Source organism: Brachycentrus maculatus, unplaced genomic scaffold (genome assembly GCF_059751285.1).
Source record: "Brachycentrus maculatus isolate JH-2025_06_01 unplaced genomic scaffold, ASM5975128v1 h1tg000210l, whole genome shotgun sequence".
NCBI classification, from domain to species: Eukaryota; Metazoa; Arthropoda; class Insecta; order Trichoptera; family Brachycentridae; genus Brachycentrus; species Brachycentrus maculatus.
In genome coordinates this window covers 20,334-164,512 of record NW_028280961.1, presented here as the reverse complement: position 1 = coordinate 164,512, position 144,179 = coordinate 20,334, and the positions used below count along the sequence as shown (strand labels likewise).

The 144,179-nt window shown below is 33.2% G+C and overlaps 9 protein-coding genes across 12 annotated transcripts; 4 read left to right on the top strand and 5 right to left on the bottom strand.

The window, feature by feature from the left end:
- Positions 1-2,540: 2,540 nt before the first annotated feature.
- Rph (Rabphilin) lies at positions 2,541-28,586 on the top strand. The gene is made up of 9 exons (XM_088263955.1): positions 2,541-2,552; positions 3,423-3,518; positions 4,887-5,134; positions 6,157-6,379; positions 7,414-7,636; positions 19,536-19,757; positions 20,916-21,060; positions 23,761-24,009; positions 25,258-28,586. The coding sequence occupies exons 1-9, from the start codon at positions 2,541-2,543 to the stop codon at positions 25,550-25,552; spliced, it is 1,713 nt and encodes a 570-aa protein (XP_088120081.1). The 3' UTR covers positions 25,553-28,586.
- On the bottom strand, positions 9,832-14,626 carry LOC148307092 (uncharacterized). 2 transcript variants are annotated; one of them, XM_088263945.1, is made up of 3 exons: positions 14,531-14,626; positions 12,432-12,672; positions 9,832-9,996 (listed from the first exon to the last, which is right to left on the bottom strand). In XM_088263945.1, exons 1-3 carry the CDS (start codon positions 14,582-14,584, stop codon positions 9,986-9,988), a joined length of 306 nt encoding a protein of 101 aa, XP_088120071.1. In that variant the 5' UTR covers positions 14,585-14,626; the 3' UTR covers positions 9,832-9,985. The 2 variants fall into 2 exon arrangements, with proteins under 2 accessions (XP_088120071.1, XP_088120072.1); XM_088263946.1 differs by lacking the exon at positions 14,531-14,626 and having other exon boundaries at positions 12,432-12,677.
- Positions 28,587-31,890: 3,304 nt separating the features above from the next.
- Positions 31,891-48,355, top strand: Dlish (Dachs ligand with SH3s). 3 transcript variants are annotated; one of them, XR_015837904.1, is made up of 8 exons: positions 31,891-32,091; positions 32,200-32,393; positions 33,381-33,571; positions 37,478-37,626; positions 38,904-39,008; positions 40,223-40,332; positions 42,153-42,526; positions 47,237-48,355. XR_015837904.1 is itself a non-coding variant. In XM_088263938.1 (7 exons), the coding sequence occupies exons 1-7, from the start codon at positions 32,043-32,045 to the stop codon at positions 42,315-42,317; spliced, it is 963 nt and encodes a 320-aa protein (XP_088120064.1). In that variant the 5' UTR covers positions 31,896-32,042; the 3' UTR covers positions 42,318-42,779. The 3 variants fall into 3 exon arrangements, 1 of the variants encoding a protein (XP_088120064.1); XR_015837905.1 differs by having other exon boundaries at positions 31,909-32,091; positions 32,203-32,393; XM_088263938.1 differs by lacking the exon at positions 47,237-48,355 and having other exon boundaries at positions 31,896-32,091; positions 42,153-42,779.
- Positions 48,356-49,009: 654 nt separating this feature from the next.
- Positions 49,010-55,360, bottom strand: bonsai (28S ribosomal protein S15, mitochondrial). Its single transcript, XM_088263939.1, has 5 exons — positions 55,103-55,360; positions 53,240-53,373; positions 51,050-51,123; positions 50,135-50,256; positions 49,010-49,346 (listed from the first exon to the last, which is right to left on the bottom strand). The coding sequence occupies exons 1-5, from the start codon at positions 55,297-55,299 to the stop codon at positions 49,094-49,096; spliced, it is 780 nt and encodes a 259-aa protein (XP_088120065.1). The 5' UTR covers positions 55,300-55,360; the 3' UTR covers positions 49,010-49,093.
- Positions 55,361-56,583: 1,223 nt separating this feature from the next.
- On the top strand, positions 56,584-63,898 carry LOC148307088 (uncharacterized). The gene is made up of 6 exons (XM_088263944.1): positions 56,584-56,867; positions 58,130-58,316; positions 60,223-60,474; positions 61,524-61,706; positions 62,282-62,792; positions 63,529-63,898. Exons 1-5 carry the CDS (start codon positions 56,851-56,853, stop codon positions 62,360-62,362), a joined length of 720 nt encoding a protein of 239 aa, XP_088120070.1. The 5' UTR covers positions 56,584-56,850; the 3' UTR covers positions 62,363-62,792; positions 63,529-63,898.
- A 2,430-nt stretch (positions 63,899-66,328) lies between these two features.
- Ddx1 (ATP-dependent RNA helicase Ddx1) lies at positions 66,329-80,122 on the bottom strand. Its single transcript, XM_088263942.1, has 13 exons — positions 79,578-80,122; positions 78,679-78,796; positions 76,948-77,114; positions 76,015-76,146; positions 74,671-74,860; positions 73,657-73,844; positions 72,849-72,973; positions 71,310-71,447; positions 70,300-70,514; positions 69,260-69,375; positions 68,379-68,480; positions 67,032-67,166; positions 66,329-66,493 (listed from the first exon to the last, which is right to left on the bottom strand). Exons 1-13 carry the CDS (start codon positions 80,025-80,027, stop codon positions 66,392-66,394), a joined length of 2,178 nt encoding a protein of 725 aa, XP_088120068.1. The 5' UTR covers positions 80,028-80,122; the 3' UTR covers positions 66,329-66,391.
- Positions 80,123-80,477: 355 nt separating this feature from the next.
- LOC148307086 (uncharacterized) lies at positions 80,478-88,950 on the top strand. The gene is made up of 6 exons (XM_088263952.1): positions 80,478-80,794; positions 81,148-81,296; positions 83,375-83,521; positions 84,525-85,087; positions 85,829-86,146; positions 87,692-88,950. Exons 1-6 carry the CDS (start codon positions 80,575-80,577, stop codon positions 87,825-87,827), a joined length of 1,533 nt encoding a protein of 510 aa, XP_088120078.1. The 5' UTR covers positions 80,478-80,574; the 3' UTR covers positions 87,828-88,950.
- A 1,322-nt stretch (positions 88,951-90,272) lies between these two features.
- Positions 90,273-93,603, bottom strand: LOC148307085 (uncharacterized). The gene is made up of 2 exons (XM_088263937.1): positions 93,510-93,603; positions 90,273-90,769 (listed from the first exon to the last, which is right to left on the bottom strand). Exons 1-2 carry the CDS (start codon positions 93,565-93,567, stop codon positions 90,432-90,434), a joined length of 396 nt encoding a protein of 131 aa, XP_088120063.1. The 5' UTR covers positions 93,568-93,603; the 3' UTR covers positions 90,273-90,431.
- A 5,678-nt stretch (positions 93,604-99,281) lies between these two features.
- On the bottom strand, positions 99,282-127,177 carry Gld (Glucose dehydrogenase). Its single transcript, XM_088263940.1, has 11 exons — positions 127,034-127,177; positions 115,025-115,145; positions 113,126-113,271; positions 107,744-108,002; positions 105,864-106,125; positions 104,346-104,581; positions 103,671-103,786; positions 102,589-102,716; positions 101,647-101,911; positions 100,138-100,278; positions 99,282-99,389 (listed from the first exon to the last, which is right to left on the bottom strand). The coding sequence occupies exons 1-11, from the start codon at positions 127,175-127,177 to the stop codon at positions 99,282-99,284; spliced, it is 1,926 nt and encodes a 641-aa protein (XP_088120066.1).
- Between the last annotated feature and the right edge of the window lie 17,002 nt (positions 127,178-144,179).

Here is a 144,179-nt window from a genome sequence, read left to right as displayed (position 1 = left end):
AAAACATATATATTTATTCTTAATCATATAAAAATAACTACCTACCATCACCCTGCTTCTTGGCAGGGATAGACAGAGATAATAGAACGCCACACTAATCTGTCTTTGAAATAAATATTCGCCTCTTCCACATTCATGATTCTCTTCATACATACCCACTGATTATTCCGACTTCTGAGCTGACCACGCCCAATCATTTGAAAGAGGTACTTGATTATGCCGAGTTTTACTCGGCCTTTCTCTGCTCCTATTTCTAAGTTTATTCGCCTCATAAATTTGTATTATTTTTCTTTATTCACTCATGTGTTACATATCCAAACTATCTCAACACACCTCTCAATTTATTTATTTTTATAACGTTGAGGACATCGAACATATGCACGAAAAAATTCAGAGATTTATAAAATAAAACAAATTTGTTTTTATTTATTGATTTGGCGTTTAATTACTAGAATTCCATTTTAATTTATGTATCAATTTTTAAATCAAACACAGATTTTTTGAGTCTACTAAGTTGTATTTTATTGAAAACCACATAAAAATGTATATTGTGACAATTGTTTCGCCTAATTATGGGATTTTCAAACGAATGTTTGAAAATGCCATAACTTTATTATAACATAACCAACATTTTGAGTGTGTCCAAATACTTGTTCACAAAATCTGGATTATCTCCAATTACAGGAGTTATTTTCATATAATTTTTTAATGTTACACGTGTGTAAAGGGATCACTTAAACCAGCCTATGACTGTCGTCAGCCCCGTAAATGCCCAGACTTCCATATTCTTCTTCATCTTTGATGAGATGTCAAAAAAATATATGACATAACCACACAAATTTATAAAATGTGCCACAAAGTATCTGAGAAAAACATTGAAGAAAAAATGAAGAGGGTCTATTAATTGATTTGTGAGGCTTCTCATATCGCTCACTCCTTTCAAGAACGTCATAAATCAAAAATCGACAATTTTCAGTTGTGCATGTTTTCAGAATGCCCAGAAAATGTACTATATCCCAGCAAAAGGGGCATATTTTTAACTTAATATTTACCCGCTACAGGGCAGAAAGTGTTGTTTTTGCATTTTGAAGAAAAGGTATTGTTTAATTATTTTTTTTAAATATACTAAATTTTTTTCAAATGAAGAAAAAACCTTCAGGTTTTACCTAAAAAGATCTGCTGCGCAGTAAAAAGTTCAATAAGTGGCTTGATACTTATTTTTAATACATTGTAATTTAATACTTTTGTAATTACTAATTATTATATTCTTAAACTTTAAAAACGTTCTCCTGAAAAATCAAGTATTTTGATTTATGACGTTCTTAAAAGGAGTGAGCGATATGCTAAGAGCGTCTCTGCATAGGCTACGTAATGCAGTGTATGGCTGTCATCACACACTGCAGTACAGGAGTTATTTCCGAATGTCGATTGGGTGGAAATTTGATTGATATGCAATTAACCTTACACTCTATTTTCATCCATTCAGTATGGAAGTCCGAGATCATACATATCGCTCACTCCTTTCAACAACGTCATATTTCAAAAATCGTCAAATTTCAGTTGTGCATGTTTTCAGAATGCCCTGAAAATGTACTATATCCCAGCAAAAGCGGCATATTTTCAACATAATATTTACCCGCTATAGGGCAGAAAGTATTGTTTTCGCATTTTGAATAAAAGGTTTTGTTGAATTATTTTTTGAATATACTAAAAAATCTTCAAATGGAGAAAAAAACATTCAGGTTTTACCTCAAAAGATCTTTTGCATTGTAAAAAGTTCGATAAATGGCTAGATATTTATTTTTAATACATTTTATTATATTTTTAAACTTTAAAAACAATCTTCTGAAAAATCAAGTTTTTTTGATATATGACGTTGTTGAAAGGAGTGAGCGATGTGTATAATAATTACATATACAAAACGTTATTGACATTTTTTAAATAAATTAAATATTTTTCAAATGGAGAAAAAAACATTCAGGTATTACCTCAAAAGATCTGTTGTATAGTAAAAAGTTCAATAAGTGGCTTGATATTTATTTTTAATACATTTCATTATATTTTTAAACTTTAAAAACGATCTCCTGAAAAATGATTTTTTTTATATACCATATGACGTTGTTAAAAAGAGTGAGCGATTTGTGCACATTTTATCGTGATAAGTTCTAAATGATCGAATATAAAAACCGAATTAAGAAGCAGTAATTTAATTCGGTTTTTAGATTCGATTACCAATGCCCACTTATACTAAAAGAATATCATTGTGTATTAAGGTTGTCGTGTTTGCTGTATACTTTCAAACTTTTAGCAAATTGTCTTCAGACTTTTCGACATCTTATTCAGCCATAACGAAATGAAACATTAAGTTAATTATTTAAGGGACTTGAATCAATATGGCGTTTGTGTTTCTAGGTAGGTACTTTACAAACATTTAAATTAGTTAGTGAAACTTCTTTTCAAGTCCAAGCATTACACATTGTACGAGAATTTTATAAAAATTTAATTAAATAATTGTTTGATACTTTAAGCATTTGTACGAGATGTCTCAATGGGTATTGTCGCATTTTACAGTGTTAGGTACATTATTATATATATTACTGACATATTATTGGTTGTCCGCCTCCGTAGTGTAATGGTCAGCACGCTCGGCTACCGTTCTGGAGGTCCCGGGTTCGATTCCCAAGGGGGGTAAAATAAATATAAGTGATTTTTTTCGCTGTAATATTTATTCAATATTACCATGGACTGGTACCTGAAGCGGAGGGCTGATCACCTTTCCTTCATGTGTAAACGATCAAGATAACACTGCGTTTATATGACACAGTGCCCTATGCACCATTGGGGTGCGGATAAGGGTTCAAAATAAAAAATATTATTGGTTTAATCATAATAATAAGTTGAGGTTTATGAACAAAACTATGGAAGGAATAATATTATCTGAGTATGGAGTAAGCAGTAAACTTACCCAAGGAATTTTACCGTCCGGCACTTCAGTTAGCGTAGCTTTTAATTTTTAAAACCGGACTGCCGGACGGTAAAATTCCGTGTAGTGCACAAACGCTCTTAGGGTTCACCATGGTTTGGCATCTTTAAGGGTGTTAAACAAGAATGTGTAATGTCACCGTGGATGTGTAATCTGTACCTGAGTAATTGCATGAAAGAAATGAATATTTTAATAATGACGGAAATTATCAATTTGACTGTCTGTTACCTTTTGTATGCTGACGATACTGTGCTTCTTGCCGATAGTAGAGAAGATCTGCAGAAGCTGGTGTCAAATGTGTGCAAGGATGCTGATAAATGTTGACAAATACAAAATCATGGATTTTGAAAAAGATGTATATGGATCTAGATGTTTATGCATATTGATATATTTTAATTTCTTTTATGGTGTGGTAAATACACGTTATTTTTTCTTGCAGGTTGAGAACTGGATGGTGTGTTCCGCGAGGAGTGTCACCGCTTACCCCGGCGGAGCAAGCTGCCATATTAGAGGTAAGGGACCATTTTCTAACAGAGTAGGTTTTGATGTATAACATCAAAATGAAAAGAAAAATAATATTAAATATTTCCCGTCATTTTATGGATCCATGGGTCGGCAAAGTGTGGCTCCGGAGCCCCATGCTGCTCTTTGACCTTTAAGTGCGGCTCCGGTACAAATATCCGCGGGAAGGCTCTTGGACTCTACGTATTCATGCGAACAATCTTTTTCAAGCATGTATCTTAATTAAAGCTGTTGTGGGAGTTGTTCAGGGTGTGGAAGATGAACATTAAAAGATTGCTAGTTTTTTGACTTTGGTTTATTCTATAAGGTGTTTTTAGAGGTCCTGTTTTTAACCTTTCCCTTCCGGTGCTAAAATAAAAGTTAGGTAAAAAAAAATTAGCGATTTTAAATCGGAAAAAATCGGAAATTCATAGCTAATCCCCTTAATTAATTATAAATGAAGTAAAATATAATAAAAAATAAGATTTATTTCCTGAAAACATAAAAAAACTATCTGGCGACGCTCAGGGAACAATCATAGGTCCACTCTTGTCGGAAGCCCAAAATCTACTGCCGCTAGCCAGAGAACATTGAGCTTTGAGCTCCTCACGCTTGCACAGTGCAATTATGCAAGAGTGAGATGCGAATATAGTGTCGCGCTTCCCGCACACTCTTCACGCGCTGTTTATACGCGAATTTGTTTCCGATATTCACAAAATACCTCCGATGTACCCGATAAATTCTGATTATTATTAATATTATTTTTTTAAATCAATGCGTAAATATGTTATGGGGAGTGCTTAAAATCTTAAACATAAGAGTTTCTGCTTAGTAAAAAGCTTCTTTACATCTCACCAATAGATGTCTCTAGTGAAGTTCTAGTAATCCAGGAACAGGGATTCTAAATTGGTTCATATATACAGAACTTCCAAGATTTTGAGTAGTGTGGTTGTCAATAATGGGTAGAATTGGTGAATGTTGCACGTGTGTAAGGTGATCGCTTAAACCACCCTATGACGGTCGTCAGCCCCGTGAATGCCCAGACATCCATATTCTTCTTCATCTTTGACGAGATGTCAAAAAATAATATTAGGGTGGCTCCTGTAATTGGAGATAATCCAGATTTTGTGAACAAGTATTTGGACACACTCAAAATGTTGTTACTAGAAGCAATGTGTACAAGGTACACAACACCGGGAAGGGAGGGTCAAACTGGCAGCATTGTCAACAGACTGTCAATTGACAGTTGATTTGTAGTCTGTACGTTTTGCCATGAATAGACTGAATGACCATTATGCGCGTCGTAAGCTCGAATATTTCACAAAAATGCTTGGGTAGGGCACTACCCTTATTGCATGAGCGTCTTAAGCGAAGGTTAATGTGATTTTGTGATTACTACCAGGTTATCAGGAGGTCCGAGGCGCTCGGGCTGGCCGAGGCGCGGCGCGTGGGGCGGCTGGTGGAGCGCGTGGAGACGCTGCGGCGCGCAGCCGCCCCGGCACCGGCCGCGGGCGCCGCCCCGGCGCGCTGCACGCCGGCGCGCTGTCGGGCCTGCGCGCGCCGCGCGCCGCTGCTCAGCCCGCTGCGCGCGTGCGTGGGCTGCCGACAGGGCTTCTGCAGCAGGTGCTGCGAGGAGAGCTCGCTCAACAGGTCAACACTCTATTTTTAATTGCTTAACTTCTCATCTCACCAATAGATGTCTCTAGTGAAAATTCTAGTGATACATGTACAGTGAATCTACAGTTATTTTACCGCTAGTTGTTTTGTTGGCTAGCTAAATATAAATCAGAGGTAACACAAATCGCTCACTCCTTTCAAGAAGGTCATAAATCAAAAATCGTAAATTTTCAATTGTGCGTGTTTTTGGAATGCCCAGAAAATGTACTATATCCCAGCAAAAGTGGCATATTTTTAACTAAATATTAACCTGCTACAAGGCAGAAAGTGTTGTTTTTGCATTTTGAAGAAAATGTATTGTTTAATTATTTTTTAAAATAAATTAAATATTTTTCAAATGGAGAAAATACCTTCAGGTTTTACCTAAAAAGGTCTGTTGCACAGTAAAAAGTTTGTAAGTGGCTTGATATTTATTTTTAATACATTGTATTATATTTTTAAACTTTAAAAACATTCTCAATTGTAAAATATATTTTTTTGATTTATGACGTTCTCGAAAGGAGTGAGCGAAATATGAACATAAATAAAATAAATTTGTATATAAATAAATCAGAGTTAAAATAAACATGAACGGACAGTACCTACATCAATATTTTTAAAAAATAATTAAAGGGTAATATTTGCGTTTTTATAAAATTCTCGTGATTCATGTACCTTCATAAAAAAAATTTAAATTAAAGTGTAATATTTGTGTTTTTATTATTTACACAAATATTTTTAATTTAATACTATTTCGGTGAGCCTAAGCGGCTCATTATTAGAAATAGGTATCAAATTGTGGAAGAGTGGGTTCGTACCGAGAAACTCTGACTTCACTTGAGACATAGTGATTCAAGAACAAGGTTTCTAAATTGGTTCATATATATATATAGAACTTGTTGTCAATAATGGGTAGAATTGGTGAATGTTACACGTGTGTTCAGTAATCTTTGATGAGATGTCAAAAAATAATAAAATAAAACTGTATTTTGAAATAGGAAATGTTCATCTTCCAGCGAGAAGTGGCTCTGCAACCTTTGCTCGGAGACGCGGGAGATGTGGAAGAAGTCCGGCGCGTGGTTCTACCACGGCCTGCCGCAGTACATCCTGCCCGACAGGAGGGACCCCGGCGCCGGGCCCTCGGCCCCCGGGCAGGCGCCCCCCAGGGACTGCGCCCTGGACGCCCCGCCCAGGAGAGGCAGCTGCGTCGCGTCCTATAGGTCCATGTCTGCCCTGCAGGTGAGATGGCTGGTTTTTTCCAACAAGGCAGGGACAGAAAACCAAGTTTTTTTTCTTTTTTTTCTAACAAAATGAATTTAAGTTGAATGAGTTAATTCATTCGAACCCTTATCCGCACCCTAATGGTGCATAGGGCACTGCATCATGTAAACGCAATGTTATCTTGATCGTTAACACATGAAGGAAATGTGATCAGCCATTCGCTTCCGGTACCAGTCCAAGGCAATATTGAATAAATATAAGAGTGAAAAAATCACTTGTATTTATTTGATCCCCCATGGGAATCGAACCCGGGACCTCCAGTGAGGTAGCCGAGCGTGCTGACTATTATACTACGGAGGCGGACAAAATGAGTTAAGGTATTGTATAAAAAAATAATAACATTAAAAATAATACTTATGGTAAAGGTTTTTAATGATGATGATGTCGGTTACAACGAAACCTTATGTATAGATTATAGAGGTCCTGCAGTATTTAGTTGTTATTTAATTACATATATCGTAGTCATACGGGAGAAAGTGACCAAGTGCATTTTTTACAAAAACGGGATCATTGACTAATTGATATCTTACTAGTTTAATATTGCGCTGAAAAAAATCCCTAAGGATTATAAACTTGGAAGTATAATATATTGACTTGTTAAAAATGACTAACTGCATTGATGTTTATTTTCTTGCCAATCAAAAGTGACTTAAATGTCCCTCCTGAACATTTTACGTTTTGCAAGATAGTCACTTTCTCCTGCACGACTACGATATAAATTGTGGAGGTCCTCACCAAAACGTTACATTTCCATTATAAATGATTTTAAGTAATCAGGAATCTAGCTTGTAAAATTGTTACGTTTTGGTGCGAATAAGGATTTCATGTTGGTTTGACACATGATTGGTCACGTTTTGTAGCAACTTTAATTAAGATTTTGATAGAATGCAGTAAACAAAACAGATTTGCATTTGAATGATTTTTCGTGCAATATTGCACCTCCGTAAATCAGTAAAAAAAAATTAAACCAAGTTTATTTGATATATCCACAGGAAAGCGCTGATAACGATACAGAATCCTTGCAGCACGGATTCAGTGGCCTCAGCCTCAACAGGATGGAGAGCTTCTCCCAGCGGCCAGGGTCAGGTCTCCGCAGGACTCCCAGCAAGGGCAGCTCCAGGAGTCTGGCTTCGAGTCCTTCTCACGGCGGTCTGCAGAACTCTTCCTTGGGGACTATCGAGCAGAACACAGTGTACACAGGATCTTCAGTTCCTTGTAAGTTGGATTTTTTGTCATTATTTTTGGATGAATCTGTTTAGTGTTCGAAAAATGAGATGGAATTATTAAATTTTATCGACCTTGTGCTGAAATATGTAATATTAAATGTTTTTTTTTTGGATTTTTTTATTATTATTTATTTTTACTAGTAATAATATTAGTTAATCTGCGTTTTCATAAAACAGGCCAAGTATTATTACAAAATTCATTGTTTTTTTAAAAGATAATTTATCAGTTAGGTTCATTATGTTAGTTAATTAATATCACGAGTCTTATATTTGCAAGTTCAAAGGAAAACAATAACAAAAATTATCACTTCATATTATTTTGACTTTATAAATTTAAAAATTATGCTTTGTATGAGGGATAAATGTATGAGGGAAAACGTATGCCGAAAAAATTAATACGTCTGGATATTTAGTTAAAATGAATCGTTTTACGTTTCCGAAATTAAGAGTTCAATTACGATTCAAAGCTTTGTAATATATTTTTCAGATTTTTTATCGCCTTCATTTACATACAAAGCATTTGATGATTATTCTTATTTTTATCATATTCTCATTAATATTCTTACTGGCTACATCCCAACTTATCGTTTTTGAAGACTGCTGGGGTCAGCTCTCCTCGTCCTCAGGTTGTATCCTATCATGGACAACGTCACCTAGGCCATGCCTTCGAATCATGTTATCTTTCTGCAGCCTCCAAGAGTTATTTAGTCTTCCTCTAGATCATATTAGAAGCAGATCCAAACTTCTCATTAATATTATGATAAAATAATCTAGATCAGCCATAGAACTATCATTAATTTATTAAATTATTGTCAAGTCTTCATTGAAAATTCAGACTTTATCCATCAGAATTTTGAGAAAACGTCTGCGTAAATACTAAACCAGACAGTCAATGTTCTGAATACTAAATCTCCATAATTGGTGGTTTTATTGTATCAAAAATTTCTTCATCACTGCTGAGTAAAAATTGAAATTTTCACAAAGATTTTTGTGGAATTTTACCAATCACGAGACATTTTTATTACAAAATTAAATCGCTTTTGTTTGCCTTTTTTACCATAATTTTTCGTCGAAAGAAAGGATGATTGGAACTCAAATAAAGCGCAGAATATTTAAGATATTTTCAATTTAAGACCTTTCTCCCTTATTGGAAATTCTTTTGATAAATACATCGATATTTTTACTTAAATTTTCGATATTTTAAATTTTCTGAAATTAATTTCGTAGCATATTTATTTACTTTAATTTATTATTTCACTTTTGTTTATATTTCAATTATAAGTATATGGTTTGTCCGCCTCCGTAGTGTAATGGTCAGCGAGCTCGCCTACCGTACTGGAGGTCCCGGGTTCGATTTCCAGGGGGGGGGTTAAATACATATAAGTGATTTTTTCACTGTAATATTTTCTCAATATTACCCTGGACTACGCTTGGATGGCTTGTCTCTGGCCAATATCTGTACCCGACGGATTCTCCAGTTCTTTGGACACGTTGCGCGTGGCAACGAGGATAGCCTGGAACGACTAGTTGTGATCGGTAGCCTGGAGGGAAAGAGAGGGAGAGGAAGATCCCCACACGATGGACCGATCAAATTAAGGCAGCAGCAGGCACCTCAGTGGTTGGAGTGCTACGTGCAGCGCAGTCAAGGGATAACTGGAGAAGAGTCGTTGCTTCTGCAAGGGTCACAACCCTCAGCAATGAGGATTAAGACGGAGAAGACCCTGGACTGGTACCTGAAGCGGAGGGCTGATCACCTTTCCTTCATGTGTAAACGATCAAGATAACACTGCATTTATATGATGCAGTGCAATATGCACCATTGAGGTGCGAATAAGGGTTTGAAGTGAAGTATATGGTATATGCATTTATTTATGAACATGTATTTAAAACATAAATAATACCTACTTACGTACGAGATTTAGCCTATGTACGTGGATAAACAAAGAAATCCTTACAAATGCATTTTTTTTTCATTGTAATAAACGATATATGTAGTTACTTTATAGTAACTAGTCAGATTTTTTTATTTATTTTTTTGTTCGGAAATTGTATAGCTTTACATTAAAAAAAAAAGTATGAAATAAAAAAATAGTTTCATTAATAAAAATAATGCCAATTTAACAATTCCACAATTTTTAATATTTCAATAACCTGTACAAAAATATATCATAAACGTAATTTTTAAAAAATAAAATTTTAAAAATTGTAAAATTTTTATAAAATTATATGTATACGTCATTTTAAAAAATTAGTAAAGAATTATAAATAAACGAGGTTTTCTGTATGTGCGACGTTTTGTAGAATCTTGTGGAAAATGAGCACATGTAGTTCAATAGTTTCAACCAATAACTGTAACAAAAAAACGCGATTAGTAAATTATCAAATACGTATATATTTTTGTCCGCCTCCGTAGTGTAATGGCCAGCACGCTTGGCTACCGTTCTGGAGGTATCGGTTCAATTCCAACTGGGGAATAAATAAATAGAAGTGCTTTTTTCGCTCTAATATTTATTCAATTTTACCCTGGATTGGTACCTGAAGCGGAGGGCTGATCACCTTTTCTTTATGTGATAACGATCAAGATAATATTGTGGTTATATGATGCAGTGCCCTATGCACCATAAAGGGTGCGAATAAGAATGTGAAGAAGAATATATATATATATATATATATATATATATATATATATATATATATATATATATATATATATATATATATATATATATATATATATATATATATATATATATATATATATATATATATATATATATATATATATATATATATATATATATATATATATATATATATATATATATATATATATATATATATATAAATATATATATATATCTATAAATATATATATATATATATATATATATATATATATATATATATATATATATATAAATATATATATATATATATACATATATATATTTATATATATATATATATATATAAATATATATATATATATATATATACATATATATATTTATATATATATATATATATATATATATATATATATATATATATATATATATATACATACATATATACTCGTATACCCATATACTTATATATACATAAATACATCTTGAAATCTTGAAGGCTCATTTTAAACTCGATATCCAGAATTATTATTTTTATCATTTCTTTGAATAAACAATATAAATTAATAATAGATAATGAACCAATTTGTAAATATTTCTATATAATTTTTATAAACCTAATCATGTTTTCATACACATTAGCGCTTTAATTTTCCGAACAAATTCATGCAGTGGTTGAGAATGTAATCATACTTAATTGGTTGTCTGTACGAAGTCTGCAATGTTCAAAACACAGTTATTATTACGTTACGCTAATATGTATTTCAGAACGAACCGCGAGCTAACAATGTACGCTCCAAAATGTTCCCAAGTAATTTCCGTTTAAATTTTCTAAGTACAACTTATTAATTTTCGTTAAGAGAGTGAAATATAGGAATAGATCGAATCGCGAACTAAAGTCAGTTGCAAATAAAAACCTAATAAATTGTAATTTATATCTGAATCGATTGATTTTACTAATTTATTAGTGAAATCATCAAACAAATAAATTAATGAGAGCTGAATTTATAGTACATACACAACTGAGTCAGTGTTATAACTTTTGTGTATGTGTGAGAAAGGTTTGTTGAGATGGTTTGGACGTGTGGAGCGAATGAGTAATGAAAGAACGGTAAAACACATTTATGAGGCGAGTTTACTTGAAAAGGGAGTTTTTTAAGGAGATTTTCTCGATCAAGAAAAACTTGACATGATCAAGTATATGAAATACAATCGGTGGGTTTGTATGTATGATGAGATGCACGAATGCGGAAGAGGCGAAGATTGTTTGGAAATACAGTGGTGTGACTTTCTATTCTCTGTACCTACCCCAGGGAAGCAGCGTGATGGTTGGTTATTTACTTATATATAAGACCAATCAAATAATTAATTAATTTTCTCAAGGGGTAGGAAGAGAGAGTAGAACGCCACACAAATCTCTTTTTTACAAATAAAAAGTCTTTACAAATAATCTTCGCCTCTTATATGTGGATATATATATATATATATATATATATATATATATATATATATATATATATATATATATATATATATATATATATATATTTATATATATTTATATATAGTAAAAAGAAATCCATTATTTTTGCATGAAATTGAAGTTTTTATGTACCATGGTTAGAATAATCCAATTTAGGTCGAATATGCAGTTTGTTCGATAACTTGTTGCCATTTTGAAGGTAATTTCATTGTGCCTCTCGAGACATCGAGAGAAGCTTGTGAAAATCAACTGTCTCAGTTTTTTGCCACGGGAGAGGCATTTAAAATTACCTTCAAAATGGCAACAAGTAATCAAACAAAACGGTTCACATTTGACTTAATATATATATATATATATATATATATATATATATATATATATATATATATATATATATATATATATATATATATATATATATATATATATATATATATATATATATATATATATATATATATATATATATATATATATATATATTTATATGAATATATATATATTAAGTCAAATATAAACCGTTTTGTTCGATTACTTGTTGCCATTTTGAAGCGGTGTAATAACAATTTTTATTTGTTCCCAAATAATATCCGTTTAAAATTTCAATGCCGAACCAATTAATATGCGCTTAGATAAATTATTAAATCTAATTAGATAAATTATGAAATCCTTACCCGGTCGGATGGTGGGATTAGCGACAATCGTGTAATTGGGGTAGACGGTGAACCCCGTGTAGTTGCCCGGCGGCAGGTAGGACCCGTAGGGGAAGTACCCGCCCGCGGCCGCCTTGCGCTCGTCCGACTCGCTGAAGCCGTCGTCGCCGCCCCCCCAGCCGCCCCCGTGCCGGCCGCCGCGGTGGGGGGCCCTGCCCCCGCTGCCGTGGACCCCCGACGCCATCTTGCTGGGTAGCCCAAACTGCGTAAAATATTTTTAAACACTGTATTTTATTTTGTTTTGTTTTGTTATATCATATTTTATTTTGTTTTTTAATTTTGTTTTATTTTGTTGTATTTTATTTTATTTTATTTTATTTTATTTTATTTTATTTTATTTTGATTTATTTTGTTTTATTTCATTTTATATTAATTTATTTGTGACAGAACAGTTACATTAAGTTATACACGTATAATACAGGTATTGCAAAACAGGTACTTGTACTGTTCCAATTATAAAATTCCACATTTGTGAAGGTACTCACCAAAAAGTTACACTTCAAATGTTGCACAAAAAATCCTTTAAATACAAATCTGTTCCGTTTACTGTATTCTATAGAAATCTTAATTAAAGTTGCGACAAAACGCGACCAATCCTGCGTTAAACCAATATGAAATCATATAATTTAACAAGCTAGAATTCCTGATCAATTAAAATTATTTATAATGAAAATGTAACGTTTTGGTGAGGACCTCCACATTTGTAAAAAAAAATGGAAGAGGGACGGGAGTGAGGAAAAGAGGAATGGGGAAATAAAGATCAAAGCTCATGAGGATAATAATAATAAATAATAAAACCCTTATCCGCACCCCCATGGTGCATAGGGCACTGCGTCATATAAACGCAGTGTTATCTTGATGGTTTACACACGAAGGAAAGGTGATCAGCCCTTCGCTTCAGGTACCAGTCCAGGGTAATATTGAATAAATATGACAGTGAAAAAATCACTTATATTTATTTTACCCCCCTTGGGAATCGAACCCGGGACCTCCAGAACGGTAGCCGAGCGTGCTGACCATTACACTACGGAGGCGGACATGAGGATATGTATGCATTATTCGAGTCAATAGGTATTCATTATTTATATTGTGAGAAAACTGCGAAAACTAACCGAGTTGAAAAAACAAAAGTTTCATAAATCCATTGAAAATTATTCATTAAAATTTTGTCTGTAAACATCAAATTGTAAATGTTAACTCGACGAATTTCTGATATAATTCAACATTCAAGATTTAATTAAGAACAATGGACGTATTAATCCAAATTTCAAGTAAATTATGAGCAAAGAACATTGATGTTGTGGCAACCCACACATCTACTATGGCAACTCAAATCGAGTGAAATAACGAACACACCACGGAGCCCGCAACGAGCGGAAACTAGCTCGTCACACTTCGCCGCCGCCCGTCCTCAGATCGACACGTACTTCAACTGTTCTCATATTAGAATCCGCTATAGAAAAGTAATCCGCTTTCATCTTGCTTCCCTTTTGATAAATTAAAGTGGTATTCAACTAGAAACCATAATGTACATACAATGTATACAGATAGTAAAATGATATTCCTCTTTAAAGATAAGGGTTTTGTAACAAAATTCAGCTAAATTTCGTTAGACTGAGTATAATTATTTTTTTATCCACAAAAATCGATAAACATATATCGCTCACTCCTTTCAACAATGTCATATATCAAAAATCGTAAATTTTCAGTTTTGCATGTTTTCGGAATGACCAGAAAATGTACTATATCCAAGCAAAAGCGGCATATTTTCAACTAAATATTTACCCGCTACAGGGCAGAAAGTGTTTTTGCATTTTGAAGAAAATGTATTGTTTAATTAATTTTTCAAATTTACTAAATATTTATCAAATGGAGAAAAAACCTTCAGGTTTTACCTAAAAAGATCTGTTGCACAGTAAATAATTCAATAAGTGGCTTGATATTTATTTTTAATAAATTGTACTATGTATTTAAACTTTAAAAACGTTCTCCTGAAAAATCAAGTTTTTTGATATATGACGTTGTTGAAAGGAGTGAGCGATGTATCTGTTTCAACTTACCGTCGACAAAATAATTGTTGAGATAAAAATAAACAAATATACAAGTAAATTCATTTTAAATTACGTTTTATTAATGATCCCAACCTCTTAGATAAATATTATTACACACAGAAACCCAACTAGTCTGTTGAACTTTAGTCGAGATTTACCTTTATATAGTTTTTTCGTGATATTTTTTGTTATTTTTCTCAAGTACACGGTGGATAAAAAAATGGTAAATGAAAAAATAAAATAATTATAAGTGTTTTTATTAAAGCCGTAAAAGCACGCTTTGAATATTCGATATGATTTTATATGCAGTAGGAACTCAATAAAGCTGTAGAACCTGCTTCCACTGTCCATAAAGTCATTAAATAACTAAACTAGTCATAAAAGGGGCTATAATAAATGGACAACCTATTGATAATACTAATATAATATAGTTTAAACCTAACCTTACCTAATCTTACGTAACCTGCCTCCATTTTCCGTAAAGTCATTAAATAATGAAAATTGGCATTAAATAACTATTAATATTGGATAATGGAGGTGGGTGGATTTGAAATATACAATTTTACATCGTATCACCGGACATGTCATCCATGATTGCATGACTCAACAAGGGCATTTGTGCACTTTACGGAATTTTACCGTCCGGCACTTCAGTTAGCGTTTTAAAAAGACGATTGGCTTGGATTGGCTTGTGCTTTTGTCCATCTTTCTTCGGATCGGTGCTCTTGATCGGTGCGTGAACACGTTGCGCGTAAATTCGATCACGCTAAACTGTCGTAGTCGCTTTTTTCAAAACCAGACTGCCGGACGGTAAAATTCCGTGTAGCGCATAAGCTCACTAAGATTCAACGGATAAAAAATCCGCTCAATAAATATTATAAGCATTTTCGTCATTTTGAAGAGTTGATTTTAAAAATTATTAAAAAAAACAGCAAACTTCAAAAGTGCAAATAAAACTTCATTCCTTTTCAAAGCAGGATTACCCAAAGCAAACGCGTCAATATCAAACAGCAACGTCACTTCACGACGACAATAAATAGAGTTTTGTTTGTGTTCTATTATGTTTATTTATATTTAAATACAGTGTTCATACTGTCAATTTTTTTATTATAAATTTTTAACCTAGACTTTCGGGTTTACGGACACCCCTTCCCCCGTAATTAGTCCGTTATACTGAGGTTTTACTGTATATCGTATCTTTACAAATTCTATAGAGTAGGTACATAAATAGCGGGTATCTACACTAAATATTTATGACATAAAAGGTTCTCTTAGTATAAAATAATGATCACAAACGCTTATTGGTAAATAAAAGTACATATAAAAAAATCATACCAACTTAACAAAAAGTAAAACAAATGCCTTTATGGAGATATATTTTGCTTGCGAGAAAATTCTAGAACGTTTCCCAGAATTATCTCTTATAACGCCATAACCAAAATAAATTGCTACAATTTTTCCGACAGTTTTTCTCGTGTAATTCACGATATATTATTTAATACAACTTGGATATCACGTAATACAAAAATTGTATCATGAAATTTTGTTATCCCATAATATCATAACTGTATTTTTTATGTTTCTAAAATTTTGGTATTTTTTGGATCGATAAAATTAAGAAGGGTGTGTTGAGATGGTTTGGGCGTGCGGAATGAATGAGTGAAAAAAAAAAGTTAAACAAATTTATGAGGTGACTGAGATTGGAATTTTGAGCAGAGGAAGACCGTGGAAAACATGACGCGATCAAGTATCTCAAATACTTGAAAGCGGTCGGATCATTAGTAAAACGGAGTTTTTGCATGAAGGAATGCGTGAATATGGAAAAGGCGATTGTTTGCAAAACAGCTCGGTATGGCGTTCTATTTTTTCTGCCTACCCATGCGGGGAAACAACGTGATGGTTGGTTTTTTGTACACCCTTCACTAGGTGATAATTTGAGGTAAATATTAAATTGTGATGATAGGTACTTTAAAACGATCGCATTTGACATTATAATATTGTAGTAACATAATTTACCGTAACGTTTTGTATATGTAATTATTATACATATCGCTCACTCCTTTCAACAACGTCATGTATCAAAAAACTTGATATTTCAGGAGATCGTTTTTAAAGTTTAAAAATATAATAAAATGTATTAAAAATAAATATCTAGCCACTTATTGAACTTTTTACAGTGCAACAGATCTTTTTAGGTAAAACCTGAATGTTTATTCTCCATTTGAATTTTTTTTTTGTATATTTAAAAAAAATCATTGAACAATAATATATTTTCTTAAAAATGCAAAAACAACACTTTCTACCCTGTAGCGGGTAAATATTAAGTTAAAATATGCCACTTTTGCTGGGATATAGTACATTTTCTGGGCATTCCAAAAACATGCACAACTGAAAATTGACGATTTTTTATATATGACGTTGTTGAAAGGAGTGAGCGATATATAAAGTTTATATTCAATTAATCGTTTGACAGATTTACCTTTGGGAGTAGTTTCCGGAATCAATTATTAAACATACGTCAAATATTTATTGTTGATTTTACGTGTATGAGTTAGTATGTTAGTAAGTAGGTAGGTACTTTAATTTTTTGCCAATTCGGAAAGAGATTACAACATATTTTTCACATTTTGCGCGTTACTTTTGGTGGATAATAAATGTCATTATTACAATAGCTGTTATTACAACTGATGGCAGATAAAATACTAATAATACACAATATAGACACAATATATTTTGAAGCTAATGATGCCTATTCAGTACCTAAATTTTCCAGATAAGTAGGTAGGTACTATTTTAAAAATATTTATCAACCTACCCCAATTCATTATATCGAACGTCAAATTGAACGTTCCCTGGTTTTATTTAAAAAATAATTTCGAATGTGACCAGTGATCGAATAAAAAAAACGAATTATCGTTTAATGGTCAAGGATGATACTGCGGAAATATGATTTTGACAGGCTAGCGACGCAGTCAAATCGAAACGTACACTTAATTTTGTAATTTGTAGTCACGATTTCATTAAACTTAAGGGAACTAATACATATATTTACTGTACAACTTAGTATGAGTACGGGTATGCAACTCCGAGTGCCCTGGCCATTGCTAATATTCTCATTTTTTCCATAGTACCTACACTTCCTTTTCCATTTTGTTTAATAAATAGCAGTATGCTCTGAGCTTCTTCACATGCGTCATCTTCATTCCACCAAACATATGTATAGTCGGAATAATCGACGGGTAATGAATGAGAATGAGTGACAGAATAATGTACGAGGAGATGCATGACTGTGGAAGAGGCGAAGACTGTATGCAAAGATAGATTGGTGTGGCGTTTTATACTCTCTGCCTACCCCTGCAGTAAGCAGCGTGATGGTTAGACAGTAGGTTAGTATTATACTTACAACATTTTGAGTGTGTCCAAATACTTGTTCACAAAATCTGGATTATCTCCAATTACAGGAGTTATTTTCATATTATTTTTTGACATCTCATCAAAGATGTAGAAGAATATGGAAGTCTGGGCATTTACGGGGCTGACGACCGTCATCGGCTGGTTTCTGAGAGTTTCCGCTTAGTAAAGTTTCTGCTTAGTAAAAAGCTTCTTTACATCTCACCAATAGATGTCTCTAGTGAAGTTCTAGTGATTCAAGAACAAGGTTTCTAAATTGGTTCATATATAAAGAACTTCCAACAATTTGTGTAGTGTGGTTGTCAATAATGGGTAGAATTGGTGAATGTTACACGTGTGTAAAGTGATCACTTAAACCAGCCGATGACGGTCGTCAGCCCCGTAAATGCCCAGACTTTCATATTCTTCTACATCTTTGATGAGATGTCAAAAAATAATAGTATTATTCTCACAACATTGCAGGTGTGTCCAAACCCTTGTTCACTTAGGAGCCATTCCTACATTTTAACATCTCGACGTAAATGAAGAAACATATAAGTCTTGGTATTTACAGGGCTTACGACCTTAGTTAATTAGTTTTATATGCAAATTTGTATTTTTTTTGTATGAAAATTATTTGTTTTTTATTTTTTACAAAAATACTTCAATTCATACTATTTCTGTGAGCCTAAGCGGCTCCTTATTAAAATAGGTATCAAATTGTGGTAGAGTGCGGTCAAATACTTGAAAGCGGTCAGATTAGGAGTCAAAATAGTCGGCAGGTATGTATGAGGAGATACATGAACTTGGAAGAGGCGAAGAATGTTTGCAAAGACAGAGTGGTGTGGCATTCTATTCTTTCTGCCTACCCCTGCAGAGAAGCGACATGATGTTTAGTAAGTTAGAGGGTTCGAATCCAGAAACTCTGACTCAAGAGTCTGCGACACTAACCACGGGACCACAAACCGACACTCGTTATTGTATTATTACTATTCTTGTATTTCTTTTGAGATTCTCTCATTCTCTCCCTCTCTGTCTTTGACATTGAATCTCTCTTATTTTTTACTTTTTAACCCTTTGAGGACATAATAAAAAATATTTTACTTAACACATTTTTATTTCTAGAAATTATTTACAAATAAGTGTAAGTGTGAACAAATTTTTACTGAAAAAATACACTTTATGTGCCTGGTGGTTAGCAACAAAGACCATGTTTTATAAAGTATAAATAAAAGCGTTTATTCTTTAAAATATGAGGTAATATGTTTATTACTACTTATTTTTAGTATTATTATGACTATAACTCACCTGTCATTTTGTTTATTTCGTTCAATAACCTCACAAAAATAATAAACTAAGATACAGATAACCTATAAATATCCCGACATGTGCACATCGCCACAATAAATATTCTAAAATAAGCTCCAAGATAATGATACCAACATGAAATCTATACAAGCACTATTTCTGTTACATAGGCGACACATTTTGCACAATGGTTTTAACTAGAAACCTGTAGGCACTTAAACAATTAATTTTAAATTTGTGGTTAGCAGCAGTAACCAGTTGTCCTGAACGGGTTAAGAAGCTTATTCTATAACTACCCTCATCTTCTCTTCATCAGATGGCCAAAGCAACCTGACTGCAAACGGACAATCTTCCGTGACCACCACGTCTTTCCCTCTCTGCGCTGCCCTGGGCATGTGTGGCTCCGCTGAAGTCAGGCTTCAGCACGACGCCACGGACGGAACTCTTCACTGCACGGTCATCAGGGCGAGGGGTCTACCTTCCACTGACTTGGCGGGACTTGCAGACCCTTACTGCTGCATGGAGGTCCTACCCAAAGGTCAATATTTATAGATATTGTGTATTAAAATCCCAAAGTAGACGACTTCCGAGCAGACCACCAAAGAGATGGATTGACAGCTGGGAATCGATATTGCAGGAGGCTAACCTTTCTTAAAAACAGTCCACAAGGCATACACCAAGAAGAAGAAGAATACATTAAAAGTATTGTTAACTTTGTGGTATGGTAATAATAATACTCTCCTTATCATTCGTCATTCATCTTGTGTAATACCACTTAAAAATTATACTTTAACACACAAGATTTAAAAAAAAAACATTATTGATGTCTATTATTAACAGCTTAGCAGAAATCTTCATTGATTGATACAAGATTATTTTTTCCTTGCTAAAAAATACTTAAAATATTAGTAATATTTTTATACATTTGTTGTATTGAATTATTTTCAACTTTGTATTGCGTAAAAAGATAAATTTGACAAATTTATTGGAATAATGCAAAATTAAAAACAGCGTAATTACATAATGCATATTTATTTTTAAAATATTTAGATGAAGAAAAAAAATATATGAGCACTTTAAATGGAATTCTTAGTATTTTTTGAGAAAAGCATTATCGATAAAATTAAGAAAGGTGTGTTGAGATGGTTTGGACATGTAGAACGAATGAGTGAGGAAAGAATGATAAAACAGATTTATGAGGCGAATGTTGGTGGGAAAAGAAGCAAAGGAAGACCGAAAAAAACATGGCACGATCGGGTATACCAAATACTTGAAAGTGGTCAGGTTAGGAGTCGTAACAATCGGCGGGTATGTATGAGGAGATGCATGAACGTTTAAGAGGTGAAGAATGTTTGCAAGGACAGAGTGGTGTGGCGCTCTATTCTCTCTGCCTACAACTGCGGGGAAGCGGCGTGATGGTTAGTTAGTTTTTTTTTTAGTATTTTTTAGTATTGTAGTATGCCATTAGTGTGTGACAAAGATTTTTTAACAATATCTTGCAATCGTTTGTTAAACATCCTAAAAAAAACTATGCTGACTGTACAACTATTTAATACTGCTTTTCATTGATTAGTGTTGTAAAGAAAATATTTAATAAGTTTTACACCAAAAAACATTTATAAAAAATGACATGCATTTTCTGTCATATTATTGTCAGTTGTGTAATCATGTCACAAGTGTATTGAAATTATTTCAGAAGGAACAACTTGCAACAAAATTCGCACTAAAACAGTTCACAAAACAAGAAATCCGGAGTTCAATGAAACTGTTACATTTTATGGGATAACTGAAAGTGATCTGGACTCCAAAACATTCCGGATTACTCTGTTTGATGAAGACAAGTAAGTACTATTTTTTAGTATCGTTACTATAAATGATCATTCACAAACCTCTACAAAAACACAGGGCAAAAACTATATAAATATGATTATTTTATTAAAATTAAACACTTGAATATACCACTTTAATTAGTTTTATTTATATTATTTTTTGACATCTCATAAAAGATGAAGAAGAATATGGAAGTCTAAGCATTTACGGGGCTGACGACGAAATGCCCAGACTTCCATATTCTTCTTCATCTTTGATGAGATGTCAAAAAATAATATGAAAATAACTCCTGTAATTGGAGATAATCCAGATTTTGTGAACAAGTATTTGAACACACTCAAAATGTTGTAAAGTTTTATTTATATTTACGACTAGTTTCTAAAACGACAGATGTTTTCATCTTCTGGTACAAATTAAAACTAACAAAAAAAAATATACTTAGGTGGATATATATATATATATATATATATATATATATATATATATATATATATATATATATATATATATATATATATATATATATATATATATATATATATATATATATATATATATATATATATATATATATATATATATATATATATATATATATATATATATATATATATATATATATATATATATATATATATATATATATATATATATATATATATATATATATATATATATATATATATATATATATATATATATATATATATATATATATATATATATATATATATATATATATATATATATATATATATATATATATATATATATATATATATATATATATATATATATATATATATATATATATATATATATATATATATATATATATATATATATAAAGGTTAATAAATATAGGGAGGGGGGGTTAAGGAACAAGATTTTTTGTAAAAGGAAACATTGATAATAATGGTGACGTATTTTGAAACAGTTTATTATTAATTAATGTTTTATCGGAATTAATTTTTTTTTGTATTTGTAAATTTTCTAAGTTATTCATGACTTGACCTTTATTTGTAACAGATATATTCAAGTGTTTAATTTGAATAAAATAATCATGTCATTCCACAAAGTTAATGCCGAATCAATAAATAATACATAAATATGTACTCCTATCTGACATCTTTGTCTTTGTTCTTGACTCATACCTGCCCCTTAACCCTTTCTGGTCCCCCAAAATTAAAAAAATAATTCTAGGTAGACAGTTACATTCCAGTTGAAGAAAAAAATCTTTTGTCCTCTGCTCCACATACTGTTGTAATAAATACAAGTGACAAAAATGTAAGCTTGGAATTTAAATAAATAATACTAATGATGAAAAAAAATTCGAATAACATCCAACATGGAACCTAAGAGGAAAAAATCGATGTCGAATGAGATTCGAAATTAGACCAGTAAGGGTTAAGAGTGTTTAGGCTCTAGATCGACATGGTTAATTCATTGATAATTTCTTCAAAAATACAGGGCACATAGTATTGTAAATACTTCTGACATTTCTAACAAAAGGAAAATGGAGAAGGAATAGCAGATAGAATAAGGAGAATAGCAGCAATGGCTAAGGCACTTGGGGCTACATACTCGTACTTGTATCACTTATAATTACACATTAGCTAGTATCACTTGGACATTGTATTGTATACAAGTTCATTAAAGATTATTTCTATGTTTATTCTCGTTTTATCAGGTGCAAAATATTAGCACCCCCTTGTTTGACAACCCATATCACCTCCCCTTCAGGCTGGGCAACTTTCTTACTTGCTGGGATACATTCAATTAGTGTCTTCATATGCATGGAGTAAGGTGAGGATCTATAAAACCTGCGTAAGACCGATCCTGACATACGGCACGGAAACAAGAGCCGACACCGCGAGAACAAAAAGCCTTCTTAGGACATCCGAAATGAAGACTCTACGACCCATTGCAGGCCTAACACTTCGCGACAGAGTAAGAAAAATCTGCGGTGTTGAAGATGTTGTGCTATGGGGAAGAGAAAGAAGTCGTTTCTGGAGAGATCATGTGAGAAGAGCGAGTTCGGATCGAGTGGTGAGGGTGGCAGCGGACAGCAGCATAGGCGGGATCAGACCCCCAGGAAGACCACCTAAACGATGGAAGAATAGCTGGTCTTCCACCTCCCAGGACCGACCCGAGAATGACAGGACCTAGTCCTAAAAGAAGAAGAAGAAGATATACATGTTTTGAAAAAAAACTGATATGCGGATGGGTTAAGGATATCTCGGTAGTGTCAATACACTACATCCTTAACCCATCCGCATATCAGTTTTTTTTCAATGCAAAGGGGTATATCTGTAAAAAATTTCATTTTCTAAGTTTGTTCCACAAAATGTCTAAAATAGTGTATTCCATTATCTGGCAAAAGGATAAAGCTGTATTTGCAATACTTTTTTTAAAATACACAAAACAAATGAGTTATTTAATTTCACAAGTTTGTTTTTGCTCTCCTGTAAAATTTGGTCTGAGACAGATATATCTCTTTGCCTTTTTACTACCGATCTAAATAATGAGAAAATTACTGTTTTATAAAATTTTCTAAACTAAATCTTTATCAATACCAAACTTCTAATTTCTTGAAATAAATGCATTCAGCCATCAATATGATCATGTAAAAAAATAAATGTATGTAGCACACATTTTTGTTTCTTGTTTTTGCCCACATATTTCTTCTAGACATTTATATTTTAACCCAGATATGGCTGTGACATCCTGGGATCCGCCACTCTTCCTCTCGCTGGCGCCTCAGTAGCCGGCGGTCGACCACAGGAGCTGACGCTGCCGCTCTCTGTAGAGGAAGGCCTCGGAGAGAGACTCATGAAGCCACAACTCCTAGTGTCACTGTGCTATAACACCAAGAGAAGGGCACTTGCTGTACTCGTGTGCCGATGCCGGAACCTCCCAGCGATGGACAGCAATGGATTCTCAGACCCATTCATAAAACTGTGAGGACTTATATTTTTTATTGTTTAGCATTTTTTCAACTTAATGGCATTTTTGTTTTTAAAGGAATAACCCGCAAGCCTCTATTAGAGTCTTGTCTGCAGGTAGGATAGTAAGTATAGGGAGGGTAAATGTTAAAAACATATCACAAACATCCAGACCAATTGATAATACACCTTTCTTGAATTTGTTTTGCTCTTGGCGGGAATCAAATCCGCGACGCCAGTTTTGCAGTCGAGCGTCTACCCAACCACGCCACGGCGTCTGTCCTATATTGCCAATAGTGATAATATGCGAATTGCATAGGCAATTCACGCATTGACATTATAAAGGGACGAAGATTCTGAAATCAGTCATCAAGAAAAATTGACAATAGTAAGTGTCTTGTTTTCATCCTGGTTTGGCATCTCTTAAGGTGTTAAACAGGGATGTGTAATGACACCATGGCTGTTTAATCTGTACATGTATATTTACATGACAGAACTGAAATGTTTAAATATTGGAGTTAAAATGATCGATTTGACTGTCTGTTGCCTTTTGTATATGCTGACGATGATGCGCTTCTTACCGATAGTAGAGGAGACCTGTAGGGGCTGGTGTCGAAGGTGTATAATGTGTGCAAGGAAAGCAATTTGTTGATAAATGTTGACAAATCTAACGCCATGGTTTTTGAAAGAAATGAATGTACATAGATCTGGGTGTAAAATGGTAGTAAATTTTGTAAAAGATAGATGATTTTGTAAATTTGGGAAGTATGTTTTCTAGGGATTAAAAGATTGAAAAAGATAGAGAAATAAGAGTGAACACTGGGAATAGAGTGAATGGTGCACTGCAATCAGGCACAGCAAGTAAAACTCTTCTAACAAAAGCTAAACTGGCGGTACACAACGGAGTCCTGGTTCCAACCCTAATGTGAAAATGAAGTATCGAGTTGGCAAAAGAAGGATGAAAGCAGACTGAATGCAGTCGAAATGGGATCCCTCAGACAAATGTGCGGCAAAATGATTTATGATAAATGTTTAAGTGGTGATATAAGGATATAAGGCTGAAATAAGCATTAAAATAAAAATAAATATAGTTGGGGATCAGTAAAGAAAGAACAATGAAACAAATTTATGAGTATAATGTAGTTTAATTAATTTTATTTTTAAATAATTTCAAATATCATTTATACAAAATATATTTATTTCTCATTTACAACAATGATACGTGATGTTAAATATACATATTAAAATTAATTTTTTTCTCAGACATTTGGAACCAGACCCCTATCACCGTAAGCACAAGACCTCCATAAAATGGCGAAACCTGAATCCAGTCTACAACGAAGAATTCTTCTTCGAGACTCGACCAACAGAACTCTCGAAGCAAAGTCTCGCCCTCACGGTATGGGACAAGGATTACGGGAAGGCTAATGATTTCCTCGGAAAACTTGTGATCGGTTCTGCGAGTAAAGGAAAAAGATTGAAACATTGGCTCGACTGTATCAAGTTCCCTGACCACAGACATGAACAGTGGCATTGCTTGACCGACACAGAACCATAGAAAAAGCATTCCAAGGGAAAGTTTTCTTATCTTTTTTAAACCCATAGATAAAAATGATGAATAACACCGGAAAACCGTTTAGATTAGGGGGTTAGAGCACCTGACTGGACTTTAAAAGACCCTGGTTGAAGCCGAACAGTTTCTTTTTTATATGATATGATGTATTCGTATTGTCTTATATGTTTTCTTTTACATTCATTGGAATCTAGTAAAAATATTCCTTCTAATTATAGTTGTGTTCCAATGTGTAAAAACAGAACTTTACATTGATTACAAAATGACCATTATCTTCTTCTTTGGTTTCAATCCTGGGATTGGTTTGCAGCAATTTCCTCTATTATTCTCTTCAATTCTTCCCTGTCTTGTGCGGCTCTTTTGAAATGTGCATATGATGAGCAGCGCACGTCCTAGTCTCAGCACAGGTCCTCCAGGTACTCTCGGCGTGGGCGTCCTCAAGAGTTTGTCCCCTCGGTCATACCCTCCATTTTGGCATGCAAGAGACCTTCTTGACGTATTATATGGCCGATCCATATTGTACGCCTTTCGGACAAGGTCCTGAGCAGGTGCCTTCCTCCTTCGATTCCTTGAAGAACTTCCTCATTTGTGATGTGGTCTCTCCAGGAAATTCTTAAGAGTCTTCTATAGGACCACATCTCAAAAGCCTCTAGTCTCCGCTTTTTCCTTTCGGATAGGCACCATGTCTCGCAGCCGTACATCAAGACACTCCATACATCGGTCTTTATGAGGAGTATTCTCAGTTTTAGGTCTATATTATTTGACTCTATAATTTTTGACCTTTTATTAAATGCAAGCCTATATAAAACTGAAAAAGTTATCTCACTTTGCAAAGTTGAAATAAGTAAAAAATTGAGGGTATGGTCAACAGTTGAAATTGATTTGGTATAGATCAGGTTTAATATTTTGTCTTGGTTCTCAATATGTAGAGATTTCAAAGGAAATTTAATCAACAGACAAAAGTCTGAATGTGTAAATAAAATATTCCCATGCAATGTATTTTCTGGTAAATGAATAGAAAATATAATTTTTAATAATTGATGTTGTATTTGTATTATACCAACTCATTATTATTAGATAAGTCAATATTTAAAACGCCTCCATAGAAAACATAAAATGAACAGAGCTTCATTGTCCTATAAACTTTGTGTGGTGTCCATTTTCATTCATGTCAGCATGTCTGTATGTTTTTTTGTGTTTTATAAAGTATTTTAAGCATGTTAAGAAATTATTTTTTAAATTATTAACCAATGTCTTCACTTTTAATAATAATTTGGTGTTTTCAATATGTATCTCTGCAAAATAAAAATATATAAACTAATTATAATTCTAAGATATTTTGTATACATAAACACTGTTGCCGCATGATATCTGTCTGATTATATATGGTATAATAAGTAAAATATGTTTATTATTAAACATAAAAATAAAACATTTTATATTTAAATGTGTGGCTTATAGGAATAAAAAATATTTTCCATGCTGATTGTCACAATTATGGTTAGAAGACAATAATAAAAATTGATCCTTTTAAAAATATATACATTATCGCTAATGTTTAAATGTGAATAACCTGTAAATATACTCTAACATCTTTCATACTGCTTTAGTAAATTAGTATGTACTTTACCTACCTATTTTTTATAATATGTCTATCAGTAGTGAGCAAACCATGGATCCTAATCTCACAGGGGTCAAGAGAAAAATTCAAGCTTCATTGGAATATGAAACTCATTGACAATGAAATATATATTTTTATTATTGTAGTTATAATATTTACGAATGTATATTAAATACTTATTATATCTAAATCACAGTAACCACTTACATTTTTTGGATATAATTATATAAACAACAACATAATTCCATAATACCCATATGTTATTATCTCTTGGACTGGTCCTTACTTTTCAAGCATGTTTCATTCCCCTGCCAAATTGTAAACCAAATAAGTTAGTTGATGTGAATATTCCTCAATTATATCTCTTCCCAGACTTGATCAATATAATTTAATGTCTACTCATCACTTTGGCAGTAAAGTTTCTAATACCATCAAGTGTCGATTATCTGCAGACGATGGTAGGATACAGAGATTCATTTATGTCCTCTCACATGGTGTCATATATTAGAGATATGATATTCTTCTTCTTCTTATAAACCTTATACGCACCCAATGGTGCATAGGGCACTGCATCGTATTGACGCAGTGTAATCTTGATCGTTACTTATATGAAGGCAAGGTGATCATTCCTGAGCTTCAGGGACAAGTCCCAGAGTAATATTAAATAAATATTAGAGTGTAAAATCACTAATATTTATTTTTCACCCCTCCTGGGGATCGAACCTGGGACCTCCAGCACGGTAGCTAAACACGCTGACCATTACACCACAGAGGCAGATATTAGGTAGGTACAAATTAATCATCCCGAATGTACATTATTAATTTCTGAATTACCACATCAATCAGCCATGCAAAAGATCCCATGTTTTTGATTGATCAATATAATAATGTGTGATTGAAACAAGAATGGATGACTAGTCACCTTGCCTTCATCATTTACATAATTTTACAATTAGTCATTACTTTACTATCCAAATACATAAAATGATTCCATCAATATACCCTCCACGACTTCTGAAAAGGTCATTTAAAACTTTTAAATTATCTGGATGAAATGCCCATATATAAAAATATTCAGAACCGAAATCTTTCTTTGAAAAAAGAACCAGGATATTTTTTCTCTAAATAGATAAATTGTTCATGTAAACTTTGTCTAAAAGAAAATTTAATTACATGTAAATAATAAAAACAACAACGCTTAAAATAAAGTTTTTATATAAATATTATATCTGCGGATACTGGGTAAATAATAGTAGTTAAAATATGAATGTACGTAGTATAAATTGCTTATTAAAAACTGTACAATGAGTGCTTATTATATTTCCCCTATGTACAAATATTATTCTATGTATTCTTCAAAATATAACGCTTTTCAATCATATTGTGCAACAAAATGAAAATAAATTAAATCTGTATCAAACAACTATTTTTATTTCCACACGCTTATTCATTTAAAGTTGAAATGAAATAATTTGATCCAAAAATAACGCCAAATCAAACTCATTGCTTGTATACGGATTGCTAAATACTAACGACGCTATGCTCCTTAGACAGATAAAGGTAGATATAAAGGGTCCGCCAAATAACTTTTTTTTTTTGAAAATGGGGCGCAAAACATCGAGTGTAGCTTCGGCTGTGTGGCACGTAGCGCCGTCCTGTTGAAACCAAATGTTGCCAATATCCTCCTCTTCAATTTTTGTGAACAAAAATCCGTTCAACATGGCCCGATAACGATCGCCATTGACTAACGGCCACTCCTTGCTCATTTTCAAAGAAAAATGGCCCAATTATGCCTCTGGACCAAAATCCGCACCAAACAGTGACTCGTTTTGGGTGTACCGGCTTTTCAATGTATGCGTGCGGGTTTTCTGTGCCCCAAATACGACAATTTTGCTTGTTTACATACCCGCCAAGATCAAAATGAGCTTCATCCGAAAAGATGATTTTTTTGGCAAAATCGGCATCTTCTGTAAGTCGAATGTCGCAATATTTCCCAGCGTTGTTCAAGCGTATACACAACCATATTCGCTCAGCGGAAGGATAAAACTAATTATTTGTCAAATCAGACATGAGCTAAGTGTTACCATTCACGAAATAAGCACTAGTTGAAAAAAAAAACTTTAGATGGCGGACCCTAAACAATTTAAAAATGTGAGTATTTATTTGTTGTGGTTATTTTATTTGGAGCCATATCACTCGAAATAAAAAAATTTATTACGTCACATCACAGTTTCAGATCGATCAATGATCGCTCCTGCAAAATGAACGATCTCTAACGATCTGTTTGGTCGTCAACAATAACGTCTGTGACAATAACTTCAGTAACTGTCAAAAAAGTCAAAACATCGAAAAGATCCGCTGAAATATTTTTACAAATTATTTGTTCGAGTTAATGCTTACAAACGAATATTAAAATATTCTGGCTTTAAGGAGTTATATAACTCGACCGAAAGTTTTTATGTTTGAAGTTTTAAGAAATGGAATTAAATAAGGAAACGGAAGAAAATATATCAAATTCATTGATGAAAGTAAACGAAATTTTTCCCGTTATCAGTGAAATAGAAAATAAAGGCAGTATCCACGAATTTACATCGGTTTGTATTTTAAAACAACATGTTATTGGAACTACTCATGCAGAAAAAAAACACGGAACAAAAGAAGCCAAATGTTCAACAAAAACATATAAGTATAAATGCAGTTATTGCAAAAGGCAATTTAATCATTTGAACAATTTAAAATATCATGAACGAAAACTTCATCTCAATTCCTTGCCCTCCAGAAAAACTTCTCACAAGTGTCCATTGTGTAGTATAGATTTACCTAAACGATGTTTTTATGAACACTTTCTAGAAAAACATAATATTCATATCGAGATTGAAAATTTGAAGTTCAGATCTATAGAGGACTTCAATAAGTGGAAAGAGAGCACAGAAATCAAAACCAATTCGAAGTTTGTAAAGGAGAGAGGCTCTATAAAAAATCAAAGCTTTAATCAGCATTTTTTTATGTGCCATAGATCAGGGTATTATGTCGCAGAGGGAAAAGGCGTACGTCGTTTAAAAACCTCAGGAAGCAATAAAATAGATGGTATATGTCCAGCCGGGTTGAGAGTATTTGAATCTAAATCTGGCAAATGCTCAGTTTTGTTTAGAAAAACGCACGTCGGTCATAAGAATGAAATAATTCACCTGAGTCTTTCATCGTCAGAAAGAAAATATGTAGCTGAAAAAATTATAACTAACCATCCTTTCAATGTCATATTGAATGAAGTTAGAAATAACATTCCTGAAAATGGACTGCGAAGGTTAAACTTACTAACAAAAAAGGATCTTTATAATATAGAACGGAGCGCACAATCCAAGAAAAATACCTTTACAACTAAAGATGATAATTTAAATATATTTGCTAAGCAAGAATCAAATAAAACAAATGTTTCTTTTCAAATTGAAGACAGAAAACAAAAATTAAAGCAAGAATTCTCTGATATTATGAACTCAATAAATGTAATAGAAGATTTAAACACAATACAGACTTTTCTCAATGCAATGAGGCACAATTTAAATTCTAAAAATGATGAACCAAATTACTCTATCACTCTTGAGAAGAATTTGACCAGAACTCCAAAATATGTTGTAAGTGAAATCACACTAGGACAAGGAGAGTATTTAAAATTTAATGCAAATATGAACCATACCAATGAAGGTTTAATCGAAAAAAATTCACCAAATAATATAGCATTGGAAATGACGATTCCTTCACATTCGCAGAATTTCACCTTATCAAATCACATGTTTTCAACAGAGAATGATCTTATTACAACATATGAGATTGCAAAGGATATAACTGAACTCGTTGATACTTAAAACAAAATAATTGTTAACCTAAAAAACTGTATATTTAATTGTTTAGATATACGCATTTTTGTTTAATAAAATGGTGTGATACAGAAAAGTGTTTAATTTTTACTTCTCCCTTTTTTTGTTGTTTTTTATATTTTTTATTTCATGTATATAATTATTTAATGAGGCTGCAAAGTTGATAATTAAAAAATGAGTTTAAAAAAATTTATTTAAGCAAAATTTTAAAATAACATCGTAAATCATATAACATTTATGATACAAAATTTAAACAAAGATGTAAATCAGTGGGGCAGCAATGTTATATGCATAAAATCTATCCATCAAATATATATTTTAGAAAATTTTAATCAATATTTATTTTATTATTTACAATGAAATAATGCTTAAAATTGCTCGATCTTATAATGTCTACCGATTTCAAGGCACCCTTAGAATTTTCGTAAAAATATATAATGTCGAAATCGTTCATAAAATTAAAAAGAGATTTACTGATCAGCTGATCATCAAAGGAGATCAATTTCTTAATTATTAATTTATATTGTCATGATATTATTATTTTTTCTAAAAACCAAGTTCCCAATATACATAAAATATTTATTTTTAAAAATCAGCTGATAAAACAGATCCCTTTTTATACCGTAAGTTTGCCATAACGAAAATATATAAGTTACAGAAAAGTAAAATTAATACAAATTCTGTGGTAAATTTACGAAACTCAAATATTTTTAGTAACGAAAAATAAACTTATTTTTCTAAAATTATCAAATAATTTAAAAAACAAATTAACTTTAATTTTTAGAAATATGAAAGGTATTGTAACCATTTTTATAATGCCGAATGGCAACACAGTACAAATATACCTGTTGGATCTACCTAGATGTACCTGCACGACAGCTAATTTTTGGATACGTCTACCTGTTTATCTCATTTCACCCGTCAATTAATTCACGCCCAGAAATCCTAGCTCCAAAACAATAATGAAAAACACGTGAAAATGGCATTTCTTTGCCCTGTCAGGATCCGCCGCGGGAAAAAGAAAAAATGTGAGTTTATTGGAGAGTTTCCGACCGTGGGAATATCGCTCGAATGGTATGTGTTATCAAGTCATTGACCCCCTTCCTAATTTGACAAGTGTGTTTTCGTTTCCGCAGCAGTGAGCGGAGATGTCGACAAGGAATTATCACGACCCAGTTCGGGTTTAAGTCCTGGCATGGGGAGGATTACCGGCTCCGCGAGTATAGAAACCCTCGTTCGCGTGGGAATAGAGAAAGAACATGGACTCAGTCCAGACTCGAAGATGGTTGTTCTCCACGATTTTGCACCCTGTGTTGACGATGAACTCGAGGTAAGAAATGCTGCATATTTCGATGTGCCTCCCAACACAATTTAAAATGTCATCCATTTTTTATCACCATTATATTTTGAGAAAAAAACTTTCTTTTGCACAAATATTTTTTCGCTATTTTCGGCATATAAAATTGAACCCTCCCTTGGACGATAATTAGTTACCCTCTAACCAGTCATTAGTAACCCTTCCTTAATAAAACAAAAGAAAGGTAGTTTAAAAAAAAACATCTTTTTATTTCATAAAAATGCATTGCTAATTTTTATTGAATATTTTAATTGAAAGACTTAAAGACTTAATAACTCTAGGTTTGAGCAACAAATGAACAAAATATTAGCGTGTTTTTTTTCATAGATATCTCAACAATGGCAAAAAGCCAGGCACTTACAGGGCTTACATTTTTTTTTAATTGCTTAAAAACTACTAGTTCAAACCCTCATCCGTACCCGATGGTGAATATGGCACTGCATTTTATTAATGCAGTGTTATCTTGATCGTTAACACATGAAGGAAAGGTGATCAGCCCTCCGCTTCAGGTACCAGTCCAGGGTAAATATTGAATAAATATTAGAGGGGAACAACCTCTTATATTTATTTGACTCCTCCCCCTTGCGAATCGAACCTAGGACCTCCAGAGTATGATAGCCGAGCGTGCTGACCATTACACTACGGAGGCGGACAATAAATAAATAAAAATTACAGTACATCTTTATAAACTCAGACCTCGCTTTGCGACATTTTAATTTGCGTTTTTTTGAAGTTGCGTCGTCACTGGATTAAGACTCATTTTCGCTGTGCGTTTTTTTGTTGTTACTATTCAGAGAATCATTTTTAAATTTTCTGAAAGGTAATTTCCTGTTTTGTAAATTTCAATTTGCGTCGCGATATTTTGTGAGGTCTCAGTGTAGTCCATTAAATACGGTAATTTTTTTGTTTGGGCCTGATCATGATACAAGAAAATAATTTTCAATTTTGAAATGCTTTCAGGTAAAACGTGGCCAAGTGGTAAACATCTTGTACAGGGAAAACGACTGGGTTTATGTCATAGTCGCTGAATCAAGACAAGAAGGATTCATCCCGCATTCCTACTGTGCTCCATATTCACCGCATCTCTTGCCAGACCTGAAGAAGAAGTTGCCGAGGGCCTCTTCGGACTTGACTTCACAAGACACTACTCCGTAAGTGAAAGTCTACTCTTTTGATTAAAAGGTTCAGTGGTCAATCGGTATAAACTTGTTTTTTTTTACAACAAAAAAAACCATTAGAATTAATTTATTTTCATATTATTTTTTGACATCTCATCAAAGATGAAGAAGAATATGGAATCTTTGATGAGATGTCAAAAAATAATATGAAAATAACTCCTGTAATTGGAGATAATCCAGATTTTTTGAACAAGTATTTGGACACACTCAAAATGTTGTAAATTTATTTATTATTTAAACTTCATGTACAGAAAAGAAATAAGTACATTGGCGGGCTTATTGCTAAAAAGCAATATCTTCTAACTAACCAAAAACAGACTAGTGATATTGATCAAAACGTTCGTTACCATAATATACAGCTGTTTGCAATCAGAGGATAGATAGTTCTCGAACATTAAAAAAAAACATGAATTACAAATTGACATTTAACCTTTTAAACGCGTTAACTTTGTTCCTAAGAGACGCTCGTGCGCGGCTGTATTTTGCCGTTTTTTAAATGATTACTTTTATCATGTATTTAGTTATGAAACGATTTATTTTCCTAAACAAAAACGTTCAATGGGATTCATTGTGCCTTTTTGGTACTCTATAATACACGTGTGTCACATTATTCTTGAAATATATCGTAATATAAACAAATTAGATCGTAACATAAATAAATCAAAGCGCGCATCGTGTGTCACTCTTACCCACTGGCGATGCATAGCGTCGAGAGTGAGACAGATATAGGGCATGATTATGGCGCGGACTAATTACCGACCGCAAGAAAAATCAGGGATCTGTTGTTTTATTTATCCTTGTTATGTTACAAATTATTAGTCAGATATTTCAACAGATGTCATAAGGCCGAGGATTGACGTATTATTTTATCCAAAGTTCCAAACCATGAAAAAATCCCTCCAAGTTGAACTGAGGTTCGAAACTTGGAGCAAAGTGAAAACACAAACGCTTATGTCAGCCACGTATGGGGCATGTCTTGTTAAAACACATACGCTTATGCGAGCCGCGTGGATCCGGTTAAAAAAACATAAATTACAAATTGACATTTGAAAAAAATTTACAAAAGATGATAATAAGGAGAGCAAATGAAAATGTGAGTTTAGGGAAGGAGGTAGAGGGGAAAACTAAGGGAGGAGGTTTGAGTTAGGATTCTAATAAATAGTAATGTCTCAGACGTTTCTTAACCTTTTAACCGCGTCGACTTTGTTCGTCGAAGGTATGTGGCTTATCGTGCCAACCCGAACACTGCTCGCGTGTTTCCACTTATTTGCGATACACAACCCAACTAAGCTTGCCAGTTGCTATTTGATGTTTTTATTGGAAAATTCTTTGATAAATCGCTCACTCTTTTCAAGAACGTCATAAATCAAAAATCGTCAATTTTCAGTTGTGCATATTTTCGGAATGCCTAGAAAATGTACTATATCCCAGCGAAAGAGGCATATTTTTAACTTAATATTTACCCGCTACAGGGCAAAAAGTGGTGTTTTTGCATTTTGAAGAAAAGGTATTGTTTAATTATTCTTTTAAATATACTTAATATTTTTCAAATGGTGAAAAAAACCTTCAGGTTTTACCTAAAAAAATCTGTTGCACAGTAAAAAGTTCGATAAGTGGCTTGATATTTATTTTTAATAGATTGTATTACATTTTTAAACATTAAAAACGTCCTGAAAAATCAATTTTTTTGATTTATGACGTTCTTGAAAGGAGTGAGCGAAATGATAAATTTTATTAGTCAATTTTTATTTTTAGTTATTTCATTATTATAGTTAGACTGGTTTCAATTTATTTTATATGTGTCGCTCAGTTTCAAAATCCGCCAAATCCAGTTTTATAAGATTTTAAAGTAAATACCACATCGGAATGCCAATTGTGGGTTTTATTGTTTAAAATATTTATATATTTGGAAACCCTGCTAGATTCCACATAAAAAATACTTAAAAACAGCGTTGTATATCAAATTCCGCTATATCCATGGAACTTCCCTTCTGACCCATATCGGCCAATCAGAGAGCAGGGATAGTTCAAAAATCAAGATGGCGTCATTGTCGGTTTGTGTCTCGTGGTAGTGTTTTGTGCTTGTGTTATTTGTGGATTTTCAGTATAAATAATGGCTGATGTGGCAAAAAACGTGGTGCAAGTTCCTCCTAAGGAAGCTAGAAAACGTGTTATTTATAAAAACAATTGAAAAAGGGTATTGAAACGTCAGAATCGGTGAGTCAAAAACTGCCTGTTATTTACATACAGTATGTTCTTCCATGTGAATAATTATCAACTTGGCGTTTTCTTAATAAAAACTTTTATGAGGATATTTTTATACTATACTAAATAAGCTCGTTAACTGAAGCAAAACATTTTTTTTCAGATAATCATCTAAACATTTACCCAGCTTGCCAAAGTGTAAACACGGAAATAAAATATATAAATGTTCAATGCTTTCTATTCAAGAGGTATCAAGAATGCATCGCAATTTTATATCTCTGTCAAAAATTTTTATATATTACAGCATTGCCGTATGAAACAGTGTACAAGAGAAAGGCCAACATCTGGAACCAGAGGCCCTAAAGATATGACTGTCAATTATTACATTTTTATCATAAATCCACGAAAGCAAGTAAGAGATTTTTACTGAAACGTGGAAAACAAAATGTGAGCGTGCAAGGAGAAGAAAATTAAAAACATGAATTTTGTCGACAAAAGTATGTAAATAAAAAAAAATAGTTGTCAATTAGATTCTTCAATATTAAGAAGAGGAAATAAAATTGCACCTCTCAAAATCAAAGATGTAATTTCATTGCTGACAAAGCACTATGGCGAAGATTGGCGCAATCAACCATATTTGCAATTCTATAAAAACGTCGAACAAACAAACGAAAACTTCGCCCAACAAGAAAATATAGAATGCGTCCCGTTAGTGGAAACTGAAAATTTTATAAAAGCTTGTATACTAATGTAAAACTTGTTTTTGTATGTGTTAATACAAAATATTTTTATATGTATGTATGTAAATATTGTATACCTTACCTTTATTTTGTTAATTTAATTTTTCTTGTTATTTTGTTAACACAAATAATTTTGAAGCAACCTGTATAGCTGAATTTACGATGATGGCCAAATTTTAAGTTACTTGCAAAATCCGCCACATCCTTCAATGTTAATATCAAAACCCGCCAGATCCTAAAGTGAATATCAAAATCCGTTAAATCCATATTTTTTTTACCATAAAACATCGTTTTCTTAAAAAATACTGACGAATTTTCTAAAAAAACTAGATAATTCTCAATTTCATAATATTTCATTTAAAGGTGGACAAATTTTTTAAACATAAATGTTACTCAGAGAATTTTGCATTTTTTGTAAAATCGACTTACATGGATTTGGCGGATTTTGAAACTAAGCGACACATATCAGGTTTAAGTTTTTTACATATTTTTTTTACTTCAATTTTTTTTTGGAACTGGACAACTTTTAAATTATGTAAACTTTTATTTTTGTGAGAAAAAAAACATGGTTTATATAACACAAAAAATATCTTTTATATTTTAAATTAATTTATATTTACATCGATATCTCAACATAGATGGAGAAGAATATGGAAGTCTGGGTATTTACAGGGGTTATGATCCGCCATTGGCTGGTTTGAGTGGTCACTCGATAACATGTAAAATTCACCATTCTGCTATGACAGATATGACAGGTCGTAATCCCTGTAAATACTTCCATATTCTTCTTCATCTATGTAAAGATATCATCGACGGTATTATCTTCCACCATAGTGATATTTTCTTAAATTATTCCTTAAAAGTAGATATCATTTAAATTTACCAGAATTTTTATAAATATATTTTCATTTTCAATTATTGCTATTTTTCACAGCGGTGGGAATGAATCCAGATCAGAGGCGGGCAGTGAAAGTGATGGCTGTCCCTTCAGCAAAGCTCCCTCGGGGAGATGTATAGTGCTTTACACGTTCCAAGCGAGGGATGAAAACGATGTACCTGTCGAGAGAGGAGAGTTTGTTACAGGTAAGCTACAGGCTGCTAAAATTTCCCATTTAATTTTTCCTAAAAGTTCCTACCCGTGGTATAAATTTTTTAATTTGTCTCCTTATTCTCCATCGAGTTCCATTATCCAATGAAAAGATCCCTTTTCAATGAAAAGTTTCTAACACGCTTCCATTTACACTACATTCAAGGCCCAGCATTTGTAAAATTGCAAAAATTCAGTTTAAAATCACTTAGCATTTGACATAATTGAATATTTTTTGTTAAAACACCGTTTTTGTATTGAAAAATAAGTTTTTCTTCGAAATAAATATATGGTTTTGAAAAGGAAACAGTTATTGACAAAAATATTTTTGATTGATAATTTTTTTTTTTAATACATATTCTTTTAAAAAATTGGGTGTATCCTGACGTCTGGCTCTCTGCATTGCCAGAAGCTGACTGAATTCTATTATTGCGAGTATGGCCTTAACCTTTTAACCGCGTTCACTTTGTTCCTGAGAGACGCCCGTGCGCAGTGGTATTTTGCCGTTTTTTAAATGATTACTTTTATCATGTATTTAGTTAAGAAACAATTTATTTTCCTAAACAAAAACGTTCAATGGGATTCATTGTGCCTTTTTGGTACTCTATAATACACTCGTGTCACATTATTCTTGAAATATATCGTAATATAAACAAATAAGATTGTAACATAAATAAATCAAAGCACGCATCGTGTGTCACTCTTACCCACTGGCGATGCGTAGCGTCGAGAGTGAGACAGATATAGGGCATGATTATGGCGCGGACTAATTACCGACCGCAAGAAAAATCAGGGATCTGTTCTTTTATTAATCCTTGTGATGTTACAAATTATTAGTCAGATATTTCAACAGATGTCATAAGGCCAAGGATTGATGTATTATTTTATCCAAAGTTCCACACCATGAAAAAATCCCTCCAAGTTGAACTGAGGTTCGAAACTTGGAGTAAAGTAAAAACACATACGGTTATGTCAGCCGCATACAGGGAATGTTTTGTGAAAACACATACGGTTATGCAAGCCGCGTGGATCCGGTTAATATATCTCTGATTAGCACTCCAGTAGCTACCTACTAAAGTTCAACATTTTTCTACTTTGGGGTTTACCATATAGTCATTATTTGCCAAATGGTTGGTAGTATCGTAATAAAAAAAAACTTGTATTTTTACTGTGTATCGGGGAGGAGTCTGTCAACGACAATTTAATTTATTTTGATAATTTGTAGACACCTAAAAATTAAGCAAATGTGCTCACATATTTGTGTTATTTTCAGTTTTAAATAGAGAAGATCCAGACTGGTTCTGGGTTGTGCGGAGTAATGGTCAAGAAGGATTCATCCCTTCCGGGTTTGTTTATCCAGCTGACAATGTTATACAAGGTGAGAAAATAACTTGTGTGTGAAACTGTCCATCAAACCTCCTCCCTTAGTTTTTCCCTATACCTCCTTCCCTAAACTTTTTTAAATCAAGTACTATTTACCCTGTGATTGTAAACAGCTATATTCATTCATTCATTCAAACCCTTTTCCGCACCCCAATAGTGCATAGGGCACTGCATTATAAACACAGTATTATCTTGATTGTTAACACACGAAGGAAAGGTGACCAGCCTTCCGCTTCAGGTACCAGTCCAGGGTAATATCAAATAAATATTAGAGTGAAAAAATCACTTATATTTATTTGACCCCCCCTGGGAATCGAACCCGGGACCTCCAGAACGGTAGCCGAGCGTGCTGACTATTACACTACGGAGGCGGACAAAACAGCTATATATGGTATCAATATTACTAGTCTGTTTTTGGTTGGTTGGAAGATATTACTTTTCAGCAATAAGCCCGCCAATGTACTTATTCCTTTTCTGTACATAAAAATAAAATAAATAGTAAATTATATATAAATGAAGAATGGATCATAAAATTGGACTTATATAGTTATCATGGTGGGTAAAAGATGAATGTGACACGCGTATAGAGTGATCACTTAAACCAGCCTAGTCGTAAGCCCTGTAAATACCCGGACTTTCATATTCTTCTTCATCTATATGGAGATGTCAAAATTTTAGGTAACGTACATTGATTTTCAAATTTAATAGGAGAGTTATTTTAACTTCATTTTAGGATTAACAATCCATTTTTTCTCTTGCAATGTTTTTAAAATAGGTATAACTTACTGATAATTCACAGCATTTTGAGTGTGTCCAAATACTTGTTCACAAATCTGGGTTTTTCCACTTAGGGGTTGTGGTCCGAATTTTGCGTGCAAATTAATATTTGTCGGTCTCTGCTAAATAAAAGCATTCTTAATCTAATCATAGATGACTGTTGTGCACTCAATCACGGAACGTCGTGAGATTGATCATTATATATGACTTCTAAAATTTAGTATATATTTGAGTAGTGTGGTCGTCAATCACGCTTAGAATGGTGAATGTTACATGAGTGTAAAGTGATCACTTAACCAGTCTAGGATATATTGTAAGGCCTGCGAATACTCAGACTTCCATATTCTTCTACATCTTTGTTGAGATGTCAAAAATTACTGATGAGAATATGTCATGAAAAATTACTATGGGAATATGTTATGTGATTTGCAGGCGGAGGAGACGGTGGAACGGTGTCCACCCCCGCCCCCGCCCCCGCCTCCCTCCCGGAGCCAGACCCGCGCTACCACGGGACGGAACTGGTCATGCTCTACGACTACAAGGTAATCAATTAGTGTTTGTGAATGCCCCTCCAATACTGGTTTGAGTTTATAGGAAGAATGTTCCGACCTTTGAATGGTGGCGTGTGTGCGTGACATCAGCCACAAAAATGTGTGTAGCCAGGCAAAGCAATGGATCATTGTCAGACGAGAGGAATATCTAATTTAACATACTCAACCTATAAAGGATTGTATTAGACTCGTGCAGTGTTTATAACAGCCGATATATTCAATATTTTCATTCATCTTTTTCTTTTGGAAAATTTGTCTTCGTAATACGTTGTTTTCGTAAGTTGGTAATGAATGACGTCACATAAACGATGGACTTATTTTAATATTGGTAATATTGCTAAATTGTTGGCTCTATTTGTTGATGTCTATGGTCCACCATCCCATCCCCCCCCCTCCCCTCATATTTGTATAACACATGGTAGTGTAGTGGTAAACATGCAATCCACATTACTACTATTACAGCTCTATAAACCATAGACAGTAAACCATATGACTTCATGAAACATTCGATGACGGAAATTTGATGACATATCGCTCACTCCTTTCAAGAACGTCATAAATCAAAAATAGTCAATTTTCAGTTGTGCATGTTTTCGGAATGCCCAGAAAATGTACTATATCCCAGCAAAAGAGGCATATTTTTAACTTAATATTTACCTGCTACAGGGCAAAAAGTTTTGTTTTTGCATTTTGAAGAAAAGGTATTGTTTAAATTTTTTTTTTATTTACTAAATATTTTTCAAATGGAGATAAAACCTTCAGGTTTAACCTAAAATATCTGTTGCACAGTTAAAAGTTCAATAAGTAGCTTGATATTTGTTTTTAATAAATTGTATTATACATATTTTTAAACTTTAAAAACGTTTTCCTGAAAAATCAAGTTTTTTGATTTATGACGTTCTTGAAAGGAGTGAGCGATATGCGAATGCACGTTTTTCGTTTTATTCAAATATCTAAAGTTTAAACCTTCATATCTCCCTTTGTTCTCTACAGATTTCAATAAGAATGTTATCGATAGTCTTGTGATTTTTCATATTAATTTATTAGCCAATAAACCAACATCGTGACAAAAATCTATTATGTATCCTGGATTTGACACACAAACACTGAAGTTTGTATTAACACACTGAAATATGGCAGTATCCCGTGATCCTGTCAAAAGTTTAACCTTACATTGAAAATTCTATGAATAAAAGAGATTAGCTAGATCCTTGCCCTGTGTATTTCTGGCTCACTTTTTCCTTATCTCTACGTTATGTCTTTCTTCTCTCTCGTGTAATGAAATGTGGCAAATAAATTTGACACGTCCTTGAAAATTCACTCTCAGTTCTCTCTTAATTAGTGATTATCGATTAGCCGCTTAAGAAAGTTTAGTTTCAATTTCAGTGAAAAGGAAAACATCACAAATAAAGTTTATTTTATTATTTTTTATTACTACCACTGGAATAATAACAGAAGACTTGGCATAATAGAGAAATGGCAGAAAATTACATTCAAAGCTTGTGGCTTAAAATATTTGTAGAATACCTTAATAATGATAATGTTGTTGCATCTCCTTTGAAAGTTTGATCAAGTCAGGTTTGTACGTCCTTATTTTTGGCACGTTTCAGGGTTGTCGTCAATAAGACGATTTCGCAGTTTGCTTTTAACAAGGTTCATGCTTCAAAAAGATTGTTCGCATAAAAACGTAGAATCGAAGAGCCGTCCCGTAGATATTTGTGCCGGAACCACACTTTGGTACATGTACTATACCATTACAGTCTACATTCATCTTTAGTGTGAGTTTTATATTGTGCGTATATTTGTTCCAGGCCCAAGCTCCCGACGATCTGTCGGTACGCAGGGGAGAGTGGGTGTACGCGGACCTGTTGCATCAGACCGTGGAGGGTTGGCTGTGGGCGCACGCTCCCAAGACGCGGCGGTACGGGTTCATACCCAAGGCCTATGCCAGGCCTCCCGCCACCACCAGCCTGTGACGAGTCACCCTGCTCTGCGGATTGGTGGTCTCGTCAGCTCCGGATGATCTGCAGGACACGGGCACTCTTGTCTCTTCAACTCTGCCCGGACTTGTCTATCTGTCTTCTCTCGAATCTCTTAATTTCGTTTATTCATCTTCTTGGTGGGAATTTGAAGTTTATTGAAGGAGATTCACGAAATATGATCTGTCCATTTTCATTTTACCCAAGCGATCCTTTAAACTATGTCACATATCGCTCACTCCTTTCAAGAACGTCATAAATCAAAATACTTGATTTTTCAGGAGAACGATTTTAAAGTTTAAAAATATAACACAATGTATTAAAAATAAATATCAAGCCACTTATTGAACTTTTTACTGTGCAACAGATCTTTTTAGGTAAAACCTGAAGGTTTTTTCTACATTTGAAAAATATTTAATTTATTTATAAAAATAATTAAACAACACATTTTCTTCAAAATGCAAAAACAACACTTTCTGCCCTGTAGCGGGTAAATATTAAGTTAAAAACATGCCTCTTTTGCTGGGATATAGTACATTTTCTGGGCATTCCGAAAACATGCACAACTGAAAATTGACGATTTTTGATTTATGACGTTCTTGAAAGGAGTGAGCGATATCGTAGTCGTACAGGAGAAAGTGACCAATTACCAAAACGTAAAATGTTTAGGAGGGCCAATTAAGTAACTTTTGCTTGCCAAGAAAATAAACATCAATGCATTTTTAAAGAGTCCATATATTATACTTCAAAGTTCAAAATCCTTTGGGATTTTTTTCAGGGCAATATTAAGCTAGTAAGATATCAAATAGTCAATGATCACGTTTTTGTAAAAAATAAGCTTGGTCACTTTCTCCTGGTTGACTATGATATAACAATAGCTTGTTAATTCTTTATTCAAAATACCTTTTTTTTTAAATACTCATTTTCCATGTGCATATAAACTGATGAGCAATATTTAAAAAGTACAAATTTTCAATCTTTCATGACAAAAAAAGCAGTGCATGAAATTAATCATTTACGTTAATTGAAAAAAATTGTTTTATTATTTGCAAAAAAAAACTGAAGCAATTTTTTTGCTCCTTTTTTGTGATTTTACCTCATGTTTCGAACAAAATATTTTCATATTATTTTTTGACATCTCATCAAAGATGAAGAAGAATATGGAAGTCTGGGCATTTACGGGGCTTACGACCGTCATAGGCTGGTTTAAGTGATCACCTTACACACGTGTAACATTCACCAATTCTACCCATTATTGACAACCACACTACTCAAATTCTTGGAAGTTCTATATATATGAACCAATTTAGAAACCTTGTTCATGAATCACTAAAACTTCACTAGAGACATCTATTGGTGAGATGTAAGGTGATCACTTAAACCAGCCTATGACGGTCGTAAGCCCCGTAAATGCCCAGACTTCCATATTCTTCTTCATCTTTGATGAGATGTCAAAAAATAATATGAAAATAACTCCTGTAATTGGAGATAATCCAGATTTTGTGAACAAGTATTTGGACACACTCAAAATGTTGTAACAAAATATTTAATAAAACCACAAAACAATTCATTGAAAAGACTAATCTATTTAAATAAAAATGTAAATGATAAAAATTACAAATGTAAAGATTTTCATCTATTCCGTTGGAAGTAGTTCTAGACTGGAATAGAAATTTAGAATGGACTTGCACAGCTTGGTTGTATACTCAACTACAGTCAACTAGTATAAAAACCGCTTGGATGCTTTTTGAAGAAAAAATATCACAGATTAAATAAAATAAACGAGATATAGGAATACCAGTATGACACAACATTACATTGGAATATGCGCATGTTTTTACATATTTATATAATACAAATGCGAATTATGCTTTATTAGAGGTGCTTGTTGTAAGAGGTTCCACTGTATCTTGTAACCAGTAGATGGATGACATCGCTGACGGACTGTTCACACTCACACAGATATAGTATAGTATAGCTAATGACATATACTATTGTATGTAATTCTTATTATAAAATTATGAATAGTGTCTGAATCATAAAAATTAATTTTATATGATTGCGAATGCGTTAAATCTGTTTCCATATAAATATTATAATGTAATCAAGTCCTTTGTAAATATTATGAGAATTTTAATATGTAAATTAATACATACATAATTAACAGTTGCGTTTTCAGTATTACATCTCTAAAAAATCCAAAATTAGAGTAATATTTCATATTTCAAAGTAAATTTTTACTGCAATTTTGTGTTGAAATCTGGGCATTTTCAATTTTTTTTTTATTTCTCATATTATGTAACATATTCTAATTTTTCTGTTGTATGAAAACATAGATATGTCATTTTAATTTGGCAATATGTATTTGCAAAATTCAGTTTCTTGTTTTAACTGAAAAGCTTTGCGTTATGTTCTCAGAATGAGATGTCCATTTTTATGCACATGTATTTTAACCGCCCTACCCATACGATTTTACGTCATATGTCTGCTATATTATCGTCTGAACGCTACAAACTGTATCCTGTACGTTCAGGTACAAAAAAAATATAACTGCAACCACAGAAATGTTTGTGATGCGTCAAATTTTTCCTACTCGCCCTACACATATGAATATGTTGTACGGCGTATTTAGTACTTGGAGGTCAATATCGCTGGCCACCTCATTTGCAAAATATTTTTAAATACAAAAAATAATATTATTATAAAAAAATTCGGTGACATCTTATGCTGAGAAAAGAAACATAAAAACGTTCATAAACGGGTCTTTTTTCAAAAATTCGTCTGGTATATTGTAAATAGGTATTGTTATTGAGAAATTTTATAAAATCATAATTTTTTTGTACTTTTTGATTATTATTTTTTGATTAAATTTTATAAAATTTTATAAAATGATAATTTTTTATGTACTTTTTGAATAATATCCCAAAGGTAGGGCGGTTAACATACTGATACATTTTCTTGGTGCCTCAATAAAGTTTTTATAGAGATCGCTCAGTTTATATTACAAACTAAGAGAAATTTACAGTAATTAGTAGTTTATTTAAATAAATATATACACTGATCAATTTTTTTAGCCTGAATTAACATAAATGAAATTCTGTTTGTTGATTGACAATTATCTCCAACATTTTGAATGTGTCCAAATACTTGTTCACAAAATCTGGATTATCTCCAATTACAGGAATTCCTGTAATTGGAGATAATCCAGATTTTGTGAACAAGTATTTGGACCCACTCAAAATGTTGTAAATAAATTATCTGGTCAAATTATAAGCTTAATAATAAAAATGAAAATGGTATTTTCTGGCGTTTCTCATGTGTGTGATTATAATCCAGGATTCGGATCTCACATACTAATATAAGAGTTTCTGCTTAATAAAAAAGCTTCTTTACATCTCACCAATAGATGTCTCTAGTGTAGTTCTAGTGATTCAAGAACAAGGTTTCTAAATTGGTTCATATATATTCATATAACTTCCGTTCAAAAAAAAAAATTGTTTTCATATATGTTCATATAACTTCCAAGAATTTGAGTAGTGTGGTTGTCAATAATGGGTAGAATTGGTGAATGTTACACGTGTGTAAAGTGATCACTTAAACCAGCCTATGACGGTCGTCAGCCCCGTAAATGCCCAGACTTCCATATTCTTCTTCACCTTTGATGATATGTCAAAAAATAATATGACAATTATCTCAGTAAAAAAGTGCCTAGAAATGCATACATAGATTTTAAAAAAACTAACACGCTATAATCTAATGGATAATGTCTACATTTATATACACACTCACTAGTTATTAATGCTCACTTATTTAACCCTTTAAATAATGATACTATTTTAAATATGTCTATCCGTCCAACATTTTATATCAATATTATGTATACAAAGTGTTACAATGTTTCTATTTACATAAATTTACGTTACGCATTTAATTCTCCTACTGTTTGATGATCTGTCTTTTTGTTATTGTATTTTAAATAATTTAGTTTTCTAATTAGTATTTAAAAAAATAATATTGTTCGATAAGAGATTTAGCCGAAATGTAAACATTTATAATTTATTATTAGATTAAAACCAATATTTTTAGCTTTTCCACTTTTTTATTTGACCAGCGACCGGGTTTCGTCGTTACCGACATCATCAGACTGTTGATGTCGGTAACGACGAAACCCGGTCGCTGGTCAAATAAAAAAGTGGAAAAGCTAAAAATATTGGTTTTAATCTAATAATAAATTAAAAATGCAATTCCATCACGAAGTGTCAGTGGATAATATAAATCTATGTAAACATTTATTTTGGCTATAGGATCCAAAGTTTAAAAACAGTAAACAAATCCTTATTCAGATTACATATGATGAATATCCCTGTTTAATCTAAATTACTAACAAATCAAATGGTGACTTTTCCATCTATTAGCACAAAGCACTAGACATTGTTTCCCAAAATATTAATTTTTTTATTAAATTAATCAATTTAATGCATTCCGGAAGCTAGAGAACCATGATTATATCTTTTATCAAGTTTTGTACTGACATTTCTTGTTGGAACTTGATTTTATATGATAAAACAGCCATATCGCTCATTCCTTTCAAGAAGTTTTCGGAATGCCTAGAAAATGTACTATATCCCAGCAAAAGAGGCATATTTTTAACTTAACATTTACCCGCTACAGGGCAGAAAGTGTTGTTTTTGCATTTTGAAGAAAAGGTATTGTTTAATTATTTTTTTAAATATACTAAATATTTTTAACGGAGAAAAAACCTTCAGGTTTTACCTAAAAAGATCTGTTGCACAGTAAAAAGTTCAATAAATGGCTTAATATTTATTTTTAATACATTGTATTATATTTTTAAACTTTAAAAACGTTCTCCTGAAAAATCAAGTTTTTTGATTTATGACGTTCTTGAAAGGAGTGAGCGATATGTGTACCAGTTTGATATCGGTAATGATGAAACCTAGAAACTGGCCAAATATAATTCTTTCTGACTCCATCTCAACTTGTTGTCTTAGTAGACTGTTGGGATCAGCTCTCCTTGTTTTCAGGTTGTAGGTCCTTCTATCATGGATAACGTCACCTAGGTCATGCCAATTTGGGACGGTTTTTTGTTGGTATTTTATAGTAGACTGAGAAAAGTCAATACTTAATTGGTTAGCTGACAATTTTTGTTAAATCTGCTATGATATATACTTAAATATAATTTCATGTTTGTAAAATACAACATTTTTGGATCACACAATATGTATTCCCAAATACAGCCAGTGCAAATTTTCAACTAAATATACCATGAGCATACTCCAAATGTTGTTCAGGTGAATATGTCTTCATTTGAATTAATTTTTTCATCCAAACCCTTGTCCGCACCCCAATGGTGCATAAGGCACTGCATCATATAAACGCAGTGTTATCTTGATCGTTAACACATGAAGGAAAGGTGATCAGCCCTCCGCTTCCGGTACCAGTCCAAGGTAATATTGAATAAATGAGTGAAAAAATCACTTATATTTATTTGACCCCCCCTGGGAATTGAATCCGGGACCTCCAGTACGGTAGCCGAGCGTGCTGACCATTACACTGCAGAGGCGGTCATTTAAATACCTACTTAAAACTATGGAAGCTTTGTTAATTCCAATTATAATATCCTTTTTTCATTTAAATATTTTTATAAACAAAATTGTCAGGCATAATTTTGATGTGTAACATTTTAAAAATTCTATCAAGTGATTTGATTGGTTTTTAGTATGCATACAGTATGTTTCGTTTTATGAAAATGCCAGATGGTTCCAAGCAAGATTCAATGTCTCCGTTTGTTCTTTTTTTCCATCATTCCATTATTTTCAGATATCCAAATATGGGAAAATTATTGTAGATAATATTTATTTTATAGCCATCGGAACTGCTTGTTGGAAATTGTTATTTTATTTAGTTATTTTAAGATAATCTCCATATTGTTATGTATTTTAATGTAACTAAAATTTAGCTTATTTTTATACATATTTTTATAGCCTTTTTACACAAATAAAAACCTTTTTACAAAATATTTATTTATTTTTATTATTATACTATACAGTGAGGTTTTCTTACAATGCCTTATATATACTCTTTATAACGAATTTTTCCAATGCATTTTGTCAGACAACTGTGCCGCAAAATATTGTATGCCGGATGTTCGAATGGTGATATAAGGAAAGAATGCATGGCTGAGATAAGCATTATTGATATAAAATTAAGAAAGGTGTGTTGAGATGGTTTGGATATGTGAAACGAATGAGCGAAGAAAGAATAATTTATAATGAAATAACAATTTATGAGAGTTGGTAATAGAAGCAGAGGAAGACTTGTAGTGATCAAGTATATCAAACACTCGGTGGTTACATCAGGAGTCGGAATAATTATTGGGTACATATGAGATGCATGAATGTGGAAGAGGTGAAGTTTGTTTGAACGGACAGATTGATGTAGCATTCTATTCTCTCTGCCTACCCCTGTTGCACAGCATGGTGTTTAATATGTTAGTCTTTTCTAATGAATATTTGCAAACCACAAAAAATTAAATAAAAATACAGAAATACAAGCAAGCAAAGAGTTCAAAGTAAAAATAATAATAATGAAAACACTGATAATAATAATAAAAATGAAATGTTGCGATGCCCCATTGAAGGATTTTGAGAAAAGGGTAGTTAAAAATGAAATTTTTTATACATTTTTATTAACAACTTTACTATAATACATGGAGATTATTCAAAACTACACTAAAACATTTTCAATACGCCAAATTAAGTCTTTTGATCATTCTGTACTTCCTCGATGTGTTCTTCAGGGAAAGTGTACTTCTCTATCGGTGACAGCTCTTGCAATTTTGAAAAGTTTTTTATGTCTTCCTCATCAAAATCAAATTCCTTCAATAATTTCTCTCTTTGAGCGATCAGGTATTCCTTGTACTCTGCCATTTTCTTTGCCTTGATTTCTTCGCAATGCAGATTTGTTAATTTGACAAGAGACTCTTTTCGCGTAATCCAATGGAAGAAACTAAAAAAAAATAAGCCCGTTAAAAAACATGATTTTGCCTGTAACGCTGGGAACAAAAACTAACACACTCAGAAAGTTTCAAATCGGAGAAATGTTTCATTTAATGGGTGCATGTTTATACATTAAAATATATATATCTTCGTGTGCGATCCATCATGACATGGATCGAAAGCAGAGCTGACACCGCAGTAACAAAAAACACACTTAGGGCGTTTGTGCACTACACGGTATTTTACCGTCCGGCACGTCAGTTAGCGTTTTAAAAAGATGATTGGCTTATGTTTTTGTTCCTTTTTCTTCGGATCGGTGCTCTTAATCGGTGCGTGAACTCAATGCGGTTAAATTTGAACACGCCAAACTGTCGTAGTCGCCTTCATTTTTCAAAACCGGACTGCCGGACGGTAAAATTCCGGGTAGTGCACAAACGCCCTAAGAGTGTCATAAATGAAGACTCTAAGGAGCATATCTGGCAAGTGTCTACGAGATAGAATAAGGAACACCAGGATAATAGAAATATGCGAGATGGAAGATGCCGTTAGGTGGGGAAGTCAACGAAGGAGACAATGGTATGCGAATGCGAGGAGAATGGAACCATCCAGACTCCGCCATATTGCACTGTATGGTAGACGACTCCCGGGCAGACCACCAAAAACATGGATAGACAACTGGGAATCTACATCGCAGAAGGCTTATCCCTCTTCAAAACAGGCTGCAAGGCTACACCAAGAATAAGAAAATATTAACATATGATTACAAATTAATATCTAATAATGGAACTAAATATATACCTTGCCGGCGCTTTATATTCTATGGACAATTTTTCCAAAATCCATTCAAAGCGTTTATAGTCCCAACGTCTCAAATATTTCAAATGTTTTTTCCTCTTGTCTATTAGTTCTTTACAAGCAATCTAAAAACACATAAAATAATTCAACACGTGGAGAAAGACGTACAAAGCAAAACAAAAAGTATCATTATAGAACTCAGTGATTCCCGTAATTTCAATTTACTTTCAGATGATTCTAAGTGATGCGTTTGAAAATAGGAATTAAATTATGCTAGAGTGGAGTGGACCCCAAAGTTTTGATTCGAAGACCATGCGACCACAACTTGACTTGAAATTTTAATGCGTTCAAAAACGGATGAAAAAATAATTATATAAAAAAAATATTAAAACTTATAATAATATGTGGTTACTTTATGAATTAATTTTAAAATCAAACACATATTTTTTGAGTCTATTTACTAAGTTGTATTTTATTAAAAACACATATAAATTAATATTGTGACGAAACAATTGTCACAATATAAATTTTTATGTGTTTTTAATAAAATACAACTTAGTAGACTCAAATAAATCTGTGTTAGATTTAAAAATTAACTCTTAAATTAAAATGGAGTTCTACAAATTAAACGCCAAATCAATAAATAAATATGTAATTAAAATGTAACTTTGTTTTAAAATCACTATAAATATTTTATCATAACTTAATTATAATGTCTACCGGTTTCGAAGCTAACCGCTTCTTTATCAAGACTGATTAATACTAATTATACTAGTATTAATTCAGTCTTGATAAAGAAGCGGTTAGCTTCGAAACCGGTAGACATTATAATTAAGTTATAATAAAATATTTAAAGTGATTTTAAAACGTTACATTTTAATTATAAAATGGAAAATCACAATATAAATATGTGGTTACCCTTGATCTCCCATCGCGAGGAAATTGGTTTATGTGCTTCTGAAGACCTCTTATGGTACCAGTCATGTATGCAACTGAAATAAGGAGACAAAGTATGTACATATTAGGTGGACTAGGAATAAATTGATCACGAAAAACTTTGCATGGTTGGTTTTATTTGATCTAACTATTAAGTCTAAATAAAGTTTTTAAATGGATGATCGAACCTGGGAATGTGATGAGAGCTTTCAGTGCCACATTAAAAGTTGATAAAAAAAAACTTGAATCAACTGTTGTGAACTCACACATAAAGCAAGATATAAATTATATGATTTTTGCTTTTATAATTTGAGAAGTGTGATTGTCAATGACGTGTAGAATGGTGAATGTTACACATGTTTAAACCAGCCTATGGGCGTTTGTCCACTACACGGAATTACACAAAATTTTACCGTCCGGCACGTCAGTTAGCGTTTTGAAACGATGATTGGCTTGGATTGGCTTGTGCTTTTCTCCATCTTTCTTCGGATCGGAGCTCTTGATCGGTGCGTGAACACGTAGCGCGTAAATTCGATCACGCTAAACTGTCGTAGTCGCTTTCATTTTTCAAAGCAGGACTGCCGGACAGTAAAATTCCGGGTAGTGGACAAGTGGTTTTTTTTTTTATTGGCAAAGCACCCAAAATTGAGTGATACATGCCATACTAATGATTTTATTTTTGTAAATGATTTTACTTGAGGTTACTTAAACGTTTTTACCATACTTTTTTAAATGTTTTATGACCGCACTATTGACATTTTGGGAGTTCATTGATAAGAGGTGTTGGACATTCAGCGAAAGGACAAACCCTCCGAGCGAATGTCCTGAATGAACTCAAGGTTAGGGAGTAAGGGGCAGTTAAATAATATGTGATCAGCAGTCTCATCCTCCTCTCCACACGCGCATAATGAACAAGTTAATATGTTTACGTATTAATTTTAAATCAAACACAGATTTTTTGAGTCTACTAAGTTGTATTTTATTGACAAAAAACACATAAAAAATTTAACAAAAAACACATAAAAAATCTACATCCCCCATTAGCTACTGTTAACCCGATGGTTGCCAGAGACGAGATATCTCGGCAAATGGCGGAGTGCCCGTATGGCCAGAGACGAGATATCTCGTCAGTACTTTTGATGACGTATTACTCCGCAGTTTTAACTCATATTGACAATCTGTCAAAAACGGAACATACATTGCCATCAGTTGAAGTTGTCACAAAATATTTTATAAAGTTTTTAAATACTTTTAAGTGATTTATCGGTATCACTTTCAGCTGACAGTTGACAGATGTCATTAGGGCTACCACTCAAACCACTTGAAATATTGATTATTTTAATAGATTGTTTTGAACGCCAGGGGTTTTTATTTTGCTCAATTTTTTTGTGTTTTTCTTATTATTTTAAAATATTCCATTGATAAATAATAGTTGTGTGTTAATATTAAATTTAATAAAAACTTGCGTGTGCGACTTAGTGTGACAACCCTGAAAATTTGAAACTGGTTTAACTTCAAGAATAAAACTCTAACAATCGATGCGGGATATAATATTTGGTAAGTAAATTATAATTCAATAAAAACAACAAAAAAAAAATCTTTAGACAACTTTTTTTTTTCAAAAAAATACTTGGCCTGTTGAGCACTGCCGCGTAATTTATTTGCGGCTATGAAAAGGTTAACTGTTACTGTTACTACTAAAAATCTACATCTCCCATAAATTATTGCTGCACACGTGTTAAAACTGTCACTTAGAATTGTATAGCTACATAAAAATATTGGTTTTAATCTAATAATATATTAGCTACATAAGGACTGTAGTCCATTTGATCTTCACATTCGTTTGATAATGCCCTAACAAGGCGATACTATTGTCACAATATAAATTTTTTATGTGTTTTTTTGTTAATAAAATACAACTTAGTAGACTCAAAAAATCTGTGTTTGATTTAAAATTAATACATAAATTAAAATGGAGTTCTACAAATAAACGCCAAATCAATAAATAAGTTAGTATGTTAATTCTAAGCCCCGTAAATGCCCAGGCTTCCATATTTTTCTTCATCCATGTCGAGATGTCAAAATGTAAGCATTCTTATTCATTTGACCAGACTGTGCCACAGCGCACAGTGGCCGGGTACGGCAAGTGAAGAATGGCGGATAACAACTTACGCTTGGCTTCGACGGACGCCGTGTCATACTTGTGTCTCTTGACTCGGTTCAGTAATTCGTGCCGCATCAAATCGTTGGCAGATTTGTTCCCACTGAATCCGACTGAGCACAGCTTCTTAACCGTCTCATCAGCACTGAAAAAAAGGCAGGTTAAGTGATAATAATGCCAATTACAAAGTCAGTCATGATAAATAGAGATAAAATGAATATCCAGTGAAACCTCTGTCTATCGCTCCCTGAATAATCGTTTTCCCGGATGTGTCGCGTTTATTTCTTCTATCCCGACTTAATTTCATACTAAACTAAACCGCATTGATCGTTTCTCTATAACCATTTACCGCATTTATCGTTCGAATTAGGCTGCATATTTGATACATTTTGTCTGTTTTGTTTTACATTATTTCCAATTTTCTTACATTCAACGGCAACGTATGGGATAGAAACTATCAAAAACTTGTGTAACCGATAGTAGGAGAGGTCGATATTGATGAAAAGGAGCCGGTGTCTCTACCTGAATTTCCAGAAGCGTGCACACTCTTTGAAAGAAAACTTTCTACAATGCACATTCAATAACCGATGCTGAAAAAAATACTATTTGCAAAGCCGAAAATATACTATTGACTTACGAAAACAAAACAATTAAAAAACAAAAGTATTTTTTTAAATTCTATTCAGGTTTCTATTTTTTTTTTTAAATAAATACATTTGCATCTGAAACATATATTCTACTTAGAATTTTAGCCTACGAATGGTTATGCAGATTGGGAGGACGGTATCTTTACTCGGTCGTGTCTATTTGCGTATTGACCTCTTAATCCCGCATTCATTGTTTTCCCGCATTCATAGTTTATTTTAATAGGTCCCTTTAAAAACGATAGATAGAGGTTTCACTGTATAAGAGTCCGCGACACAAACCACGGGACCACAACCCGACACATTTATTGCAAACACATAGGTACAAGCGTACAAAACAGTTTATTAATATTCCAAGCTAACTAAAGGTAGGTAAAAAGAAATATTATTTTGAGTTTAACTTTTCCCTTCCGGTGCTAAAATAAAACGCGCGTCCCGGTGTTGGATAGTCACTACACAATAAAAAATTGGCGATTTTAAAACGGAAAAATACGGACGTTCATAACTAATCCCCTTAATTAATTATAAATGAAGTAAAAAATTATAATAATTTAGATTTATTTGCTGAAAACATCAAAAAACCATCTAGGAACGCTCACGGAACAAGCATAGGTTCACTCTTGTCGAAAGCTAGAGAGCTACTGCCGCTAGCCCGCTAACTAGCCAGAGAACATTGAGCTTTGAGCTTCTCACGCTTGCACAGTGGAAGTATGCAAGAGTGAGATGCGAATATAGTGTCGCCCATCCCGCACAATCTTCACGCGCTGTTTATACGTGAATTCGTTTCCGATATTCACAAAATACCTCCGATGTACCTGATAACTTCTGATTATTATAAATATTATTTTTTAAATCAATGCGTAAATATGTTATGGAGGAACACCTAAAATATGATCCTTTTATTTATTATATTTATAGAGATATTATGGTTATTAGAAGCAATGTGTACAACACCGGGAAGGCAGGGTTAACGATATTTAATATGTCAAGCTATTGGAGAAGATTTCCGAAGAATGGATTTATAATATAAACTTTCTTATCCTATTCTTATGAAAGAAACTTGGTATTATTAAGATCAAAAACATTTTAATAAATACATTATGCAAATATTGTGGTGATAAAGGCTGTAAATACATAACCTCAAAGCACAAATTTCTTTTACATATTACCAAACAGTTAAATTTCAATTTTATTAGATTGGAAAATGCATTTGCAATTATTTCGACAAACCTTTTGATTCCTTCAGTTTGAGAATAAATCCTGTAGATTGTATCCTTTGGGATTTCAGCGGCTGACTCCAAATCGCCACTTTTCACAGGAACGATGCAAGGAATTTTCTCCGGGCGAATCCATTTTATTTTTAAATGACTTTTAAAAGCGTAATTTCGCGTTTGGTTTAAAGAAAGATTTACAAATTTCTTCAACATTTCATCGAATTTGATGAACGAACCAAGCACAAACGTCAAGCGCCGGAAACCAACATTCCATAGAAAAATCTTTGATTTTGGTTGGAGTATGGTCTAACCAAGGTAGTATATTTATACGTGTTTATTATTTTTTTATGTAGTAAGTAGGTACAAAAATAAATAGGTTTATTATTTTGTTGGCAGTATCAACCCCCCAAAATTAGCCTCAAACAGCTTCCAATTCTTCCACAAATGTTTGCAAAGTATGAAAGTTATAAACGGTCACAACCTAATTAATTTGACTACGGTCAATTTTTGACATTAATCCAAAATTATGTATTTTTGTCCTACCGGATTTTACCTGAATAAGCCCAGAAAATCTCTGTGTTCACAACAGATGTGAGTTTCCGAGTTCTAACGTTTTGTTTCCAAATTCGGAATTGAGTCTTGGAAGGAATATTGGATTTAACATATTCAACGATTTTTTCAAAATAATTTCATAAAAAGATTAAAAGATTTCTTTCATTTAGTAATATGAGTATAACAACACGGTCATTATTAGGATTTTTATATTTATACATCCATATGTATTGCTAGTACATACGAGAGTGCCTTATGGACACGTACAAGGAAAGATGGCGGAAATGTTGGCAAGGTAGTGTGGCGTTCTATCCTTTCTCTATCTTCCCCTGCGGGGAGGTGGCGTGAGGGTAGTTACAAAAAAAAATGATTTATGGTCGAAGCCATTGTTTCCTTGGGTCGGCCCGGTTTGAATGACCTTGAACGCGGACGCCGAAATGCATGCTTGTTAATGGCCGAAAATTCCCTAGTTGTTGGTCTTAACCATCGTAAACATTGATGGCCTGTTATCATTGTTCCGAAGGAATTCTTTTACAATTCGAAAAGTCCGAACATCTTTCCCAAGAATTGTTAGGTTTTGAAAAGACCGCTGTTATTTTTCTGTGATAACAAACAAACGGTCTCTGCGCCTAGAGGTGAAAAATTTTAAAAGGAAGAAAACGATTTTTAATGAAATATTTTAAACACCCAGGTGATGGGATATATCAAGTACACAAAATATAATTTCTTATCCAAATGAGTCAAATCGAATGGAAAGTATTCGAATTCGGCATTCCGAGGAGTTAAAATCCCGTACAGTAAGTATGACTGCGGAGACAAAACACTCTCTTGCTAGTTTGGAACCCTAAAATTAATTTAAAAATCGGAGAACTCGCAAATGTGATAAGGTTTATTATATCCTGGCAACACTCACATCTCATCTATGGTGTGCAATGTCATTAATTCGTATTTGATTGTTATCAGTAAACAGTATCAGAATTGATTATCAATATATTCACATACACTCATGTGTATTTATTTTTTACGTAATATAATTGTTTGGTCGTGATTATAACTTAGGTCCCCCGTGGATGTTTAGGTTCCTTACTGTCAATTGTCATTTATTATTTTCATTTTAAAATTTGTTTATATTTACTATTTACATTCTACTTCAGCTGAAAGCTTTCCTCGGGTTTGCTCAAATTTTCATAATTGAAGACAACATCTACAACGATGCAAAGTATACAAAAGTATGTAATTTGTCATTAAAGAAACAAAATATTCCATCAATAATTCAAAATTGTGAATATTATCTTTATAAACACAAAATTATCATCAGTATTTAAATATTAATAATAAAACCCTTATCCGCACCCCAATGGTGCATAGGGCACTGCTTCATATGAACACAGTGTTATCTTGATCGTTTACACACGAAGGAAAGGTGATCAGCCCTCCGCTTCAGGTACCAGTCCAGGGTAATATTGAATAAATATTACAGTGAAAAAATCACTTATATTTATTTGACCCCCCTGGAAATCGAACCCGGGACCTCCAGAACGGTAGCCGAGCGTACTGACCATTACACTACAGAGGCGGACGATTTAAATATTAAGAATTATTTTACCTAAAATAGACCAAGGAGTGTTTTTGCTTTTTCACCCATGAATTGTATGAAATTATAGTAACTTTAAATGTAAAGGCTAAATAAATACTAATAAAGTAGAGGCCTTAGTAGGGCCATGATAAGCGGTGTTGCATAAGCTGTAGCTAGAATTCAGAGTCACTTGGACATTAGGTAAAAAATGCCCAAAAAAACAGAGCAGTACTGATGAATTGTACTAACTGTTGATTCTTGTCTCAAGAACTATCTTATACTTGTATTCTGGTGCTAATATTTTTTTAATTTAGTGTGGAATATAGAATAAGGAGAACTATTATTTTTTCATCGAAATGCAATCTCTCAGACGAATGTGTGGCAAAACAAAGTATGAAAGATGTTTGAATGGTGATATGAGGAAAGAATACAGGACATAAACATTATCGATAAAATTAAGAAACATGTGAATCGAATGAGTAAAGAAAGAATTCTGATACCCACCGATTATTCCGACTCCTGACCTGCCTGCTTTCAAATATTTGACATACTTGATCATGTCGAGTTTCCCTTGGTCTTCTTTTGCTCCTATTTTCAATTTTATTTGCCTCATAATTTTTTTTACCGTTCTTTCCTCACTCATTCGTCCAAACCATCTCAACACACCTTTCTTAATTTTGTCAGTAACGCTTATCTCAGCCTTGCATTCGTTTCTTTTTCCACCATTCCAACATCTTTCATACATCGTTTCGCCACTCATTCGTCTGAGAGATCGCATTTCGACTGCATTCAGTCCACTTTCAACCTTGTTTTGCCAACTCCATGCTTCACTTCCATACATTATGGTTGGTACCAGGACATTGTCAAAAATGTGATGGCTTTTTTATTTTGATTTTTTTTTAAATTTAATTTTAGAAAGCGATGTCGTCCAAAGCAGATACAAATATCAGCCTTGATAAATTTTATGGCCGCTCATGCCGATTTTGCAGCTGGACGCTTCAAAGGACCCAATGGAGCTCTGTCCAATGAGAGGCTCTGGAACCGACTTACTGTAGAATTAGCGAAATTGGGCCCAGCCAAATCTCCCAAGCAATGGAAACTTGTAAGAAATTAGACATATAAAAAAAAATACAAATTTTAATATCAATTGTCGTATCTACTCAACTTTAACCGGATCCACGCGGCTCGCATAACCGTATGTGTTTTTACAAGACATGCCCCATACGCGGCTGACATAAGCGTATGTGTTTTCACTTTGCTCCAAGTTTCGAACCTCAGTTCAACTTGGAGGGATTTTTTCATGGTGTGGAACTTTGGATAAAATAATACGTCAATCCTCGGCCTTATGACATCTGTTGAAATATCTGACTAATAATTTGTAACATCACAAGGATAAATAAAACAACAGATCCCTGATTTTTCTTGCGGTCGGTAATTAGTCCGCGCCATAATCATGCCCTATATCTGTCTCACTCTCGACGCTACGCATCGCCAGTGGGTAAGAGTGACACACGATGCGTGCTTTGATTTATTTATGTTACGATCTAATTTGTTTATATTACGATATATTTCAAGAATAATGTGACACACGTGTATCATAGAGTACCAAAAAGGCACAATGAATCCCATTGAACGTTTTTGTTTAGGAAAATAAATCGTTTCATAACTAAATACATGATAAAAGTAATAATTAAAAAAACGGCGAAATACAGCCGCGCACGAGCGTCTCTTAGGAACAAAGTGTTTTAACGCGTTTAAAAGGTTAAACACATTAAACACTGCATATTAACCACGTAATGCTCATATTTTTTCACAAAAATAGAACTAAACATATTTTATTTTAACCCTTATCCGCATCCAATGGTGCATAGGGCACTGCATGGTATAGAAGCAGTGTTATCTTGATTGTTAAATAAACGGAGGGAAGGTGATCAGCCTTGCACTTCAGGTACCAGTCCAGGGTGATATTAAATAAATCACCAATATTTATTTCGACCCTCTTGGAAATTGAATCCGGGACCTTCAGCATGATAGCCTAGCGCGCTAACCACTACACTATAGAGGCGGACTAGAAATAAAGAGTTTATATAATTTAAGCTAAGAGTGTTAGAAATGAAGACTTTAAGGAGCATATCTGGCAAGAGTCTACGAAATAGAATAAGGAACACCAGGATAAGAGAAATATGCGAGATCAAAGATGTCACTAGGTGGAATACAATATATTAGAATAATAACAACAACAATAATAATAACTCCTGTAATTGGAGATAATCCAGATTTTGTGAACAAGTATTTGGACACACTCAAAATGTTGTATATTAGAATAATGTGTATTTAAAAAAAAATTAAACCCTCTTCCGCATCCGATGGTGCATAGGGCACTGCATCATTTAAATGCAGTGTTATCTTAATCATTCACACATGAAGGACAGGTGATCAGCCCTCTGCTTCAGGTACCAGTCCACGGTAATATGAAATAAATATTAAGAGTGAAAAAATCACTTATATTAATTTGACCCATCCCTGGGAATCGAACCCGGGACCTCCAGTACGGTAGCCAAGGGTGCTGACCATTACACTACGGAAGCGGACAGATAATATGTATATTTTAATATATCATCCTTAGGGCGTTTGTTCACTACACGAAATTACACTGAATTGCCCATCAGGATTTACCGTCCGGCCCATCAGTTAGCGTTTTAAAACGATCATTAACTTGGGTTGGCTTGTGCTTTTGTCCATCTTTCTTCGGATCGGAGCTCTTGATCTGTGCGTAAATACGTTGCGCATAAATTCGATCACGCTAAACTGTCGTAGTCGCTTTCATTTTTCAAAACCGGACTGCCGGATGGTCAAATTCCGGGTAGCGGACAATCGGCCTCAGGGTAAAAATCTCATATTTGATAAAATAAATAAAAACTGTCATTAAAAAATACTGTAATACTGAAGTACTTTATGGATGATTGAACATAATTTATTCTTTATCTCGAAATACATTTTTCTTTCAGACCTGGCGAGACCTTAAAAGAAAATCTCGAATTCAAAATCAGGGTTCTGATCGTTTGGCAACACCTAAGAGTGAGAATGCAGTGAAGACATCTCAAGTTTATGACGGTGTTCCCAAAACGTCAAATCATGCGGAGCCGCCCCACAGGATGGTACTCAACGTGGAAGAAAGCCGCGTAGGCAGTGCGGAGGAAGAGAGAAGTCCAGAATCCCCGGAATTCATTCCGGCTCCCGGATCTTCCATAGTCGATGAAGTGAGTATCTTTCAAAATCAAATCAACGGAGTTTTTATTTATTATTTAAAAAGGATTAATAAACGTGTTTTTATTATTTACAAAAATACTTCAATTTCATGTTTTTTCTGTGAGCCTAAGCGGCTCATTATTAGATATAGGTATCAAGCTGTGGTAGAGTGGGTTCGAACCCAGAAACTCTGACTCAAGGGTCCGCACACTAACCACGGGACCACAACCCGAGTAACTAGTTACATTGTCATCTCAACATGGATGAAGGAGAATATGAAAGTCTGGGTATTTACAGGGCTGTAAATACCTAGACTCCATATTCTTCTTGAACTATGTTGAGATATCAATTTAGTTATGACCTGTCATAGGCTGGTCAAATGATCACTTGACGTACATGCAACGTTTACCATTTAGTAAACGTTGCATTAAAGAATTACCCAAAAAATTGACAACCAAACTACTCAAATTATCAGAACTCCTAGATATGTTGATTCATCTCGTAACACAGTATATACGAGTTCACAACAGCCATCTATGTTGGATTGAGAAAACTTTTATTTAGCAGAGGCCCTTTTATTTGTATGCAAGAACCGAACCCTGGACTAGTTTTAAATGCTGGGAACGCCTGAATAAACTAATATTTTTTTATGTAGCCTATAATTGTCCACCTCCATAGTGTAGTGGTTAGCACACTAGGCTACCATGCTGGAGGCCTCGGGTTCGATTCCCAAGAGGCTCAAAATAAACCTTTGTGATTTTTCAGTCTAATATTTATTTAACATCACCCTGGACTGGTACCTGAGGCACAAGGCTGATCATCTTTCCTTGGTGTATTTAGCTATCAAGATAACACTGTCTCTATATGATGCAGTGCCCTATGCACCATTGGGTGCGGACAAGGGTTGGAAGAAGAAGAATGTGACCAGTTATTTTTATTCACAACATTTTGATTGTGTTCAAATAATTGTTTGCAAACCAGGAGTTGTCAGTATTCAAATCTTTCATTAATTTATGACCGGGATATATTTTGATTGTATTTTGTACTTTGAAAAAATCAGGAATCATATTCCAAGGATGATGAGGCTCAAATCAGTCCCTGGGATTCCGCACAGCCCCTGAATGCTCCCGCCTCACACAATAATGGACAGAAACAGAAAAGGCACAGAATGTCGGATGCTAAATTAGATGACCTTGCGGCTGATTTGGTGGAGATGCAAAAAGCAACTAATAACAGCTTGCAGGTATGTTTAATACAGTTTTGAATATTTAAATAGGGTAAACAGTACATTTCGGCCTTCAAAAGGAACTGGGAGTGCGCTTAGGACTCGCAGGTTCCGCATTTAACAGTATGAAGGCTGTCTGGAGATCAGATCTAAACTCGGTGAAGACGCCGCCTATACAATCCCTGCATTGCTCCTGTTTTCTTATACGGGTGTGAAACATGGCACCTTACAAGGGCCCAGAGCAGTCGTGTACAAAGCTTTGAGAATAGGCGTCTGCGAAGAATTTTAGGCGTGCGGTGGTTTGACTTTGTGAGGAATGAAGAGGTAAGGCGTAGGACGCAGCAAATCTTGGTCACAACTGTCGTCAAAAAAAGACGATTCAGTTGGCTTGGCCATGTACTCTGAATGCCTTCCGAGAGCCGCCATCAAGCTTGTCTCTTTTACAAGGCATCAGGTTCGCGCCGCCCAGGACGACCCCTGCTGACAGTACTGGTCTAAACTTTGTAAAAAAATCTTTGATAAAAAATTGGATTACGCTTTCGTAGCATATTTTAAAAATTTTAGTAAAATAAGCAAAAATATTTTTTTTACAGATTATTGCAACTAACATGGAAAAGACTACAGCGTTTCTATCAGAAATTCTCGATCTTTTAAAAAGTAAATTTGACGACTGAAGTATTAATTTAATTAAAATTTGTAAAATAGAATATGTTAAATTTTATGAAAAAAATAAAATTTATCATTTATTATTTGTATATGAGATATTGTAAAAATTAGGAGCATGTGTTATTTTTTTATTGTTTTTAATGTGTTAAAATATTTTATTTAAAAAAGGTTGACATGTTATACACCGTGATTCGATATTATAGATGAAGAATATGGATATCTGGGTATTTACAGGGATTATGGCTTTTCACCATTCTATCTATGATTCACAACCACACTACTTCAATTTTTGAAATTGTATATACATATACCCTTCAATTAACATATTTTTTTTACATGTCGCTCGCTCCTTTCAAGAACGTCATAAATCAAAAATTGTCTATTTTCAGTTGTACATGTTTTCAGAATGCCTAGAAAATGTACTATATCCCTGCAAAAGTGGCGGGGCAGAAAGTGTTGTTTTTGCATTTTGAAGAAAATGTATTGTTTAATTATTTTTTTTAAATATACAAAATAATTTTCAAATGGAGAAAAAACCTTCACGTTTTACCTAAAAATATCTGTTGCACAGTTCAATAAGTGGCTTGATATTTATTTTTAATACATTGTGTTATATTTTGAAACTTTAAAAACGTTCTCCTGAAAAATCAAGTTTTTTGATTTATGACGTTCTTGAAAGGAGTGAGCGATGTGTTTTAAATTTGGTCTTTGTGACTTGAGGTGATCCTTTTTCTGAGAGTTCTGGGCAGTTTTCATAAGAAACAGATTAAAAAAATATTTAAAAAATTATTTGGACCGCACACTGGGAGCATTGATTTTTTTAGCTATTTTTACCCGGGTCAACCCTTCTGAATTCAATAAAATTATTTCAGACCGCTCAGTTTCACTCAAATCACGTTTTTTTTTGCATTTTAATATGAAATAATGAAAGCTTAAATGAAAAGCACAAAAAATTGCACTTTTTCACTGATTAAAATAACTGGAAAGTAATGTTTCACATATAAAACTGACCCTTGAAATAGGTAAAAAGAGAGTTTTTGAATATACTACCACGCCCCTAACTGTCTAGTGTCGGGATAGCAGGTAATAAGTGGTAGGTAAAATCCATCAAAATACGATACAATCGGAAAAGATTGCAAGAATTAATATTTAAAGACATAAACCAATTCTGTAGGGGGTGCCTAATACATTTGGCCACCACTGTATATATGTATTATTTGTCTATCCCGTAGTGTAATGGTTAGCGTGTTTAAATACTGTGCTGGAGGTCCCGGGTTCTATTCCCAGGGGGAGGGGGTAAAAATAAATATTTATGAATTTAAACACTAATATTTATTTAATATTGCCCTGGACTGGTCCCTGAAGAGCAGGAGTGATCACCTTGCCTTCATGTAAAGTAACAATCAAGATAACACTGCCTCAATACAATGCGGTGCCCTATGCACCATTGGGTGCGGATAAGGGTGAGAAAAAGAAAAAGTTTATGTATATAAATGTTATGTAAAAAAAGAAAATTTAAAAGCAATAAAACAATATTTTGATGCTAATACCTTTTTTATTTTGTTTTACATTCACATTCACACAAATATTAACTGCCCTACCCATACCAACATATGCGATACGTCCGCTATATTATTGCTTTAACGTAACAAACCGTATCTCGTACGTTTAGGAACAAAGAAGTATACCCACAATCATAGAAACGTTGGTAATATCGTAGTCATACAGTGACCAAGCGCATTTTTATAAAAACGTGATCATCGACTATTTGATATCTTACTAGCTTAATATGGTCCTGAAAAAAATTCCCATAGGATTTTAAACTTGGAAGTATAATATATTGACTTGTTTAAAATGACTGCATTGATGTTTATTTTCTTGCCAAGCAAAAGTGACTTAAATGGCCCTCCTGAACATTTTACGTTTTGTTAGTCACTTTCTCCTGTATGACTACGATATGTTTAATTGTTCCTACTTGCTCTATGCATACAAATATATCATTCAACGCTTTTAGTTTTTCGAGGTCAACATCGCTAGCTACATCAATTGCAGAATACATTGAGATTATGTTGATTGATATACAATTACATTGACACAATACATATTTGTAAAAGTATTCAATAGAATATTATAAAAAAAAAATCTAGCGGCATCTTATGTTAAGAGTTTTTGACTCAAAAAGGATATCAAAAAGGTCATAATTAAGTGTATTGTTTAAAAAAAAAATTGGAACATCGTATAAAAGTATTGTTATTGAAGAATCTTATGGAAAAAAAAACGTGACGACTTTTCACCTAATTTTTAAATCACCGGAACGTCCCATCATAGAAAGAGGGAAGGAATAAAAATATATATAATTTATATTTGAAGCACTAACTTTGTGATTTTACATTTCATAATTTAAATATAACTTTGTTTTAATATCACTATAATATGTATTTTATTACTTAACCCTTCATTGCATGATTTTTTTCATTTAAAAAAAAAAAATAATAAATTTAGTATCTTACATTAGAGGAAAAACAAATAAAAAAGAATGAAAAACTTTTTACAAAGAAAAATGAAGAAAATATTTATGTATCAAATTTGCAACAACATGCAATGATTATCCTTATGAGATATTGATATATCATTTACTCCTTTCAAGAACGTCATAAATCAAAAATCGTCGATTTTCAGTTGTACATGTTTTCAGAATGCCCAGAAAATGTACTATATCCCAACAAAAGAGGCATGTTTTTAACTTGATATTTACCTGCTACAGGGCAGAAAGTGTTGTTTTTGCATTTTGAAGAAAAGTTATTGATTAATTATTTTTTTAAATATATTAAATATTTTTCAAACGGAGAAACAACCTTCAGGTTTTACCTAAAAAGATCTGTTGCACAGTAAAAAGTTCAATAAGTGGCTTGATATTTATTTTTATTATATTTTTAAACTTTAAAAACATTCTCCTGAAAAATCAAGTTTTTTGATTTATGACGTTCTTGAAAGGAGTGAGCGATATGTTTTAACACTAACTTTTGGCTATGTAACAAATTTGATACACGATGCAGCGAAGGGTTAATTATAATGTCTACTGGTTTAAAAGCTAACTGCTTCTTTATCAAGACTGAGCATTAATCAGTCTTAATAAAGAAGCGGTTAGCTTTGAAACCGGTAGACATTATAATAAAGTTAAAATAAAATATTTATAGTGATTTGAAAACGAAGTTATATTTTAATTATAAAAATATAAATCTTACTTCTTAGCACTTCTATCTGTCTCTTTGGGCTTCTTATGCCCTGTAAAAGTCTTCTAGAACGCCCACTTTGAGAAACACAGTTTTAAATAATAACCAAAGGCAGGGCGGTTAGGGATTTAATTAAATTTTCACTAATAATACAGAAAATGTATTTAATTTTTTTTTAAATAAAATGTGATGAATCCACCGTGATTCTAAATAAATATCAGAATGAAATAAACATCAAGGACTTTTCTAATGAGGTAAATTTTTAGGGGAATTATGAATATGAGATTTGAATATTATAAGTTACAAAGAGCAAATATTGAACATGCAATTTCGTATTGGCTACCTTGAGGTCCGCCTCCGTAGTGTAATGGTCAGCGCGCTCAGCTACCGTTCTGGAGGTTCCGGGTTCGATTCCCAGAAGGGGGTCTAATAAATATAAGTGATTTTTTCACTGATATATTTATTCAATATTACCCTGGACTGGACCCTGAAGCGGAGGGCTGGTCACCTTTCCTTCATATGTTAACCATCAAGATAATAATAATAATAAAACTCTTATCCGCACCCCAATGGTGCATAGGGCACTGCTTCATATAAACACAGTGTTATCTTGACCATTTACACATGAAGGAAAGGTGATCAGCCCTCCGCTTCAGGGTCAAGATAACACTGCGTTTATATGATGCAGTGCCCTATGCACCATTGGAGTGCGGATAAGGGTTCAAATGAAAAAAAAAGACCTTGAGGTAGTATTTTATGAAAATGGCGCTATATAAATTATCAAAATTTGTTATTATTATTCTCCTATGAAGCAGTTTTGTGATGCGCTTTTAGGTAGTAGAGCTGGGCTTGAGATTCCAGGTCGGCAAGTTGCCGGACAACGGGAAGCAATTGGGAAACATGATCCTGTAAAAACAAATATTCATTATTTTATTAAAATTAAACACTTGAATATACCACTTTAATGAGTTTTATTTATATTTACGACTAGTTTCGAAAACGACAGATGTTTTCATCTTCTGGTACAAATTAAAACTAACGAAAAAAAATATATTTAGGTGTATATATAGGTTAATAAATATAGGGAGGGGGGTTAAGGTATAAGATTTTTTGTAAAAGGAAAACTTTGCTGGGATATCGTACATTTTCTGGGCATTCCGAAAACATGCAAAGCTGAAAATTGACAATTTTTGATGTAGCAACATGTCTTGATGCATTCCACATCACTTTTCTCCACCTACGGTTTTTAAAAATGATGTGGAATGCATAGAAACGAATGTCCCAATAGATTTTAAGAAATAGTGGTTTTCACCAAGTAAAACTTAAATTAAAAATATAAAATACAATATCTATTCAAATACATATAATTCAATAGATAATTTTCCAATTTAGGATGGAGTACCAAGAAATTCCCCATATAGTGAAGTATTGAAATATACAATACCTTGTAACCGCTCCCCGTATTCAGTTTCTTTTCTCCGTACGTAACTTTCCCGTCGAATTCATTGCAAGGGACTTTTATATCTTTGCCAACTTGCTGGATGGTCACATTGAGATGTTCTTCAATTTCACCCAAATACTGGAAGAAAAACATAAACAAGTTATTTATTTGGGAATTATGCAACTTATATATAAAAAATATATCGTACTGGAGGTCCCAGGTTCGATTCCCAGGGGGAGGTCAAATAAATATAAGTGACTTTTTCACTCTTATATTTATTTAATATTACCCTGGACTGGTACCTGAAGCGGAGGGCTGATCACCTTTCCTTCATGTGTTAGCGATCAAGATAACACTGCGTTTATATGATGCAGTGCCCTATGCACCATTGGGGTGCGGGTAAGGGTTTGAATGAATAAATAAAAAATATTTAGATTGGCAATAATGAATGCCAATCTACCCATTGCAACACAAAGCCGGCGATTCGCCAGTTTGTCTTTGAAGTGAGTTTTTTACATTAAAACTGAATGACAATAACTTTCACAACTTTGAACTGATACACTCTTCCAAAACTACCTGGGGATGAGCCATAATGATCTAGCTTGCCAACAAAACAAAAAATACGCTTTTAAATTTTATCACAAAAAATTATGCTTTACGTAGCATGTATAAGACGGAAGATATTGTGAGGTGGGGACGACAACGAAGGCGATACTGGAATGAGCATATAAACAGAGTTTCAGAAGACAGACTTCCACGTATCGCCCTTCAAAGAAACCCTGAAGGACGCAGACCTCAAAAAAGGTAAAGAGATAGCTGGGAGTCAACATCCCAAGAGCGACAGACGGAGGCACAAACAGATCCTTAGGATCATCATAAAGAAGAAGAAGAAGAATACATTTTGCCATTTTTATTTTGTGTGCAATTTAGTTTTAACCCTTTCCGGTCTTCCAAAATAAAATAAAAAATCTAGGTAGACATTCCAAACGGATTTTTTTTGTCTTCTACTCCACATACTGTTGTAATAGATAGGAGTGACAAAAATATAAGCTTGGAATTTAAATAAATAAAACTAATGATGAAAAAAATGTTGAATAACCACATATACCACATGGGACCTAAGAGCAAAAAATCAATGTCAATAGTAATAAAACAATGTTGTCAAAATTATATAGTTGTATGAACTAATTATGTCACCTTTATTAGTGGTGCAATGGGTTAGTGGTCAATGCAATGAAGTGATTAGTATCACAAAGTAGAAGCTCCACCAGGATTAGCTTAAAATTGAGAGTCTTTTAAATTCAGCCACCTCACAGCTGGGTCAAGAAAAGTGAAGTAAATGAAACTTACGGCAGGCTCGTTGTACCACATACAGCATCCCTTGACTGTCGTCAGTTGAGTGTTGGAGCAGCTCTTGCCTCTTGAAGAACACCATTCACCGTGGTACCAGACCTGAGGATGAAATCAAGAAACACGTGCTGTTATCAAAATCTTGTGAGCGTTTCTGCTTCATCAGCTTCCAACCCATTCAGGTTTCAAAACACGTGAGTTTTTTGTCACACACATCGTAGTCATACAGGAGAAAGTGGCCAAGTGCATTGTTTTACAAAAACGTGATCATTGACTATTTGATATCTTACTAGCTTAATAGTACAACATTTTGAGTGTGTCCAAATACTTGTTCACAAAATCTGGATTCTCTCCAATTACAGGAGTTATTTTCATATTATTTTTTGACATCTCATCAAAGATGAAGAAGAATATGGGCAAATAAAAAGAAATCTGGGCAATATTTACATCTCACCAATTTTGTTTGGAAGTTCTATAAATGTGAACAAATTTTGAAACATTCTTCTTGAATCACTAGAACTTCATTAGAGACATCTATTGGTGAGATGAAAAGAACCTTTTTATTGAGCAGAAACTCTTTTATTAGTATGTGAGGTCCGAATCCTGGATTATAATCACACACATGAGAAACGCCAGAAAATATCATTTTTATTACTTAAGCTAATAATTTGACCAGATAATTTATTTACATGTAAGAATATTTGTGTTTTTATTATTCAGAAAAATACTTTCGGTTCTCGGTTTCGGTTTCGGTTCGGGTTAAAAATAATGCGGTTCATTATAAGAAATAGGTATCAAATAGTGGTAGAGTGGGTTGGAACCGATATCCGTGTGATCTGATCAAAGCAATGGTTTAAGAGAATGACAAGTAGAAAACATACCTTCTCTGGAACGGTTGCCACAAGGCTGATGGCAAGTCCCATCCTTTCTGCTCTGCCGACACGCCCGATCCGGTGCACATAGTTTGCTTTCTCATCCGGCAATGTCACGTTGATGACTTGAAAAGAATAGAAAATAGTCAGATATACCACAACTTAAGATAGCATAAAACTCAATATATATAAAAAAAAAAAAAAACATTTTAAAATTATATTATTAATTCTTTGTTGTTGGGCAGTTTTTTCATCAACCCTGACCCTAATTTACTTAGACAGCCTGCCGATCGACCGTCAGTATACTAATCACAAGTAACCGCAAAACCCAATTCCCATCTGTAAAATATTTTTTGGCATCTAACGCGCTCTACCAAAACTAAGCAAATAGAACGCTTATAAGCATCTCTTTTCCCTACCAACAGTATGTAAAAGACGCTTTTAAGCGTTTCCCGCAAACGATGTATCAATATATATATATATATATATATATATATATATATATATATATATATATATATATATATATTTGGAAAAAGACATTCTAACGTAAGAAATGTCCATTTCATTTAGAATCATGGGTGTCTTTTTCCAATATGAAAATGTTGACGATTTAGAAACCATTTTTGGAATAAAGAGTTTATTTTTTTGCATTGTGGCCCTTTGGTATTTAACCAGCGATGGGTTTAATATCGATTTCCCGGGTTCGATTCCCAGGGGGGGTCAAATAAATAAAAGTGATTTTTTACCCTAATATTTATTCAATATTACCCTGGACCGGTACCTGAAGCGGAGGGCTGACCACCTTTCCTATATGTGTTAACGATCAAGATAACATTACATTTATATGATGCAGTGCCCTATGCACTATTGAGGTGCGGATAAGGGTTAGAAGAAGAAGAATATGTGTTTTATATCATCCCGAACTGGTAATTGACTGGTACGGTACTGATGACCTTGCCTTTGCATAATTGATGGTCAAGGTAACACTGCGTCGAAACTTTAAGATGCCCTATGCATCAGATGGAATAGGGGTCCATTTGGCTTACTAAATGGCAGTCCCGTGATGTCGAGTCCGCGGGCGGCGACGTCGGTGCAGATCAGGAACCTCGCGGCCTGGTCCTTGAAGGCCTGCAGGTTGGCCTTCCTCTCGTGGGGCTTCCTGTCTCCGTGCAGACAGACGCAAGTGTACTGCTTCCCGCACTGCACGAGATAGCGCTCCAGATTGTCGCAGTCTACTTTGGTTCGGCAGAATATCAACGCCCTGAAAAAATAAGGATATAAAAATATATTTCGTGCCTACTTATTCAATAATAAAGCACCTACATATAAATATTAAAGCACCTATGCATAAATAGTAAAGTACCTACACATAAATAATATAAATTAGGATTTTATTTTTCCAATAGCTGGCAATACTACTGCGTCTATTTTTTCTGTTAGGTTGTAATCCTTAATATGTATTGCCAAAACAATTAATACCATATTATTAATCAGTCTTGATAAGGAAGTGGTTAGCTTCGAAACCGATAGACATTATAATTATGTTATAATAAAATATTTATACCGATTTTAAAACAAAGTCACACATTAATTTTAAAATGGAAAATCACAAAGTAAGTGCTTCAACTATAAATTATAACTTATTTTTCAGTCACCAATTCTTCAGATAATTTTACCAAATCATATTTTGACAGTTTGCAAATTTTGTCATAATCTTTTTATGTAACAAATATTTTTATTATTTTTATTTGATATGAATTGATTGTGTAATTTTGAAAACGCAGTCATGGTTAAAGAAAATAACATATGTTGTCTTAAAAGAATTTGTATGCTGAAATTTAGGAAGTCTTGTTCAATGATCATTCATTGAAGTAAAATGTAAAATCTAAGTTAGATTACGTAAAAATAGGGTCCAACAAATTTCTTAATATCAAAAAGCTATTTTGATATTTGAAATTTATACTTGAATGAAGATTTGTCAGCATAAATAAAATTTAATTACAACAGATTAAATGTGAGATTTTTTGAATATTTTGTATTTTTAAATCTAGTCTACCTGTCCATTTTGTGTTCATCGATGGCACGCCTGCAGTACTCCCCTTTCAAAATCTTGACAGCCTCGGAGAGACACTCCGCACTGTTTACCCCCGGCCGTACATTGTCTCTAGCGTGGACTCCATCCGTTATGATGTGACTGAAAAAGAAAAGAAAATGTGTAAAAGCTGTGTAATAATCTTTTGAAAAACATACATGTGCTTATGACAAATGAAGATGGAGGAAACTCATTGTGACAGTATGAATTCATCGATAGAAACAATGATTGGACCTTTGTTTTTATCCCTTTAACTGTTTTTAACTCTTTAGAGCATTGTTCCGCCGCGTGTGTGCCGCGGCACACTGGCGTACTGTGGTGATTAGTTGGTGTGCCGCGGAAAAAAGTCTAGTTTTGTGAAGATATTAAAAAAACTTTGCTATGATATTATATGTTTTCGCATAATATTTTGATAATAAATCAAAATTAAATAAACTTTGTTTTTATTTTCTTTATTGCCTCTGAAATTTCTTAATTTATGTGTATCTTGAACAGAAAAAAGTATGCGGAGCACTGCTTTAGATCACGGTGGAATTAAAAAGGTCCCACTTTTTTGATAAACAAACATGATGGTATATATAAATATATGCTGCACTGCAGCAAATGACTTGCTGCACAAAGGTTTATACTCATATAATACTATCTCCAACCAATCTTAACAGTTAACTACATTCACTTAAAAGCGTCGCATGCATACTTCGCGAAGCCAGCTGTCTTCAATTTGTCAGTGCACAATTGTTTATTTGTAAAGCTTTTAATTTAATAAAAAAAAGTGCAACTCTTGGCTTTTTTTCTGTCTCAAATTCTGTGCCTCAAAGAGTTAAGTGCCAGGAGGTATTATTCGGCTGTCCAAAATCAAAACACAGTAAGGGACATTTTTTGTAGTAGGTTTTTTTGCATTTTTGGACTAAGTAGATTCTACTTAGTCCAAAAACGCAAAAAAAAAACGTAATACAAAAAAATGTCCCTTACTGTGTTTTAAGTTTGGACAGCCGTATTATTAAGCTAGGTATTATTAATACATATAACCTACCGGGAGGTAGGTCATATTAATATGCCGCAGTTTACATTCAAAATATTCCAAATATGTGAATAATGCACACTTCATAATGCGTCAGTGCTGTACGACAAACTAGAAACTGTGTCAGGTTGTGGTCCCGTGGTTAGTGTCGCGGACTCTTAAGTCAGAGTTTCTCGGTTCGAACTCCTATACCGCAATTTGATACCTATTTCTAATAATGAGCCGCTTAGGCACTCAGAAATAGTATGAAATTGAAATATTTGTGTAAATAATAAAAACACAAATATTTCTCTTTTTTTAATAAATAAAAAAAAGACGAAACTTTAAAATGTATATACAGGATTGAAAAAGAATTACACAAAAAAATTGAAAAACTGATACGGCAAACCATGCATGGCACCTTTATGGCGTCACTCCATTGCTAAGGGTTAATGACAGCATTATTGTCAGAAGAATTAAAAAATAAAAACACTTGTACTTACTTGCGAAGAGTTTCCCATGAACGATCCTTCTGCGGGTCAACCATGACCACACAATGGTGAACTGTTTCCGGAACGGCATCTTCCCCCTTCAGGTCCACCCATGTAGGGAAATGCATCAGCTTCTCCTATAGACACAATTAAAAAAAAACAAAATGAAATTAAGTATAGTAAATAAGACAATACTTTTTTGGTTGAGTTTAAAAAAAGTCTGATTGGGCATGGAAGATTACAATTTGGCATGAAGCAGTGTTATTTCAGATATTTAATTTAATTAATGCACATATTTTATTATGTATACATGTATATGTTCGCCTCCGTAGTGTAATGGTCAGCAAGCTCGGCTACTGTTCTGGAGGTCCCGGGTTCAATCCCAAATTCTAGGGGGGGTCAAATAAATATAAATGATTTTTTCACTCTAATATTTATTCAGTATTACCCTGGACTGGTACCTGAAGCGGAGGGCTGATCACCTTTCCTTCATGTGTTAACGATCAAGATAACACTGCGTTTATATGATGCAGTGCCCTATGCACCATTGGAGTGCGGATAAGGGTTTGAAGAAGAATTTTTGGAAGGTAGCCTGGAGGAGAAGAGAGGGAGAGGAAGATCCCCACACGATGGACCGATTAAGTTAAGGCAGCAGCAGGCACCTCGGTGGTTGGAGCGCTACGTGCAGCGCAGTCAAGGGATAACTGGAGAAGAGTCATTGCTCCCGCAAGGGTCACAACCCTCAGTAGTGAGGAATAAGACAGAGAAGAAGGAATAATAAATAAAACTATTTTTAAAGAATTCAAACATTTTTACTTACGGCCATTTTTTTGACTTGGAAATTGTGCAGCGTAGCGGAGCACACAATCATCTGTAGGCGACGACCATCCGAGGTGATCTTGGGAATCTGGCGGTGAAGCCTCTCGATCATGTCCGTGTAACCCTGAGTCAACAGTCCGTCGGCTTCATCCAGCACAAAGAATCGGCAGTGGGTGAGGCTAAGGTATCCTGTATGGGAAATTATTTAATTTTTTTATAAATACATATAATAAATTTGAACACTTCTGTAATCCGATCGCCCACTCATCATTCCCGCTTTTTACTTTTTACTTGTCATTTAATAAATCTGGACCAATTAAATATTTGGTTACTTCAAAAAGTTGAATAAATACAAAATTTTGACTGTAGCCAAATACTTGTTCACAAAATCTGGATTATCTCCAACAAGTATTTGGACACACTCAAAATGTTGTAAATAAATCATATGGTCAAATTAAAAGCTTAAATAATAAAAAAGAAAATGATATTTTACTTCTAGGATTCGGACTTCACATACTAATAAAAGAGTTTCTGCTCAATAAAAAGCTTCTCTTCATCTCACTAATAGACGTCTCTAGTGAAGTTCTAGTGATTCAAGAACAAGTTTCCAAATTGGTTCATTTATATATAGAACTTCCAAGAATTTGAGAAGTGTGGTTGTCAATAATGGGTACAATTGGTGAATGTTACACGTGTGTAAAGTGATCACTTAAACTAGCCTATGACGGTCGTCTGCCCCGTAAATGCCCAGACTTCCATATTCTTCTATATCTTTGATGAAATGTCAAAAAATAATATGCCCTTCTGAGAATTCATGTGGAAGTTAAAACGCACTCCATATGTGTTTTAAGATAACCTATCCCCACATTTACAAAACATATTTGTTTTATTTGATAAAAATACCCTACAGATTCTCTGTACTGTAATCCGAACGCTCCACTAGTCCGAACAGAGGGCAAATTTCCGGCGTTCGGATTATAGAGGTCCTGCTGTAGTTAGTTAGAATATAGCCCACCTGCTTGTATGAGGTCCTCCATCCTCCCCGGAGTGCCGACGACAATGTCCACCCCCGAGTGGAGCTCGGCGATCTGCTCCTTGACGTTCACTCCTCCGATGACCAGCAGCTCCCGGACCGTCGGCGAGGTCAGGTGCCTCTTGAACTTCACTATCTGGTTGAAGGTCTGTTCCGCCAATTCGCGGGACGGCTGAAGAGGCATATATAAAAGTGTTATATAAGAAAAAATCCCTATAACGTTGAGATAGGAACTGCTTTATCCGAGGAAACGTTAAGGGGATTAATGTTTTTAAATAGTATAGTGTATATTTGTTCGTTCGAACCCTTATCTGCACCCCAATGGTGCAAAGGACACTGCATCATATAAACGCAGTGTTATCTTGATCATTAAGACAAGAAGGAAAGGTGATCAGCCCTCGGCTTCAGGTACCAGTCCAAGGTAATATTGAAGAAATATAAGAGTGAAAAAATCACTTATATTTATTAGACCCCCTCTGGGAATCGAACCCGGGACCTCCAGAATGGTAGCCGAGCGTGCTGACCATTACACTACGTGGACCACTACGCTGACCATTACATGAGGCGGACTGTATAGTGTAGTCTGTCAATAAAAGCAACCTTAAGGAATATTCATATTTTTCCCGTTTTGAAACATTTTTACATTTACATTTTAATCCTTAGTAGAACAGGTGGAAAAGTTCAAATATCTGGGTGTGGACCTGCGTGGTCAAACGGATCTACCATGTGAAGTGATGGATGAAGGCTGCAGTCATCTTAGGATGCCTGAAAAATTCTATATGGAAAAACCCTGACGAAAAACCCAGACTTCCATATTCTTCTTCATCTTTGATGAGATGTCAAAAAATAATATGAAAAACCCTGACATGAAGACCGGCAGCAAAATCAAAATATACAAAACTTGTGTGTGAGCAGACACTGTAGTCACATAAAACGTGCTTAGAGTTGAATTGAAGATTTTAAGAAGGATATCTGGCAAGAGTCTACGAGAGAGAATAAGGAACGCCAGGATAAGGGAAATACGCGAGATCAAAGATGTCGTTCGGTGGGGAAGGCAACGAAGGAGACAATGGTATGCGCATGTGATGAGAATGGGAGCAACCAGACACCCCCACATTGCACTGTAAGGCCAACCCCCCGGTACACAACTCCCGGGCAGACCACCAAAGAGAAGCTGGGAATCGACATCGCAGGAGGCTAATCGCCTTTAAAAACAGGCCTCAAGGCCTACACCAAGTAGAAGAAGATATGGTGTACAAAATACATATACATCACCGCTGCAGGCGGAAGATTTTAGCACTGTAAGGGAAAGGTTAAGTGCGTTACCTCGATAATGATTGCTTGCGGTGCATTATTGACAGGTTTGGATGAAACGCTGGAAACTGCTCCCACGGAGTTGTTCTTGGTGCATTCACTGCTGGCTTGGCATAAGGGAATATAGCCAGCGGGTGGAGGGTGCTAAAAGAAAAATACTACTAAATTAAAAACAGAAATGAATACCTAGTAAGAAAAATAATTAAAAGAAATAGGTACTGAATTAATTATTGACCTTCCCATCCCGGTCATATGTATTCACTACAACTCGACTTTTAAAATGAGAATATCAATATAAAATATAACAGATAGGGGATCAGAATTTTTGTTTTCCTCCGTAGTATAATTACGTATTACATGAAAGTATTTTAATATAAAGTTATTCATTTACAGCGACGGAAATAAATACACAATTTGTGAAAAAAACGCGGATAAAATCACCAATACACATACGTTTCTCAGTGTGTTCGAGCGTGGCGTGCTTTGTGTATACGCGCATGTCGTAACGTGTTTACTGCGCTAGAAGTGCACAGATCGTCTTGGGCGACGGTCGTGTCGCGAAGCCAGCTATTGCAGCAACTTGCAATGTTTTTTATTATTGTTTTTAGATAATTACCAGAGCTAACATTAGAAAATTGTTATATTTCAACATCAACTATGGTCAATAAAAGCAACATTTAGGAATATTCACATTTTTCCCATTTTTAAACCACATTTTCATATGGTATTCAAAATACATTTCACCGGTGCACGCGGAAGTTTTTAGCACCGTAAGGGAAAGGTTAATTATTAACCTAGCCGGCTCGAACAGGGGGATTCAAATCCTCAAAATATCAATTCTATAACTTGAGTATTATAAGAGCTACTTTCACAATTTTTTTTGTAAACTTAGAAATAATATTTGAAAATTGAAAGGAAGGGTTAGTGATATTTAAATAATAATACCTTGAAAGGCGTCGCTCCAAAGTTGAATGACATCTCAGCATTCTTCAACACAACTGCCGGAAAAAAGGTATCCTTTCTCAGCTGAGCATTCAATACAAAGGCAGTACCTAAATCCACACCATTTTTGGTGAATCTAATATCTCCAGTATCCAAGTTTAAAAGACAACCTAAAAAAGATGGAAATTGTTATACTAACTTACTTTTAACTTACTTTTGTCTGCCTCCGTAGTGTAATGGTCAGCACGCTCGGCTACCGTTCTGGAGGTCCCGGGTTCGATTCCCAGGGGGGTTCAAATAAATGTAAGTGATTTCTTCACTGTAATATTTATTCAATATTACCCTGGACTGGTACCTAAACCGGAGTGCTGATCACCCTTCCTTCATGTGTATACGATCAAGATAACACTGCGGTATATCACGCAGTGCCCTATGCACCATTTGGGTGCGGATAAGGTTTTTATTTTATTAACTTACTTTTACTACCTAAAAAGAGTGTTAATGCCATTGTTTACTCATTACAACAGTATGGCATTGTTGGATGGAGGAACATACAACAACGCATTGAACTCATCCAACAAAATTATTATTTTCAAAATTTCAAGTCCCTAAGGTTGAAGCCATTAAAAGAAAACATATCTTTTGAGATTCCAAAAGATTTTTGCAAAAACAAAATGCAACACCAAACAATTCCAACAAAACTACAAATATTTGGGAACCAAATATTATTATGTAAAAAAACATAAAAAAATAATACAAATAAAAAAGGCTTAATTAATTTATATAAAGATTATATACGGTTTTAGTTATTAGTCATTAATTAAGTACAAATAACAAATATTGAGTGTAAGTCCCTCTTCAAGCACAAGAGCTTAGTCTCTTATTTGGGAGAGGCACAGCGTAGTTAGTATATGATATGTTATGAGTACAAATTACTGAAATAAATTGTAATATTTCTTTGTAAGTATATTATTAAAAAAATAATTTTATTTTATTTATTGTTTCGACATTCGCTCTTTGGCGAGACATTGACAATATTAAATTGTAAATGAAAACACTTGTTTTTTACCACTTGAGTTTTACATTTATTTTCAACGACTAGTTTCGTAAACTACAGATGCTTCCATTTACAGGGTTGAATATAAACTTATCGCTCACTCCTTTCAACAATGTCATATTTCAAAAATCGACAAATTTCAGTTGTCCATGTTTTCGGCATGCCCAGAAAATGTACTTTATCCCAACAAAAGCGGCATATTTTAAACTTTTACCCCCTACAGGGCAGAAAGTGTTGTTTTTACATTTTGAAGAAAAGGTATTGTTTAATTATTTTTTGAAATATACAAAATATTTTTCAAATGGAGAAAAAACATTCAGGTTGTACCCAAAAAGATCTGTTGCACAGTAAAAAGTTCAATAAGTTGCTTGAAATTTATTTTTAATACATTTTATTATATTTTTAAACTTTAAAAACAATCTCCTGAAAAATCTAGTTTTTTGATATTTGACGTTGTTGAAAGGAGTGAGCGTTATATTATATTTCGGTTATATTAGCGTTATATTAAGTTTCAGATACCAGTCGTTAAAAATATATATAATACTCAAGCGGTAAAAAACAAGTGTTTTCATTTACAATTAAAATAAATTTATAATTCTGAATTAGCAGAATTGTAATAAAATAAAACCATATTTTTTTTAACATGATTCTTAAGAATTGATAACACAAGTTTATACCTATGACATCGTGCATTCCGAAAGCTTCCCCGTAATCATCAAATTGCTTAGCGTTTGATTTTTTTCCAGTCCCGCCGAATCCGAACCCAAAACGGTCCGTTCCGAGGTCGGAAGATGCCTAAAAAATGTGAAGAAATATTAAAATAATCCAAGTGCGACCAGCTGCACAACTTAAAGATATGTATTTTGTATATTCAAAGGATTGTTAGCTTTGCGGTATATTAATGTGTAAAGCAAGGGTGGCCAACCCGCGGCCCGCAGGCCGCATGCGGCCCGCTGGGTGTCTACTTGCGGCCCGCGGAGCATTTCACACATTTTTTCTTTGAGTGTACATAAAACCACCAAAAGAACATTCAATCGTGCGTAGTTCGTATCATATCCCATATATGGAAGTATCTCAACATCATGACAATTTCTTTTATGGTATATTCGTGTAAACAAACAATCACAACATTTTGCGATAGACTTTTAAATACACATTGATAAGCATCATTTTCCAACTCATTTATCTCAAAACTACTCCAGCGGGGGGGGGGGGGGATTAGTGGTTTTTTCAGTCTATGGACTGGTACTTGAAGAGGAGGGCTGATCACCTTTCCTTCATGTGTTAACGATTAAGATAACACTGCGTTTATATGATGCAGTGCCCTATGCACCATTGGGGTGCGGATAAGAGTTTAAGATTACTAAGGTGGAAACCTATAGTTGGAATTTTTATTTTTTTTGCATTTTATCCTATTATGTTATTTTTGTGAAATATTCTGTTGGTTTTCCAATAAGAAAAAAAAAATTAAATAAATTAATTAATAAAAAAGGAGAAATATGTATATTTTTTCAAATGTGGGGGACCTGACGGCACAACTAGAAGAAGAAATAAATATTGTGCAATTTAGGCTTACGGCTGCGGTGGACCACCCAACCCTGCATAGGCCTTCATCAGTTACAGTAGCTTCGTAGTAATAAGCTCCTTTTCCTGTAACTCCCTTAGTGCCCCTGCATCCGAACCACTGTTTGAAATCCCGCGACTGGCAGCGCAATCCATCCGGAGTAACAGCGAGAGCCTCTCCTCTATCGAAGAAACTGAGAGTCCAATTTGGCGCAGTCGCCTGGATTATCTTGCTCCCCTTTCCTTCGGCCAGGTCTTTGAGTGTCTCCCACACAATTTGCAGGATCGGGAGGCAGAAGGCGCCGGTTTTGCCGCTGCCCGTCTCGGCTGCCATCAGAACGTCGCCTCCGCCGAGTATGAGTGGGATAGCTTCGGCTTGAACGTCTGTTGGAAGCGTCCATTCCATTTCATCCACTGCTTTCCCTATTTCAGGAAGCACTCCGAACTCCTCGAAAGCGGTCATTTTGACAGTTTCCGATGATATTCAGCAAAAATACGACGCCGGCTGCGAACGAAACACAATTCGATAAATTCGAAGCCACGAGAAATGTCACAGCTGACGTTATGTTTGCGTTTGTCTATGATTTAGTGTTACTATATAAATAAATATTTAATCCCAATAATAAAAAAAAATCATTTTTCGTGTTTCATGAGAGATTTCGAATGGTGAATCGTGATATGGTGCTTTTAGTATGGTGCCAAAATGATAAGCTGAAGTAAAAACATGACAAATGATGTTGTAGAAACCGTTTAATTCGTAACTAAATTTTCAACGAAAAATATGGGAATCTTATTTTCAAGGTTTGCAACAATACATATATATATATATATATATATATATATATATATATATATATATTTTGCTTAAATCTATGGTCAGAACTGTCAAACGGCAAATAACAATCTTGGATGTCCTGTCAAAAAAGTGAACCGCGATGACAATCGTATCGAATATACGACAGTTTGTTTTAACTTTTAAAAATTGAATTTGCTAGTTATAAATCATCACAATGGCGCACTCCGACGAGCGCGACGACCATTGCTATTCTGCCACTTCGGCGAGTTTTGGAATTGCTTTATCTAAAATATTGGGTGATTTCAAAAATAAGCATAACGTTTATACGGGATATATTGATGGGGGTATAGATCAGTGTAACATTTTCTTTAAACAGATACGACAACTAGGTTTCCCGTTTGTTATTCGAAATAGCTTGCAAAAGCATGGCTCAGGTACTATAAATTTTATTATGTTTTATTATTTTATTTTGAGATCAGTTAATTTATTTACAACATTTTGAGTGTGTCCAAATGTTGTCAACTATGAATAATTTTTTTTAAATAATATATATTTGAAGAACTAACTATGTGATTTTACATTTTTTAATTAATATGTAACTTCGTTTTAAAATCACTATAAATATTTAATTATAACTTAATTATAATGTCTGTAAGTATTAATCAGTCTTGATAAAGAAGCGGTTAGCTTCGAAACCGGTAGACATTATAATTAAGTTGTAATTAAATATTTATAGTGATTTTAAAACAAAGTAACATTTTAATTATAACTATGAATCTTTTTTTAGCAATGCCGAGGTTATTTTTCTCTTTTCAAAAAGAAAATTTTCATATTCAAGTCGGTGGCGCTCCTTTCTGTATACTCACCCATCTCCAAATGGATTGTATTTCTGGACCCTCAAAAAAATCCAAGCCAAAATCTGATGTCACAGAAAAGGTAAGCCATTACCGATACAGCCACTGTCAAAAGACGAAAAGCCACTTAATTTGGTTACATATTCCGCTGAGAAAAATCTGTGGTGACATGGAAGCAGTGTTGCCATATGCCAAACCAATAAATCTGAATCAAACAGTCTACAAATCTGTATACAATCAATAACCCAAAATCTGTGCAGGTGGCTATTTACCATTGCTTTGAAATTTTGATACAAATAGCACAATCTGTTAAACAGAACTCACAGTATGCATATTCTTCACCACTCACAGTATGCAAGTCTTAAGATAATTATCTTCCAACCAGCACTGATTAAAACGTTGCGTATTACGCGATGTGTATAAAAAATGAACACTCGGTCGCATGAACAATATTGACATGTTTTGGAGAATCCTGCAGTACGCTGCGTAAATTGCGTGATGTTCCGTGACAAGACAAAATAGTACCCTACCCAATAATAAATAACGCACTCCAATATAAAACAAATTCTCATCTACTTATTTTCAAATGTTAATATGCTCGAATCTATACATGTTTTCATTCTTCTGTTTTATCATATACTATGTCCAATTCCAAAAATCTGTTTAAAACCAAAAGTACTAACTAACCATCACGCCGGTTCTCCGCAGGGGTAGGCAGAGAGAATCGAACGCCACACCACTCTGTCTTTGCAAACATTCTTTGCCTCTTCTACATTCATGCATCTCCTCATACATACCCGACGATTATTACGACTCCTGACCTGGCCGCTTTCAAGTATTTGACATGCCTGATTGTGACAAGTTTTCCCCAAAAGTACTACCTAAGAGTAAAATCTGTCATCTGTAACGCCAGCCTAAAATCTGTATCAATACAGATAAATCTGTATACTGTATTTGGCAACACTGCATGGAAGAGGGGCACAAGTTCTGTGGTATATGTTGCAGACTTGTGCCCCTCTTCCGTTTTACCACAGAAATATGCCCTTCTACAGCTTTTGGTAGAGGGAAAGGTAGAGTAAGGTATACAATATAAAAAAGGTCTCTTCCTTTTATGTCCCAAGAACCTTCACCAACATAGCCTCTAGCTCAGGCATGTCAAACTCGCGGCCCGCGAGTATTTTTTTTGCATCCTGCGGATGTCTGCGGTTATATTTTTCATTTATTTTAATTCTTCATTGAAATCATTTTTTTTGTATGGGAACATATAATATTCTTTTACAAAATCATTGAGTTAGATCTACTGTACCTCATGTGACTGTCTTTGATTATAAATTATTCACTTAAAGTAAGATAAAAATGATAATGAGATGTTTGAGTTTTTTGATGCGGCCCGCCAGCGTACCCAAAATACCTTATGCGACCCTTGGTGCCTTTTGAGTTTGACCCCTCTGCTCTAGCTTACACGTAAATAAAAATGTGAGCTTAGTTATTGAATATATGTATGTAAAAGTTACAAAAATATATTGTTATGTATGTTCAATCATGGGCAGAATGGTGAATGTTACACAAATCGCTCACTCCTTTCAACAACGTCATATATCAAAAAACTTACAACAAAAAAGATTTTTCAGGAGATCGTTTTTAAAGTTTAAGAATATAATGAAATGTATTAAAAATAAATATCAAGCCACTTTTAAACTTTTTACTGTGCAACAGATCTTTTTAGGTAAAACCTGAAGGTTTTTTCTCCATTTAAAAAATACATATTTAGCATATTTAAAAAAAAAAATAATTAAACAATACTTTTTCTTCAAAATGCAAAAACAACACTTTCTGCCCTGTAGCGGGTAAATATTAAGTTAAAAATATGCCGCTTTTGTTGGGGTATAGTACATTTTCTGGGCGTTCCGAAAATATGCACAACTGAAAATTGAAATTTTTTTTTATTTGACATTGTTGAAAGGAGTGAGCGAAACGTTTAAAACGATAAATTGAGTCAGCCAATGACCGATGTCTGTGAATGGTTAGACTTTCATATTCCCCGTTCTTATAAATTGCTTTGCTTTTGTAAATTGTACACATATCTTTAATAAATTTTAAAATGTGTTGTTTGTACTTTTTGCATAGGCTATTATTTTTTTTACTTTAACTTTTCTGCAGGGTGGAAACACAACGCATTCATCAAAAACACGAATAAGAAAATGGAAAAAATTGGGTTGTCCAGCAAAATTAATTATTCGCATTATTAGATACTTTCCCGAGTATGCTGTGAATGCTGATGCTAATAATTGCCACGTTCGGAATAAAGTAAGAATTTTTACTATTATCCTATGGACTTAAAATAACAGATCTACTTTTGTCACAAAATATTTCTAGTTATTTGTTAAGATGCTAAAAATTTGTCTTATCAACACATTGTTTCCGGGAAACGCTTAAAAGCGTCTTTTATATACTGTTAGTAGAGAGCAGGAGACGCTTATAAGCGATCTTTTTGCTTACTTTTGGTGGAGTGCGAGAGATGCCAAAAAACATTGTACAGATAGGGATTTAGTTTGCGGGTACTTGTAATTAGTATAGGATTCGAATTAGTTTACTATTAGGGTCAGGATTAATGAAAAAACTGCCCGACAACAAGGTGTTATTATATAGAAAAAAATCAATGGAATTGAAAATTTTGTGATGTGGACTGCCAGCTGCCACACCATCACTTTAGAGGTCTTCCAGGTGGTCTTCTACTGTCTGGGTTCTCTTGAAGAGCAATTCGGGCCAGTCTATTTTCTTGCATTCTTTGGCATGGGCATTCCTGAATCATCTTTGCTGTCTTCCCCATCTGACTATATCCTCCATACTATACATTTTTCATATTTCCGTGTTCCTTGTAAAAAAGTAAACATGACTAACCACAAAGTAAATACCGTAGAACGGGGCTACTTGAATCGTCTTTGCTGTTTTCCCCATCTGACTATATCCTCCGTACTACACATTTTTCAAATTTCCATGTTCCATGTAAAAAAGTAAACACGACTAACCACAAAGTAAATACCGTAGAACGGGGCTACTTGAACTTTGATGTGTTACTTGAGCCCAGTAAAAAAAAAACATTTAGATCTGTATTTGGTCTACAATAATGAACGTATCGACATGATTCATTGTTTCCCTGACAGGTGACACTTATTGTCATGATACATTCATTATTGTAGACCAAATACAGATTTAAATATCTTTTTTGTACTGGGCTCAAGTAACACATCAAAGCCCCGTTCTACGGTACTATAAATGTTAATAATATTGTAATGTTTTTTTTTTTCAGATCATGAATCAGTTAAAAAATGCCTACACTAATCCTGACATGACTATCATGTACAGAGACAGAGTTTATTTAGTCGTTTCTAAAGAAAACGTCCATTTGCACCTACCTTCCATGTCTAAACCTAAACAAAAGAAGACTAAGAAAACCACTAACAACAATTCACTGATTGAACTGTTCAACAAAATAAAGAATGGCCAATCGAGGCTGAGAGAATTGGCGGGAAACATCACGGAAACTTCCCACAAAGTCTGGAATGAACAGGTTTTGAATTCGGTCAACGAAGAACTGGAAAAATTGTTAGCAAATCTTAAGAATGCTGTTACAGCATCTGAATTGGAGAATTGTGACAGAATGGGTGATAGTGACAATCCTCCTGTGAATACAGGGATATCCAAGCCACATTCTAACGGAGCCGACTTGATACAAGCCGCTTTAAATAAAGCCGACTTGTTTCCCGCGGACTCAGATTTATTGAATCAGATTGACCTCCCAGCTACTACTGATTTTGTTGAACCACCATTTGAAGCTCAAGGTTCTGCTCCTACCATCAGGCATAATCAAAGGTATATAATTAGTATTTAAAGTATTATTTAATGAAATAAAATAACTCTATTTTTTAATCCACTCACTTTTATTATTATAAACCAACTAGTTTCGGCAACAACCTGTTGCCCTCTTCAGGGTTTGTTTTATAACTAAGAAGAGGGCAACAGGTTGTTGCCGAAACTGGTTGGTTTATAATAATAAAAGTGAGTGTATAAAAAAATACAGTTATTTTGTTTTTCCAAATAATATACGTATCGCTCACTCCTTTCAAAAACGTCATAAATCAAAAAACTTGATTTTTCAGGAGAATGTTTTTATAGTTTAAAAATATAATACAATGTATCAAAAATAAATATCAAGCCACTTATTGGACTTTTTAATGTGCAACAGATAATTTTAGGTAAAACCTGAAGGTTATTTCTCAATTTGAAAAATATTTAGTATATTTAGAAAAATAATTAAATAATACCTTTTCTTCAAAATGAAAAAACAACCTTTTCTGCCCTGTAGCGAGTAAATATTAAGTTAAAAATATGCCGCTTTTGCTGGGATATAGTACATTATCTGGGCATTCCGAAAACATGCACAACTGAAAATTGACGATTTTTGATTTATGACGTTCTTGAAAGGAGTGAGCGATATAACATGCAATGATCCACAAAGTTAGTGCTTTAAATATTCAAAATATTATATTTAAAGCACTACCATTGCGATATCCCATTTCGAAATTACATTTACTTCCTTTTTTGATGTTTTAGAAAATACGGAAAGCGTCAGAAAGTTCACCACGCCTCTCAAGTGTCGAAAGTGCTCAAGACAAATGAAGGACAATCTCAAGAAGTGCCAATGTATGATGTATCTTATTTGAAATTACCAATCCACTTTAAGAATGTTGAATTGATACAACAGGGACTGCATTCTGAAGCAACTGATGCGCCTGTCATACATCAAAATACCGTTATCAATCAATGTAGAGGTCTCAAAGAAAATACCAATGAAAAGTCAATTAGTAACGGTAATGATGATAGAACTTATATTGATCAAAATGACAGAAGAAAACTGTTTATTAATAACAGGTAGGTTTCAAAAATATGTTACTGACTGCACGTACTTTAATAAAAATAATAAAATTAGAGTCCGCCTCTGTAGTGTAATAGTCAGCACGCTAGGCTACCATGCTGGAGGTCCCGGGTTCGATTCCCAAGAGGGTCAAAATAAATATTAGTGATTATTCAGTCTAATATTGATTTAATATGACCCTGGACTGGTACCCGAAGCGTAAGGCTGATCACCTTTCCTTCGTGTATTTAACGATCAAGATAACAGTGCTTCTATATGATGCAGTGCCCTATGCACCATTGGGTGCGGATAAGGGTTAGAAGAAGAAGAAGAATAATAATTGTAATAAATTTGCACAATTTATATGGTGCCATTTTTGTGAAATACTACCTCAAGAATGCTTTACTGTAATTGAATTGGGGAATAGGAGATAGTGGAAATGATTTAGCAAACAAATGCGTTTTTAGTTTTTTTTCTAAAGATCATCTCACTCTCGCTATTTCTGACTACTGGTGAAAGAGCATTCCACGCCATCTATCCTGCAACAGCAAAGCCACGCTTGTCATATTTAGTGTGTTTATTGTGAGCTGGTAAGATCGCTTTACCCATAGTGGTATAGCCGATCGAAGCGTGAGAATCTATCAACCAATTCATCTAGAATGCACACCTCTTTTAGATACTCTGGAGCCATATTATGTATTGATTTATACATGAGTAGACAGAGTTACACTCAACCTTTTCATGAAAGCGTAATCAGTGCAGTTAATGAAGTAGCGGGGTGATGTCACTGAATTTAGCTATGCTGAAAATTAGTCTCGCTGCAGTGTTTAACACTGATTGCAGTCGAGTCATTTTATTGTTTGGTAGACCCGTGCATATACCGTTACAACAATCGACTCTAGATACTACACACTCATTTATCAATTGACGGGCAGCATCAACTGACAGATTCTTACGAATACTGTTGATTTGCCTGTCGCAAGCTGGGTATTTTTATTATCAAATATAATATTTCTACAAATATAACTGAGGTCTTTCATTCTTCGGGTCATGCTTGATTTTTAGATAGAGGTGAGGAAGGTTTAAAGATTATATTTATTTATTTATTGAACGGTTAATGCCTTTGACATAATACATACATACAATATCTAATATAAAAATACACTAATAGAGAAACAAAAAGCCTTAAATATAAAATAATAATAAAATAACAAATAGTAAACACTGGTAAATACACATCTCCTTCACACACTATCAGCGAGCAGCGAGAGAGAGTGAAATACGTTTAAATTTATCCATTATAACATGGAGAAGAAATGCTGAGGAAGTACAGACTTCAAGGTGGATAACAATATATTAAATAAATCTATACTTTCAAAAGCATTGGCTAACATGTGAAGCCGCGGAATCGGAGAGAACATGGCATAGTTTGCATTATGTAAAAATACTGCAAATACAGATTTTTGCCTAGAACCTCTTCGACGCACGCTAAGCTTTATTTGATTTAGGAGATCAGGGCATGAATGGTTTTATAATGGTGTCGTTTTCTCTTTTTATTTTAGTGACAACGAGTGTGTCTCATACACGGATATGCCTATTATCTTCAAAGAAGAGCCATCCCAATTATACTATCCACAGTCTACGCAAGAGTATCAAGAATATTCTGTTGTCGTGGAGTGGTCCAATGAAATGGGTTAACTAGCCGTGTTGCATTCAACTAAACATGTTGCATGTTATATTGAGAATATGAATATGACACGGTAACCCTCCATTACTCCGAGATCAACATCTTACTTGTGAGGGACGAGCGCTCGTTCGAGTCGACACCTTCAGATACCTTGGAACACTCATGGTGGAGGATGGTAGTGTCCAGAAGGAACTGAATGTACGGCTCGGAATGGCAGGAGCTATATTCAATAAAATGCGCAATGTCTGGGACTCACTGCTTTACTCGACAAAAACCAAGTGTCGTCTCTTTAACGCCTGCATCCTAACAGTGTTGCTGTACGGATGTGAGTCGTGGCACCTCACCAAAGCTCAAAGCAAGAAACTAGCAAGTTTTGAAAATAGATGCCTGAGGCGAATACTGGGTATAAAGTGGTATGACTTCGTCAGGAATGACGATGTGAGGAGAAGAACTCAACAGCCCCTCATACTGGAAGTCCTGAAGAGAAGAAGGTGGACATGGTTGGGACATGTCCTTAGAATGCCACCTGAGGGCATCAACCCCTCATGTCTCTTCTTCCAACCCCGAGGATTCCGGCGCCCCGGAAGGCCGCTGACGACCATTCACCGACTATACTCAGCGGAACTTCGAGACGCCGGACTGAGCTGGGAGGAAGCCAAGGAGATGGCGCGTGACAGAGTGACTTGGAGACGACTCGTGTTGGCCATATGCTCCACCTAGGGAGCGAACATGGAAAAGAAGAAGACTCCAAGAATTATGTCTCAAAAATCAGGGAGCTTCAGGAACAAGTCACAAAACACAAAACCAAATCTGGTGAATTTTGCTACCATACTGGAGGTTCCAGGTTTGATTTCTAAGGGGGTTGAAAATAAATAATAAATAGTGTTTTTTTTTCTTCGATTTAATACTTATTTGATATCTACTTGGGACTGGTACATGAAGCGCAAGAGTGATCATCTTACCTTCATGTAATTAACAATCAATATAACACTGCATCAATATAATGCAGTGCCCTATTCACCATTTGGCATTGAAAAGGGTTAAAGAAGAAGACTTATTGAAAATAGTGTATTATAACTGTTTTTATTTTTTTATTATGTAAATACATGTGAATAAAGTTATGTTGATGTTGTTTATAAGGATAAATTATTTAAAAAAAACCTAATGTATTGAAATACAATTTGCTCTTCCTTTCAAAAACGTCATGTATCAGAACACTTGATTTTTCAGGAGGTTGTTTTTAAAGTTTAAAAATATAGAAAAATGTATCAAAAATAAATATTAACCAACTCATTGAACTTTTTACTGTGCAACAGATCTTTTTAGGTAAAACCTGAATGTTTTTTCTCCATTTGAAAAATATTTAGTATATTTAAAAAAATAATTAAACAATACCTTTTCCTCAAAATGCAAAAACAACACTTTCTGCCCTGTAGCGGGTAAATATTAAGTTAAAAGTGTGCCGCTTTTGCTGGGATATAGTACATTATCTAGGCATTTTGAAAACGTGCACAACTGAAAATTGAAGAATTTTTGATGTATGACATTGTTGAAAGGAGTGAGCGAATTGTGGAAAAAGCGTAAAATATCTAAAATAATGTTGGTGCTATCATATTAAATTAATTTGATTCAGACTTCTGACAGAAATGACCATAATCTATATAAATAAAAATGTTGAAGTAGATGCATTAATATGGGAGAGGCAAAAAGGTTTATTAAAACAGAGCCATTTTTCTTCAAAATAAACATGGTTTCAAAAAGAAAAGAATCCTTGAAAGGCAAGGTGTTAAATTAAAAAAAAATCTAATTGTGGTAGAGTGGGTTTAAACCCAGAAACTCTGACTCAAGAGTCCTCGACACTAACCACGGGACCAAAACCTGACACATACTTGTATATTCTAAAACACAAAAATCCAATATATATTCTAAAAAAAAACAGCTTAATGAATTATATTATTGCAAGTAAGGTCTTAATGGGTACAACAAACAGTCTAATTAGTTAGCATCCACTGCATGGTATAAAGACCCAGGACTGGCTAGGAAGCAATACTATCAGTCTGAATAAATGAGTCGTAAAATAGGTACTTTACAATTTATTTATTCACGGGTAGGTACCTGACCACATGGGGTTCACTGTGTGATATATAGACCCAGGATTAGCTAGCGATATAATCAGTCTGTGAATAAATGACTTGTAAAGTTTCATTAATTGATTCGGCAGTTACTTTGTGGTAAAATCTATCCATTTTTAATTGATGTTTTACTTAGTAAATACCACTATTTTTAAAAATCTACTGTGGCACGTATTTTGATGCATTCCGCATTGATACGGTGTTTGAAAATGATGCGGAATGCATCAAAATACGTGTCACAGTAGATTTTTAGAAATAGTGGTATTTACTAAGTAAAACATTCATTAAAAATAGTTAGAATTATTCTATATCCCTTTAGCATAGTCCTGGCAGAAGGCAAACATCTTGGCTGCGCAATATAAGGCATTGGACTGGGTTGAGACATATGGGGGAGCTGTTCCAGGTTGAGCAAGACAGAAGCCTTCGCCAGAGTGATTGCCAACGTCGGAGGAACCTGATACAGCACAGGAAGAAGAAGATCTTTTATCCTACAGGTGGCAGTTTTGATACAAGACCAGAGTCATCCGTAAACATAAGTCCTTGGAACGTCCCGAAGACCATGGCTGGCTTGTTGCCCGGAAGGCCTGCCGGAACTCCAGGTCCTGCCGGAGAGGCAGCCCGGGGAGCCTGACGAGAAGCCGATGAATCCTGACTATCGGCCGCATCAGCAGTCTCATCCGATGTCTCCGTGACTGTTCCACCATCCACCTCTCTTTTATTTATTACAGCATGTTTATTTTGATTTTCCGACGATCTTGGTTTTCTTTGTACGGTGTTTGTGAAATGTTTTTCAGTGCTTGATGCGGGAAGTGCCATGGTTTCTGAAAACAACAGTTTTTTTTATTATTTGTAATTTTGAAATTCTTGGCTTATTGGATTAAGGCCAAGTATTCGTCTTTATTTTCTCTAAATCCTGGTAACATTTAATGTGTAAATGTTTAAATAAACATGTAAATGTTTTTTTCTTAAAACATTGTTTTTGCATTGAAAAAATAACTTTTTCTTCGAGATAATTAAATGGTTTTGAAAAGAAAATAGTTATTGAAAGGTAGAGTTTTAAAAAAATATAAAAAATATTTTTCCATATACATTCTAAAAAACAAATAAATATCCAATATACCTACATTAAAAAAAAAGAGTATGTATTCTCCCTGTGCCTATATATAGTTTGGAAACAGTTACCTTGACTGCAGGGATCATACGTAAATTGAGATGTGGTCTATGGAGAGACAAATCCTAGGTTATCCTAGTCTAAGAAATAAAATTAGAAACGAAGAAATCAGATGCTGGACAAATTTGTTGGTGTAAAAAACCATAATGCCAAACTAAAATGGCAATGGGCGTGTCATATGCGAGATAAGGAACTGACAAACAAGCATCCAGAGTTCTGCAGTGGAGACCGTGGAACATGAAGAGATGGGCCTATGAAACTGGTCCCTATCACGGGTAATAAATGAGTTGAAAAAGCCCAAACTGGAAGAATTTGGAAAACATTAGAAGAAGCCTACATCCAGCAGTGAAGAGACGTCACAAAAAAGTGCCAAGAGTGTTAGAAATGAAGACTCTAAGAAGCATATCTAGCAAGAGTCTACGAGACAGAATAATTAACAACAAGATAAGGGAAATATGCGAGATCGAAGTGTCGTTAGGTGGGGAAGGCAACGAAGGAGACAATTGTATGTGCATGTGAGGACAATGGAACCATCCAGACTCCCCCACGTTGTACTGTACTTGGCCCCAAGGTAGATTATTCTCGGACAGACGTTCAAAGAGATGGATCGACAGCTGGGAATCGACATCGCAGGAGGGTAATCCCTGTTAAAAACAGACCACAAGACCTACACCAAGCAGAAAAAGAAGAAGAAATGTTATTGTTGATCATACCTAAGTATTTTATTACTAAAGTATTTTAATAATTTTCAAGATTCTCATCTTCCGATTCGTCATACGCGTTTTCTTCAATGCCATTTTCCCGCGTCTTCTCTGTGGTCGGATTGTGTAAGTATCTCATAGAGTTTTCAGAAATCTCTCGGTTCGTTTGTTGAATTTCAACGTTCGGTTCCTTGTTTTTATCATACGTTACATTGCTTTCGTGATAGTCTGTTTTCATTCTGATATTGTGGAATGATATAACTTTGTCTTTGAAAAATTTTGTGAGGTCTTTGGAGTCTGTCTTTGGATCCCGCTGAATACTTTTATACTGTGGGTGTGCCTCAATTTCCAAATACCCGAGCACAATGAAATATAAAACTAGGACTACTTGAATGGTATGAATTAAATAGTGAGACATTTTTCTAGGTACTCACTGAGGATGTTGTTATCTACTGAGCGGTTGGATTCTAGGTAAGGCTTTTATAAATGAGTTAATTAGTATAACCTGAATGGAATTCGGAATTTAATAGAAGATAAAACAGGGTGTACATATTTTTAAATATGCTGATAATTTATTATTTATTATTGTTTTAATAATGCCTTCCTTTAAAATTGCGTGACTTATGGTTAAATAGTTTATTTGTACTCTTTTATTAATTTATTTGTATTTTTATAGTATTTTTTTATTATTTTTTTGTCCGCCTCCGTAGTGTAATGGTCAGCACGCTCGGCTACCGTTCTGGAGGGCCCAGGTTCGATTCCCAAGGGGGGTAAAATAAATATAAGTGATTTTTTCACTGTCATATTTATTCAATATTACCCTGGACTGGTACCTGAAGCGGAGGGCTGATCACCTTTCCTTCATGTGTAAACGATCAAGATAACACTGCGTTTATATGACGCAGTGCCCTATGCACCATTGGGGTGCGGATAAGGGTTTTATTTTTTTATTTTTTTACTTTTATTTATTATTATTTCTGAATTAATAAGCTAAATATATGTCCAACTTTCTATATTATAGTGATTAGAACGTTTGTCTACCATGCTGAAGACCCAGGTTCGATTTTTGGGTAGGTCAAAATAAATACAAGATTTTTTTTCACTTAAATGCTTATTTAATTTAATTTACCTTGCATTGGTATCTGATACACAGGACTGATCATCCTGTCTTTATATGAATAATGATGAAGTTAACACTGCGTTAATCTGATGCAGTCCCCTATGCACCATTGAGTGCGAAAAAGGGTCAGAAGGATAGTGTTTTTATTACATCTTTTTACCCTCTTCATAACAATAAAATATATCAAAATATCTACTTCCAAAAAAATTTGAGTAGTGTGGTTGTCAATCATGGGTAGAATTGGTGAATGTTGCACGTGTATAAAGCGATCACTTAACCACCCTGTGACAGGTAGTAAGCCCTGTAAATACCCAGACTTTTACATTCTTTTCATCTTTATTGCAGCTTATTTAAAAAAAAAATACTCTGAAAATGAACAAATGAACCTATTTTAAAACATGTGTTTATTGGCTATCTCTTCAAAACCTAATTAGTCATTGATAAAGTTCACGCACATATTTGTGTGATATTAACTTCATTAGTTATTAATTTAGTCACTAACTGTTTTTCAAACCCCTTCTTTGATAACAAAACCTGATTAGTGAATAATTAAAATGCATATTTCTTACCATACATGAGTGCCAACATCACAAACTGTAACAGTGTTTGATGGCGATACAGAAGCATGTTGATAGAATTACTGGAATCAATTAGATAAATTAGTATTCCTGACTCGTTCCACTGCGAATGTTCCTGCTTTGTAAGGATAGTGATCCGGCATTGGCTTTTTATATGTGCGTTTTATTTTTATTAGCATACGGGAAGTGTTTATTAAATGGCTGATACAAAACAGAGGTGAAATCTCATATATATAATTATATAAAAAAATTGTCATCTGCGTTTTATTAAAAAGAAACCAACTATTTAAAAAAATAAAGAAGAGAGAGTGACCAACTACCAAAACGTAAAATGCTCAGGAGGGCCATTTAAGTCACTTTTGCTTGGCAAGAAAATAAACACCAATGCAGTTAGTCATTTTTAACAAGTCAATATATTATACTTACAAGTTTAAAATCCTTTGGGATTTTTTCAGGGCAATATTAAGCTAGTAAGATATCAAATAGTCAATGATTACGTTTTTGTAAAACAATGCACTTGGTCAGTTTCTCCTGTATGACTACGACATAGTTAACGCTTAAAAGCGTCTTTTACATACTGTTGGTAGAGAGCGGGAGACACTTATAAGCGTTCTGTTTGCTTACTTTTGTTAGAGCGCGACATGTCTTAAAACGTTGTACAGATTGGAATTAGGGTTTGCAATTACTTGTGATTAGTATACTGAGGGTCGGGAGGCAGATTGGCAGAGTATAATTAGGGTGGGGGTTGATGATCAAAACCGCCCGACAATAATGTGTTCAGTTATAATTAAACCTAATCAAATAAAAATACACCTTGTAAACGTATAGAGAACCCTGAGACGCAACGCGATCAAACGAATGTGTGGAAAAATTATATATGGTAGATGTTTGAATGGTGAAATAAGTAAATAATGCAATGCTGAGGTAAACATTATTGATAAAAATAAGAAAGGTGTGTTGAGATGGCTTGGACATGTGGAACGAATCAGTGAGGAAAGAATGGTAAAACAAATTGATGAGGGAAATAATAGGGGGTTGAATTAATTCTCGCCGTTTTTTGTAGTATTTTGAATTGAAAATATTTTTTTTATTTAAATTTCGAATTTATTCAAAGTATTGCCCTTCTTCCTCGACTACTTTGGCCCATCTTTCAGGAAGAAGTCGTATTCCCCTATAAACGAAAACCTTGTCTTTTGAGGCAATCTAATTTTCAACCCATAACTCGACTTCTCGATAACTTTTGAAAATTTCTCCCGATAATCCATGCTGCATGGACCGAAACAGATAATAATCGGATGGTGCGACGTCAGGGGAGTAGGGCGGGTGTGACACAACCTCCCAGCCGAAGGAGTTTATCTGTTCTTTTACCACTTTGGCAACATACGGGCGCGCGTTATCGTGCAGAATGAGAATTGACTCATCCCTGGCTGCGTATTCTGGACGTTTTTCTTCAATTGCTGTTTTCAGTTTGATCATTTGCTACTTGTAAACCTCTGCTGTGACTGTTTGGCCTGCTTTGAGAAGCTCGAAAAAAATTACTCCCTGCTGATCCCACCAAATGCAAAGCATCGTTTTTGAGGCGTGAATGTTACGTTTTGCAATGCTGGCTTCAGCAGGGAGTGGCTGACCCGGCTGCCAGATGACGAAGAAGATCCACTTCTCATCGCTGGTGATGACGCGATGCAAAAAACCTTTTCTGTGATGCCGTTGCAAGAGTGAATCACACATGCAAAGTCGACTTTCCATATCTCTCTCCTTCAGAGCATACGGGACCCAGTTTCCCTGCCGATGAACAAGGCCCATAGCCTTAATTTTGAGGCGGCTTGAGGCGGTTGAAAGTGCCACGTGGGTGTTCGAGGTAGCGGGGGACAGGAAAACAAAAAAACGAAAGGAATATATTTAAATCACAGAAAAATATTAAATTTTTATAAACGGCGAGAACTAATTCAACCCCCTAATATATTGGGTCATCCGATAAATATGTGTTTTTTTCTTTGAGAATTTGTATTTTTCAAAATTAAGGTAAATAAAGCTTTTATTTATTCTAAAATGTATTCTCTTTTACTTTTTACAATGCTCTTCCATCTTTCTGGTAGACTTTGATTGCCTCTTTTCTGAGTTCAAGTAGTATGTATGAGGAGATGCCATGATTGTGGAAGAGGCAAAGACTGTTGAAGAAACAAATATAGATTGGTGTGGCATTTCCTCTACCCACCCCTGCGGCGGAGTGGCGTGATGGTTAGTTAGTTTTTTTTTTATAGCTATTTTAAAAATAAAATAAAAATTTAAATTATTTCAATCTTCACCCTTAATTCGGTTCTGTTTTTATAATTTACTTTAACTTGTCATAGTTATCGATATAATACATATTCAATTCAGTTTACTAGATACAGTTTACAAGATGGATAATAAAACACATTGTCACTCGTATTTTTGTTTTATTTAATTACAAAATTGTATATAAAAATTATTTCTTACACATTTTTTATATGTAAAAAAGTACCTTAGGTCATAAATTTGGATCTAATATAAAAACTAAATTAGGTACATAAAATATTTACTCTAATTATTATACAGTAAATTATGCTTAGTTGAGATATATTTGAATTCGGGAAATTTGGTAAAAGAATATGGTTTTCTATGTATATTTTGGTCCGCCTGCGTAGTGTAATGGTCAGCATACTCGGCTACCATTCAGGAGGTTCCAGGTATGATTACCAGGGAGTTAGGGAGTTTAAATAAATATAAATGATTTTTTCACTCTAATATTTATTCAATCTTACATTAAACTGGTACCTGAAGCGGAGGGCTGATCACCTTTCCTTCATGTGTTAACACTGCATTTATATGATGTAGTGCCCTATGCACCATTGGGGTGCGGATGAGTATATTTTATATTGTATATAATATTAACTTGTCGCTTACTGCGCCATTCCTAGAATCGGCCCAAATAAGCAGCTGCCCCAAGTAAGAGGTGGCCCAATTATGCGGAATTTCCTGTATTTTTTCTTTTTTTTTAAGTATGACATTATTTTAAAATTGCTATCTTTTCTCACAATTTAATGCAGCAAAAATATAATCACACTTTTTTCTCTGTTTTTTTCAAAACATATTTAAAAAAATATATATTAAATACTTAACTATTAAACTATTGACCATGACTGGTCATTTCAAATGATTGCGCATTTGAATGAAAAGTGTGTCTGAATTTTTGACTTAATAAATAAATGTAAATTAATAATATTATAAGACAATAATGATAGTTATTATTTCCTAGATATTAATTTATTGTCCTATAAATACACATGAGAATCACAAACTATGCTATAAATAGTAAATGGACTTAATCTAAAATTTTCTTTACATATTACTAACTTTGTTCTTGTTTTACTTAATCGTCTTACTAAAAAAAAACTTACTACAGGTTTTCACTCCAAATTGGATGTTTTACAAACCAAATTTGATGCCTTAAAAATCATATTAGACATTTGACCAATCAAATTCGTTACAATGATTAAAGAAAACACTTCGTTTTTTACCACTTGAGTTTTATTATAGACTACATGTTTCAGAAGTTAAACTTCCATCATTCAGGTCTGTATAATAACTAAAATATAAAATTGTTCTATAAATAAGGAGAGGGGAAAGTAAGGGGAAGGGGTTAGTCAAGGAACGGAGTTTGAAAACAAAGGAAAAATGGAAAGCAATGGCGAAGAATTTTGAAACAATATATTATTTAATAAATTATTATTAGAATTTAGGTTTTTTTGTATTTCTAAATTTTCAAGATAATTCATAATTTGGCCTTTATATGGAACATAGCGGTCTTGTTAGTAATTATTTTTCGGAATTTGCAAATCATATAATAGATACTAATCACTCATTTCACTCTCATAAATTTAAATTATTACACCTTGTTCCATATAAAGGCCAAATTATGAATTATCTTGAAAATTTAGAAATACAAAAAAACCTAAATTCTAATAATAATTTATTAAATAATATATTGTTTCAAAATTCTTCGCCATTGCTTTCCATTTTTCCTTTGTTTTCAAACTCCGTTCCTTGACTAACCCCTTCCCCTTACTTTCCCCTCTCCTTATTTATAGAACAATTTTATATTTTAGTTATTATACAGACCTGAATGATGGAAGTTTAACTTCTGAAACATGTAGTCTATAATAAAACTTAAGTGGTAAAAAACAAAGTGTTTTCTTTAATCATTGTAACATGTCTTACCACAAAGTTAATGCCGAAACAATAAATAAAAAGTCAAATTCGTTATGTTAATTTGACATTATATTGTATTTTATAAAAAAGGTAGGATTTTTGAAAATGTATTCATATTCTTCTTCTTCTAACTCGGTGTGATTACCTGCCCACATCATTTATTCTTAAAGGTGGAGACTGACCGGAGCATTCCGGCGTAACATAACGTCGTAACATCGCTCGCGGCGAGCATCACCGAGCATCCGAAACTATGGATGGAGTGCTCGGCTTGCTGTACTGACTGCCTGAATGGTCAAAATGTGGAGGTCAGTCTCCACTAGTTGGCAAGCCTGCACAGCGTTTTGAACTGAAGTCCAGACAAGATTTTCAATGCTGCTTTGAATCATGAGCACTACTTTCAATATATTTTTAAAATAAAACTTTTTATAAAATACAATAAAACATTCTATTTGTTTTGTAAAATGTCCAATTTTTTTTGTAAGGCTTGCAAATTGTGACAGAAAGAAGTGAAAAACCCTTATCAAATCATCTCATAGGTAACTCTGTAATATTATAATTTAAGATAATAGATAATATTATTATCAATTAATCGAATACATTTGTAACTAACCGAATAAATTGATTTAGATTTCAATACTAACAAGAAGGTTTTTTTCAATAAATGTTTGGAAATGAAAGAATTTGAAAATTGATTGCATAATCTTTCAATTCATTTTTTAATTTGTGGGACTTAAACCCGGGTTCTACCCAACTATATATTTGTGACCAATGGAGGCCCTATGATCAATAGACCGCGACTAAATTCCCGTCAAATCCGGGTAATATTCTAGTAACAGAATTAAGACGATGAACAAATTTGGCTGTGAAATATGCCAACATTTTTAGTGCGTTTATTTTTATGTTAATCTATGTACTAGTATGGGGAAACTTGTTAGATATATTGTGTTGTTATGGTTTACAGTAAGCGATATACATATATATGTATATATATATATATATATATATATATATATATATATATATATATATATATATATATATATATATATATATATATATATATATATATATATATATATATATATATATACATATATATATATTTCTACCTATACAATGTTATGCACAGTCGCAGTCAATGATAGAACCCTGTTAAAATTCTGTGACAATTCATGTCTTCCTGGTAACATTTTCATAATTCTTATCACAGGAAAAATTAATGGCGTTTAATAATTCTTTTTTAGAGTGAAACTTCTTAGGCAGCAATTCGATAATTGGATAATGGATAATTGGACGAGAATTGAGAATGAAATTTTAAGAACGCGTCAAATTTATCATGCGTTTTTTGTTAAATGAGAGATGAGAAAGATATAGTTTCACTTCTATAGCGTGTATGGTACTGGATGCAGGTTTTTTTGATTTCCTACGCATTTGTTTAAATTACATTCATTTTATTTCTGTAGAATACTGATAGTTGTAAATAGGAAGAGTACTTTAATACTTAAATATGTAAATTAATTTAGTTTGTGACGCTTATTTCCACGGCCTCCATTGCCTCAGTGCCGGCTCGTGGTGAGGCTGGAACTCGTTGTTGTGGAAGATGCCATTATACCCCCCGTTATTGTCCACGTTATATGGAATCTATAACAAAACATATGAGCATGAGAAAATATAGTATTTGAAAAGTTATTGCCATTTTATTTAATTATTTGGCATTGGAAGTACTCTAAATAAACAAAGTCAGCACTTGTCGTCAGATAATCGTGTGCAGGGCACTGCATCGTAAGAAAGCAGTGTTTTCTTCTTCGTTAAATACATGAAGGAAAGATGATCAGCTGTGGATTTCAGTTGATATTGAATAAATATTTTGAGTGAAAAATCACTTACATTCGTTTTGACCCCCCTGGGAATCAAACCTGGACTTATAAACTTGATGATTACTAACTAGGGAAGCAGACAAGAAAGGTGGTGGCCATATTTTATTATCTGATGAACTTATGGGAGCCTTGATTTGGTCAGTCCATCTATTGGGGATCTTTCTCTTCATCTACTATGTTCGTCCCTTCCCATGACCATTTAATTTTCAAGGCTGTCATCGTTTTTTTAAAAAACTTTTCTCAAACAGACGGAGGTAAGTACCAATTTTGAAATGTTGTTCTTGAATCACTAGAACTTCACTAGAGACATCTATTGGTGAGATGAAAAGAAGCTATTTATTTGGTTGTCAGCCCCGTAAATGCCCATATTCTTCTTCATCTTTGATGAGATGTCAAAAAATAATATGAAAAGTAACTCCTATAATTGGAGATAATCCAGATATGTGAACAAGTATTTGGGCACACTCAAAATGTTGATGATTAGTTAGTTAGGTATACAAATACTCAATTACCTCTTCCGGATCTGTCCATCTCATCTTGATGAGATCAGCCGCCTTTTCTCCAATCATGATGGTGGGTGCATTGGTGTTTCCTGATGTCACTGCAGGCATTATACTGGCATCCGCAACCCTCAGTCGGTCAATTCCTTGAACCTGGAAAGTAAAAGTTTTGATTGAAATATGTAACATTAGCAGATTGACTTATATTTTGAATCAAAATAGAGGGTCGACGAGGTGTGGGCAGAAGACAAATCTCCTGGCTCCGGAATATAAGAGATTGGATGGGGATCAGAACCGTTGAGGCGTTGTTTAGGGCTACTCAGGACAAGGGCAATTACTCTCAAGTGATAGTTTGCCAAGGGAAGACCTAATATCGCTCACTCCTTTCAAGAACGTCATAAATCAAAAATCGTCAATTTTCAGTTGTGCGTGTTTTCGGAATGCCCAGAAAATATACTATATCCCAGCAAAAGAGGCATATTTTTAACTTATAATTTACCCGCTACAGGGCAGAACGTGTTGTTTTTGCATTTTGAAGAAAAGGTATTGTTTAATTATTTTTTTAAATATACTAAATATTTTTCAAATGGAGAAAAAACCTTCAGGTTTTACCTAATAAGATCTGTTGCACATTAAAAAGTTCAATAAGTGGCTTGATATTTATTTTTAATACATTGTATTATATTTTTAAACTTTAAAAACGTTCTGCTGAAAAATCAAGTTTTTTGATTTATGACGTCCTTGAAAGGAGTGAGCGATATGATATGGACAGAAGAATACATATTAGCACAGCAACCAGATCAGCCATATATTTAGCTTTGAGAATAGATGCCTGCGAAGAATTTTAGTTTGGCACGAGGAATGAGGAAATAAGCTGTAGGGTGAAGTAAATTTTTTTCGCCTCTTCCACATTTATGTATTTCATTTATGTATGTAAAAGATGCTTTTAATCATTTCCTGCAAACAATATGACACACCCAAAATGTTGTGAATATTTTATGTTAAATTATTAGAATTGGTGTTCATATAACAGACAGGAAGCAGCATAAGCAGGATCAGACCCCCAGGAAGACCACCTAAACGATGGAGGGATAGCTGGTCTTCCACCTCCCAGGAGCGGACCGGAGAATGATAGGACCTAGTCCTAAAAGAAGAAGAAGAAGAAAAAGTGGTGTTCATATGAGACAAGTCTGGAAGGAATTAGAAGAGGCCTACATCTAGCATTTTGTCCGCCTCCGTAGTGTAATGGTCAGCACGATCGGCTACCGTTCTGGAGGTCCCGGGTTCGATTCTCAGGGGGGGTCAAATAAATATAAGTGATTTTTTTCACTGTAATATTTATTCAATATTACCCTGGACTGAAGCGGGGGGCTGATCACCTTTTCTTCATGTGTAAACGATCAAGATAACACTGCGTTTATATGAAGCAGTGCCCTTTGCACCATTGGGGTGCAGATAAGGGTTTTTATATCATATTACATCTATCAGTGGAAAGTGGGCTGACAAGGAAGAAGATGATACCTGAAGCAAGTGGTTGACCACGGCGCTGGGGTCTCCCGGGGCCCCCATCTTGCAGCTGCCCGCCTGGTGGTTCTCGGGCCCGGTAGCCCTGCGCAGGGCGCACTCCCAGTAGGCGTCGCACCCGAACTGGATCTTCTCGCAGCCCGGAACTGGCGTGCGATCCAGCGTGAGCCCGTACTTGCTCAGCGCCTTAGTCTCGGACAGCCTCAGACCAAACTTGATGCCGTCCACCATGACCTTTATGTCATCAGGGTGTGTCAGATATCTGGTGAAGAGTTTTATAAAATGAAGAATATAATGCATATTTGTCTTTTGTAAGCTGACGATGCTTTGCTTCTTGCCGATAGCAGAGAAGACCTGCAGGCGCTGATGACAAAGGTGTATAATGTGTGTAAAGAAAGTGATTTGATGATGAATGTTGACATATTCAAAGTCATGGTTTTTGAAAGAGATAAATGTAGATCTGGGGGTAAAATAATAGTAAATTGAGAAATTTTAGAATAGTTAGATGATTTCGTATATTTGGGAAGTATATGTTCTAGGGAAGAAAAGATTGATAAAGATATATAAAGGAGAGTGAATTCTGGAAACAGAGTGAACGGTTTACTGAAATTGGTCAAAGCAAATGAAAGCCTATCAGCAAAAGCTTAACTGTCAGTGTACAATGGAGTCTTGGTTCCAGCCCTGATGTATGGAAGTGAAGCATTGATAAAGATATAAAAAGGAAGAGTGAATGATGAGTGATTAACAGTTTACTTTTGGGACCATCAAGCCTTATTTATGGGTGAAGCAGGTATCATAATCGTGTACTAATGGATTTTTATACTTTACACTAGTTTGTTGCTTAACTATGATAACCATCATCAATATTCCACGTACGGAATGTGACTTCATGAATACATAAACATAAAACAGTAATAAAGTTTTATTTTATATACAAACCTTGCAAATATTCTGGGGTGCTGTAATGGATTACTGGATGCCAAGGAAATGTATCCCCTGCTCTTTGGATGTAGAAGGGCTGGAATGATTTGTACGGAGCGAGTTCCGTTGTCTACTCGCTCACCAACCTGCAAGTATTTTTCACCCACGTCATTAAGAAAATTTGCAGTATAAATCACTTGTATTATAGACCCAAAATTTAATTATATTTATATCAAAGTATGATTTAATAGAAATTGATGAACAGAAGATATCGTGGGTACACTGGCAAAAAGGTTAACTTAAAATTATGAAATTTTGACTTCATGAAATATATTATTATGTTTTCAACGTTCTTTAAACTGGCAAAATACACAAAGTAGTTTGAAATGTCATATTTATGTGGTTTAAAAAGGAAATTCAACTTTCAGTTTAATAGCGGGTATTTTATTCAGCTTTAAACAGCAGGGATTATTCAAACAGGGATTTTAAAGTTTTACTCTTGATATATTTCATTCGATTAAGACAGATTTTTTAAATTAAATATCTTATCACCATTTTCCAATCTTGAAATAATAAAATTGTAAAAAAATGCAAAGAAAGCAATGCACGAAACCAACTGTTTCTAGAATGTAAAAAGTTGCACTTCTAACGATCTAGAATCTCATAAAAAACATTTTTTTGTTAACTAACTAACAGAATAGAACACCACACCGCTCTGTCTTTGCAAACATTCCTCTCCTCTTCCACGTTCATACATCTCCTCATACATACCCGCCGATTGTTACGACTCCTAACCTGACCACTTTCAAGTATTTAGCATACCTGATCATGCCATGTTTTTCTCAGTCTTCCTCTGCTTCTTTTTCCAATTACATTCACCTCATAAATTTGTTTCACCGTTCTTTCCTCGCTCATTTATGATTTATTATTTACACAAATATTTCAATTTCATACTATTTCTGTGAGCCTAAGCGGCTCATTATTAGAAATAGGTATCAAATTGTGGTAGAGTGGGTTCGAACCCAGGAACTCTGACTTAAGAGTCAGCGACACTAACCACGGGACCACAACCCGATACTATAAATGATTTTTCAACTTGCCTGTCCTGTTCGCGCACAGTTTGCCAGAAATCCTCCGAAGAAGAATTGTAGATCAGGGTGATCCAAGGATGGATCGGCATACCTCGAGTTGACAAGACCAGTAACTTCAGAAACACCTTAACAAAATAATATTTCGTATGTGACACATCGCTCACTCCTTTGAACAAAGTCAAATATCAAAAATTGTCAAATTTCACTTGTGCATGTTTTCAAAATGTCCAGAAAATGTATTATATCCCAGCAAAAGCGGCATATTTTTAACTTAATATTTATCCGCTACAGGGCAGAGAGTGTTGTTTTTGCATTTTAAAGAAAGGGTTTTGTTTAATTATTTCTTTAAATACCTATACTAAATATTTTTCAAATGGAGAAAAAACATTCAGGTTTTACCTAAAAAGGTCTGTTGCACAGTGAAAAGTTCAAAAAGTGGCTTGATATTTATTTTTAATACATTGTATTATATTTTTAAACTTAAAAATGTTCTCCTGAAAAATCAAGTTTTTTGATTAATTAAGTTTTTGAAAGCAATATGTGAGATGAAAATATACATTAAAAAAAACAGTTTATTATCATGAAATTTTATGAGCACTATGTTCTGGAGGTCCCCGAAGTACGCAAAAAAGTTGCAGCTTGATGTGTTTAACCAAAATGCAGTAGATATAATAATAATGTTACCAGTTCCTGACATCAGTCCGTCTCTGAATAGAAGGTACTCCATAGCAGTGGCCCAGTTAAGGGGTGTGGTATTGGTGTCGTTGATATTGAAGTTCAGGAAGAAGGACACATGGTTATGGAGATTCTTTCCTACAGCGGGAAGATGGTGGACTGGTGCAACACCAACTCTCTTGAGCTCCTCCGCTGGGCCAACTCCACTCAGTAGCAATAGCTGAGGGGAATTCACAGCTCCACCACTGTAACAAATCATATGGGATAAGCGATAATTCAATGCAAAATAATAGGTCGACAAGGTGTAGGCAGAAGACGGATCTCCTGGCTCTGAAATATATGAGATTGGACGTAAGTTAGTTATGTATATTGCCTAGTGATGTATATTGTCGCTACATCGTAGAACGTTACGCATTCCATGGACTGATATGATCAGCAACGCAAATGTGCTCCAAAGAGCAAAAGCAGGGAGACAGTTGCTAACTGATATCAAGGTCCAGAAGGTGTCCTATCTGGGGCATGTGCTGAGAGGAGAGAAGAATGAGAGTAGCACCTACTTATAAAAGGCAAAATAAAAAGTTGACAAAGTGTGGGCAGAAGACAGATCTCCTGGCTCCGGAATATACGAGATTGGACGGGGATCAGGACTGTCGAGGCGCTGTTTACAGCTGCCTAAGACAAGAACAAGTACTCTCAAGTGATAGTCAAATGACTTCACAAATGCATATGACTGACTTCCAGTATTCTTAAAATTGCAATCTATTAATCTTGTTTTAAGGCGTTTCCTAGTGCTTATGTAAAAATATCCCGCAAAAATCTTACATACCTACATCATAATAAAAGGGTCTCTGCTAAATAAAAACTTTCTCAATTGAACATATGTGGCTTTAGTGAACTCACATATACCATGACATGAGATTGATTATATTATATATATCTAGGAGTTCCAAAAATTTGAGTAGTGTGGTTGTCAATCATGGGTGGAATGGGGAATGTTGCATGTGAAAACACTTGACCAGCCATGATAAGTACTAAGCCCTGTAATTACTCAAACTTCCATATTCTTATTCATCTATGTTCAGATATTGAAAGCTGTCCCACTGCATTTCCAGATCTGATACAGAAGCATCTAGGCTTCCTGAGAGATCATCTCTTGCAAAGCAATATAATTATTTTTATTAAATTAATTTGTAAAATTTATAGAAAATGTGAAACAAAATTTTATCGCGATTTTACTGTGAATTTACATTTCAATTTCCTTGTCACACATATAAAAGATTTACCTCAATATATTTTTTTAATTACCTATCGTCCAAGTGACTCTGAAATCTAGGCTTGTGCAACACCGCTTATCGTGACCCTACTTAGGCTTCAATTTTTTAAGTTTTATAGCCTTTGCCTGCTCGTGAGTGGATTTACTCTTATGTTTAAAGTTACTATGTATAATTTCATGTACATAATTCATGAGTGAAAATACTAGGCAAAAACACTCGCTACCTCGCTAGAGGCATGAGTTTATGGATTTACCTCAAGATAATTTCATTGTTAGCTTTGATGACTTGTCGCTGGCCATAGGAGTTGATGACTTCCACCCCGTAGGCCACCTTGTCTGTTTGGTTGATGAGGATCTTGATTGCTGTGGTGTTGAGCATGATGTGAAGGTTGTGGCGATTGTTGGCCGGACGGAGGAAGGCTCGAGCGCTGCTCACTCGAGACCCATTCTTGTTGGTGGTCTGCGCAATGGCGAATCCCGTGTGGGAGCGTCCGTTCAAGTCGCGAACTTCGTAGCCTGTAAAATAAAATACAAAATAAACTGGTCAATAATTTGTATATCGTAGGTATACTGGCAAAAAATGTGAACTCTAAAATTCCTGTTTTAATGATCCCTGTTATTTAAAACTTTTAGCCTGTATAAAATACCTGCTATTAAACTCAAAGTTGAATTTACTTTTAAAACCATATAAATATGACATTTCAAACTACTCAGTGTATTTTGGTAGTTTAAAGAACGTTGAAAACTTTATAATATGGATCATTAAGTCAAAATTGTATATTATTTTTTGACGTCTCATCAAAGATGAAGAAGAATATGGAAGTCTGGGCATTTACGGGGCTGACGACCGTCTTAGACTGGTTTAAGTGGTCATTCTACAGATGTGAACATTCACCAATTCTACCCATTATTGACAACCACACTACTCAAATTCTTGGAAGTTCCATATACATATATGAACCAATTTTTGAATCATCATTTTTTAATCACTAGAACTTCACTAGAGACATCTATTGGTGAGATGAAAAGTAGCTTTTTATTGAGCAGAAACTCTTTTATTAGTATGTGAGGTCCGAAACCTGGATTATAATCACACACATGAGAAACGTCATAAAATATTTTTTTCATTTTTATTATTTAAGCTTATAATTTGACCAGATAATTTATTTAATTAATAATTGTTTTTTTAGATATTAAGTCCATGCTTTGTAGACTCATGGAAATATTCACAATTGTTGCGATTGTTATAATATATTGATAAAGTTTGTGTCTTGAATTCCGATTTTAAAAAATATAATATTATCTGTCTGTTGCCTTTTGTACGCTGACGATGCTGTGCTTTTTGCCGATAGTAGAGAAGATTTCAGGAGCTGGTGTCAAAGGTGTATAATGTATGCAAGGACAGTGACTTGTTGATAATGTTGACAAATCCAAACTCATGGCTTTTGATAGAGATGAATGTAGATCTGGGTGTAAATATTAATAAACGGGGAAATTTTGGAACAGTTTGGAACTTTGTTCTTAAACCTGAGTGGACTATACTTAAGAGTTATCTATATTGAAATTTCAACATAGATAAAGAAGAATATAAAAGTCTTGGTATTTACAAGGCTTATGACCTGCCGAAGGGAGATAGTGTGACCCGAAAACATGGTTTTCTGGACACACTCTAAATATCACTCTCCTTATCATTGATCGTTCACTTTGTGTAATACCACAATTTGAATATACAAAATACACTCTAAATGCTTTTTGGACACCTTTTCGGCACACTCAATATATTTTTAGGAAAAATATTTTCGGGACACATTCAATATGCTTATATTTTTTTGGACACGTTCATAATGTTTTTGGACACAATAAAATAAATATTTGGGGCACATTAAAAATATTTTTTAGGAATACTAAAAATATTTTTGGGCTTTAAAAATATTTTTTTGGAAACATTAATAATATTTTTGGGCCTCCTATAAAATATTTTTGGGGATACTAAAATACTTTTGGGCACATAATTTTTTTGGGCACACTACAAATATTTTTGGGCACATTAAAAATATTTTTGGGCACATCAAAAATATTGTTAGGCACAAAAAATATTTTTGAGCGCACTTTGAATATTTTTTGTACACCTTACCCAGCTCCTCCCCCGCCTTGAGCAGGGCGTACGACAGCGGCGGGTGGTAGGGGAATTGGCTGACGCTGAGCGGGCCGCCCGCGGCGTGGTAGCCGAGGTCCACCAGGTCGGGCTGCTTGTTGTCCTCTGACTTGAGGAAGTAGGGCAGTACGTCGCGGTAGGACCAGCCGTTGGCGCCTGCTGCAGCCCAGTCGTCGAAGTCCTTCACGGATCCTCGGATGTACATCATTCCGTTCATCACAGACGTTCCACCAAGAACCTGGGGATAAAGATATTATTATGAAGCAGAAATTGAATCACCCTTTACAGTTTGCAGGAGGAGAGGTCGTTAATATTTGTCCGACGTGTAGTCCGATGTATGAATTAATTTGTAATTAAAAATCTCAAGGAATACATTTCATTTCATCATTTTTTATATTATTTTTTGACATCTCATCTAAGATGAGGAAGAATATGGAAGTCTGGGCATTTACGGGGCTGACGACCGTCATAGGCTGGTTTAAGTGATCACTTTTCACACGTGCAACATTCACCAATTCTACCCATTATTGATAACCACACTACTCAAATTCTTGGAAGTTCTATATATTATATATGAACCAATTTAGAAACATAATTCTTGAATCACTAGAACTTCACTAGAGACATCTATTGGTGAGATGAAGCTTTTTATTGAATTATTTAAGCTTATAATTTGACCAGATAATTTATTTACAACATTTTGAGTGTGTCCGAATACAATAGTGTGTTCAAATTTTAGTGAACAAGTTTTTGGACACACTCAAAATGTTGTCATCATTTTTTATTTGTTCTCAGAGACCCACCAAGCTACGTTATGTGCGCTTGTGCACTACACGGAATTTTACCGTTCGGCAGTGCGTTTTTATTTTTTTTATTTTTAATAAAAGCGACTACGACAGTTTAGCGTGATCGAGTTCACGCGCACCGTGATCACTCACGTGATCGGTGCGTGAACACGTTGCGCGTCAATTTCAAAACCGGACTGCCGGACGGTAAAATTTCGTGTAGTGCACTACACATTTTGCACAAACGCCCTATGGTCGTTTGTGCAAAATGAGAGATATATCGCTCACTCCTTTCAAGAACGTCATAAATTAAAAATCGTCAATTTTCAGTTGTGCATGTTTTCGGAATACCCAGAAAATGTACTACATCCCAGCAAAAGAGGCATATTTTTAACTTAATGTTTACCCGCTACAGGGCAAAAAGTGTTGTTTTTGCATTTTGAAGAAAAGGTAATTATTTTTTTAAATATACTTAATATTTTTCAAATGGAGAAAAAACCTTCAGGTTTTACCTAAAAAGATCTGTTGCACAGTAAATAGTTCAATAAGTGGCTTGATATTTATTTTTAATACATTGTATTATATTTTTAAACTTTAAAAACGTGCTACTGAAAAATCGAGTTTTTTGATTTATGACGTTCTTGAAAGGAGTGATCGATATGTGTCAAAATATGAGAGATATATCGCTCACTCCTTTCAAGAACGTCATAAATCAAAAATTGTAAATTTTCAGTTGTGCATGTTTTTGGAATGCCCAGAAAATGTACTATATCCCAGCAAAAGCGGCATATTTTTAACTTAATATTTAACCGCTACAGGGCAGAAAGTGTTGTTTTTGCATTTTGAAGAAAAGGCACTGTTTAATTATTTTTTTGAAATAACTAAATATTTTTCAAACGGAGAAAATAACTTCAGATTTTACCTAAAAAGATCTGTTGCACAGTAAAAAGTTCAAAAAGTGGCTTCATATTTATATTTAATATATTGTAATATAATATTTAACATTAAAAACGCTCTCCTGAAAAATCAAGTATTTTGATTTATGACGTTCTTGAAAGGAGCGAGCGATATGTCCTTGATTCGATACACTTCGAAAACGACTTTGTGTCGGGTTGTGGTCCCGTGGTTAGTGTCGCGGACTCCTATGTCAGAGTTTCTCAGTTCGAACCCACTCTACCACAATTTGATACCTATTTCTAATAATGTGCCGCTTAGGTTCACAGAAATAGTATGAAATTTAAATATTTGTGATTATAATAATAAAAAACAAATATTTCTCTTAAAAAAATATATTAAAAAAAGTAAAAATTTAAAACAGTTACATATTTTACTACTACTACTACTACTACTACTACCATCACGCCGTTTCCCCGCAGGGGTAGGCAGAGAGGATGGAACGCCACACTCTTCTGTCCTGACATACACTCCTCGCCTCCTTCACATCCATACATCTAGTCATACATGCCCTCCGATTATGCAGACTTTTGACACCGCCAGATTTTAGGTTCTGATTGATCTGATCGTGCCAAGTCTTTTTCGGTCGTCCACGTTCTGTTTTCCCTCTCACATTCGCCACATATATTTTCTTAGTCATTCTCTCGCTATCCATCCGCTCCACATGTCCATACCACCGCAAAGAGCTCTTTCTAATCTTTTCAATTATTCCTCGTTCAGCCTTACATTCCTTTCTTATATCGTCGTTTTTAATTCTGTCATACAATGATTTTCCACACATTCATCTGAGGGAGCGCATTTCAACAGCATTCACTCTGCTTTCATCCTTCCTTTGCCAGTTCCATGTTTCGCTTCCATACATTAGTGCAATATTCGTAGAATGGCCTAGTTTTGTTTTACTGTATTTATTTTCATACAGGAAATATAATTTTTTATAAATTTATATATATATTTTTATGACGGATATTAAAATACTAAACGTTTCCTATTAGTTACGTCACATAAAAATGTCGTCGGATTTGATTTTCTCTGCACTTGTAACACTAATGACAGATCACGTGAGATACCTCCCATTTTTCACGAATAAAGTACTTAAATACAGATTTAAATCGATTAATTTCCTGCAAACGCAGACGCAACCTTAGATAATGTTTACCGGAAGTGACGGCATCCCTAATCGATGTATCCGGTTCAAAGAGACTTACTCGACAAAAGATGTGTATTTGTCATTGTCTGAGGCTTTGACGATCGGCCCGTGAAATCACGATAGCATTGGAAAATCCGTTTATTTTTTTAAAGACAGACCAAGAATCACAAACGAATATACAAACTAACATATAATTCGTTATTTTTAACTAACTAACCATCACGCCGCTCCCCCGCAGGGATAGGCAGAGAGAACAGAACGCCACACCACTCTGTCTTTGCAAACATTCCTCGTCTCTTCCACGTTCATGCATCTCCTCATATATACCTGCCGATTGTTTCGACTCCTAACCTGACCACTTTCAAGTATTTAGCATACTTGATCGCGCCAAGTTTTTCTCGGTCTTCCTCTGCTCCTTTTTCCAATTACATTCGCCTCATAAATTTATTTTATTATTATTTATTACCGTTCTTTCCTCACTCATTCGTTCTACATGTCCAAATCATCTCAACACACCTTTCTTAATTGTATCGATAATGATTGTCTCAGCTTTGCATTTCTTCCTCATTTCACTATTCGAACATCTATCATACATCGTTTTGTCGCACATTCTTCTGAGAGATCGCATTTCGACTGCATTCAGTCTAATTTCATCCTTCTTTTTCCAACTCCATGTTTCAATTCTAAACATTGGAATCGGAACCAGGACTCCGTTTTGTACTGCCAGTATTAATTCAATTCGTTATTTTTTATTACTGTAATTCGTTATTTTTAAAATATTTAACATCTTAAAATATATGAAGAAGAATATGGAAGTCTTGGTAACCACTTAACTGATTTGGTAATCACTTATCCACCCTACGACAGGGCTTATGACCTGTCATAGGCTGGTTTAGGCAATTTATACAAATGCACCATTCACCATTCTACCCATGATTGACAACCACACTACTCAAAAATGGACGTAGTCAAAATATTGTGAAGACATTTGTATAACATTATTAATATTTGTGTCGGGTTGTGGTCCCGTGGTTAGTGTCGCGGATTCTTTTGCAGAGTCAGAGTTTCTCGGTTCGAGTCCACTCTACCACAATATGATACCTATTTCTAATAATGAGCCGCTTAGACTCACAGAAATAGTATGAAATTGAAATACCAGTGTGAATAGTAAAAATATTTCTCTTAGTAAATATAATGAAATTGAAGTATTTTTGTGAATAATTGAAATAATATTTCTCTTTTTTCATTTAAAAAAAAAAGGTATTTGTGTTCTTTTTTACTTTAAAAAGTTAGTAATGTTAATACACAACCACTCACCGAAATTTTTCTCTATCGGATTCGAGATGTACCCGTCTCTTCGTCAGGACAATTACTGTACCAGCATGCAAACAATGTCATCACTATGAATATAAATCAATCTGAAGGAGTTTTCCGAAGCGGGATTCTTCTACATCTTTAGAAATACGGCTGTCCAAACTCAAAACACTAAGGGACATTTTTTTTGTACTACGTTTTTTGTACATTTTTGGACTAAGTAGATTCTACTTAGTCCAAAAATGCAAAAAAAACGTACTACAAAAAAATGTCCCTTACTGTGTTTTAAGTTTGGACAGCCGAATAGTTCTTGCATATATTTTATTTTAATGTATTTTTAATGTATACGATTTAATTTTTTTATAGTTTGTAATTTATATATTAATTGAAATAAATAAATTGAATTGAATCACTACCATAGCACTATTTACACACTTCCAATTTCGCAAAATGTTAATCACATATCGCTCACTCCTTTCAAGAACGTCATAAATCAAAAATCGTAAATTTTCAGTCGTGTATGTTTTCGGAATGCCCAGAAAATGTACTACTTATATCCCAACAAAAGAGGAACATTTTTAACTTAATATTTACCCGCTACAGGGCAGAAAGTATTGTTTTTGCATTTTGAGAAAAGGTATTGTTTAAATTTTTTTTAATATACTAAATATCTTTCAAATGGAGAAAAAACCTTGAGGTTTTACATAAAAAGATCTGTTGCACAGTAAAAAGTTCAATAAGTGGCTTGATATTTATTTTTAATACATTGTATTGTATTTTTAAACTTTAAAAACGTTCACCTGAAAAATCAGATTTTTTGATTTATGACGCTGTTGAAAGGAGTGAGCAATATGTGAGATGAAAATATACATAAAAAACACTTTATTATCATGAAATTTTATGTGCACTATGTTTCAGAGGTCCCTGAAGTATGCAGAAAATTGCAGCTTGATGTGTTTAACCAAAATGCAGTGGATATAATAATAATGTTACCAGTTCCTGACATCAGTCCATCTCTGAATAGAGTGGACTGATGCCAAAAAGTGGCTTGATTTTTATTTTGAATACATTGTATTGTATTTTTAAACTTTGAAAACTTTCTCCTGAAAAATCAGGTTTTTAGATTTATTACGTTCTTGAAAGGGGTGAGCGATGTGTTACCTTTCCTCTCGGCCAGTTACATCTCTGTCCAACTTCTCCTAGGCACGCTGAGGTCTCGGGTTCTGTCTGGTAACCCCAGTCGATGGAGGATCCAACGAAGTTCAGGAACATTGAAGGGACCTGAGTCCCGGTTGGTTCATTCATTCCTGGAAGAGAGGGAAATCAACAAGGATTTAATGCAATAAGGCCATAAGACTAAAACGATAGATGCTTCATCTCAACTTGAGATAAAGCATCTATAGTGTTAGTAATACAAAGAGATGAAAGGTGCATAGAATAAGTGTTGGGTGAACGAAGATTCGATCTACAACATTTTGAGTGTGTCCAAATACTTGTTCACAAAATCTGGATTATCTCCAATTACAGGAGTTATTTTCATATTATTTTTTGACATCGCATCAAAGATGAAGAAGAATATGGAAGTCTGGGCATTTACGGGGCAGGATTTGGACCTCACATTCACTAATTTTACCCATTATTGACAACCGCACTGCTCAAATTCTTGGAAGTTCTATATATATGAACCAATTTAGAAACATTGTTCTTGAATCACATGAACTTCACTAGAGACATCTATTGGTGAGATGAAGAAAATTGGGAGTTTTTTGTCAGATACTGAATAAGATGAAGACACAAGAAGAATGCTGAAGTAAATTAGTATAAATTGAAACTTACTAACGATATGATTCCAGTCTCCATCGCGTATTGTTGCGTTATATCAATTTGCGAAATTTCCATTTCCATTAGGTCAATTATGAGGGAATCGGTAATAATCTGATTTGCTTACATTCACGACGATATTATAGAGCGTTGTCTTTTTAGAAATCACTCGGGTCACGAGGATGATTCGGAATAAATGATTTTCGTGAATCACGCCGAGAAGATTTGAATTTGAGATGAATACATCAACGAGTCTACAGAAAGAAATCCGAATAGGTATTGGCTAACTATGGTATAAGAATTAATCAGAAATTTATATATGTAATGTATATATCTCTCACTCCTTTCAACAACGTCATATAACAAAAAAAAAGATTATTCAAGACATCGTTTTTAAATTTAAAAATATAATAAAGTGCAATTAAAAACAAATATCAAGCCACTTATTGAACTTTTTACTGTGCAACAGATGTTTTTAGGTAAAAACCGAAGGTTTTTTCTCCAGTTTAAAAATATTTAGTATATTTAGAAAAATAATTAAACAATACCTTACTTCAAAATGCAAAACAACACTTTCTGCCCTGTAGCGGGTAAATATTAAGTTAAAAATATGCCGCTTTCGCTGGGATATGGTACATTTTCTGGGCATTCCGAAAACATGCACAACTGAAAATTGTCAACTTTTGATATATGACGTTGTTGAAATGAGTGAGCGATTATATAATGTATAGTTAAACCTTGATATAACAGACTATTTGGGGGGAAGAGGTCCGTTAAACCCAAAAGTCCGTTGTACAATATAAAAATAGGTTTAAAATTAATCAAAAATAATTTTTCGGTAAATATTAACACTGTATTTAGATATAAATCTCTCTCTAAACTTTATCCACACCCAATAATGCATAGGGCACTGCATCGTATTGACGAAGTGTTATCTTGATCGTTAACAAATGAAGAATCACCTTGATTACTCTTGCACTTCAGAGACCAGTCCAGGGTAATATTAAATAAATATTAGAGTGTAAAATCACTGATATTTATTTTCACCTCCTCCTGGGTATCGAATCTGAGACTTGCAGCTCGGTATTTAAATAGAGAACCCAGACGGATGAAGACCACCCGGAAGATATCGAAAGCGATGGCGTGACAGCTGCCAGTCCGTGTCACAAGAGACGGATAACGAGACAGACAGACATGAGGATCTATAAGAAGGAAGAGGAAAAACAGGAGAATATTTACCAGCTTCTATTAGTAGAACTCTCCAGTGAGGTACTTCGGACAATCTTGCAGCGACCACTGCTCCAGCAGAACCTCCTCCTACCACGATGAAGTCGTAGTTGGTATCCATGTCTCGACGATACTAGAAATCAAAGGAAATATTGAACTCAAAATGTATGCTTATACACTTGGGTCTGTTTTTATGCGGATCTTTTTAAAGCGATTTTGAAGTTATGCGATTTTCAAATTCAATGAAACCTATCGCTCGCTCGCCTTTCAACAACGTCATATATCAAAAAACTTGTTTTTTCAGGAGACCGCTTTTAAAGTTTAAGAATAAAATGAAATGTATTAAAAATAAATATCAAGCCATAAATTGAATTTTTTACTGTGCAATATATCTGTTTAGATAAACCTGAATGTTTTTTCTCCATTTGAAAAATATTTACTACAGGTATTTAAAATTAAAAAAAAAAACATTTTCTTCAAAATGCAAAAACAACACTTTCTGCCCTGTAGCGGGTAAATATTAAGTTAAAAATATTCCGGGATATAGTACATTTTCTGGGCATTCAGAAAACAGTAAACATGCATAACTGAAAATTGTCGATTTTTGATATATGACGTTGTTGAAAGGAGTGAGCGCTATCCCTTATTTTTGTATGTAGTTAAAGTCTTTTTTTATGCGAATTCGTATAAAAAATCTAAAATTTAGATTAGTGCAGATTACAACCGTTAAAGTTGATTGTGTCACTGGCGCAAGGTAAGCTCAAATCTGTCATGTCAAATCATGAAAATTTGGTGGTGGTTTTACAAACTTGTATTTATTTAGATTGGCAGTGACAGGACATTTTTTATTTTATTTTTTATTTTATTTTATTTGAAGGAAGAACCACAGTTACAATATATGATACATCAGAATACAAAAAATATAATCATGAGTACCAATTATAGTTCTTCACAACTATGCATAAAAGAGGTCTTTATAAAGGAAGAGACATGAGACAAGGATGGGATAAAGAGAAAAGAAGATGGCAGTGATAGGAAAAGAAGAAAAGGAAAGGACAGGGAATAGAATTACCTTTTAAGGTTTATAAGATTCGAACAATTTCGCTTTAAAATTTTAAAGATTGGAGTACAACATATCAAGGTGGGTACAACATTCATTAAATTTCCCACAACTTCGATAAATAAAGGAATTTTTTAAACAGTTGATGGTGCTGGATTATAAAAGGTATGAAAGGTATTGAAAGCTTTTCACAGTTAAATAGAGAATCAATTTTGTTTCAGATGTTCTATTAAATTCGGAACTTAGTTCATAAAAAAATGATATATTTGGTAAGTTAGTTAGTCACGTTAGCGCGTTTGTGCGAATTAATAATAAAAAATTGTTGAACCAAATTGGTTTGCTATGGTATTTATTTCTATGAGTTAGATCATATTCTGAATAAAACGTGCTGTTTTATTTCATACAATAATTACCATTCTCAAATGGTTTCAAAGCTAAAAAATACCTACTTAATAGGTCTTTTTTTATTATTTCGTAATAAATGGTTTTCAGCAGATATCGTGATCTTTTTTTTGCACAGGTGTCCGAAAAGCTACCTGATTGATTTAGTCATATCGTTTTGTGAAAGATAATACAAGGTTTATATTTATTGACCGTAAGAACTTGATAGATTTCAGATAACTTTTGCGTGTTAATGACCTTGCTTGAGGTAAAATATATCAAGGAATTATACAAAAATTACACACACACATACATTACTACTACAATGACGCCGTTTTACTGCAGGAGTAGGCAGATAGAATGGAATGCCACACTCTTCTGACCTAACGTACACTTATAGCTTCCCTCACATCCATACATCTTGTCGTACATGCTTTCCGATTATGTAGACTTTTGACACTACCAGATTTAGGTGCTAAAATAAAACTGCTTTATATAAACGCAGTATTATCTTAATCGTTTACACATGAAGGAAAGGTGATCAGCCCCCCGCTTCAGGACCAGTCTAGGGTAATATTGAATAAATATTACAGTGAAAAAAATCACATATATTTATTTGACCCCCCTGGGAATCGAACCCGGGACCATTACACTACGGAGGCGAACAATATATATATATATATATATATATATATATATATATTTATATATATCTATATATATATATATATATATATATATATATATTTATATATATCTATATATATATATATATATATATATATATATATATATATAATATATATATATATATATATAAATATATATATATATATATAAATATATATATATATATATATATATATATATATATATATATATATATATATATATATATATATATATATATATATATATATATATATATATATATATATATATATATATATATATATATATATATATATATATATATGTATATATATATATATATATATATATATATATATATATATATATATATATATATATATATATATATATATATATATATATATATATATATATATATATATATATATATATATAAATATATATATATTTATCCACCTCCTCTTCATTCTTTAACGTTCCAAGGACACAACTCTAGAATTTAGACTTTGCTTCACATACGGTGTTTGAAAATGATGAGAATCGAAAAAGAATACATCGAAACACTTGCCACAATAGGTTTTAAGAAATAATGGTATTTACCTAGTAAAACTTAAATAAAAATGTACAGATACTACCACAAGTGACTGCTGAATCAATTGATGAAAATATATTTTCAACATTGATAATCTACCTGTATCCTTTGTGCAGTTTATTGCCCCAATATCCTTCTAAATCAATCAAACACATATCAAGTCATAAATAATATCATGGGTACCTGGAAATATTTTAATTTATACGTAGTGACTAATAAGTTAAGTTTGCAAAGACTTAGAGCTGTGACCACGATACAGAAATTTCGCGTAAGACACTGACTGCTAGGGGCATTATATACGGCACCTTGAAATGATAAAAACAAGTGTTACGTAATGTATGTATGTACAGTGGAACCTATTATAACGAGCATAATTTGTTCCAGCATCCTACTCGTTAAGCGAAACAATCGTTATGCGAAACATTTTTTCCTATCAATGTGAAATACGAAAGTGCGATCCATGGCGAAAGCAAATGATTTTTTTTTAATATTTCTTTCATTAACGTTTATTCAAATATAATAACTTTTAAATTATTAAAGAGTGTAACAACTTGGAATACCTACAATTTATTTTGGAAAAAAAAGACAAATAATTAATCCTTTTAACTATAAAACTGTCTAAAGACATTTGTTTTTAAGGTCAATAAGGATACCATAAACGATAATATTTACTTCAGTAAACGGTAATATTTACTTCAGTAAATATGTGTCCGCCTCCGTAGTGTAATGGTCAGCACGCTCGGCTACCGTTCTGGAGGTCCCGGGTTCGATTCCCAAGGGGGGTAAAATAAATATAAGTGATTTTTTCACTGAAATATTTATTCAATACACTGGACTGGTACCTGAAGCGGAGGGCTGATCACCTTTCCTTCATGTGTAAAAACTATCAAGATAACACTGCGTTTATATGACACAGTGCCCTATGCACCATTGGGGTGCGGATAAGGGTTTTATTATTATTATTTAAATATGTAGGAACTAATGTGTTTTATTTTTATTTATTTATTTTTTCAAAACATATTACATACATAAGTCATATTATATAATATTCCCGATGAGTTATTTATATTTCTCATTTTGGGACATGGGATTAAGGTTAACAAGACTGGAACACAATAACAATGTTACTAAAAAGATTTTTTTTTAAATAACCAAAACTAACACATGGCAAAATATAAAAACAATTAACAGGTATAATAAATAGGCATAAGAAGCATATTTAAAAGGAATAAATGATAAAATCATAAGGTAAGAAGCATATTTAAAACAAACAAATGAGAAAATATAAAAAAACGAAAAAAAAAACAAAAAGTTAAAAACAAAATAAGAAAATATGACTAATCACTACATATATATCTTTCCATAAAGTATTTTTTCAGATCATTTATCTTGGATCCCCGAATGGGTTCTATTTTATACATGTAAGACAAAAGTTTCTACTTTCATTGTGTGCGTAGGTAAAAATATAAACTGACTTTTAAATAAGGACTCATGGCTTGAGAGTTAGAGATCGAACTCTAGGCATCTAGATCGAAGTCCACTATACTACCAACAGACTACAGGCTGACTGTATGTTATATTTATATCATAGGATATGAGTTAAGCAAGGCTGTTTTTTATATGTTTCTTAGACTCATATAAGTATTTTTTAATATAATTTTCTAATAACACGTAGTCATATATGCATTTATGTATAATTTGCACGTAAGGGGTGACCATTTTGCGTTAGCAAAAGCTGGCTCAGGAAAAAAACAAGTCCTACTAGTTTGATAACAGACCTTGTATTCTCTCTGCCTAACTTTGTGGTAAAGCTGCGTGATTATAAGTTAGTTAGTTAGGACGGCCTAGTGATGTTTATTGTGGCTACATCGTAGAATCCTACGCATTCCATGGACCGATATGGTCAGCAAAGCAAATGTGCTCCAAAGAGCAAGAGCAGGGAGACAGTTGCTGGCTGATATCAAGGTCCGGAAGATTTCCTATCTGGGGCATGTGCTGAGAGGAGAGAAGTACGAGGTATTGCAACTTATCATAAAAGGCAAAATAAAGGGTCGACGAGGTGTAGGCAGAAGGCAGATCTCCTAGCTCCGGAACGTAAGATATTTTTTTTAGATGGGAGTTCATTTATTATTTACATTTCCTATTATGTACAAGGTTTATAGATCATTCAGTAGATTTTGGTATCTTCTAACTAAAAACAAAAATGTTGTAAATAAATTAACTGGTCAAATTATAAGCTAAATTAATAAAAATGAAAATGATATTTTCTGGCGTTTCTCATGTATGTAATTATAATCCATGATTCAGACTTCACATACTAAGAAAAAGAGCTTCTGCTCAATAAAAAGCTTCTTTTCATCTCACCAATATGTAGATGTCTCTAGTTAAGTTCTAGTGATTCAAGAACAACGTTTAGAAATTGGTTAATATATATATAACTTCCAAGAATTGGAGTTGTGTGGTTGTCAATAATGGGTAGAATTGGTGAATGTTATACGTGTGTAAAGTTATCACTTAAAAGAGCCTATGACGGTCGTCAGCCCCGTAAATGCTCAGACTTCCATATTTTTCTTCATCTTTGATGAGATGCCAAAAAATAATATAAAACAAGGTGTTTTATTTTAATCTGAGTTGGGAACAGGAGAGATAATCTAGTGTGGGCCAATCAGGAACTTCTAAGCATTTTCTCATTACTGGAAGGAACCTTGTAAAACTCCTCAGGAGAAGCCGGACTGCTGACTGTCGTCAACAGACATTCCGTTCCACTAGAAGAGTGTTTGGTATTTTATGCTCTAGCTTGGTTTATGGACCAAATATAAGGAGATCGGATGAGAATTAGGATCGAGGTGATGTTTAGAGCTGCCCAAGACAAGGACAATTACTCTCAAGTGTTAGTCGACGTAAGAGAGACTTGATATCATATGCACAGAAAAAATGATGTTTACATCATTTCTTGATGATATATTGAAGTGTTCTATAGAATATATCGTTCCGAACATTTTTAATTTGTTGTCAACGGATGTTAGAGGTCAAAATAAAATATGGAACAAAGGCAAAAGAAAGGAATGGGTAAATGATCAAGAGTTGATTCTATGATAATTATAAAATAGTTTATATCGCTCACTCCTTTCAAGAACGTCATAAATCAAAAATCGACAATTTTCAGTTGAGCATGTTTTGGGAATGCCCAGATAATGTACTATATCCCAGCAAAAGATGCATATTTTTAACTTAATATTTACCCGCTACAGGGCAGAAAGTGTTGTTTTTGCATTTTGAAGAAAAAAAAATGTATTAAAAAGAACTCCACCGACAAGACACACAAGGTGGCTTGGTGGGACTTTGTAAAAAATAATATTTTAAATATGATATATTATTAAAAATTGCTAAAACTCAACCTGGGAAAATCCCACGCAAATAGAAATGCATGGTTAGCCTACAAATATGAACGTGCCTTATAAATTGACCACATGTGTACCCAACTCACTAAGTGCCCTTGAATGACCAATAATTTGTGAATGGATTTTGATCTATTATGTAATTTTACAACAATTGTAAAGACTTGAAGGAAAGTAGGTACATTATCAGATATTATAATCAGTTCGATTAATCTCGTTTGTCGGCTTGCCATAACGGTGTATGTATTACAGGAATGGCCAAAGTGTTGACGTTATAATTTATTTTGAGTGTGTCCAAATCCTTGTTCACACTAGCAAAATGTTGCGAGTAAATTAACTTCAATTTTAAATCATGTTTTCAGGTGTCGCCAATATGTAAAATAATTCAGTGTGGGTCTTGCATACATTAAAAAATAATTTACAACATTTTGAACGTCTCCAAATACTTGTTCACAAAATCTGGATTATCTCCAATTACAGGAGTCATTTTCATATTATTATTTGACATCTCATCAAAGATGAAGAAAAGTAAAGCCCCGTAAATGCTCAGACTTCCAAATTCTTCTTCATCTTCGATGAGATGTCAAAAAATAATTTAAAAAATAATGATGTCTTGCATACATGGTGCCAAGAACTCGCACATAAAAGAACATATGAATTATTTTATCAATCTACTAGCCTATGATTTTAGACTTTCATATGAAAGAATATTCTTGTAATCATTATATAAATATAGCTTTCTTTTACAAATATGTTACTATCAATGATTTTTTTTTTATTTGATTATATTTTTTCTTAAAAATTACTACTTTTCTTATGATATATAACTTATCACATACGATTAGAGATGTGATTAATGAATAAGTGTTACTTTTCGGTTACTTTGTGACAATGGTAATCGTTAATTTTGCTCGGTTTATAATTAAGTTATTTACGTTAAATTATTTGATTGGCCTCAAGGTATACGACTCTGGGCAGACCACTAAAAAGATGGATTGATAGCTGTGAATCGACATTGCAGGAGGCTAATCCCTCTTAAAAACAGGCCACAAGGCCTACACCAAGCAAAATGAGATGATGTTAAAATATAGAATATATCGGAAGATAAAAATAATAAATTTAAAAAATAAACCGCAGTTATCAAAAGTTTGGCAACCCGTGGTGTATTAGAACACCTATCAAATCGCATGATATTTCTTTAAATTCCACTCATTAAAAATTTAGTTGATTTTGATATGGAAACGTTTTCGCAATTGATATAGCTGAGTCTGAATAGATTATTATTATATTATAACAGTTTTTGAATTAGTTTCGTGATTATGTATAGATATATTTAAAAAAAAACCGTATAACCTATATTATTACATTTGAGTTCGAATGTGATATTTTAATGATATGTAGTACACACGAGCGGTCATACTAACCAAATATCTATATAATTTTTATAATATCCTTATCGTATATATATATATAAATATATATGTGTATATATATATATATATATATATATATATTTGTATGTATATATATATATATATATATATATATATATATATATATATATATATATATATATATACATATATATATATATATATATATATATATATATATATATATATATATATTTGTATTTATATATATATATATATATATATATATATATTTATATATATATATATATATATGTATATTTGTAAAATTTTAAATTCAGTCGTACATAGATTTTGGACTTCTAGTCCAGAGCTTTTGTATCGAATTCGGGAATGAGTCGGGAAGCTTAAAGCAACCTTTTTTGTATGGAATTTTCGATACAAGTAACAAGGTCGAACATTAACAGGATTTGTGAATGCCGACACTAGCGAGATGCGGATGTAGACATTAAGTTCTGTTACATGATCTAAGCGTTTCTTTAAAGTCACTAATAATTGAGCAAACAGGAGACAGGGCTACATTAGATAATGTCTGGTTCCAATTAAGGTAACAACATCGTATTGTTTACTTGAATACTCATCATCAAACGTAACCTCGAAAGATCAATGTTTATGTAGCTATATTACAATCATACAGCGGAACGAGAGAAGATGTTGTGCAACCAAATCATCTTTCACTTAAGTTCACTGTTCAAAACCATATTACGATTTTCAAACACGAGAACAAAGAACAACACTTATTGATTAGACTATATTGATATATTTAACCCTTAATAACTTAACATTCGTCTGACGGACTACGCAATTAAAAACGTGAAACGTAATAAAAAATTATTTATTAAAAATATAAACCGGTTACATGGCACTTAAGTTTGGTTTATTAGGAATGAATGTAAGAGACATTTAACAATAAATCACTATGTATTAATTTTTAAATCAAACACAGATTTTTTGAGTCTACTAAGTTATATTTTATAAAAAAATACATGAAAATTAATATTGTGATAGTTGTTTCGCCTTGTTATAGCATTTTCAAACGAATGTTTCAAACATTCGTTTGAAAATGCCATAACCGTTTTTGTATCGAAAAATAAGTATATATATATATATATATATATATATATATATATATATATATATATATATATATATATATATATATATATATATATATATATATATATATATATATATATATATATATTTATATATATATATATATATATATATATATATATATATATATATATATATATATATATATATATATATATATATATATATATATATATATATATATATATATTTTTTTTTTTTAATTTTATTTTATTTTATTGGAAGGAAGAACAACAGTTACAATATATGATACATACAGAATACAAAAAATAAAATCATGAGTACCAATTATAGTTCTTCACAACTATACATAAGAGAGGTCTATATAAAGGAAGAGACATGAGACAAGGATGGGATAAAGAGAAAAGAAGATGGCAGTGATAGGAAAGAAAGAAAAGGAAAGGACAGGGAATAGAATTACTTTTTTAGGTTTATAAGATTTCGAACAATTTAGCTTTAAATTTTGAAAGATTGGAGTAGAACATATCAAGGTCGGTACAACATTCATTAAATTTCCCACAACTTCGATAAATAAAGGAATTTTTCGAATAGTTCTTTGTTGGTGCTGGATTATAAAAGGTATGACTATGCCTATTGATTCTAATTGGACAGTGAAAAGGTATCTGCGCAAGAAGATAGGGGCTCTCAGTCATATTATTTATAACTTTATACAAAAAACATAAATCTGATATATTCCTACGTTTACTAAGTGAAGATAATTTATGGAAGGCTAAAGATTCTTCGTAAAAGTTGAAACTTAAATGAAGCTTACCATCCAACATTTTTAGAAATTTATTTTGAATACGATCAAGTTGAGCTATATATATAGCGTACTGAGGGTTCCAAACGACTGAGGCGAATTCGAGGTGACTACGAACATAAGCGTTATATAAAGTTACAAGAGATGATGTATTTTTAAATGGTTTAGTGGTTCGAAAAATAAAACCTAAGTTTCTGTAGGCCTTATTAACGCAGGCTTCAATATGTGAAGAAAACAAAAGTTTCTCGTCCATTATGACACCAAGGTCTCTTAATTCAGTTTTCCTGGTCAGCCGACTATTGTTAATTTCATAATCAAACATAATTTTTTTTTTCTTGTGAACGTAATGCTAAAACATTTATTGACATTTAGAAAAAGCTGATTAAGATTACAATAAGACACTAGATTATCGAGAACGTTTTGCAACATGGAACAATCGTCTATAGACTTGACTCGTATAAATAACTTGGTATCGTCAGCAAACATGAGAAAATTTTGATTGATATATTTGTTAATATCGTTTATGTATATTAAAAATAATAATGGGCCCAGGTGGGATCCTTGGGGAACCCCAGAAGGAATCATAATGTAATTAGAAGTAAATCCTAGAACCGCTACCGCTTGGCTTCTATTTTCAACATAAGAAATGAGCCATCTAAGAAGATCACCATGAATACCCATTTCGCAAATCTTACGAATCAAGACATTTTGATTTATTTTGTCGAAGGCCTTGGCAAAATCAGTATATATGGCGTCCACCTGGTAGCCCTCTTCCATGGCCGATAGTATGAAATGATTGAACTCAAGCAAATTTGACTCAATCGACCTGCCTCTTAAGAATCCGTGTTGGTTCAATATAATGTCGTTTCTTATTACTGGGTTGATTTTATCCGTGACAATTTTTCCCATAGTTTTTCCAAAAAGTGGGAGTTTGGATATCGGTCTTTAATTACTGATATCGGATCGGTCACCACCTTTGTGGATAGGAGTAATGAGTGCTCTCTTCCACGCGGAGGGAAAACATCCCTCTCTAAAAGATTGTGTATACAACTTGGAGAGCGGAATGGAAAGTTCCACAGCACAATGTTTAATAAGCAAAGGGTGAATACTGTCTGAACCAGGACCCTTATTTACATCAATATTACTAAGGTATTTAAGGACAGTAGGTCGATCAAAGTCAATTATATTCAATGAAGTGCTTGTTTCGTTATCATTAGTGTGAGGAGGCGCCATACATGATGTACTGCCAGAAGAGTCAGGTACAAAAACGGACTTAAAATAATCGTTAAATTGATTTGATATGGATAAACCGTCGCAGGAAGATACATTGTTTAAATGCATTGACGACGGTAGATTAGAGTTGTTACATCTTTTTTGTATTTAGAAAATGACCACAAAATTTTTGGGTTTGTTTTCAAGGTTTCTTCCACACTTTCAATATATTTTTCGTAACAGATTTTATGAACAGTTTTTTGACGAGATCTTAAGAGGGAAAAAGTTTGAAAATCTTCAACTTGTTTAAATTTCTTCCATTTTTTATTATTTTATTTATTTATTTATTTATTTTATTTTATTAATTTTTTTTATTATTTTATTTTATTTTTATTTATTATTAGATTAAAACCAATAATTTTAGCTTTTCCACTTTTTTTATTTGACCAGCGACCGGGTTTCGTCGTTACCGACATCATCAGACTGGTGACGGTAACGTACATGGACGGTAATATGTCGGTAACGACGAAACCCGGTCGCTGGTCAAATAAAAAAGTGGAAAAGCTAAAAATATTGGTTTTAATCTAATAATAAATAAAAAAAAAATGCAATTCCATCACGAAGTGTCAGTGGATAATATAAATCTAATAATATATATATATATATATATATATATATGTATATATATATATATATATATATATATATATATATATATATATATATATATATATATATATATATATATATATATATATATATATATATATATATATATATATATATATATATATATATATATATATATATATATATATATATATATATATATATATATATATATATATATATATATAAATATATATATATAAATATATATATATATATATATATATATATATATATATATATATAAATATATAAATAAAAATATTATAACTTAAATATATTATAAATATAATGTATACCCACACACAGGTCATGCCTAAATGGGATCTTTTTTGTATGAATATTATATATTTTTTGTATTTGTAATTATAATATATTGTGAAATCCAAAAGAATTTAAAATATCGTAGTCGTACAGGAGAAAGTGACTAACTTACATACAAAACGTAAAATATTCAGGAGGGCCATTTAAGTCACTTTTGCTTGGCAAAAAATAAACATCAATGCAGTAAGTCATTTATAACAAGTCAATTTATTATACTTCCAGGTTTTAAATCGCTTTGGGATTTTTTAGGGGCAATATTAAACTAGTATGATATCAAATAGCCAATATTCACGTTTTAGGAAAAAATACACTTGGTCACTTTCTCCTGTATGACGACGATATAGAAAAAAATAATAAATTATACATAGGTCAGGCTAGGCCCTAGTCTAGTTGAATCTGGCTATGAAGGGGTCTGTACTCACTTCAGGCCTGTTACAGGGGTCCTCCAGATCGCACTGACTCCTCAAGAAGACCTCCAGTAGACCCATAAAGAGCATAAAGGCACCCCCACCGCACGTCGCCGCAAGGGTTGGACCTGGGAGGGTCATCGGACACTCGCACGACATCTGGAAAATGAAAAATAAAGATGAATTTAGTATATTAAATATTTAAGTGGCCACTTTACACACGTGTAACATTCACCAATTCTACCCATTATTGACAACGACACTACTCAAATTCTTGGAAGTTCTATATATATGAACCAATTTAGAAACCTTGATCTTGAATCACTAGAACTTCACTAGAGACATCTTATATAATATACATACTAATATAAGAGTTTCTGCTTCATAAAAAAAGGTTCTTTACATCTCACCAATAGATGTCTCTAGTGAAGTTCTAGTGATTCAAGATCAAGGTTTCTAAATTGGTTCATATATATATAGAACTTCCAAGAATTTGAGTAGTGTGGTTAAATATTTAAGTTTGGAGTAAGGTCCTTAAAATATATTGCTTATACCCAAATTAACCAACTGCCTGATATATATACACGTTAAATGGAACCCATTTGGGGATCTAAAATAAATTATCTGAAAAAGTACTGTGTGGAAAGATATACAACATTTTGAGTGTGTCCAAATACTTGTTCACAAAATCTGGATTATCTCCAATAACAGGAGTTATTTTCATATTATTTTTTGACATTTCATCAAAGATGAAGAAGAATATGGAAGTCTGGGCATTTACGGGGCTTACGACCGTCATAGGCTGGTTTGAGTGATCACTTTACACACATGTAACATTCACCAATTCTACCCATTATTGACAACCACACTACTCAAATTCTTCGAAGTTCTATATATATGAACCAATTTAGAAACTTTGTTCTTGAATCACTAGAACTTCACTAGAGACATCTATTGGTGAGATGTAAAGAAGCTTTTTTATTAAGCAGAAACTCTTATATTAGTATGTGAGATCCGAATCCCGGATTATAATCACACACATGAGAAACGCCAGAAAATACCATTTTCATTTTTATTATTAAGCTTATAATTTGACCAGATAATTTATTTACAACATTTTGAGTGTGTCCAAATACTTGTTCACAAAATCTGGATTATCTCCAATAACAGGAGTTATTTTCATATTATTTTTTGACATTTCATCAAAGATGAAGAAGAATATGGAAGTCTGGGCATTTACGGGGCTTACGACCGTCATAGGCTGGTTTGAGTGATCACTTTACACACATGTAACATTCACCAATTCTACCCATTATTGACAACCACACTACTCAAATTCTTCGAAGTTCTATATATATGAACCAATTTAGAAACTTTGTTCTTGAATCACTAGAACTTCACTAGAGACATCTATTGGTGAGATGTAAAGAATATGACCAGCCTATGACGGTCGTAAGCCCCGTAAATGCCCAGACTTCCATATTCTTCTTCATCTTTGATGAAATGTCAAAAAATAATATGAAAATAACTCCTGTTATTGGAGATAATCCAGATTTTGTGAACAAGTATTTGGACACACTCAAAATGTTGTAAATAAATTATCTGGTCAAATTATAAGCTTAATAATAAAAATGAAAATGGTATTTTCTGGCGTTTCTCATGTGTGTGATTATAATCCGGGATTCGGATCTCACATACTAATATAAGAGTTTCTGCTTAATAAAAAAGCTTCTTTACATCTCACCAATAGATATCTCTAGTGAAGTTCTAGTGATTCAAGAACAAAGTTTCTAAATTGGTTCATATATATAGAACTTCGAAGAATTTGAGTAGTGTGGTTGTCAATAATGGGTAGAATTGGTGAATGTTACATGTGTGTAAAGTGATCACTCAAACCAGCCTATGACGGTCGTAAGCCCCGTAAATGCCCAGACTTCCATATTCTTCTTCATCTTTGATGAAATGTCAAAAAATAATATGGAAAGATATACATGTAGTGTTTGGTCATATTTTCTTATTTTATTTTTACCTTATATTTTTTTTATATTTTTTCATTTGTTTATTTTAAATATGCTTCTTACCTTATTTTTTTCTCATTTATTTCTTGTAAATATGCTTCTTTTGCCTATTTATTATACCTGTTTATTGTTTATATATTTTGCCATTTTTGAGTATTAGTTTTGGTTATTTAAAAATAATCTTTTTCGTAACTTTATTATTTGTGTTCCAGTCTTGTTAACCAAAATCCCATGTTCCAAAATGAGAAATAGAAATTACTCATCGGGAATATTATATATATGACTAATGTACGTAGTATGTTTTGAAAAATAAATAAATAATTATATTAAGAGACTTGAGAAGTAGTCTCCAAAATACAAATAACATCGCAAGAATTAACAATAAATATGGGAGTCGAACACTGCAATATATCGTTCCGAACATTTTTCATTTGTGGCCGACGGATGTTAGAGGTCAAAATAAAATATGGAACAAAGGCAAAATAAAGGAATGGGTAAATGATCAAGAGTTAATTTTATGAAAATTATGAAATGTTTATATTCTTAATTTTTTCTCTTTTTTGTGTGTATATTAGGTTAAAAAAGTTAAAAACAATAAAATGTATTAACAAAGTCCACTGACAAGACACACAAGGTGGCTTGGTGGGTCTCTGCAAAAAAAAAAGTTTCAAATATAGTTACAAATTGTGATTTAAATAAATGTAAACAATTTTTTTTTTGTATCTTCTTCTTCTTCAAACCTTCATCCGCACTCGATGGTGCATAGGGCACTGAATCATATAAACGAAGTGTTAATAACTTAGTAAATTAAAAAATCAATACATACAATCGGACAGAAAAATAAAGCGATGAGAATAGTTTTTAAGAAAAATAAATATAGCAATGTAAAAAAAATGAGAGATGAACTAAAATGGTTATCTGTAAGAAGAAGACTTAAATTTAATATGTTGATATTTATACATAATTTTTTTCACGATAAATTACCAAAATATTTTAAGGATAAAGTTGTCTTAAACAAAAATTGTCATGAATATGCTACTAGACAAAAGGATAAAATAAGACTACCATTATTGAAAAGAGCTGAGTCGCAAAATTGCTTGATGTATAAGGGTTTAAAAATGTATGATGAGATGCCTGAATGTATGAAGAATGAAAAATGTCTGAAAGAATTTAAAAATAAATGTCTAAATGTATATAATAGTTTATATTAGTTTTAATATAAGCTAACTTAAGAAATAAAAAAAAAAGTAGTCCCGTTGTTAGTAGTTTCACGGAGACAAAGTTAATTGGTTCGAGTCCACTAAATCACATGTTGATTTCATTGAAAATTCATTTGCCAAATGCCAGGTCGTAAGCAATGGTTTGTTCAGACTTCCATTTCCTTTCATAACAATGAGATTTCAGTTAAGATACTGGATACTATAATATTAATATATCACCCGTTGGCTGAATATTCCAGTGTCCGATACAGTTTGCAAAATTGAATATAATAATACATATAATTGGATACGGTTTAAAAATTCGTTAATTTCAATGAGGAAAAAATGCATTAAACTCGCTTTTATTCGCGTATTGGAATTATTTTCTTGATGTTAAAAACAAACATTGCAAAAATTATAATGAAACAATTACCGAGCTTAGCTGTCATAATTGGGACAGATAAAAAATACGATAAAATTGTCAAATGGAGTGTAAGCTAGAAATATAATTGCACACAGAAAATGCACTTTACACAATAATACACAATATACACAATAAAAAATGTTTGTTTTTAATTATATTATATATTTATATATATATATATATATATATATATATATATATATATATATATATATATATATATATATATATATATATATATATATATATATATATATATATATATATATATATATATATATATATATATATACACATATATATATATATATATATATATATATATATATATATATATATATATATATATATATATATATATATATATATATATATATATATATATATATATATATATATATATATATATATATATATATATATATATATATATATATATATATATATATATATATATATATATATATATATATATATATATATATATATATATTATTTATAGATATATATATATATAAATATATATATATATATATATATATATATATATATATATATATATATATATATATATATATATATATATATTTATATATATATATATATATATTATATATATATATATATATATATATATATATGTATATATATATATATATATATATATATATATATATATATATATATATATATATATATATATATATATATATATATATATATATTTATATCTATATATATATATATATATATATATATTTATATCTATATATATATATATATATATATATATATATATATATATATATATATATATATATATATATATATATATATATATATTTATATATATATATATATATATATATATGTATATATTTTATTTTTATTTTTATTTTTTTATAATTTTTTTTATACATATATATATATATATTTTCAGGAGAATGTTTTCAAAGTTTGAAAATAAAATACAATGTATTAAAAATAAATATCAAGCCACTTATTGAACTTTTTACTGTGCAACTAATCTTTTTAGGATAAACCTGAATATTTTTTCTCCATTTGAAAAATATTTAGTATATTTAACAAAACAATCAAACGATACCTTTTCTTCAAAATGCAAAAACAACACATTCTGCCCTGTAGCAGGTAAATATTACGTTAAAAATATGCCTTTTTTCTGGGATATAGTACATTTTCTGGGCATTCCGAAAACATGCACAACTGAAAATTGACGATTTTTGATTTATAACGTTCTTGAAAGGAGTGAGCGATATATGCCTACGTATACATATAATTAAAAACGAACATTTTTTTATGAATAACCCATCTGTTGGTGATTTTAGCCGATTCTTTGTTATAAGGATGAGAAAATCAACAGTATCAATTACATGCAATGGTATTTAGATAACTAAGTTATACTTTACTGTCCATTAATTAACACTTATTAGTGTCTTTAGTGTTCAGTTAAAGTACTCGTTATCGCAGTCAGTGGTTTGGATCGTTTTAGTATTGCCAAATCGTTCATTTCCGGCGAAATAAAAATAAGAGTGCAGTGTTCAATGAAGCACTTGTTTTATTTTATTTATTTATTTTATTTTATTTTATTGGAAGGAAGAACAACAGTTACAATATATGATACATACAGAATACAAAAAATAAAATCATGAGTACCAATTATAGTTCTTCACAACTATACATAAGAGAGGTCTATATAAAGGAAGAGACATGAGACAAGGATGGGATAAAGAGAAAAGGAGATGGCAGTGATAGGAAAAGAAGAAATGGAAAGGACAGGGAATAGAATTACTTTTTTAGGTTTATAAGATTTCGAACAATTTAGCTTTAAATTTTGAAAGATTGGAGTAGAACATATCAAGGTGTGTACAACATTCATTAAATTTCCCACAACTTCGATAAATAAAGGAATTTTTGATGCATATATATAGGTACCTACTTACCTGCCTTACAAAACCGAATAACTCAAGAATGTTATAAGACATGACTTTAACTTGTAGTAAGGTTGACTCGTCATACAAACATTAATTCAATTAAATTATGATACGAGGAAGTCTTTCTTTCATATGCTTTCTCAACTTCTTTTAATATATTGATCACTCCTTTTAAAAACTAACTAACTAACTAACTAACCATCACGCCGCTTCCCCGCAGGGGTAGAGAATAGAGCGCCACACCACTCTGTCCTTGCAAACATTCTTCGCCTCTTCCACGTTCATGCATCTCCTCATAAATACCCGCCGATTGTTACGACTCCTAACCTAACCACTTTCAAGGGCATACCTGATCATGCCATGTTTTTCTCGGTCTTCCTCTGCTTCTTTTCCCACTAACGTTCGCCTCATAAATTTGTTTTACCGTTCTTTCCTCACTTATTCATTCTACATGTCCAAACCATCTCAACACACCTTTCTTAATTTTATCGATAATGCTTATCTCAGCTTTGCATTCCTTTCAAGAACGTCATAAATAAAAAATCGACAATTTTTAGTTGTGCATGTTTAGGATAACGATATTCTTATACTTAATTCGAATTAAATATCGTTAATATGCAAATGACGTTCGATTTAAGGGGCCGTTCGGATTAAGGAGACTTTTCCCTAAAAAATCTGTATTCCTCAGATAGTGGGGAATTCTATCCTGTCTGGCTATCAGTGTGATGGTTTATTAGTTAGTGAGTTAGCCAAATAACCAAATAATACTTTTCAAATACTGAATTCGAATATAATACCGTATTTCGTTTTAAATAATGTATTTCGCACAATCCTTTCAAGAACGTCATAAATCAAAAATCGTCAATTTTCAGTTGTGCATGTTTTCAAAATGCCCAGAAAATGTACTTTATCATAACAAAAGCGTTATATTTTCAACTTAATATTTACCCGCTACAGGGCAGAAAGTGTTGTTTTTGCATTTTGAAGAAAAGGTACTGTTTGATTCTTTTTAAAAATCAAGGTGTTGAATTGTTGGGTTATTCATCCAAAATGAAACAAGGTTTTTGTTGGATTGAATTCTACATTTAATTATGTATATCTTAATACGTGACGTGTTTCGTCTTCTAATACATAATTAAATGCAGAATTCAATCCAACAAAAACCTTGTTTTATTTTGGATATAGTACCCGACAATTCAATATAGAATTCTACCAACTGTCTGCAGTTACAATAAATCAAGGTATTTTATTTATTGTTTCGGCATTAACTTTGTGGTAAGACATGTTACAATGATTAAAGAAAACACTTATTTTTTTACCACTTGAGTTTTATTATAGACTACATGTTTCAGAAGTTAAACTTCCATCATTCAGGTCTGTATAGTAACTAAAATATAAAATTGTTCTATAAATAAGGAGAGGGGAAAGTAAGGGGAAGGGGTTAGTCAAGGGACGGAGTTTGAAAACAAAGGAAAAATGGAAAGCAATGGTGAGGAATTTAGAAACATTATATTATTTAATAAATTATTATTAGAATTCAGGTTTTTTTGTATTTCTAAATTTTCAAGATAATTCATAATTTGGCCTTTATATGGAACAAGGTGTAATAATTTTAATTTATGAGATTATGAATTATCTTGAAAATTTAGAAATCCAAAAAAACCTAAATTTTAATAATAAAATTTATTAAATAATATATTGTTTCAAAATTCTTCACCATTGCTTTCCATTTTTCCTTTGTTTTCAAACTCCGTCCCTTGACTAACCCCTTCCCCTTACTTTCCCCTCTCCTTATTTATAGAACAATTTTATATTTTATATTTTAGTTATTATACAGACCTGAATGATGGAAGTTTAACTTCTGAACCATGTAGTCTATAATAAAACTCAAGTGGTAAAAAACGAGGTGTCTTCTTTAATCATTGTAATCAAGGTATTGTTTAAAAATCAAGTTTTTTGATTTATGACGTTCTTGAAAGGAGTGAGTGATATGCTCTTAATCCCATCCATGGTTACTTTATCTCTTCCTCTTAACTCCTTACCTGATACTCACTTCTACTTAGTTCCATTTTTTTAAAACATTTAATAAATATATAAAATTGGAAATATTTTAAATGTGTCCAAATCTGTGTTCTCAAATATGGGTCTTATCCACATATGAATTATTCATATTCACTCCTAAGTAGACTAAACCCAGATTCAAAATAAGTGGAAAAATAAGGTGAAGTGGATAACGATGTTACACATTTTTGCAATTTGTGAATTCTGATTTGTTACGTCACGACCTCTGTGTTCTGGGTTCAGAGCGTGCTCCGGTAAAAAGTAGGTACCTGCACATCTACAGATTTAGAATGCTTAACATACTCTAAGGAGAGAAAGTTTGGGAAACTGTGGAGCAAACGTCAAAAGGGCAAACTTGTGGTACATGTACAATAGTTAAATAGACAAAATCTACATGCCATGCGTATATGAATTATCGAATCCTTTCACATCCAAATCTTTTTGACAAAGTAGATTTGCATATTTGTCCGCCTCCGTGGTGTAATGGTAAGTGTGTTTAACTACCGTGCTGGAGGTCCCAGATTCGATTCCTTGGGGGAGGGGTCAAATAAATATAAGTTATTTCTTTCACTCTGATACATATTTATTCAACACCCTGGACTGGTACCTGAAGCGGAGGGCTGATCACCTTTCCTTCTTGTATTAACGATCAAGATAACACTGCGTTTATATGACGCAGTGCCCTATGCACCATTGGTGTGCAGATGAAGGTTTTGAATATTGAATTATATGTTGAACAGTTACACAATATCTTAAGTGTAATTTTTACATTTTGATATTTCAATAAAGATGAAGAAGAATATGGAAGTTTGAGTATTTACAAGGCTTACGACCTGTCATAGACTGGTTAAGTGATCACTTTACACACGTGCAAACTTCACCATTCTACTCGTGATTGACAACCGCATTACTCAAAACTTTTCAGATTTGCGTATAAGTATTTAGACACAGTCAAAATGTCGTAGATGAAGTATTATGGGTAGATGAATTTGGACTACTAGGAAGCGTTGTGTAAGTACACTTCTTCTTCTTTAAACCCTTATCCGCACTCCAATGGTGCATAGGGTACTGCATCATATAAACGCAGTGCTATCTTGATCGTTAAGACACGAAGGAAAAGTGATTGGCCCTCCGCATCAGGTACCAGTCCAGGGTAATACTGAATAAATATTATAGCAAAAACAATCACTCATATTTATTAACCCCTGGGAATCGAACCCGGGACCTCTAGTACGGCAGCCGAGCGTGGTGACCTACGCATAAAAGCAAAAATATTACACATTTAATTATTCATCTTCATCAAACCCTAATCCGTACCCCAATGGTGCATAGGGCACTGCGTCATATAAACGCAGTGTTATCTTGATCATTTACAAATGAAGGGAAGGTAATAAGCCCTCCGCTCCAAGTACCAGTCCAGGGTAATTGACTAAATATTAGAGTAAAAAAATCACTTGTATTTATTTGACCCCCCCCCCTGGGAATCGAACCCGAGACCTCCAGTACGCCAGCCGTGCGTGGTGACCTACGTATAAAAGCAAAAATATTATACATTTGATTATTCATATCCAAGTACAAAATATTCGCTTTTTCTTCTGCCTTCTTACTTTGGATTGATTGATAGAATCTAATAATATCTTGCGCGATTCTGATATTTTCAACAATCAACGTTCATTCATCAAACCTTTATTGGCCGGCATCTTGGATGTACGCAATCGACAATCTATAGAACATTCGACCATTGTTGTGAGGTTTGTAGAGCATGTTGCGAAATGTGGCTGTATTCACATCACTCATACGCAAATCTAAAGATCTAATACACTCCCACTCGTTGAATATGATAAAATAGATTTTTTACTCATGAATTACATGAAATTTTAGTACGTCCGTTTGTGGTCCCGTGGTTAGTCGGCTGTCCAAATATAAAACACAGTAAGGGACATTTTTTGTAGTAGGTTTTTTTTTGCGTTTTTGGACTAAGTAGAGTCTACTTAGTTCATAAATGAAAAAAAAACCCACTACAAAAAAATGTCCCTCACTGTGTTTTAAATTTGGACAGCTATAGTGTCGCGGACTCTCGAAGTCAGAGTTTCTCGGTTCGAACCCACTCTACCACAATTTGATACCTGTTTCAAATAATGAGCCGCTTAGGCTCACAGAAATAGTATGAATTTGAAATATTTGTGTAAATAATAAACACACAAACATTTCTCTTTAAAAAAAACTTTCAACACTTCGAGAAGTCGAAATAATCGGCGGGTGTGTATGAGAAGATGCATGAACGTGGAAGAGGCGAGGAATGTTTGCAAAGACAGATTGATTTGGCGTTCTATTCTCTGTGTCTACCCCTGAGGCGAAGCGGCGTGATGGTTAGTTAGTTAGTTTTTAAACACAAAGAGTAAATCCACTTACGAGTAGGTATAGGCTACAAAACTTATAAAGTTGAAGCCTAAGTAGGGCTATGATATGCGGTATTGCATAACCTGTAGCTAGATTTTAGAGTCACTTGGACGTAAGGTAATTTAAAAAACAAATCGAGGTTGAAATGAAAATGAAAAGGTCGAAATCGAAAAATATTGAATGGAATAATGTATAAAAGTTAAGCATGGATTCGGCAAAACAAGGCGATTTCGACTACATTCGTCGTTCAGGCGAATGTGCGTCAAAACGACGTATGATAGATGTTTGAATAGTAAATTAAAGAAATAATGCAAGGCTGATAATGATAAGCACTATCGATAAAATTAAGAAAAGTGTGGTGAGATGGGTGAATCGAATGAGTGAAGAAAGAACAGTCAAATAAATTTGTCGGGCGAATATGGTTGATAATAGAAGCCGAAGAAGACCAAGGAAAATTCGACATAATCAAGTATTTCAAACACTTGAATTATTATTTTATTTTACTAAAATACCCATCGCAAAAAGTCTCCAAAACTCATCCTTCGATTGCTTTGAAATTTTTGCGAAACGCTGTATTCGGATACGCGCGTGTTTTAGTATGCTACTTTCTTTCTTTTCCATTTAACTGCAAAACGAGTCCAGATACAGATGGTATTGAATAAATATTAATGTTAAAAAATATATTTATTAATTGATTAGGCTATTACTTTGTGGTAATATCTATCAATCTTTAATTTAAGTTTTACTTGTAAAATACGATTATTTTTTAAAATCTATTGTGACACGTGTTTCGATTTATACGAATTTTTAAACGCCATATACGGTCTTACGCCCCTAGTAATCGAACCCGGGACCTCCAACTAGGTTGCCGAACCAAATGCGAATAAAATAAACTCATTGAATTTGTAAAAAACACTTATTTTATACAAAGTGTCCCCTCAAGGCTTAGCACTTTCCAACGTCAATTGCATATCGAATTTAGACATGTTCTATGATAACTTATGATTATTGATATTTCGACTGCTTTAACGATTGTAAATTTGCAGTTGTTGGCATGCCAGATATGTGATCTGATAATGATTGTAGTTTAAAGTTATATTAGACTAGACTTGATATATTATGTGAGGCTTATTTGCACTCAGATTTGAATACAGTCCAAAAAAACACAAATGTATGCATTAATTGATTCAGCAGTCATATTGTGGTAAAATTTATCCATTTTCAATTTGAGTTTTAACTACAATATTTTGAGTGTGTCCAAATACTCACAAATCTGGATTATCTCTAAATACAGGAGTTATTTTTCATATTATTTTTTGACATCTCATCAAAGATGAAGAAGAATATTGAGTAGTGTGGTTGTCAATAATGGGTAGAATTGGTGAATGTTACACAAGTGTAAAGTGATCACTCAAACCAGCCTATGACGGTCTTCAGCCGCGTAAATGCCCAGACTTACATATTCTTCTTCTTTACAATGATTAAAGAAAACACTTCGTTTTTACCACTTGAGTTTTATTATAGACTACATGTTTCAGAAGTTAAACTTCCATCATTCAGGTCTGTATAATAACTAAAATATAAAATATAAAATTGTTCTATAAATAAGGAGAGGGGAAAGTAAGGGGAAGGGGTTAGTCAAGGAACGGAGTTTGAAAACAAAGGAAAAAAATGGAAAGCAATGGCAATAGCAATTCTTTTTCTTTTTTGATGAGATGTGCAAAAATAATATGAAAAATAACTCCTAAAATTGGAGATAATCCAGATTTGTGAACAAGCATTTGGACACATTCGAAATGTTGTTAAGTTACAAAACCTTGTTGGTTTTTGTCCAAATAATTAAATAAATTCATAAGTACAAACCTACTGTTACGTTTATTCAATAATTTCAATAGGTAGGTACTGGACTGCCTTAATAATTATATTCACAATTAAGTAGAAATATGCTATGTGAAAACAACCTAATAATATTTACCAAAAAAAACATAGTTATTATGCCTATATTTTTATAGCTTATGTTTTTACTCACTATATTATACTATAGTAATTATACTATATGGTTTTTCTCGCTAATGTACTACCATATCATTTCCGTCCAAACAAACATAATGTAATCGTTCTAATTATAGATACATAAAGTTATGTATGTAAATAAAAATGTTAATGTAAGTTTGTTCAAAATCTCAAAACTACTCCAGTTATTCACCGATTGCTTTGAAAATTAAACAAAACGATGCATCGGAATAAACGCGTGTTCTTATGTGCTCTTTTCTTTCTATTCTCTTTAACCAGACTGAGCCATAGCAACGCGTGGTCGGATATAGTTAGTATACCATATGAAAATGCAATAGTTATATATCTTTTTTTTATATATTTTTTTGACATCTCATCAAATATGCATTTGGAAATCTAGGCATTTACGGGGCTGACTACCGCCATAGGCTAGTTTAAGTGATCATTTTACATACGTGTAACATTCACCAATAGTTATAAGCTAATTTCATGTTTTTTTTTACCTGTAACAGGTAAAAACTAATTTTTTGCATTTTAATTTTTTCCAAAATTGCAGAGCCATCTATTAAACTTAACAGCACCACACACAAAACTAAACATGGCGGACAGTGTTTGCTTCTTGATAGCTGCTGTCACTTAGAATTTGCAATGTTTTTGATTGGATAGTTTTCAAGTAATTTACGATCAAGATAACATTGCATTTACATGATAAAAAAACCCCAAGCATCATTAAAAAAAATGACTTGATTAGTGGATTATAATTTTGGTCACGACTTTAATGCCAAAATAATAAATATTAAACGTATTTAAAATATTTTCTGTCGGGTTTCGTTCTTGTCAGCTCGTTGATATAATTTGCTAGCTGTTGAGTATTTTGCGTGTGTGTATAATAATAAAAATATTATTTGGTACAAATGTTTGGTTAATCCATCGGAACGTTTACTAATGAGAATAAAAATGATATCGGACAATTATACATTTGATTTAAAAAAAAATCAAGAAGAAGTATTATTTACAAATTTCTTTCAATAATTTTTTTAACAGAAAATAACAATATCTCTTCACTTTTCTCACGTTACTGTCACAAGTTAAAAAAAATAAGAAATGACATTTTAAGGTTTTTAGTCTTAAACTGGTGTTACATCTTTTCATCTCACCAATAGATGTCTAGTCTAGTGATTCAAGAACTATGTTTCGAAATTGCTTGATACACATAGAACTTCCAAAAACTTGAGTGGCGTGGTTGTCAATAACAGGTAGAATTGGTGAATGTTACACGTGTGTACAGTGATCACTTAAACCAGCCTATGACGGTCGTCAGCCCTGTAAATGCCCAGAGTTCCATATTCTTCTCCATCTTTGATGATATATCAAGAAATAATATGAAAAATAACTCCTTTAATTAAAGATAATCCAGATTTGTGAACAAGTATTTGGAAACACTCAAAATGTCATAAAGTTACATCACTTTATTATTTTTTCTCGAAATAATTAAATAATTTCACAAACACAAATCTACTTTTACGTTTTTTTCTACCTATTTTTACATATTAATAATTACTACATACTTCTTCTTCTAACCTTTATCCGCACCTTATGGTGCATAGGGCACTGCATTTTATAGAAGCAGTATTATCTTCATCGTTAAATACACGAAGAAAAGATGATCAGCCTTCAGATTCCAGTCCACTAATATAAATATTAGACTGAAAAATCGCTAATATTTATTTTGACCCCCTTGGGAATCGAACCCGGGACCTCTAGCATGGTAGTTTAGAGCGCTTACCATTACACTACAGAGGTGGTTATATACTTGCTTACTAATATGATGTTATATACTTGCTTACTTATAAACATATGATGGATGACAAAATATCTCGTAAACGATCGATCTATCTGCAATAATTTAATGGGTCTTCTGAACTTTACGGACAAACTTTACTTCGCAAAGATCAAGGCGACTCTTGCAAAAGTACGATCTAGATTCAATATTAAGAACATTGAGTAGTATGTGGTTGAGTTATGTGTGAAAAACTCCTTTTGATTTTTACTTCAAGGTACTTTTTAATCGTCAATACTGATATTTTATCTTTTGTTATATCCATTTGTTATTTTTAATTAGGTGTTGAATAAGTAGAACGGAATTTAAGAATATTTTAAGTGAATAATAAGAATGTATGGTAAAGGATTAAGTTTAGCTTTTAAGAAATCCATTGAGACTTTTAAAGGATATATTGTAGAAAAAAATCGGAAGCAGTCTCGCAGCATCGAAGGTCAACATTAAAAATATTGATATTTTAACTTTAAATTTTTGTATTAATTAGCACTAAAAAGTAGACTTATGAAAAAATGCAATTTTTCCAAATCATATCTAATAGTAGACGAGTTTTATTTTAGAATACAAACGATTTTTAACACATTTTTGTCGTTGCCATGTTTTTTTGCAAAGAAAAAAACAAGAAAATTTAATCATGTATATACATACGTATATATGGCACACACACTCTTATTCCCATACAACGGTGCATAGGGGACTTTGTCGTATTGACACAGTGTTATCTTGATATATTCTTTTACGAAAGTAAGGTGATAAATTCTCACCTTCAGGTCCAAGTGAATAAATATTAGAGTAAAAAAACACAAATAATTATTTTTACCTCTCCTGGGAATCAAATCCGAGGCCGTCGGCGTGGTAGGTGAAATACGAATATAAAAACCACGAATTTGTATGAATTATACAAAATATATAACATAATATATACACACACATACATGTAACCAATAATAAATTTACCACGGATATACATGTTACGTTTGTCTCTAAAATAAACTGTGTTTACTTCAAATGACATATCATATTTTAATAACATATTAATTAATTATAAATTTTCAAGGTAACTATTTTTCCTTATGTAACTTATGTCTGGACACTAGTGATATGTATCCTATTTACCGAATGCATACTACACATGCACATATTATATGTATAATCTTATTCGCTTTACATACTCGTAAACGAACGATTAATTATTTAATACTTTAATTACATAAATTAATTTGTTTGCATGGTTAAAACGTACCCAAATATTATTTACACACACACACATAGACACACAAACAAACACACATCAGACTCTATAAATATATGTTAATATTATAAATTTTGGAGGTGTTTCAACTTAAGATGAAACATCTTTAGTTTATACGAAAGAAGATGTAAGTACGAGCATTATAGGGCTCAAGTGGTGTCGTAAACCCTGGGATACTTAGACTTACATAAAAAAATATCACTTAATAATTACCTGAAATTACAGTAAATTTAAACAGAAAGAGTAAACCCACCCATATTTGGAAAAGGCTATAAAAGTCGGAGCCGAAGTAGGAACATGTCAAGCGGTGTTGCATAAGCAGTAGCTAGAATCAGAGTCACTTGGATGTTAGGTAATTCCGAAAAAAGTATGTATTATATATGAATTTTTATAGGCTTGTAAAATAATGAGCTCAAGTAATAATATAAGCTGGGGATAAAATGATTATTCTCTGAACAATGAGATTTTAATTATTTAAAAACAATTGTGAGAGAGTCAAAAATATTAATTCCATAGATAAATGATAAACGTATTGTTTAGATCAGCGGTTGTCAAATGTGCTCTGGGATGGCTCTGCCACGACAAGCATCATAGTAAATTTACGATCAAAACTGCTAATAAAACAATTTAGATAGTACTAGAAGGTACATGGCGTTTCCATACTCGTCTCGTTATTAAACAGTTGAAAAAAAACGTATATCTCTGTAAATAACTTCATATCTCTGATTAAATTAAACAACTTCATAAATTTATAGTAATATTATATGTATAGTGTTGTTTTTTGACCGAACTCACCCGAATTCATAAGAAAAATCCGCTTACTGTAGTGTTGTTGTTATTATTCAGACCTGACGATGGAAGTTTAGCTTCCGAAACAAGTAGTCATTAATAAACAAAATTTTGAGTGTGTCCAAATATGTACTTGTTCACAAAATCTGGATTATCTCCAATTACAGGAGTTATTTTCATATTATTGTTTGACATCAAAGATGAAGAAGAATATGGAAGTCTGGGCATTTACGGGGCTGACGACCGTCATAGGCTGGTTTAAGTGATCACTTTACACACGTGTAACATTTCTTCACCAATTCTACCCATTATTGACAACTACACTACTCAAATTCTTGGAAGTTCTGTATATATGAACCAATTTACATATTTTTTCTTTACATCTCACCAATAGATGTCTCTAGTGAAGGTCTAGTGATTCAAGAACAAGGTTTCTAAATTGGTTCATTTATACAGAACTTCCAAGAATTTGAGTAGTGTGGGTGTCAATCATGGGTAGAATTGGTGAATGTTACACGTGTGTAAAGTGATCACTTAAACCAGCCTATGACGGTCGTCAGCCCCGTAAATGCCCAGACATATTCTTCTTCATCTTTGATGAGATGTCAAACAGTCATTAATAAACTCAAGTGGTATAAAAACAAGTGTTTCCTTAATATTATATTGAGACTTAATGACATAAATAGAACACATTTTAACATATGTCACATTTAGAAAAAAAAAACACAAATATAGGTATATGTATCTTTATACCTATTGGGTTTATTGTTTCAATTCAATGTGCAAGTTTTTTTTGGTACAGCATTAAGAATCACTCAGATCTACGTAGCGATTAAGACCTTTTAAAAAGTAATTAGGATAGAAATATTCCATTTCAATAGGTCATTTGCGATGCTTCCTGTTACCTGTCATTTGTTTTGGCGGACTTCGTGACCTTGGATCAGGTAATACCAGCGAAGTACATCCGTTTGCAATGATGGCAATAATTCAGAACGACTAATTCCTATTATCTGATAGCTTTACTTTGAATTTACATTAAAAAGCTTTCAATATACCTGAAAATTTATTTTATATTGTTTCACATTTTCATTAAATTTCGCAACTTAGTGCAAAAAAAATTGCTTTGCAAGAACAAATCTGTAAGGAAGCCTAGATGCTTCTGTATCAGATCTGGCCATGCGGTGGGACAGCTTTCAATATCCGATAGTTTTCCAGA

Excerpts from the sequence above, each read along its gene's own strand:
- LOC148307085 (XM_088263937.1), bottom strand. The coding sequence starts at position 93,567 with ATGCTTCTGTATCGCCATCAAACACTGTTACAGTTTGTGATGTTGGCA. Across the intron at positions 90,770-93,509 it reads GATGTTGGCACTCATGTATG|AAACCATGGCACTTCCCGCA; the intron begins GTAAGAAATATG and ends TGTTGTTTTCAG.
- LOC148307086 (XM_088263952.1), top strand. The coding sequence starts at position 80,575 with ATGGCGCACTCCGACGAGCGCGACGACCATTGCTATTCTGCCACTTCG. Across the intron at positions 81,297-83,374 it reads AATCTGATGTCACAGAAAAG|GGTGGAAACACAACGCATTC; the intron begins GTAAGCCATTAC and ends ACTTTTCTGCAG. Across the intron at positions 86,147-87,691 it reads AAACTGTTTATTAATAACAG|TGACAACGAGTGTGTCTCAT; the intron begins GTAGGTTTCAAA and ends TTTTTATTTTAG.
- LOC148307088 (XM_088263944.1), top strand. Across the intron at positions 58,317-60,222 it reads CTCCCAAGCAATGGAAACTT|ACCTGGCGAGACCTTAAAAG; the intron begins GTAAGAAATTAG and ends TTTTTCTTTCAG. Across the intron at positions 60,475-61,523 it reads GATCTTCCATAGTCGATGAA|GAATCATATTCCAAGGATGA; the intron begins GTGAGTATCTTT and ends TGAAAAAATCAG.
- Rph (XM_088263955.1), top strand. Across the intron at positions 3,519-4,886 it reads AGGGACCATTTTCTAACAGA|GTTATCAGGAGGTCCGAGGC; the intron begins GTAGGTTTTGAT and ends GATTACTACCAG. Across the intron at positions 6,380-7,413 it reads GGTCCATGTCTGCCCTGCAG|GAAAGCGCTGATAACGATAC; the intron begins GTGAGATGGCTG and ends ATATATCCACAG.
- Ddx1 (XM_088263942.1), bottom strand. The coding sequence starts at position 80,027 with ATGACCGCTTTCGAGGAGTTCGGAGTGCTTCCTGAAATAGGGAAAGCA. Across the intron at positions 72,974-73,656 it reads TCCAAGTCAAAAAAATGGCC|GAGAAGCTGATGCATTTCCC; the intron begins GTAAGTAAAAAT and ends TTGTGTCTATAG. Across the intron at positions 66,494-67,031 it reads ATACGGGGAGCGGTTACAAG|GATCATGTTTCCCAATTGCT; the intron begins GTATTGTATATT and ends TTGTTTTTACAG.
- Dlish (XM_088263938.1), top strand. The coding sequence starts at position 32,043 with ATGGCATTTCTTTGCCCTGTCAGGATCCGCCGCGGGAAAAAGAAAAAA. Across the intron at positions 32,092-32,199 it reads CCGCGGGAAAAAGAAAAAAT|CAGTGAGCGGAGATGTCGAC; the intron begins GTGAGTTTATTG and ends TCGTTTCCGCAG. Across the intron at positions 39,009-40,222 it reads AGCTGACAATGTTATACAAG|GCGGAGGAGACGGTGGAACG; the intron begins GTGAGAAAATAA and ends TGTGATTTGCAG.
- bonsai (XM_088263939.1), bottom strand. The coding sequence starts at position 55,299 with ATGTTGAAGAAATTTGTAAATCTTTCTTTAAACCAAACGCGAAATTAC. Across the intron at positions 53,374-55,102 it reads CAAACTGAAGGAATCAAAAG|TGCTGATGAGACGGTTAAGA; the intron begins GTTTGTCGAAAT and ends CCTTTTTTTCAG. Across the intron at positions 51,124-53,239 it reads GGCGTCCGTCGAAGCCAAGC|TTGCATACATGACTGGTACC; the intron begins GTAAGTTGTTAT and ends TCCTTATTTCAG.
- LOC148307092 (XM_088263945.1), bottom strand. The coding sequence starts at position 14,584 with ATGAATTTACTTGTATATTTGTTTATTTTTATCTCAACAATTATTTTG. Across the intron at positions 12,673-14,530 it reads CAACAATTATTTTGTCGACG|TTTGGGCTACCCAGCAAGAT; the intron begins GTAAGTTGAAAC and ends TATTTTACGCAG.
- Gld (XM_088263940.1), bottom strand. The coding sequence starts at position 127,177 with ATGTCGTGCGAGTGTCCGATGACCCTCCCAGGTCCAACCCTTGCGGCG. Across the intron at positions 113,272-115,024 it reads AGTTCTACTAATAGAAGCTG|GAATGAATGAACCAACCGGG; the intron begins GTAAATATTCTC and ends CCTCTCTTCCAG. Across the intron at positions 101,912-102,588 it reads CACCCCAGAATATTTGCAAG|ATATCTGACACACCCTGATG; the intron begins GTTTGTATATAA and ends ACTCTTCACCAG.